This window comes from Mustela nivalis, assembly GCF_964662115.1.
Source record: "Mustela nivalis genome assembly, chromosome: 18".
Classification (NCBI taxonomy): Eukaryota; Metazoa; Chordata; class Mammalia; order Carnivora; family Mustelidae; genus Mustela; species Mustela nivalis.
This window is the reverse complement of record NC_139037.1, coordinates 42,048,879-42,172,183: the sequence shown is the minus strand read 5'-3', so window position 1 is coordinate 42,172,183 and position 123,305 is coordinate 42,048,879. Positions and strand designations below refer to the sequence as shown.

The following is a 123,305-nucleotide window of genomic DNA, read 5'->3' as shown; positions in this document are numbered from 1 at the left end:
ATCTTCATTTAGGTCTCCACTTCTACTTGATTAGTCATATTATCAAAACTGTAGGTTCAAATGCTCATCAACATATTTTTTTTTTCAGTGAAGACTAAAATACTAGCGTTTAGACTACAGCACTTGAGTACACAAATACACAGGTCCAAACAATTCCCTTTTAATTTAAAAGATGGTTTGATTCCTAAACATAGAATTTTTCTAATTGTGTATTTTTCCTTTTCAAAGAGGACACCTGCAGCATTCTGTTTCCACACTGGCTAAGAAAAAAAGGTGAATTTACTGGCTGTTCTCGCTGACAACATCAGGGGAATGCTGGCTTCAAGCATTGCTGGACCCCGTATTGAAACAAAGCCAGGAAGGGTCTATTCTTCTATGTCTCTTGGGTCTTCTTTTCTCTGCATTGATTTCATCCTCAGGTAGACTCCTCATTGAAAGATGACCACTTAAAGCTCTAGGCTGGCGTTCTACAAACTCAGCAGCCACAGTGCCTCTTTTACGGATAGTTCTGGGAAGTCCTGGGGCTGTTTTTCTCTCAGCCCAGCTTGGGTTTTAATCCCATCCCTTAACCAATCATTGTGACCAGGGAAGAGAATATGCTGATATTCTTGGATCTTGGTTGATGGGTCCCACTTGAACAGCTTGGGTAAGTCTCCCCAGAGGAACTCCAGGCTGTGGTTGGGTCTCTTCATGCACTTCCTGTTTCCTCTTTGCCATTGTCTGAAACAATGTAGCAAATATCTATTGCTTCCATCTGCCCAGAATCTAGTCCCTCTTAATTTACATAAATACTGTGCATGAGACAAGTTTCTGATTACAGCAAGCTCCTGGATCCAGCTGTGCCTGAAGTTAGAGCTGCTTCTGGACCATAAATTTCCCTTCCCCCCTAGGCCAATCTGAACGGTGGCTTTAGTTAGTTGCGACCATGAATTACCCTTTTCTTAAGTCCTTTTGAATGGGGGGCCTTTAGTTAATGGATACAAAAAATGGATAATCCCACTCAAGCTCAAGTAGAGCTAAAAAAACATTTATTTTACTCATTAGTAAGGGAAAAATAATAGTTTCATAGTTGAGAAAACATAATCGTGCCACCTTAACCAAATGATCAAAGTTAACTTTACCAGGCATGAGACAAAATGACATCACAAGCCCCCTGGTATGAAATACTGAGGATATGACAGAATGTCAATGATATTCTGGGGTAAAATGCATAATATGAATCTAATAATGAGGGAGAAAGGTAGGAATTGAAGGATATTCGATAAAATAACTGGCCTGTAATCTTCATGTATGTCAAGGTTATGCAACACAAAAGAAGACTGAAAAAAATAGAATGTTGAAGGGTCCCTGAGTGGCTCAGTCAGTTACGCATCTGTCTTCTGCTCAGGTCATGATCTCAGGGTCCTGGGATGGAGCCCCACATGGGCTCCCTGCTCAGTGGAGAGTCTGCTTCTTCCTCTCCTTCTGTGATCTCTGTCACTCTCACTCTCTCTCAAACAAATAAATAAAAGTATTTTAAAAAGAGAAAAGAAAAAAGAAAGAAAAAGGAATTGTTTCAGATTAAGAGAGACTGAAGAGTCAACTGAGGGTGACACATAATTTCCATAATGGCTATTATGGGACCAACTGACAAAACTAAATAAGGATTGTAGATTAGATTGTATCTAATCTACTCTAATCTAATATCAGGTCATGATCCTAGACTCCTGGGGTAGAGCCCCACATCTGCTCCCTGCTCGGCAGTATGTCTGCTTCTCCCTCTGCCTGCTACTCCCCGTGCTTGCACTCTCCCTCTCTCTCTCTTTCATTCTATCTCAAATGAATAAATAAAAAAATTTTTAAAAAGATACACTTATGATGAGCACTCACTCATGTACAGAATTATTGAATCACTATATTGTACATCTGAAACTAACATAACATTATATGTTAACTATACTGAAATTAAAATAAAAAGCTTAATAAAGTTTAAAATAATAATAATAATGTTGGGGAAAATTTTGTTTTGTTTTGGGGAAACTTTTTTAAAAAGAAAAAAAAAAAACACTAGGAAATGAACCATAGAATAAACTCAAAGAAAATGGAATATTTCTTCTACTTTTAAGAAAATTAAAATAGTGCTTGCTTTAACAACATATATAATGAAACGAACAATAAGGACACGATAGTATGGTCCCCATGCAAGGATGACATACAAATTGAGAAGTATTCCATGTTAAATAAATAAATAAATAAATAAATAAAAATATGTTAATGAGAAAGTAAAATGGAGGTTCTTTCTTGATTTTTTATTTTAAAAGGTTTTATTTATTTATTTGAGAGACAGAGTGAGACAGCGAGCAGGCACAAACAGGGGTGGAGGGAGAGGGGGGAATTGGCTCCCTTATTGATCAAGGAGCTGGTTGCGGGCCTTGATTCCAGGTAAAACTCATTTGTGACATTGGAAGTCAGGAGTGGTCATCTTTGGGGCAGAGAGAAATAGGGATTGGAATGTGATACGAGGAGAGCTTCCAGAGGGATAATAATGTTCTTTGACCAGAGTACTAGTTAACTTCCTATTAACTAGGTCGTGTAACTTCCTGCATGTTTATCATACCGAACATTTGTAATATGGGCACATTTCTTCATGTGTGTTTTACACCGTTAAAATCTTACATTATAGGGGCGCCTGGGTGGCTCAGTGTGTTAAAGCCTCTGCTTTCAGCTTGAGTCATGATCCCAGGGTCCTAGGATAGAGCCCCGCTTTGGGCTCTCTGCCGGCAGGGAGCCTGCTCCCCACCACCCCGCCTGCCCCTCTGCCCACTCCTGATCTCTGTCAAAAAAAAAAAAAAAAAAAAAGTATTAAAAAATTTACATTATATCTCAGAAGAGGCATTATAGTTGGAATTGAAATTTTCCTGTATGGGGAACAATCTTCTGAACCACACACAAAAACGATTGTTTTCACTCAATTCACATTTCTGAAGTTTCATTTCAGAAAAAAATCAGTATGTTTTAAACCGTACCACACATTTTTATGCATTTGTAGACATATTATGTTAATAATTTCAGATAACTAATAAATCTTTTAAACACCGTTTAGGTTTCAATTTGTTTAGGGCGCAGACGCAGGGTCTAACGTTCCTGGTTCCTCGCCTGTATAAATCTGTAGCGTCCTCCAATCTCTGCGGCAACTAACAATGTTTGCGATAGTTTCCAAAGATCCCACAGGGGGCGATAGCGCCCCGTTTGAAAGAACAAATCAAGCCCAAGATTCTAAAGAGGTAAGTTTGTATATTGGGATCTGGAGCTCTGCAGAGAGGTCTGTGCTGGAGATAACTTGATGGCAGCGGGACGCCTAGGTGGCTCAGTGGGTTAAAGCCTCTGCCTTCGGCTCAGGTCATGATCCCAGGGTCCTGGAATCGAGCCCCGCATCAGGCTTTCTGCTCAGCAGGGAGCCTGCTTCCTCCTCTCTCTCTGCCTGCCTCTCTGCCTCCTTGTGATTTCTGTCTGTCAAGTAAATAAATAAATCTTAAAAAAAAAACAAAACAAAACTTGATGGTAGTAATGGGAGTGTCCTCTGATGTTAAGCGGTCACCGAGCCCCGATATTAGAGGCTGAGTAGGTGTGCAGGGCATCCAGACGCAGAGGATCACAGGAGTACCAGGAGGAGATTTTCCTAAAATTGATGCTGGACAATTGTTAAGGCAGGGAGTGATAGGAATTGAGACTGGCTAGATGGACGAGGATAAACCAAGATCATCTAATAGTGTTTGTACTTTATCCTATGAATGGTCAGAAGCCAATAAATAGTTGAAGTAAGGACAACAGACAAACAACATTCATAGTTTTCTCCATATGCTAATCCCTATTCTAAGTTATTTTAATGTATTTTCTCCGGGAACCATTAGAACCACTTAGGAGTCCAATTATTTTATCACCTAGTGTCCATTCACCCTTTCTCATGCTGACTCTTGGGAAGCAGCAATATCTATCCCCCCCCCCCCCCCCCGCTTCAAGTAGGCTTTGCGCACTGGATGTAGCCCATTCCACATGGGGCTACAGAATAGCCACTAGGATTTGGCCATTCTGAGTATCTAACTCTTCAGCCCCACTGATGGACTTAGGGGTCATCGGGTGATCCAATCAGAACCGAGAGGATTCTGATCCCACAGGTCTATGGGATCTTAGACTATAGATCTAAGATACAGATCTATCTACAGTGCCCCTGTTTGTTTTTTAAGTAGGCTCCACACCTAGCCTGGAGCCCACTTCGGGGCCTGAACTCACAACCCTGAGATCAAGACCTGAGCTGAGATCAAGAGTCAGATGCTCAACCAACTGAGCCCTTCAGGCGCCCCAGAAAGCGGAGAGTTTTAAGGGAAAAGGAACAGCAAGTGCAAAGGCCCTGAACAGGAAGAATTGTGGTGTGTTCAAGGGACAGCAAGGAGTAAAAGAGGGTGGGCTTGGGGGAAATATAAGAGCTAAGTGAGAGGAGTGTAGGGGCCAGACTGTGGGGGCCAGAGTTCTCAGCTGGGATGACCATTTTTTTTTTTTAAGATTTTATTTATTTGACAGAGACACAGAGATCACAAGTAGGCAGAGAGGCAGGCAGAGAGAGAGGAGGAAGCAGGCTCCCTTCTGAGCAGAGAGCCCGATGCGGGGCTCAATCCCAGAACTGTGGGATCATGACCTGAGCCGAAGGCAGAGGCTTAACCCACTGAGCCACCCAGGCGCCCCTGGGATGACCATTTTAATCACCAGGGAAATTGATGACATTCCTAATGCCTGTGAACAATTAAATCAGACTCCGTGGGGTAGAAGCCCAGACTTCAGGAATTTTAAAAGCTCACCAAATGCTGGAAACTACAGGTTAATGGATAAACAAGTTGAGATTTATTGGCACAACAGGATACTACTCAGCTGTCAAAAAGAGCAAACTACTGATAAATGTAACAATTTACATAATCTCAAAGATATCAGGTTAAGGGAAAGAAGCCGGTCTTGAAGATTACATACTCTATGGCTGCCTATACTTGACATTCTCAACAATACAAAACCGCAGCAATGTTAGAAAAGATCAGGGGTCTTCGGGAGAGGGTGTGGCTGCAAAAGGAAGTGTTTGGGGAGGAGGCAACTGTTCTTATCTTGATTGCAATGGGGGTGTGTGCGTAGAATGAATTGATACATGTGTTAGAATTCATTGAACTGTACACCGAAAGAAAAAGTCATTTTTATAGTATGTCATTCAAAAAATAAAATTAAAATAATCTCCCCAGGTGATCTCAATGTGCAGCCAATGCTGAGACCACTGGTAATGGCCGTGAAGACCATTTGAAGGAGTTTTTCTTTCTCTTCAGAACCATGAGGAGCAAGGGAGGGACATTCCCAAGATGGGAACCCCCAGGAGGATTCACACACTGAGTCTGGTCCAGGGAGGCCACTCTTTGGTCTGAAGGTGCCAGAGGGATGAGACCCTCTCTGGTTTGTTTCATGCATTCATTCAATAATTATTCAGCACCTAAGTTGAGTTGCCTGAACCTGGGAGACAAAACAAGACAAAAGCTAAACCACTCCTTCCTCCTACCAGCCAAGGAGAAAGGAGTACTTTAGAGATTGCAAGGGGGAAATCTGGGAAGGGGGTCAGAAGCTGGTATTTCTGGGGCACCTGGTGGCTCAGTGGGTTAAAGCCTCTGCCTTCCACCCAGGTCATGATCCCAGGGTCCTGGGATCGAGCCCCACATCGGGCTCTCTGCACAGCAGGGAGCCTGCTTCCCCCTCTCCCTCTGCCTGCCTCTCTGCCTACTTGTGATCTCTCCCCTGTCAAATGAATTTTTTAAAAAATCTTAAAAAAAAAAAGTGAGGAGACAGATGTCCACCCGATCAAGGTCTCTGTGACTGTCACCCTTAGGATTTGGGGTTTCCATGAGGATTTGGGGCTCTCCCATCACCCATCCATGTGTTCCCTGTTTATCTCTACCCTCTTCCACCTCCACTCTGGCCCCACCTCATCCTTGCGCCCCTATCCCTGCGTCAGGCTCCTCCCTGGCTTCTAGACTGAGACCCTCTCTCCTATCTACTCTCCCACTGGGGAGTCAGCAGGATCTTCTTTTTTTTTTTTTTTCCAGGGGGATTGACTTAAAGCCAAAGTGTGAGTTTCTCTTCCATAGCTAGAATCTTCCGCAGCTCCCCACTCTGCTCAAGGTAAAATCGGCTCTTCACAATGAATATTTAAGGTGCCTCACATCTAGTCCCAAAAGACAGTTTTGTTTCTGGCTTCTCTCCTCTCCCTATTCCTCCCTGAACTCTAGTCCTCTTAATCTCCCAATGGCAGGTCTGGGAAGGCTTTGAAACTAGCCCCTCAGCCTGTCTCCTACTTTCCTGTCAAGGCTGCTCTGGCAGAGTTGTTGAGAAGCCTTGGAGGTCCTAATAACATGGTGGCTAAGAGACTAGACTGGGGACTCTGGAGTCAACCTAAATGGTCAGCAGTAGGTGGCTAATCTACTAAATTATGGCCCTCGACCAGAACACAGGATTTACAGTATATATATAGGATAAAGGAACACATTAGATGACATCAATGAGTATAATTAGGCAAATATTGCATGTGGGGCATTCTACAAGACACTTGTTCTGGGATTTTTTTGGAAAGTCAGTATTGTTTGTTTGTTTTTTTAAGTCGTGGAGTGCCTGGCGACTCAGGTGGTTGAGCTGGTTTTGGCTCAGGTCACGCTTTCAGGGTCATGAGATCCAGCCCTGTGTTGGGTTCTGTGCTCAGCTCAGCAGGAAGTCTACTTAAGATTCTCCCTCCCGCTTTGCCCACCCCCCACTCACACGGTCTCAAATAAATAAATAAATATTTTAAAAATATCATGGAATATCCCAGGACCCTGGGATTATGACCAGAGCTAAAGGCAGACGCTTAACTCCTGAGCCACCCAGGCACACTGTTCTTAGTCTTTTTTTTTTTTTTTTAAGATTTTATTTCTTTATTTGACAGAGAGAGAGATCACAAGTAGGCAGAGAAGCAGGCAGAGGGGGGGGGGGGGAAGCAGGCTCCCTGCTGAGCGGAGAACCTGATGCGGGGCTTGATCTCAGGACCCTGAGATCATGACTGTGAGCTGAAGGCAGAGGCTTTAACCCACTGAGCCATCCAGGCACCCCATCCCTGTTCTCATTCTTAAGACATGCATGCCAAGATGCCACAAGTTCTATAACTTATTTTCAAATGATATGGGGGCACATGTTCATATTAAGAAATAGGGAAAGAGGAGAGAAAAAGCAAAGATGGCAGGGTTGTTGGATCTAGGTGGAAGGTGTAGAAGTGGTCTGTGGTCATTCTTTAAATTGTGTTTGCAAATTTTTATGCTAAGTGTCAGATAAAATGGAATCACCAATGATGAGAGTTCATACAAGAGAAAAATCTCCAAGCGTTAAAAATGAGACAGATCAGGGACGCCTGGGTGGCTCAGTTGGTTAAGCAGCTGCCTTCGTCTCAGGTCATGATCCCAGCGTCCTGGGATCGAGTCCCACATTGGGCTCCTTGCTCGGCAGAGAGCCTGCCTCTCCCTCTGCCTCTGCCTGCCACTCTGTCTGCCTGTGCTCGCTCTCTCTCTCTCTCTCTCTCTTTCTCCCTCTCTCTCGCTGACAAATAAATAAATAAAATCTTAAAAAAAAAAAAAGAGAGACAGATCAGTAAACCATGGAGAAAACTAACAAAGCCCAAGTTGGTTGTTTGAAAAGATGAATGAGATTGATAAAATCCCTAGCTAGACAGATGAAGAAGAAAATAAAGAACAGAAATGACCAATATCAAGAGTGAAAGAGGGATTATCTCTACAAATTCTGTAATTAGATTTGACAATTTAGATGAAGTGATGATTCCTTGAAAAACACAAGGAATGAAAGCTTGTGAAATAGAACATATGACGAGCCCCGTATTTACTAAGGAAACTGAATTCATTATTTAAAAACGTCCCATAAAATAAATAAATAAACTCTTAAAGAAGAAAAAAGCAAACTTCCCACAAAGACAACTGGCTCAAATGGCTTTACTGGTGGATTCTGTCAAAGATTCAAGACAGAAACAACACAGAACTTTTCAAATTTGAGACAGAGCTGTATGTGCTGAGATGGGAATAACCTTTCAAAATACATGAATGGAAAAAGTCAATGTGCAAAGGAATGAATAGTATTCCTCTTTACATAATAAATAAAGGAGATATATAGGTGCATATTCTGTCTTTGCAAGGATAGCCCACTGCCTTATAGGGAGGAAATTGAGGAGCTGAAATTCAGGAGTGGGAGGAAGACTAGTTTTTCACTCTGCCCCCTTTTCTATTGTTTTAATTTTTCAATATGAATTGTGCAAGGAACTAAAAAAAAAAAACAACATAAAGCCTTTTTTTAGCTCAAGCTTTGCTGGATTTATAGTCTGACTCTAGTCAGATGTTCTGTGAATTGGGTACTGATAAAAGATGAGAAAGAGGCTAAAATCTTGAACCTGGGGTCTAGGGGACAAGGTCATTAACTCGACACTTAGCCACCCACTGGCTGTGTGCTTTCAGGTAGATAGCTCTACCTCTCTGAGCCTCTGCTTTCAACACCTGTGAATTAGGGGTTATACAGTGAAGGATTAATTTTGCCCAGCTCCTGGGAGGTAACCTCTTGGAATATCTAGCTTGGTAAGAGTGTTTTTGATTACCTGGAACATACGGTGTCAGCTTGACCTCTGGAGGAGCTGGACACCAATGTCAGTCATATCAGAGGACAGCTGGGACTATGTGAATGACACCCCAGTAGAAAGCCTGGACACCAGGGCTCACGTGAGGGCCGCTGGCTGCAGTCCTCTGGGTGTGTCGTCATGCACTGGGTCTGGAAGTGTTGAGCGCTGTTTGCTCAGTGGCCTGGGAGAGAACAACTAGAAGCTGGTGCCCGGGGTCACCTGGACCCCATGGGCCTCTTCCTTTTGCTTTTTTTACTCTATATCCTTTCACTGAGGTAAACCAAGACTGTGAATAAAACAGCTCTTCTGGGTTCTGGGGGTCCTTCTAGTGAATTACTGAGCCTGAGGTGGTTTTGGGGATCCCCAAACCCAGGAGTGATGAACAGTGTATACCTCACCGGGAGCACAGACACTAGGGATACTGTGCACACACAGTACTTACTGGTACTTACTGAGATCATTTCGTGGGTCAGGCTATGTGAGCTCGTGAACTCACCAGAACCCCTCATAGCAGCCCCAGGAGACTGATACTATGATTCGTGTTTCCTTTTTGTTTTTTTTTTTAATATTTTATTTATTTATTTGACAGACAGAGATTACAAGAGGCAGGCAGAGAGAGAGAGAGGAGGAAGCAGGCTCTCCGCGGAGCAGACAGCCCCATGCGGGGCTCCATCCCAGGACACTGGGATCATGACCCAAGCCGAAGGCAGAGGCTTTAACCCACTGAGCCACCCAGACGCCCCTCCTTTTTGTTTTATTGTGAAATGTACATTCAGGAGTATAAAATGTAGGTGTAGGGCATGAAAAAAGTCACCTGGGTGACTCAGTCGGTTAAGTGTCTGCCTTTGGTTCAGGTCATGATCCCAGGGTCCCGGGATCGAACCCCCACGTTGGGGGTGGGGGGGTTCCCTGCTCAGTGGGAGTCTGCCTCTCCCTGTGCCCCTCCCCTCCATATGTGCTCCCCCTCTCTCCCCCACCCTCTCTCTCTCAAATAAATAAATCAAATCTTTAAAAAAAAATACTTAGAATGGGAACAACTGTGAGTTATCAGGTTAGGAAAAAAGGACAGGGAAGCTCCCAAGAGTCCCAACCCAGTTACAGCTCCCCCCATCGCCCGAGGTAACCACCTCTCTGACTTTTGAGATAGTCTTTTTGTCTTGTCTGAATGGTTTGGCCACCCACATGCATATTCCTAACCCTACTGTTCTTTCATTTTCCCTGCTTTCAAGTGTATTGAACGGACTAATGCAGCATGTCCTGTTTGGTGTCTGTCTTCTTTCACTCACCACTGTGCCTGTGAGATTTAACCATGGGGTTGGAGGCATCAGAAGTCTGTTCCTTTTTTTTTTTTTTTTAAAGATTTTATTTATTTATTTATTTGTCAGAGAGTGAGCACAGGCAGAAAGAGTGGCAGGCAGAGGCGGAGGGAGAAGCAGGCTCCCCGCTGAGCAAGGAGCCCGATGTGGGACTCGATCCCAGGACGCTGGGATCATGACCTGAGCCGAAGGCGTAACCAACTGAGCCACCCAGGCGTCCCAGAAGTCTGTTCCTTTTTCACTGCCATATAGTATCCCGCAATGGATGCCCTTGTAGACCAGGATATATCTCTACTTTTTCTCCGGTTGATGGAAATTTGGGTGGTTTGTGGCCATTGCAAACCATGCAGCTGTGAACATTCCTCCCTATACCTGTTTCCCTACGGCCACAACCTGGTTCTCTAAGATGTATGCTCAGCCTGGAACAGCTGGCTTACAGGCTATGTGCATTTTCAAATTGATTCAGTAACATTGCCATCTTTCCCATCCAAAGATGCAGTAATTGCAATAAGCAAGATTGAGTAACTTTCCCAAGATCACAAAACCAAATCGCTTTGAACCCGGAGATCTTTGTTCCAGAACCCCTGCTCTCCCTTAGTACCCATTGGCACACGGTGGGCATCTAACAGTCGTGAGATGTTCTGCTGAGGGTTGTTGGGGGCTATTTTGGGGGCTTTCCACTCCTGTCCCCGTTATTCTGAACTCTGTCCCCATCAGTTAATCATTAACTGCCCCCCAAAGAGCCTATGATCCTAAAAGATTCGCCTTGCCCTGGCTACTGCCTCGTTAATCAGTCACTGCCCCTGGCTGGGCAACGGGCACTTGGTAGACCTGCCACCAAAGCCCCTTTACTTGCTTTAGAAGTGGCTAGGGATTTGTGATGCTTCGGACCTGTCGTGTGCTCTGTTCCCAAGCTGGACCCTCCGCTGGGGGCTGGAAGCCCTTGAATTTTGATGGAGAGGCTTTTCACCTCAAAGGCACAGGAGAACTGACCCGAGCTTTGCTGGTGCTGCGGCTGTGTGCCTGGCCCCCTCTGGTCACACATGGCCTGGCGGTGAGCAGGGACCCTGGGGACTGGCCTCGGGCAACCCCGGGCTGGGCTCTGAGCCATTGCTCTCTGTCACTCCAGCTCCAGGCCTGGTCTCGGCGACTCCTGGGCTCCCGGCTCTCGGGTGCCTTTCTCCGAGCGTCTATCTACGGGCAGTTTGTGGCTGGTGAGACAGCAGACGAGGTGAAGGGCTGTGTCCAACAGCTCCAGGCCCTAGGCCTCCGGCCCCTGCTGGCAGTACCCACTGAAGAGGAGCCAGACTCAGCTGTCAAGACGGGGTGAGTAGGGGCCAGGCCCGGGGAGGCGGGGAGGCTGGCAGGAAGGGGATGGGTGGGCTCCTGAAGCTAATGCCCGCTGGCTGCGGCAGTGAGGCCTGGTATGAAGGGAACTTCAGTGCTATGCTTCGGTGTGTGGACCTGTCACGTGGCCTCCTGGAGACCCCTGGCCCCACTGGGAACATCCTCATGCAGCTGAAGGTGACGGCGCTGACCAGCGCTCGGCTCTGTGTAAGGGACGGGCAAGATGGGGGCGGGAGGGTAGGGCTGCCGACCAGCTCCCCCTCACCACTCCACCCACCACCCCATTCCAGAAGGAGCTAACCTCCTGCATCAGAAAACCAGGGGCTTCCTTGGAGCTGAGCCCCGAGAGGCTGGCAGAAGCCATGGACTCTGGGCAGGTAAGGATCTCAGGCTGGGAGAGAATGGATGGTTGGTGGGGAATGTGGGGAGGGGGGCCGGGAGGGAAGCAGAGTTCTGTTTACATGGATGTAGCAAGCACCTGCTTGCAAGTGGGATGTTCCAACTGTATAACTACTGCTACTCCCCAGGCTTGGAACAATCGGAAATAAATGTGGCTGTAGCCCTGGGGTGTGGTTGGAATGGATGGAATATGTGGGTCATCTGGGGCTCCTAGGCGAGGGCCTGGTGGCTGGGAGCTCTCAGAGGAGGGAGTGAGACAGTTAGCTCTTTACCAACTAGAAGAAAGTTATCAGTATTTGGCCAATCAACTGGAAGTTATGATTAGGCCAATGAGGTTTTGGTTTGGTCATTCACTCATTCGTTCATTCGTTTCTTTTTATTTCCATGTACTATTCCAACCTGCCCTCCCGGTCACTGGCATCCCTAATACAAAAGCCCGGCTCTCCCTTTCCATCTCTGCTAGCTCATTCTCCTTCCTTGTTAGGTTCTTCTCTACCTGTGTTTTCAATATGGCAGTTCTCCAAGTCTAGGTCCTGGCTCCCGCCTCCTCACTCCTTCCTCCCCTTGGTGGGATCTTCTTACCCACGCTGCAGCCTCAGCTTCCCCACCGGGTACTCATGAGGCCCATGTTTGTCTCCAGTCCCAGCCTTTCCCATAAGCCCCTGGACATGCTCCAGACCCCTCACACCTACCAGATCCCACCCTGGCTTCAGTGTCTCCCTGAACCTGTTCCCCTTCCTGCCCACATTTCAGAGACAGCCCTCCCAACCCCTGTGTCAGTCCCTACCTCAGACAGAAGTGAAGATTGGGTGGGTTAAATATTTGGTGAGGTACCCGAAATAGCACCAGCACCGAGTAGGACTTCTCTGAGGGTGGCTGTCGTATGTAGGAAGTCTCACCAGTTACTGACTCCCCAGGACCCCCCAAGACTCTGCCCCCAGCCAAGGGGAAGACAATTCTCCGGAAAAAAAAATCTTTTTTTTAAAAAAAGATTTTATTGGGGCGCCTGGGTGGCTCAGTGGGTTAAGCCGCTGCCTTCAGCTCGGGTCATGATCTCAGGGTCCTGGGATCGAGTCCCACATCGGGCTCTCTGCTCAGCGGTGGGCCTGCTTCCCTTCCTCTCTCTCTGTGATCTCTTCCCTTCCTCTCTCCTACTGTGATCTCTCTCTGTCAAATAAATAAATAAAATCTTTAAAAAAAAATAAAAATAAATAAAAAAGATTTTATTTATTTATTTGACAGAGATCATGAGTAGACAGAGAGGCAGGCAGAGAGAGAGGAGGAAGCAGGCTCCCTGCTGAGCAGAGAGCCTGATGCGGGGCTTGATCCCAGGACCCTGAGATCATGACCTGAGCTGAAGGCAGAGGCTTTAACCCACTGAGCCACCCAGGCACCCCAATAAATAAAATCTTTTAAAAATATAGTATCTATGTGATACAGCTTCATTTCCTACATTTAACAATTTCGAAACGTGTCTCCCTTCTGGGTGGTGGGGGAGGGGAGACACGGGCCCCGGAAGGATTCAGTCACCCGAACCATTCTCACCTCCTCTGCTGCTCCCCCAGGATCTCCAGGTCTCCTGCCTCAGCGCAGAGCAGAACCGGCATCTCCAGGCCTCTCTGAGCCGCCTGCACCGGGTGGTCCAGGTAACCCCGGCCATGGCCCGTCCCCCCGCGCGTGCCAGGCACCCCAAGGCCTGACCGCAGTCCCTCCCACCCGCAGCACGCCCGGGCCCAGCACGTGAGGCTCCTGGTGGACGCTGAGTACACCTTCCTGAACCCGGCTCTCTCTCTGCTGGTGGATGCCCTGGCCAGGCGCTGGAACAGCCCTGGGGAAGGCGGGCCCTGGGTGTGGAACACTTACCAGGCCTATCTGAAGGTGTGTGGTGCACGGTGGGGGCCCGCGGGCTGGGGTCCCGGGGCCCTGACCCGAAGCTGCCTGGGTGCCCCGCCAGGACACACACGAGCGGCTGAGGCAGGCCGCGGAGGCCGCTGACAGGTCTGGCCTGGCCTTCGGAGTCAAGTTGGTACGAGGGGCATATCTGGACAAGGAGAGACAGGTGGCTCGGCACCAAGGGACAGAAGACCCCACTCAGCCAGACTATGAGGCTACCAGTCGGAGGTAGGACTGGGCCAGACAGGCCTCAGAGATAAATCATAACCTTTCATCCCAGAGCACTGTCCATGATGCAGCCTCTGTATGTCCCCATATCACTTCCTCTCCCTGGTCCAAGACATCTTCTCTTCCCACCTCCTCTTTGGGCTCCCTGCTCCTTCCTTTGTCCACCACCCCAGTCTGTATCTCATAGGCAGCCAGAGGGTGCCTGCTAATATCTAAGTCAAATCCCGTTCCCTGCTCAGTTCAAAACCCTCCCATTGCTCCCACTGCCCCTCAATAAACCCCAAATCCTTACAGCAGCCCCCAAGCCCCGCATGACCTGGTCTTGTCACCTCAACTTCTCTTCTGCCCACTCTGTTCCTCCACACTGGCCTCCTTGATGATCCCTAGGGCCTTTGCACTTCCTGTTCCCATTGTTTAGAATGTTCTCCCTCCAGACAGCTGCTTGCTTCAATCCCTCACCTCCTTGGGAGTCTACTTTTTGGAACCTCCTTGGGGAGCCTTCGCTGCCCTCCCTGCCCTCCCTATCAAAAATGAGAACTCCCACACCTACCCTCTTCCTGAATTTGCTTTCCCTCCTCAGCGCTTACCAGCATCTGAGATTCTACACACTTTCATATTCAATGGCACATTGTCTCTCCCTTGAGAGTGTGGGCCCAGGAGGGCAGGGGTTTCTGATTTGTTCATTGTTGAGCATCCAGTGTTTAGAATTGTGCCTGCTACGTGACAGGTGCTCAGAACACATCTGTTGAATACATAAACAACCCCAAGTGCCCCCCCCCAACACCCATCTCACAGAGGATGGAACCCAGGCGCGAAGAGGTAGAATCACTTACCCAAGGTCACATAGCTAGTAAGTGGCAGGACCAAGTTCTGAACTGAGCAGACTGACTCTAGAACCTGCATTCTTACTCACCTCAAATCACCCTGTGCTGGGAGCAAAACATGGGTGAGCTCCTTGGATCCCCATCCCAGGATGCTGGGAAGAAGCAAACTGTTCCTTTACCACATACTTTCTGATCGCCTGATTTAGATCAGGGCCTGGGCTGGACCCTGGTCCTGGTCCCATTCCCAACTAAGGTGGTCCCCAGGCCCAGTCTTCGTAGAGCTTAAAAATCTACTTCCATTTCCCGCTGGATTCAGGAAAGGTTTGTAGAGCCACAGGGACTGACCCAATCTCACAGGGCAAGGGGCCATGCCATGGCTGGAAGCTAGGCTCACACCCGAGGCCTATGAGGGCTCCTACATACAGTTGTCCCCCACAGGCTTAATCACATCTGATTATTTCTTACTAAGTTATAATAAACATATCATAAAATTCACCATTTCAAAGTGTACCATTCAAGGGATTTTAATATATTCACAAGGTTTTCCAACCATCACCACTAATTCTAGAACACTTCATCACCATGTCCATTAGCAGTCACTCCCCATTTGCTTCCCCTCAGGCCCTGGAAGCTTCTAATCCATTTTGTGTCCCTATGGATTTGCTTTTTCTGGGTATTTCATACCAATGGAGTCATATGTGTGGTCATAACGTATGACCTTTGGTGTCTGCCCTGTTCCACTCAGTGTAACGTTTTCAGGGTTCAATCATATTAATCAGTCGCATTAATCAGTACTTCATTCCCTCTTATGTCTAAAATAATATCCCACTGTATGGATGTACCACACCTTGTCCTTAGGGTGGCACACAGCCAGCAGCAAGCTGGGAAAGCATTCGCCAGTCAGTTTGTCTTTCTGTGTCAGAGCCCCTGAGTGTCCTCACCCTTCTTTGGTGCAGGGCACTCCACGAGCCTTTGTACCCCGTCATTCCTTTGAGCCGGGCCCCACTGACCGTTATGTTACTGTTGCTCGTGCTCTGTGGTCAACGCTGCTGTGAATGACCTTAGGTAAACGTCATCTCATGAACAGGATGTCGCCCTTTGCTCTGAGACGGCCACCAAGCCAAGGGCTTTATGACACCCCCATCTTACTCCATCCTCAACAGGGCTGTGAGGTGAACGTGAATCGTTACAAGAGAGGAAACAGGCTCAGAGAAGGGCTATCTCCCCTGCACCTGGTGGAGGGGAAATGGGGGTACCCTATGATCTCTGAGTACTTGCCCTTAAGCACCCCAACTCCCAAGGAGAGGAATCCTGAGTCCCCGGGACCTGACCTTTAACTACCAGGAGCCGCAAGCTGAACAGAGCACCTCCCTTCAGTTACAGCCGCTGTCTGGAGCTGATGCTGACCCATGTGTCCCACCGTGGCCCCATGTGCCACCTCATGGTGGCTTCCCACAATGAAGAATCTGTTCGTCAGGCAACCAAGCGGTATGTAGAGGGATGGGAAATGGGTCCCCACAAGGAGGACCCCTCAATTCCTCTCCCTTGCCAGGGGTGGGCAGAGGGTGGTGGACATGGAATAGGGGTAGGGACGGTGAGGGACAAGTAGGTTCACAGGGATGCAGGGGAGGCTATTAAAATATTTACCGCCCTGTAGGCCCCAGCTAAACAAGGCATTGCTCCTTTTTTGCTGGGACACAGGGAGGTCTGTGGGTTCCAGGGAAGGAGCTGGGACTCGCCGGGGAGCTTTCATGGGCCTGAGAATAGTGGTTATTTATCACTGAGTTTGGAAGTACTTCAAAATTTTAGTAAATGGAACAGCCATATGAGTGCATAATGGCTGACTGTCAGCTCTGGATCCAGCCACTGTGTGGACTGATGATGTGGCCTTCTCTATAGCATGTGGGAGTTGGGCATTCCTCTGGACGGGCCTGTCTGTTTTGGACAACTTCTAGGGATGTGTGACCACGTCTCCTTGGCACTGGGTATGTGGATGGCCCATTCTCCCCATTCCCCAACACCATGCCCCACCTAGCCCTCAGCGTCATCCCCTCCTAGCCAGATCCCTTTCCCACTCCCAACCAGAGCCTGCAGCTGGCCCAGCCACCAGATTCTTCCCGATAGATCTGTTGCTCCCTATCTGAAGGCCTTGCTTGTCTGTTCTCTAAGCCTGCTGTCTCTTGCTTTTGCTGGTGTTCGATCATGGTGTCTTGTTTCCTATGTGCTTTGTTATCTTGATTGTCTCCCCTGGGTCTGAGACCGGAAGATTTATGTTTTCGTCTGCCAGGTGCTAAGGGGTACAGAACCACTTTACCTTATATTCAGAGCTTGAGGTTTCCAGAAGCATCTCCATTATGAAACTTTGAGCTACAAATATGTGAGGCTAATCCATGTCCTTGATCTCTCAGAGATGGGCTTTTGTTTTCTTTGCTCTACTTAAGGTCAAGGCTACTATTCCCTGTGAGCTGGGGAAGGCGGGAGGGAGTGTTGATTTCTGGTTAACTCTGACACTGAGAGTGCAGCTTAACTTCAGGAAATGCTCCTTTACAGGTAGCCCTGGCCAGACTCTGGGCCTCGATTTCTGTACCCCCTCAATTCAATGAAGTCATCAAATCTTGCCTTCAGGGTGAAAGTGTTTCCTTGCGTCCTTCCCTTTTTGGGCTCGCATTTTCTAAATTGGATTACTAAATTCCTTACTCTTTTGGCAGTATTTTAATTCCTTACTCTTTTGGCAGGATTTTAAGGGTTTTTTTTCATTGGGAATTTTGTCCAACTCACCTAGTCTGTCACATTCTCAGAGATGAGAGCCTCTGTTCCAGGTGGGGCCTCTCCCCAAACATGAGTTCATACCCTGCTAACAATCTCCCTGCAGGGCAGGCCGGCTATGCGGTGTATAAGTCCATCCCTTATGGTTCCCTGGAGGAGGTGATCCCCTATCTGATCCGGAGGGCCCAGGAGAACCGGAGCGTGCTGCAGGGTGCCCGCAGGGAACAGAAGCTGCTCAGCCAAGAACTTCGGAGGAGAGTGCTGGGTCGGGGCCTGAGGGTACCCCATTAGCATCCCCAGGAGTCATGTGGTTAATAAAGATCCTGAGCTAGGGATGCCTGGGTGGCTCTGTCTTCGGCTCAGGTCATGGTCCCAGGGTCCTGGAATTGAGCCCCGCATAGGGCTCTTTGCTCAGCGGGAAGTCTGCTTCCCCCACCCCCCCTCTGCCTGCCTCTCTGCCTACTTGTGATCTCTGTCTGTCAAATAAGTAAATAAATCTTAAAAAAAGAAAAAAAAAAAAAGAAAGAAAGATCCTGAGCTATTGCCCTGCACTGAAGCTGCCTTCTTGGGAAAGAGCTATTCTCGACCTCAGTCAGTCCAAGCTAGCAGCTCGGCAGCTCAAGAGAGACCAGTAGCTGATCACAGAGCATAGCAAGGACATTGATAAAAAACTAACATGTCTCCCTCCAACCCTGAGGCGGCCTATCCTGCACTGGGCCTGGGATCAGCTCTACTCAGCCAATCAATGACTTAAGGGGGAACTTTCTTAACTCCAGTGGATGCCCAGATGATAAGCAGACACTGAGACACTGAAGCCCAGAGGCTGGGAGGGACAGAGGGAAGAGGAAAACCACTTTTTAATTTAATAAGCATTTACTGAGGCTCTTCCTGAGCTATGCTCTGAGGTGAACAATGCTGGGAACACAGCAGTGACAAAGACAGCTGCAAGCCCTGACTCACAGGCCTTGGTCCAGTAGGGGTAGAGAGACCTATCTTCAGTGACAGCCTGGGGAATCAGTGGAGACTCCTGGTGATCAAGAGGGCTTCCCAGAGAATTTATAAGGATAACCAAGGGAATACTGAGAAGAGCATTCAAAGAAAGGCAAGTGAGTGCATAGACAGATGAGTGTGAAACAGACTGGGGAGTGGGAAGACAGGGATGGAAGGGTAGGCAGGCCAGATGATGCCATCTTTGTTGCCAGGCTTCATGGGCTGGACTTTGTGCCAAGGGCCCTGGGGAGTCAGGAGGGTTTCAAGCAAGGGAGGGACAAAGTCAGGATTGGCTTTTGTAAAAGTCCCCTGGCTACCTCATAGTGAGTGTACCAGAGCGGGGAGATGGGCTGGGAGCCCAAGGGAAGCTAGAGTAAGGAATCGCCACAGGCCGCTGGAGCATGGTAGGACGATAGAAACGGAGGAGGGGGCTGGTGAGAAGGACAGTCTGGAAGCTGAGTAGATGGGCCATCCGGCTGAGAGGCTGGATGGGAGGGAGACACTGAAGGGCGAGGCCCAGGGCCCTCGCTTGAAGAGGGGGGGCTCTGAGATGGTGCGGGGAGGAAATGCAGTTTTGGGGAGATACAAGTGTGGGACCCAGTGGAAGGTACGGTATCAGAGGATTTCGAGGGAGCGGTGTCCAGGACACGTGGGGCCCGTGGTGGTGGTGAGAAGCGTGGAAAGAAGACAGCCAAACAGGGATCAGGAAGGGCCCACCACCTCAAACAAGTCTTGGGGCAGGCGGAAAAAGCGGGTAACATGTACCGCACAGCCGACAGCTCTGGGGTGGATATCGCTTTCTCTTCTTTCGCATCACGCCAGGGCTGTGGGGGTGTCTCTCAGAGGAGGGGGATGCTGCGCAAGCGCAAGCCACCGAAGCGCATGCGCCCCAGGTTCCCGCTCCACCGTGCCTGGGTCACGTGGTAAGCACTGCTGGAGCGCAACGGTAGGTACAAAGAGCTGTGGGCTGGAGCCTAGACTCCAGAATCTTCCTAGAGCTTACTGGGCCCTCAGACTAGACCCCACTGCCAGACCTCGGCCTTCCCTCGTATTCCTCCCTCCTTCCCACGCCTGGTGGCCCGCAGAACCTACCCGTTTTCAGACTCCGGTTCCCAGCCCACAGACATAGCCCTCAGGTCCCCTCCCATAGCCCACAGACCCAGAGGCTTCCCTCAACCTCAGTCCGTGTCCGCAACCGTCAGACCCTCTCCCAGCCCGCAGAGCCTGCCTCAGCGCCTTAGCCCTTGCCCTGACCGCCCTTCCTTCCACCCCCTCGTGTAGCTTGGAGACCCTACCCCTTCTCAGGCCAAGCACTCAGGCCCCTCTTCACCAGACCCTTTTCCTAAACCACTAGTGTCCTTTCCAGAGCTCAGGTCCTGTCCCTGGAGCCCTTACACCCCCTCCCCCAGAGAGAATGCCCAGCCCCCAGACTCCCTGCCGGTCTGGTCTGTCATTAGCTCTCCCTGTCCGACCACTTTCCCCATTCAAACACCTAAGAGCAGAGCAGACTCCTCCTGAGTCTCCTCTCTTTCTCACGTGGCCTTCTAGGACTCCCGGCCGGCTCTGTATTTATTGCCTCCAAGAGGTACTATGTTTACTTCCGCCTCCCTCATAAGAAACCCCTAGGTGATCCCTGTCCAGGAGCTGAGTGAGGAGGCCGGAGCCCACAGATGCCCTCCCTGCGCTCTCGCTTCCCCATGGAGCTGGGCTCTGTTAGGGATCCAGAAGCCCAGCTGGGACGACTGCATCGCCTGGCCCTGGCTGGGGGCCCAGGATGGGGCCTCACTCGGCTCCTGCGGAGAGGTGAGGGTTCTTTTAGCTCCTGCAGCTATCTGTGGGGTGCAGCTCAAGGGGCTGTGTGGAAGGCGGGCCTTCAGTGGGCCAGTCACCAGCTGTGTACCAGGCACCTACTGCGCGCCAGCCTCTGATGTCCATGATGGGGATTTAGGGACAACCTTCTGGGTCATTGTGAATGAAAGCTATCATGAGAATTTAAGAAAGTGATGAGGATGAAGTAGATACACCAAAAAGGGTGGTTTTATGAGAGCCAGTCATGCAACCCCCCACCCCCCACCCCAGGGTGAAATAGCCACTGCAAAGGCCTTGAAGTCAAAACAAATTGTTAAGTAGCAGCGGAGGGGAGGGGGACTCAGGGAGAGGGTGGAAGCTAAGAGGCACCGCCACAGACAGGAAAGGGCCTCTGAAGTAGTGGTGAATTCTGTTATATTTTGTTCTATGTGTGATGAGAAGCCATTGGAGTTGTAGGGAGGAAATGAACATCTAATTTACAATTGATTTTTGTAAATCGATTGTGTTTCTGGCCACTTTCTGAACTTAATAGTTGAAATTTTTTACTCTTTTACAGTTTTTGTTACCCACAGATGATTGACAGTTTGGTCTCAGCCCTTTTAGCTCTAATTCTTTTTTTTTTTTTTACCCCGTGTAAGTTGTTGGCCAGAACCCCCAAACTTTATTGTCAATAGATATCTCTTTCCTTGTTTTTTTGTTTTGTTTTGTTTTGTAATATTTTATTTATTTGTCAGAGAGAGAGTGAACACAGGCAGACGCAGAGGGAGAAGCAGACTCCCTTCCGAGCAAGCAGCCCGATGTGGGACTCGATCCCAGGACGCTGGGATCATGACCTGCGCCAAAGGCAGCTGCTCAACCAACTGAGCCACCCAGGCGTCCCTCTTTCCTTGTTTTTTATATTAAAGAGAATTAATCTGTATTTCTGCATTAAGTATTGTGGGTGCTCTGGGGTTTTGGTATATAATTTTTATAAAGTGAGGATGTTCCCATTTATTCTTAGTTTTTTGAGGTATTTGCCACCCCTCAGTCATAAGTAAGTATTGAATTTTATTTTTATTTAATTTAGTGACTCATCATTTACATATATCACCCACTGCTGATCATAACAAGTGCGCTCCTTAATAACCATCACCTATTTAGCTCATCTCCCCCCCCTCCCCAACTTCCCTCCATCAACGCTCAGTTTGTTCTCTGTCATTAAGAGTCTCTTATGGAAATTTTGAATTTTATCAGTTGCTTTTTCTGTATCTACTGAGTCAAGTGTGATTTTTTGTTAATTCATGAATGTGTTTTCTATGATTTTCTTATGTTGAATCATCCTTGATTTTGGGGAATAAATCAATTGGATAATCCCTTTTACTTTATTCAGGGGGTTAGCATATATGATCATAAGTGGAATTGAAATACAATTTTATTTTTGGTTCTGGAAACTTATGTGGTTTTGGAATTAAGGTCATTCTAGCTTCATAAAAAGAGCCTTGCTCTCCCTCTCTCTCGCTCTCTTTTTTGGAACAACTTGTGTAAGATTATACATGAAATGATTACGGTTGTAATGATTATCTATATCATGCAGTGATTTGTGTTTTAAGACCCTTCTATAGGCAATACACATGCAGAAAATCAGTTAGAATGCCTTTGAGAAAGAGAGTGGGCTACTGGCTAAAATAGAAGGCAGTAAATGTGACATTCAGATGTTCTTAAAGGACCACCTTTAGAGGAATTTTGTGACAGTAAATAAGCTGGCTTAAGCCAAGTGCTTGATTGATTTTAGCCATATCTGCCTAGGACATAGGGAGTATGCATTTGCCCTCAGTAGGGAGAGGGTCAAGGGCCTCAAGGAAGAAGAGTTCAGGATAATGGGTGTGGAGAGGAGGGGTGAGAAGGAGGCTCTGAGCAGGATGGTGGGGGGAGGGGGTTGGCATAAGTGCAGTGCAGAGGAGGTTGTTTCTTGGATCCAGCTCTTAGAAGCAGAACTCAAAAATAAACTTGAGAGATTTCCTAAGAAAATCCAAGAGTTTGCTTTTCTTTTTCTTTTTCTTTTTTTTTTTTTAAGATTTTATTTATTTATTTATCTGATAGAGACAGAGCAAGAGAGGGAACACAAGCAGGGGGAGTGGGAGAGGGAGAAGCAGGCTTCCCACTGAGCAAGGAGCCTGAGGTGGGGCTTAATCCCAGAAGCCTGGGATCATGACCTGAGCTGAAGGCAGACGCCTAATGACTGAGCCACCCAGGCATCCCAAGAGTTTGCTGTTCTTGAAGAATTGGATGCTGGCCACATGGGACCCATGTACATACACTGCAGTAGAGCTGGGTGGAGGCTGCCTTCCCTGGACGGTGCACGAGGCTCCTGTCAGCCGAGGTTCTGAGAAGTCCACATCCCCCTTGCTCCTGGGGAACTTTGTGTGATTTTTGACACTTCTGGGGTGGCAGATGGGTGTCAGCATAGCAGGTGGTTTTCATCCCTTGTTGCAACTCTGTGGGCTCATTAACGGTGAGCACCTTGTTGAGACAGATCCTGAGTAGAGTCCCCTGTAATTGGAGGGTGGGGCTTCCAGGGTATACAGAGAGAACCTGGAGTCAAGGCTCACCCAGTCAAGGAGGGACTGCAGGGGCTGGGAATTGGCAGAGGTGTTGCATAGCGGCCCCCAGGACCTCTGCCTCTAGAGTAAAGGGCAGGGACAGTCCTAAGCCTTGTTGCCCCTCAGTTGTCCAGGTGGATGGTGAGAACTCCGCTGGGCAGACGGGGCTCTTCCTCTCGGCGCTGCTGGGCCACAGCTCTGCTGTGCAGCTCTTGCTGACCTTTGGCGCTAACCCCAACCAGTGAGTGGACCGATGGCGGTGCCCCCACCGCTCCCCGGGGTCTGAGCCCCAGAGAGCCTGAGAGCCAGGCTTTCCTCCCCAGACACCCACTCCCTCATGACATCCTTCCATCCTGATGACCCTTCTGGCCCCAGTAATCTCCCCCTTGTTCTCTGGATTAACCCCCTCTTGTCCAGCAGGGACTACTCCCATTCTCCTGCTACCTGCCATGCTCACAGTAAAGACCTCACCCTGTCCCCAAGTGACCCTCCTGTCCTGATGTCCACCTCCTATGTTCACCGCAACTCCTCTCATCCCTCAGTGCTCCCATCCTGCCACCTCTTGTCTCTTTTCTGCCTCTTTCCTAATGCATTTCTGTCCTTGTTGTTCCACTGCAGCCGCTGCCTCGATGGCAGCACACCTGTGCATGCAGGCGCCTTCTCGGGCCGCAGCCTGGTGATGCTGCACCTGCTGCAGGCAGGGGGTGACCTGCGTCTGCATGACCAGCAGGGTCGCACACCTTGGGACTGGGCTGAGCAGGGTGGTGCCAAGCAGAGCTGGGAGGTGAGCAGTGGCCCAGGTGGAGTGGGGGCGTATAGAGCTGGTACCTCCATCTGCTTCACTACACACGTTCCCCGTCCAGGTGCTGGAGCTCTTAGAGCTGTGCCGAGCCCACATGTCGGCACTAGTGCATGTCGGTGAGTTGGTGGTCAGTGCATCCCTGGGCCAGTTGCAGGCCGGCTGTAGACACAGCCTGTGTGGCTCCCTGTCCTTGCCGCGGCGGGAGTGTGCAGACAGGTAACTACCCATATCCTAAAGCCCACTCACCCACTGCCCCCAGCTGCCCTATACTTACCCCTGGACTTTCCTTTGCCCCAGGGCACCGAGACGAGAGCGCATCAGAAGACCCCCCCGAATTCCAGCCTTGGGGTTTGGCCAGGTAAGCGGGAGAGGTTGGGGGAGCAGGGAACATCCCTGTCTGCTTTGTGCATCATAATCCCACTCCCCACCCCCAGCTGAGCTGCCTGAGGCCACTGGGGCTGGTGACAGGCATACCCCTTGCGGACCCCAAGGAGCTGCTGCCAGCCCAAGGCGAGCCCGACCGCACCTACGAGAGCAGCTCCCACACCCTCATGGCCAAGTGAGAGCCCCTCCCACACCCCCTGCCTGGCTGTCAGCAGAGTCTGGGAGGTGTCTAGCTCTGCTCCTTCCCTCGTGGGAAGACCCCCATTTCAGATCTGTGCTCTTTCCCCCTCCGGCATTGTCTAGCCTCCTGTGGAGGGGCCACTCCGTGACAGCTCGGAAGCTGAAGGCACCTGAAGCTCAGCCGGATGTGCTGTTGGCTGACCTTCAGCACTGCAGGTATACCACCCCCAGCCTTGCTCTGAGGATGGCCCAGTCCCCCAGACCCATCTCCAGTCTGCCCTCCGGACTCAGGTGTCTCATAAACAGGAGGCCAGGAGTGTGGCAGTGAGCCACAGTTACAGTTCTTCACTTCTGGGCCCGCACCTGGTATGGAGCCCTCCTACTGGAGTGACCACCCCCCACCTTCCTCCTTTAAAGTGGGTCCCAGGGCTGTGTGCTGTGTATTCTAGGTCACAGAGAAGTGACTGGGTGTAGGCAGAGGTACCCCAGATGGGGTATGAACTGGGTGCTGGCCCTGCAAGCCAGGTCTCAGTTTCTCCTCTGTCCGGTGGCTGATGTAGATCAGATGGTCAACCCCTGGCATGTGCTGATGTGCCGAGGAGCAGCCCCCACCAAGCAGGTCAGGGCCTCCTTGTGAGTGGCCTGCTCTCCTCCTGCCCAGCACCCTGCACCACCCTAACCTGTTGCTGCTGATGGCACTGAGCCCCTCGGCCGACCTGTCGGGGTTGTGCCTCCTCTTCGAACCGGTGTGGCTGGGCTCCCTGCATGTGGTGCTGCACCCACGTGGGCCGAGTCCAGGAGGACCCCGTGCTGTGCCGGGGCTGCTGCCTGGCCACCTGCTGCTGCAGGTGCTGGAGGCGCTGCTGTTCCTGCAGGCCCGCTGGCACGCCCACGGTGGCCTTAGCTCTCACGCCGTGCAGCTGGTCCGGCCAGGCCTGGCCAAAGTGAGCAGCCTGGAGCACGGGAGGCCCCTGCACCAACACTGGCTGCAGCCCAGGTGAGCGCCCACTTCCCCCGCCTGCCTCGTATCCCTGTCCCGTGGCCACTGGCTCACCAGGCCCCTCGGCCTCCATAGGCCACAGCAGGGCTACTCCCGGGGAGGCTCAGGTCCAGGGCTGCCCCCGCCTCCTGAACTGTACCCATGGCTGCCACTTGAGCTCATCTGCGGTGACACGCCTGCTGCCACCTCAGATCTCTACAGCTTCTGCATCCTGGCCCAGGAGGTGTTCACCGGTCAGTGATTGATCCTACACCCCAGCCCTGCTGAGGTCGTCCCCTGGGTCGGGTCCCCCAATCATGCTTCCTCACAGGACAGCTGCCCTGGGCTGGGAGGAAGGGGCCTGAGGTGAAGGCTAAATTGGAGGCAGGTGAGAGCCCGGCCCTGGATCCCCTGGTGCCAGCCCCCTACCAGGCCCTGGTTCAGGCTGGGCTGGGCCTGGGGCCAGCCGACCGCTGGGGCAGCCTGCAGAACACTCGCTACCTGCTGCAGGAGGCCATGGCCCAGGTACGGGATATGCTGGCCGGCCGGGAAGTGACTGTGGAACCGTAGGCCGGACCCACATCACACACTCAGCTGCCTTTCCCCAGGACTCGGTTCCTGATGTGAGCTCCCGGATGCACTGGACCACACGGTGCCCTGCATCTCAGGATTTCCTACCAGGTTAGAGGACACGGAGTGGGTGGTGGCTGGTGCTGAGCTCAGCTCTGTTCCCCCCATTCCAACCAACTGGTCTGTCCCCCCAGACACACTGTACTGTGAGGTGGCTCCCCGAACCAAGATTCCACCCAGGCCTGTACCCCCTGTGATGTCCCTAGGCCTCTCCCCATGCCAGGTAGGAGCCAGGGCAGGGATGTGGAGGACCAGGGGAGTTATGGGACACTGGGAAACCCATGACAGCTCCTGCTATTGTCTCCACAGGCCCTGAAGACTCCTGAGGTCACAGGCCGCAACAGAGTCCAGAGGGCCTCAGCCTGGGACTCAGACAGCAGCTTGACTCTAGGCAGCAGCCCGAGTCCCGGCTCCAGCCTCTACCCAGGCTCCAGCCCTGCAGCCCGGGTCAGCCTGCACCACTGCCTGGAGCCCAGCTCGACAGTATGGATCCCCCCAGGGCCCTGTGCAACCACTCAGTTTGTTAAGCCATGAGCCCTCACCCCAGTTGTCACCAGCCCATTTCCTCAGCTGCCTCGCCTTTGACCAGGGACCCCTCAACTGTCCTCTCACTGACCTGTGCTCCCTGACCAACCTGACTTCCCCAGGGCCCTGCCCTACACTCCCAGCCTGCAGGACAGTCTCCCTGCTGGGGACCAGGGTTCTGTGGAGCAGTTTGAGAGGAACTCAGCCAAGATGCCAGCCCTGCTGGACCTTCCCGCCTTAAAGCCCACCCCCTGCCTGCTGACCCACAGAGAGGCCTCCCACCCTCTTGGAGGCTGCTGGCAGGGGAAGGCCCTGAGGGTGGGTGAGACAGAGCAACTGGAGCCTATCCCCTCGCCCTCCTCCCCCTTCCAGGCCCATCCCGAGCTCCAGGGCTACTGGGTGGCAGCTCCAGCCTTTTTCCTCTGCAGGAGCCCAGTACCGAGCTGATCAGAGGATGTCTCTTCTCCAGCCTGCAGAAGTGAGAAATGGGCCCTGCTGGGGGCCACCTGGGGCCCCTTCCTCATCCCTGTGGTGACCCTGGCTCCACCCCCATCCCACTACTCCCCAGGATGGACCTGCTGGAGGAGATCATAGCGGAGCTGCGGGGTGGATGCCCACTCGGAGACAAGCCCAGCTTTGACCCTGCTCCTGAAATCGATTCTTAGAGAGCCTGTGACTGCCTTTCTGCACACACCGCCCCTTAGAGCCTCCCAGGATGGACTTCCCATGCGGCACTTGCTGAAATGATAACGTGATAAAGCAATCCATCTGTCTCTGCCTCTTTGTTCCCTGAGTCTGGCCCCAGTATGACACTACTGGCCGTGTTTTCACCATTTTTATTCATTAATTTTGTCAGATGGTTTAGTGGGAAGTGTGGGGGGAGATGGGCAGGAGCTGTTCCCCAACCCCCTGTGCACAGGTCAGGACAAGCTGGGGGCTCCTGGGAGAGGGAAGACAGGGTGTTGGCCTAGCCCTCAGATTTGTGCGGGAGCCCCCAGGAGGGGAAGTTGGTGGGAGGATGGGTGTGCCCTTCAGCCCGGAGTAGGGAAGCTATAAGAGGTTAGGGACCCACATCAGAAACATGTTACAAAGTTAGAAACCTGGGGTAGGGGTCAGGAGCTCAAGAAAATACAAAACAAGGGATTGGATTGGGTCAATATCAGTGTGGGGGAAGGGAGGGGAGGAAGGTCTCTCCCAGCTGCGGCTTAGCAATAGCTTCGGGTCTGACCCTCAGAATGGAGGGACCAGCTGGGAGTGGGGTAGGGGGGTGGGGGACCAGCCCCCTCCCTTCCTTGCCCCCCATTCCTATACAAGGACCCTCGGTGGTGCTCGCCCCCCCTCCCATAGGCTGGTGGGGCTGCCCTGTACAGCAGGAGAGGCTCTGGAGGGCCCCATGGCGCAGGTACCCTGTGAGGGGTGTGGGGGCCCCAGGGGGCCCTCTGTTTCTGGGGTAAGCGGGGGGCTGGGGGGCCAGGATCTGAACGGCTCCGGGGGTGTGCAGGAGGGGAGGAGGAGCTGGAAGAGGCGGGTGAGGGACCCCTGGCCCCCAGAGCTAGATTAACATACAGAGGCTCAGGCCGGGTAGGGCGCCTGGTGGGATGCTGGGGGGCTGAGTAGCCAAGGTGGTCATGGGGAAAGCACGAAGGGGGGGGTGGGTAGCTGAGCAGGAAGTCAGGGGACCTGTGGAGTGGTGGCGATTGGCCAAGCAGGCCATATGAGGCATTGAGCCTATCTGGGGGCATAGAGCGAAAGGGACTCCAGGACCTAGTGGGGCCAGAGTAGGGGGTTCCCTCACCCGTCTCGATTTCATAGTATAGGTTCTCTCCCCTGTCAAGTGGTGCAGGGGGACCTAAGGGGCTCCTCCAGACCGGGGCTGGGGAGCTGGGCTGGAAGGATGGGGAACCTAGGGGGTACAAGCCTGGTTTGGGGACCCCAAGGAAGGGCGGCAGGCACTCCCGAGGGGCTGAAGAGAAGAAGCCAGGAGTAGGAACCTGTGGGGGGACAGAATACAGGAACCGAGCTGCCATCTGTGGCTCATCCCCATACCCCCTGCACCCTCCACCTCTCCTGAGCTGAGCACTGACCTGGGCAGGGCCTCTGAGTGCCCTCCTTGAGGTCCCGGGGGGCCGCTGGTTCCTCACCAGGCTCCCATCACTTTGTTGCCTTGGTAGGGAGGGTGGGGGTCCAGGAACCCAGGCACCTGAATGGGCTAGGGAGTTGGGGGCTGGCCCAACCCCTGAGGTCCCTGGGGGCTCACTGCCCACCTCCAGCGACAGTGAGCGGTGGAAAGGGGAGTGGGGAGCAGAAGGGGTGCTCCCATGCTCCTGTTGGCTCTGTCTCTGGGCCACCTGCTGAGCCCGCTCAGCCAGGGCCAGGGCCATGAGGCGTGCTGGGTTCTTGGGGGGTGGGGGTGGGGCCCCCCCAGGGCGCAAGAGGGACAGGGGTGGGGGCAGCAGCGGTGAATCCATACCAGGACCTACACAGAGAGGAATGGGAAGAGAAGTCAGCCAGGCTTGGATGCACCTTCAGGGTTCCTAAGGGCATGGGGTGGGCAGAGCAGGACTCACCATGCTGGCCTGGGGCTCCCCGGGGAACAGGCAGGGCCAGCTTGCTGCAGATCTCCTGTTGGCAAGTGTCACTCAGCTGGGCCTCGGCTCCGCGCAGCAGCAAGGGGATGAGATGGGGCCGCAGGCCGGGGTTGGGGCTGAGGGCCGGCGTTGGGGTGACTGAGGCAGGCGTTCCCCCGGCCCCCAGCAGCTCCAGGACAGCAGGTGGCACAGATACGGCCAGGGGTTCTGAGATGTCCAGAGCGGTGGGCGAGGCAGGGCTGGCGGCCCCACGGGGTGAGAGGGCCTGAGGTGTCACCTTAGGTGGGAAGGCGGAGGCAGGGGCTGGGGGTGCCGGGCTGGCAGGAGGTGCCGGGTCCCCTGGCGTGGGGCTGCTGCAGCGAAAGGTAAGGGGATCGAAGTCGAGCCCCCGGAGCCCCTCCAGGCAGCGGGGTGGGCTAAAGTCCAGCTCGTCACCATCATCTAGCCAGGCTGAGGTTCGGTGTGAGGGTGAACCAGAGAGTGCCGCCAGCCCAGCTGCTGAGGATCCGGAGGACGAGGACTCTGAAGAGGAGGAGGATTCGGAGGAGGAGGAGGAGGAGGACAGGCTCTCGCAGGAGCCAGCAGGTGCCGGGCCCACAGGGAAAGCGTCACTGCTGGAGTGGGGTCGCCGGAGCCTGTGCAGCCTCTGGAGGCCTGGAAGGGGGGCAGTTAGGTGTCAGGGGTCAGAACTTCATAGGCATATGGCAGTAAGGATAGGGTACATCACCCAGTGGGCTAGGCTGGGGAAGTTACACGAAGGGGCATTCCCCTGGGTAGGGTCCCAATGGCTGCAAATCCAGGCACTGTTCACACGCAAAATGAGAAAGGAAAGAGATGGCAAGGCCATGATAAGAATTGTTCTACCCCCAAAGGCCAGTCTGACATCTGACAACCACAAGGCTTGTGAGTGGGAGACCAGCGGGACCTCCCGAGCTCTCACTATCACTATCAGGAGTACAGACGTGACTGGTTTTTTTTTTTTTTTTGGGCAGGGGGCAATTGGGCCTTGTCCTGTAAAGTTGAACATGAGCAAGGCCCACAGCGTGCCCCTCCCCTCGTTCCTGGGTGCCTGGAACACTCTCCAGAGTGTGGTGTGTAAGGAGTGCTCCCCAAAGCCCCCAAGCCCTCGGGAGGAGGATAGACAAGTGACTTGGGATGGGAGAGCCGCACATGAATACCAGAGAGCAGCTAAGAGGCACAAGGCTGAGCAACACTCAGCCACGTGGTTGGCAGTGAGCGGGAAGTCAAGTTCCGCATCCAGCACCCTTTCTTCGGAGACCTTCAACATTTACAAAACAGCTAGGACTGTGCCATATGTTACACGGAGGCCTGCAGGGGATAAAATCTTAGAGCAAGGAGATGCTGCCCATGGAATCCAGGGCTGCCTCTGGTGGGAAGGAGCTTGCAACCAAGGGAGTGGGGCTCTTTCACTTCTGGCCAGTGGGCTCACAGGTGGTCGTTTCATTACTTAGATTTTTTCCCAAAGGAATAAATAAAAACCTGCAAGGGCCCTGCCTGGACCAGTGATCACAGAGCATCATGAACCAAGGGTGACACTTTTTTTAACACACTGAAACTCATGTCCAGATTAGGAACTAAAGAACATCAAAAAGGAACCCCAAACCCACAAATTTGAAGTACATTTAGAGGCCACCCCAGGGCCGCCAGCCCTCCCAGCTCCTCCACCAGGCCGGGCCTGGGCCACCTGGCGCTCACCAGCCCCGCTGGCCTGCGATGACAGAGACTCCTCGCTTTTGGCAGATCTTAGCGTGACTGTGTCAGGTCGGCCACCTGCGAAAAGAGGCAGGATGGGCATGGGGCACTCCAGAGTGCCTCCCCTCCACCCCAACTCCCCACCCACTGCAGCCTCTGACCTGAAGGCTGCGGGGGTGCACGGGTGCCCCCCAGCCACGGTAAAGGCTTCTTTCGGGGGATGCTGGGGCCCCGGCCCAGTGCAAAGAAGGTCTTCCAACTGCTTCCCCCTGGCTTTCGCTGTTTCTCGCCTCTCTCCCCTTTCCTCCTGGGGTTTGCGGGAGACAAAGGAGAGAGTCAGAGGATCTGGGGCCTCCAGGCTGGCCCTGTGCTCCCCCAGCATTCCACTCACCTTTCCACAGGTGAAGCTGGGGCCTTGGGAGTGGTGGGCTCGGTGGGAGTCCCCAGCCGGCCCTGGGTCCGAGCCTGGGCTTCCTCCAGCGTCAGCAGGCGCGTGGAAGGGCCGCTGCCCGCAAGGGACTTGGGCCTGGGGAGGAGGCAGCGGCCTGAGGAGTTGGGAAAGGGGGCAGCTGTCAGCTCTGGGGGCCTCTCAAGGCCACAGGCAAAGCCAAGCGCCACAGCCCAAGCCCCGGCCCCGCAGCGTGCCCACCCGGGCTGGCAAGGCAGGGGGCCAGGGCGGATCAGGCGGGAATGGGTGGGCAGCAGGCAGGTGAGGAGGAGGAGTGAGGCAGGACGAGCTGATGAGGAGGCAGCTCCCGGCAGCCAGCGAGGGCAGCGGCTCTGGCTTCAGTTACCTCGGGCCAGAGGGCCCTCCGACGTGCTGAATCCTGATTGGGCTGGGGTCCGGGGTAGGGCGGGGAGTCTGGGTGGGGCCAGGGCGGGGTCAAGTCTGGGGACCTCCCACCTCCTCCCTGGTGGCCCCAAGGCCCCAAGAGCCCCCGGGAGCTACAAGGGGTGAAGGAAGAACGATGTCCGGGCCAAGAAGTGGGGATCCTGAGCGTAGGAGCTGAAATGAGAAGGTGGGGGGAGGGGAGGGAGAGGCCGGGGCGGGGTCCTCAAGGAGCCAGGAGGGAGGTCCAGCTTCAGTGGGGTAGGGATAGGGCTGGGAGCCCACCTGCCCTCCCACTGCAGCCCTAACAATGAGGGGGCAGTAGCCAGGACATCAGGGGGTGGGATGAGCATACCTGCAGGGTCGAGGCCAGCAGAGGTGAAGGTGTCACTAAACAACACATCCACATGGGTGAGCAGGAATTCCACCACCACAGACTGCACCCGGACCTCCCGGAAGGCTGCTGCTCCACCCAGCCCCACAGACTCCAGTTCCATGGACCTGGATGGGACAAGGGGGAGGGGTGCCAGGTGCTTTGAGCCCAGCTGGCAGGTTCCAGCTAGGCACGATGGGAAGTCAACGGAAGAAATGACAGTCATCCAAAACCTCTGACCTCATCAAAGTGATCACATCCAGAATTGGGTTCTCAACCTTTCCTCAACCCCCTCCCTCCCTGCCTTCCCCATCTCAGTGCTCAGGCCAGACACATCCGGGTGATGCTCCTGACCCCTCTATTTCCCCTCACACCTACATCCAGCCTCTCAGCAATCCCTGTCTGCTTCATCCACAAAAATCTCTCCAGATTCTAAACTCTTCTCCCCCACTTTCCCCACGGTGGCCCAGCCTCTATCCTCCCACTCCTGGACATCACAGCGGCTCCTCCCTGGGTTCCCAGGTTATCCTGCCCCCTGCAGTCTGCTCCGAGCCACAACCAGAGGGAGCCTGTGACCCCATCAGGGCCCTGCAGGCTCAGAGCCTCCCCTGCTGCACCTCTCTCCTGGCAGAAGCAAAGTCCTTACCATGACCCGGAACCCAGAAGTTACTGCTCTGGCTGGTCCCCTGTCATCACTCTGACGTTGTCATCTCCTCCCCCTCAACTACTCACTCACTCCCTTGCTCCCTCCTGCCACCCTGGGCTCCCTGCTGGCCCTCCAGCACAGAAGTGCCTTTCCAGCCTCCAGACATTGGCACTTGTGTTCCCTTAGCCTGGTCTGCTCCTCCCCACAAGTCCACATGGGTCCCCACCCTTGCCTCCGGCAGGTCTTGACTCAAATGTTACCTTCTCAATGGAGTCTTCCTCACCCACCTTATTTAAAATTGTTAAAGCTTCCTTCTCTCTCTTTTTTTTTTTTTCTTTATCCTAATAGTTCTTATATCCACCATCTCACGGACCACTTAATTCACGCAGAGCAGAGAGCTCTTCTGTCTTGGTCACCATCAAATCCTCTGGGGCTCACTTCTTATGAAAGCCTCGCCTGCCCCTCTAAAATTTTCAAAATTCCATGGCCACATGCATCTCCTTTCCCTGCTTTGTCATCTTTCTCCTTGGAACTCGTCACCATCACACCACACTCTCTAGTTTTCTTGTTGCTAGTTCATTGTCCGTCTCCCCCATGAAAATGTGAGCCTAGGAGCACAGGTTCTTGCTCACTGTTGGGTCCTGGGTCCCTTGGCTGAGAACAAGAGCCCGCACACAGGGGGTCCTTAGGAAGTATGTGTGGAATTAAGTGAAAGAGAGAACAGAAGCTGGGTGGGTTTTGGGTGGGAAGTGTGGGGCCGACTTGAGGCCCAGCTTGTGGAAGGAAGCTGAGGGGTCAGGCTGGTGGGCTGCCAGCTCACCGTAGCAGGTTGGGCGCCCAGACGATGGCCAGGTTGCGGGCATGCATGCTGGTGTTGGCACTGTGTCTTGCCATGCGGGCCAGGTGCCTCAGCAGGTACTCCAGGGTCCTGGGGGTGGCAGTGGAGGACGACACCTGAGCCTCAGCTCCCATGGGACCCCCCCACAGGCCTTCCCTGCCCCTTCTGGCTTACCTGTAGTGAGGCGGGGGCAGCTGCTGGATGACATCGTGGACACGCACCAGGCGCTCCTCCTCCCCGGGCACGGACATGGCTTCCTGAGAGGAAGCACAGGCGTGACGGGGGCTGGGCCGGGGCATCCCAGCACCCTCCAACCTTGCCAGCTCCCTTACTCACGCTGAACTTCCCGTAGAGCTGGTATGTGAGCAAGGGATTCGGCAGCTCCCGGAAGTAGAGCTTGCAGAGGGAGGACACGCTGTGGATGTCCTGCAGGAAGGCGGGGCCAGACAGTTCAGGGATCCTCTCGCTGTCGAACTCATGCCTGAGGCCACCAGGTCAAGGAGAAGAAAGACTCAGGTCAGAGCTGACCCACCTGGCCATGTTCTTCCCCCACCTCCCAAATGGTCCACAGACAGAAGCAACTCTCTTCCTGTGCTGGGCTCTTCAGAGGTAGTACCTTACAGAACTCCCTAACAACTCTGTGTGCCCCACTGAGCGTGCCCCATTTTACAGAGGATGACACTGAGGCTCAGGTGGGAGGTGCTCCTGCTTGTGGCTACCCGAGGTCATCTGAATACAGAACATGATCACGACGCTACTCCCATGAAGTTGTCATTCTCCTGGCTTCAAGAGGTCACTGGAAAATGTGGCCAAAATCCTAGCAGCCCCTGCTCAAAACTTTCTGGTTGTGTCCACTGCTCTTGGGTAAATGCCATCTCGTGTGACCCTTTCTTTGCCTCATCTCGCAGAGCCCCAGGCTCCATACTGTTACCTCCCGCGCCTCCTGTTAGCCCCAGGACTCCTGTCTCACTGCCTCCCACCTTAGACGGTTCACGCTGTCCCTCCCCAGCTCAGACCCCTTCCTCTGAGTAAAAGGCAAAATCCTAACAGTATCTGAAAGGTCCATTTACTCCAGGGACATGAGCTCCTGCTGCTTTCCCCTGCACTCACTGTGCTTCAGCTTGGCTGTCACTTCCTCAAGAAAACCCTCCCTGCCCCCAGCCCCAGTCCGACCCCACTCTAAGCTCTCCTAACCGCCACCCCCCCCCCTCCATAACTCTGTGTCCCCAGCACATGGCACAGGGCCTGGAAGAGAGATGATGCTCAGTGACTGTTTGCGGAAGGGCTTGGTTGAAGGCCCTCACCGTAGCCTCTGGATGTTGGATGACACTCCTGAGAGCCGGTAGATTCCATCCACCACCCCATGGGCCTCGATAAACTCAGAGCAGCAGCGAAGCACCTGGGGCACTGGGAGGAAGCAGGGGCTCAGGTCTGGGCAGGCTGTAACGGGGCGGGAGAAGCGGGCTGGGCAGGTGGACATGGGGCCTCACCATCTTGGCCTGAATTACTGAGGTGCTCGCCAAGGTCACAGCCAAACACCCTCTGCCGCAGGATGCCCCGCTGCCGCAGCCGCTGCCGAGAAGGGCGGGAGCGCATGAAGGTTCTGAGGAGGCCCGCCAGCTTCCCACGTGGCCGGGGCACAGCTGTGGGAGTAAAGGCAAGTCACAGAGGGTCAGTGTGACCACTAGTCTTATGGTGGGTGGGGTGGGCAGGGGCCTGCCCTCTTGTCCCATTACCTGAGGTCAGAGAGGAGACACCCTGGGGCGTTGGGACACCGCACTGGGGACCATCAGCTTCTGTGGGGTGAACAATGGGTGGAAAGACTGGATGATGGGCAAAGAAGGCTGGGAAGCCTCCCCATTTTGTCCCTGGCACTTACCTCCCTTCAGTCCTGGACCAGGCCGCTCCGTAAACAGTTCCACACACTCACTGGGGAAGAAACCGACCTGAGGAGGGTTTGGGGTCAGTGAGTGGGCCACCCTAGCTGGCGCGGTGCCCTGGCCCTCCCATCCACCTGAGCCAGGCTCACCTGGAAGCCTCGTTTGCCCCGCCACCAGCTCCGATCCTCAGTGGGCGGCATGTCGATCACGGAGACAATGTCTCCCACCTGGGAGAGGGACGGTCATTGGAGGAAGGGTCAGAAGGGACAAGGGAAGTGGGGAGCCCAGCCGGAGTCTGCTTCCCCATAGCCTCACCTCGAAGGACAGCTCGTCTGGTGCCTGGGCTGTGTACCGCTTGATGACGTGCGCGGCGGCCACTGCGGGGATGTTGAGGGAGGCCTCCTCACTGAGGAGCAGGCGCCGGCCATGGTTGTCCAGCTGAGGTGGGGAGAGACCATGAGGAGGAGACAATAAAGGCAGAGAAGTTTCCTCCAGGCCAGGAGGAGGCCACTACCTGTCCCCCACCTGAGAGCCTCTGTTGGTCAGAGCTATGGGTCAAACACCTAAACTCTTGTCCAACAAAGCCCCTCCGCCCTTCTCATGTCCTGGGACACCCCGGTGCCCTCATCCTCCGTAGCAGACAAGCTCACCTACTCTCTGAAAACCTGGTTGGAGCCACTGTGGGCCCGGTGTTCTAGGAGTTACAGTCATACCTATTTCTAACTGATAGATCCTGAAATGCTTACATGCGCACAGTCCAATGCCTGCTCGCTTGCTCACACACACACACACACACACACACACACACACACACTCATTCTCCCTCACAGGCATGCCCACACAGACACTGAAATACCAGGGCCTCCTCCACTCTGGCTCATTTCTTTCCTGCACCCACACACACTTGCAAACTGGTCCTCGCTCCCTCCCAGCTCCAAGCCCCCCTTCCTGGGCGCACCTCCATCCAGGTGAGCACAGGCCCGCAGTTGAGGTTACTGTCCACCAGGCCCGACAGGGTCTCCAGGTACTGCAGCAGCAGGGGTACCAGCATCTGGGGGCAGGTTGTCGGGGGGCTATTGTGAGGGGACCTTGAGAGAGTTCGCTGCCCTTCTCTACTGCCCTAGCTCACCTCTAGGCAGGGCTGGGATTCAGCCTGAATGCATGGTGCCGCTCCACTGGTAAGCACTGACCTATTTCCGTATCAGTTAGTAAATGGGCTGCCAGGCTCTGTGTGCCCGCACTGGGCGGGGCCCCGCTGACTCTCCCACCGAATCCCCTGGAACACCTCATCATCCTAAAACTGAAAGGAGCCTCCCTGCTGCAGCTTCATCATGGGCCTCTCCCTTCCGACTGGTTGGAACCTGGGCCATAGCAGTGTTTAAGTATTTCACTATCCTCTCTTGACGGCTTCCCACATTGCTCAGGAGGACACACCATAGCTGGGGGGCAGGGGGCTGAGACAACCAGCAGGTTACCTGGGCAGCTCTGGCACCCTCTGGGGGTGGAGGGAGCTCTGGGAGGCAGGAGAACCTCCTGTCAAATATGCACCGGTGTAGGTGGGCATCCAGGGATCGGAAGTCATCGTAACTTCGGAGAACTGGCCAGGAGCGGCCCTGTGGGGGCAGGAGGGACAGAAAGGACCAGTAGTCCCATTACACTGAGCTGGAAGCCACAAAGACCAATCTGTCAGGCCAGATGAGAAGGGGGTGGCCTCACCTGACAGGTCACCTGCACCCCAAACACCAGCTCATTCTCTCCAGAGAAGCTGGGGCCTTCGCGCTCTGGAGATAGCAGGAGCTGCAGAGGGAAACAAAGGCCCAGGGAGGGGCCTCACTTTTGTTCCAGTCCTGATCTTTCCAGGTGAGCACTATCTAGAGATGGGTCTGCAACCCTGGCCTTGGCCTCCCTGAGGGCAGGGCCTGGTAATGTCTCAGAGTACAGCGTCCTGGCACAGAGCCTACACCTAACAAAAGGTTAGGTGAATGAATAAAGAAATGAACGAATGAATGAACCGTGCTCCCCTTCCGCCCTGTGACTCTTGCCACTGACTGCTCAGGTGGGAGGAGCACCTATTCCTGAGACAGGTTTTAAGGGTAAAGTGGCTAATATTGCTTCAGGGCTGGGGAGGCTCTCACCCTCCCACCTGGTGCAAAGCCCTCATACCTGAATATGGCCAAAGTCAACATTCTCGTAGTGGAAATGGGCACAGTCGGCCAGCCGGGGGAAGGGACCTCGAGGAGCCGAGAGCCTGGGGGACAGGTACACATCACTGGTGGCTCCTGCATTCAACCCCCCTCCTAAGCTGAACCTCACCCTCATCTCTCACCTTTTCCCAGGCTTCCCCTTCACACTGGGCCCCCCAGTGTGAGGCAAGGGCTGCACTGAGCCCTCCCCTGGGCCATCCAGGCTGTCAGTGCTGCGAGCCTGTAGAACAGAAAGAAGAATCAGAGGCCTCCAGAGATGGGAGCAGAGAGACAACGGGAGCATTGTTATCTGTGAGCCTGGGCGCAGAGGCCCGAATTGCTTCATAGGCTGCCCTAAGCATGGAGCAAAAGGGTAGGTCAAGGAGAGGTGAGAGCAACTAAGGGTGGGCCTGCTTCTTTGTGTGTGGTCTGGGGTGGGGGGCTGGAAGAGCACAGCCTGAAGGTGAGGGAGAGAGAGCACATGCTGGTACCATCTCTCCCTGTTTAAACCCCTCCTTTAGCCCCTGCGGAGTATAGTCATGCCCCCATGTGCCTCTCCACACCTTTTATTGATGTCTGGACAATCACAGCTCCCATCTTATCAATCTTCCTGCTTCCAACCTCTCCCCTCCTGCCAGCTTCTTCACAGCAAGCGCCAGTATAATTTTCATACCATACATATCTGCCTGTCTCTCCACAGATCATAGACCTTCAACGGCTCCCTGTTATCTTCAAGATAAAAGTCTGAATTCTCAGGTCTGTTTACCTCTCCAGTCCCATCTTCCCCCTTTGGCCTCCACTCTGGAAGCTTTCAAACTTCTAAGAATCCAACAAAAGCACCATCTTCTCATTTCCTCCTAGGCCTTTGCAAAGGTAGTTCCCTCTGCAGGGAACACTCACTCTTCCTTATGCTTTCCATAGGTTCCGTCCTCCTCATTCCTCAGGTCTCATCTCTCTCATTCCCTGTCCTGGAAGTGTTAGCCTGCTCTTCTAGACTCCTCTATCCCCTGAGGTTCTCCCATCCCAGCCCTGAGCACTCTGAGATACCACAGGTGACAAGTCCATCTCCCCCCACTGGACTGTGACTTCCCCAGGATCAGCGACCCAGCACAGAGCTGGGCACAGAACTGATGCTCCTCACAAGGAAGGTTGAGCCTAATTCTTCTCTGGGTCCCAGTGCCCACTCACACAGCAGGAGCTGGGTAAGATCTGATGAATAAATTAACCAGCTGCCAGATCGGTATTTCCCAGGCCAGGCTCTAGCCACTCCCTCCTTCATATCCCTGCGACCCCAGGTTCATCCTTGGGTCTCACCCTCGGTTCTGTCCCTCTCCAGCCCATGAAGCTCCCCAAGGCAGGACGGGACGTGAATTTCTTTGCGTCTGGAACATGGGCTCTGCCAGGAAGTATCAGGGAATGTCTGTTAAGTGAGCGAATGAGGGAATGAATGGATGAATGAGCAGGAGCAGCATGGTGGGAGGAGGAGATGGTGGGGAGGGAGGGTGAGGACAAGAAGATGGAGAAGGACCCTAGGATCTAGCCAGAGGTACACTGCTAGTGTGGGGTTGGGGTGTAAGGGCAGGGGAGATGCTGGAAAGGCCAAGGCTCAGGCCGATGGAGGGGTAGGGGAGGGTTGATTGAGAGGGAGCAGAACGTAGTGAGAATGAGAAGAAAAGGGTCAGGCTGAGGATGGAGCCGGATGGGGGTGGGGCTCAAGAACAAGAAGGGGGCTGGTGGTAGGAGGGGGAGGGGGCTAGCCAGGGAGGGATGGAGGTTGGGAGAAGAAGACGCTGAGGATGGCTGTGGGATGGGGGATGGCGAAGAACCCAGGAAGCTTCGGCAGGTCCCGGGGAAGGGGCAACCGGCGGTGCGGGTCCTTCCCGGGACTAGCCCATCCCCCCAAGCCTGGGTCCTCGGCCACTGTCACCTCCATCCAGGGCGTGGAAGGGGATGCACACTGAGGGGGCGGGGCCGGGTTAAGAGCTCGGGCCCAAGACCCGGGACGAGAGGGACCTCGACGAGGGGTGAGGGGCGGCGCAGGCCGCGGGCTCGGGCGGGGCCGGGGGCGGGGCGCGCGGGGCGGGGCCGCGTGCGGACAGACTGACACGCAGACGGACTGACGGCCGCGTGGGCCCCTCACCACCATGGTAGCGTAGCCTCTTCAGGCGCCGGCTGCGCTCGACCCCTCGCTCGTCGTCCTCGTCGCCGCCGCCGCCGCCATGGCGACACAAAGGGGAGGGCGCGAGCCGCGCGCGGGCGGCTGCAGGCCCCGCCCCTAACGGCTGCCCGTGGCTTCGGCGCGCGCCCCACGGAGGCGGGGGCAGCGGGGACGCGGCGCCGCTTCTCATTGGCTCCACCCTTGGCCTTAGGGCGACGCCCCGCCCACCTGTCGGCTTTTCATTGGCTTAGGCTTCGGTCCCATCCCTGGCTCGGTGCCTTCGGTCCCGCCCAGCGAAGTTTGACAGCGCCGCGCCCATGACTGCTCTTCATTGGCTCCCATTGCCCTCCTGAGACACACCCCTAGGTTCTTTATGCTTTGCTTCCTACACTTCTAACACTAAGCATTGAGCCCTCCCCTTAGTCCACTCTCAGTGACCAGTCCTCTGACACTTTTTTCCCCCTTTGACACTCTTAGTTGGGTTCTTCCATGGCCTCAGAGCTTTTCTCCATCCCCAGGCAGCTTTTCAACGTTTCAATCCTGTAGCTCCAGCTTGTCAGTCCTAACCCTGACACCGCCCACAGAATACTGAGGGCATTTGCCCATGGACGGTTTTCACAGACTCAGATACCCTGCCTGGGACGTTATCCTCGGCCTTGCCCTGCCCACTGGATATTTGCCCTTGCCTCCTGCTCTACTGCTTCTTGCAGGCCGGCCTCCAGCTTTGACTCCTTTTTCCTAGGAACTGGTTTAGCCCGCAATGCCAGAAACAAGACCACACCTCCCATAAAGCCAGTCCCAATAGCTCTGCCTCTGACTTGAGCCAGGCCCCAAAAAGGCTATTAACAACGCCCTTTCCGAGAGAACTTTTCCCCTGGTCGTGTTCTCAACAGGGGCCCGCACCTCAGAGAGCACCGCTTTGATTTATTCACTCTTTCAAAAACTCTAGTTACTTACTTTGTGGCTACATCAGTAACAAAACAAGGGAAAATATATCCTGCTCACATGGGGCTCAGAAGCTGGTGGGAGAAAACAATGAACAAAATATTCAAAAATATAGCAAATCAGAAGGTGATAAATTCTAAGGATAAAAAATTAAGCCAGGATTGGGGAAAGGGAATGCTGAGGAGGGCTCAATTTAGAGTTACTTATTTCAGCTTATTGAACTTGCAGACTTCACTCCCATTGCAGGGATTTCTTACATGATGTTCCCGTTGCCTGCAGTCTTTAAAATGACTGCAAATTCCTTGACACTGATTTCATGAAAAGCTGGAGTCTGTGTCCTCTACCCCTTGACTCTGAGCAAGACTGACAACTTCAACCAACAGAGAATAGTGGAATTGACATTATGCTATATCTGAGGCTAAGTTGCAAAAAAGCAATGCATCTTCCTTTTTGTCTGCTGGAACAACTAGCTGTAGAGCTTTGTGGCATCATGTGAGAAGTGCACCTATGGCCAGGAAGCCATGCTTTGAGGAAGCCCAAGCCCTGTGGAGAGACCATGTGTAAGCACTAGAGTATACAGTTCCATCTGAGCACAGCCTTGGAGTCATCTGAGCCCTGGTGCCGGACTTGTAAGTGAAGAAGCTCCAGAAATTCTGTCCCTGGTTGTCAAGTCACCTTTGCGTCTTTCTAGCTGAACCCCTAGACATCATGGAGTAGAAATAAGCTGTCCCCAACTGTGCCCTGTCCGAATTTCTGATTCACAGAATCCATGAACAATAAAATGATTGTTTTATGCCACTAAATTTTGGGGATGATTTATAATCCAGCAATAGTAATTAGGATGGCCTTTTGTCAATGAGTTAATTCCTACCTGTCTCAGCTTAAGTTGTAACTTCCTCAGAAATTCTTCTAGGCTCCAGTCACCCCCAACTAGATCAAGTTCTGCTACTATAAACATCTTTTATTTCTCTTTATATCTAAACAGCAATTTCCTTTTTTAAAAAAATGTCATTTAAATGTATGGTTTGTTCAAAAAGGTTGAAAACAAATATATACCATGTCTATGATATACAGAGCTACTTTTTAAAAAAGATTTATTTCTTTATTTGAGAGAGGAGCATCAGCAGGGATAAAGGCAGAGGGAGAAGCAGCCTCCCTGTTTAGTGGGGAGCCTGACACGGGACTTGATCCCGGGATTCCGGGATCATGACCTGAGCCAAAGTCAAATAAACACTTAACTGACTGAGCCACCCAGGAGCCCTCAGAAGCTACTTTTAACAGAAACCCGTTCTATCCTCCCTTTTTAATAAATACAGATATCAAAATAATCCTAGTCATAAATTCTCCCAATATTTTATTACGAAAAGTTTCTAACATATAGCAAAGTTGAAGAATTTCACAGTAGACACCCATATACCCACCACTTAGATCCTACCACTGACATTTTACTGTATCTATTTTATATCCCGGTCACCTATTACTCTATTCATTCTATTCCAGTAGTCTCACTATTTTTTGGATATATTTCAGAATAAATAACAGATATTGGTATACTATCCCCTAAACACTTCAGCATGCATATCTTTAACTAGAGTTCAATATTTGCTTTTATTTTGAGATCAACTCTACCTACAATAAAATTCAGAATTTTCACTGAATCTTGACAAGTGCATACACCCGTGTAACCAAAATCCCTACTCAGTAGGGCAACTGCACTTTTTACATGGCAGCCCAGGGCTCCAAAGCACACAAAAGAGAGGGGATGCTGGGCCACCAGGTGGAAATTGTATCACCTTTTCTAATCTGGTTTAGAAACTTAAAGCAGGGTCATTTCCTCTGTATTCTATTTGTTGAGGCAGTCCCCAGAGTTCTACCTAGTTTCAGGGAGAACGGACACTGACTCTACTTCTTAATGGGAAGTGTGTCAAAGAATTTACAGACAAAACAACAGGTTTTTCAAAAGTCCAGACAGGTGATGTCCAGACAGGTGAAGCTAGATGAGAGCACCTGGGAATGAATACATACAGTTAAGGCCAGGGACCTGGGATATCCTCAAGTGACAAGATGGGGCAATGACAAGGTGTGACCAGAGAGGTGAGGAGAATGGTGGGGCACTGGGAAGAGGGGAAGAAGAGTTTCAAAGAGGGAGGGATGAGCATGCCGAATGCTGCTGTGGGCTCAAGCAGGCTGCCGACTGAGGGCTGACCATTGTCCAGCACTCTGATGACCCCATTAGCTTCATTAGCCCAGAACACAGCCCTTTGGTTTCAGCTGAGTCAGGAGGATCCGCTTCTGAGCTGAGAGTCAACTAAGGTGAGTCTCAGTCTTGCCTGAAATCTGGCCTGGAACCGCTCCCCCTCTCCGGACCTCAGAGAGGATTCCTCAGAGGGGAAACGGGAAGAGATTTTGTGCCAACGGTCGGTCGGGAACTACAGTGGGGGTGGGGCAGAGGGTGGATTGGGGCGGGAGGGAGCTGTTTCTCTAACTTAGCATAACCCTCAGCCTTTCCTGAACAACTTTCTCAGAGACAATCAGTAACGTGAAAAAAATAATATATTGTATTGGGAAAAACACAATTTGTACAATTCAATGTTGTCTGGTCTCAAGAGAAACTCCTTCCCTCTGCAGACGCCTTCCTGGGGCCCTGGGGGGGCGACCTGGTTGGAGGAGACCAAGTCCCTGGGTCTTCAGTGTGCTCCAGTAAGAGGCATAGTTGGGCGTCCACTTTCCTGCAAAAAAGGCCAGGATAGTAGAGGCTCAGGTTATGTGCTCAGGATTGGAGTCTGGGGTGGTGGATGGCTCTGGGAACGGGGTGTTGTATATCCCGTCGATGGTCACCTTTTCTGGCGTCTCAGCTCGGCCCTCTGAACTCTTAGCAACTGAAGTACCGGGTCGTCCTGGAACTCGCTGCCGTCAGAGTCTAGGGGAAAAAGGGCGAGCGCCAGGCTGTTGACTCGTAAGGTGCTGGACTGCCGTCCAGATCCACGCAGCCACGCCCATCAGCTCACCTTCCGCCTCCTCTAGAAGTCTGGCAGCCTGGCAGAGCAGATCTTCTGAGGGGGCGTGGCCAGCAGCAGAGGAGGGAGCAGCCGCCGCATCGAGAGACCCCGCCTTGAAGGAAGGGGGCGGGGCCCTGGCGCCAGGGAACGCCTCCTTAGCTGGAGTGGGCCGGACCTTGGGCGCCTGATACCCAGCTTCAGCCAAGGGAGTGTCTTTGTCTTCCCTAGGCTTCCACACCGCTAGGGGGAGCGTGGCCTTGGCTTTCGGAGACTCGGCTTTAGACCGACTTGGCGGAGTCTGTGCCTTGGGAAATTCTGATCCAGATAGAGGGGGCGTGACCTCTGAGCTAGGTGGCGCAATCTTGGTTTGGGGCTGTGTGGTTTTGACTTTCAGAGATTCACCCTCGGGTAGAGGTGGGCTCTCAAGGTGAGGGGGCGTGTCCTCCAGGCCGTCTGGGAAGAGTCGAGCTGATACTACTTGGCCCAGGGCGCCTCTGAGCTGGGGACCAGGCCCCTTGTCAGCTGCCACGACTGCCCCAGCCGACTCCTGGCGCGGGGCTCTGCTACTCCGAGGCTTGGGGCCCTGCCTCTCCGGCTGGGCCGGGCAGCTTGGAGCAGGAGTGGGCGGGTCCTGGGGGGCGGTTGGGGGTGGGAGGGTGGAGGCTGCGGGTGCCGGGGTGGAGGCGGGGGGCAGGGATGTGGCAGCCAGAGCCACAGGGGTTGACGGTGCGGGAGGAATGGCCCCGAGAGATACCCAGGGACCAGACTGCGGGGCCCAGAAGAACCCATGGGGGCTGGGACCCCAAAAGATGTGTGGAGAGAACCCTGGGGGAATAGGAGGTCTCTCCATATAGAAGGCCTCCAGGGGCCCAGGTGGGGCCACACTGGCCCAATGTGGGACGCAGGGAGGCTGGGTTCCCAGGGAGCTGAGAGTCTCTGCAGGGGCAGAATGGGCCTGTAGACAAATGCGGGCAGGGACGGGAGAGGGAGGAAAAGGGCAGAAGGTTCTTCAGTTCCCTTCTGGCTTCCCCTTCCTCCAACTTCCCTTAGCATCCCTCCCTCCAGCCCCCTCAAGCTCCCCACCTCATTCCCCAACCCTCACCCCTACCCCCACCCCCGCTCTCACTGGAGTGGTGAGGGCAGGAGTCTGGGGTAGTACCCAGGTTCCATCACCCTGTCCTCCTCGAGCCTGAGCCTGAGCCCGTTCAAGCTTCCGCCGCTGCCGCCACTGGTATAGAATGTCATCCTCTGGACGCAGGGGTGCCTGGGAGGAGACCTGGGCTGGCGCAGGGATGGAGGCAGGCACTGGTGTTGCTGTGGGGTAAGTAGAAGGAGGAAGGGTAAGGTCACAGGCTGGTGTGATGAGCAAACCAAGGACAGCGTGCATACCCCCTCTGACTGTACCAGAAAGGTATTCAGACAGGCTCTCCAGATAATGTCCCTGCTCCTCTCCCAAGCAGGAAGCGAGAAAAGGGGCAGAGTCAGAGGCAAGAGCACTCATGGGCTTCTTAACCTGTCGTCATTCAGTTCTTTATTCATCAGCAAATATTTATTGAGTTCTTCCTATATGCCAGGCACTGTTCTGGACATGGTGTTCACAGCAGTGAACAAGACAGATTCTCCAAAATCTACCCACTTCTCCCCTCTTGACTGCCATTTCCTGGGGCCAGCCCCACAGCAGGATCTTCTCTGGTCTACTTCTGTCCTCTCAATCTGTCCTGTCTAACCCCCCACACCCCTCCACACCCACCGCAGCCAGAGGGAGCCTGGGAACATCTGAGTCAGGTCAGGGCCCTCCTGGAATGGAAACCTCCCCTGTCTTGGTAAAAAGCAAGCTTTTGCGTTTGTGTTTCCCACTGCTTGGAGTGCTGTTCCCTCCTGGATGCACACGGTTCCATCCCTCCCATGCTTCAGATCTTTACTCAGATCTTTATTCAGATCACCTTCTTAGTGGGGCCTTCCCTGGCCAGTCTATTTAAAACTGCAACAACTGCCAGCCCATATCCTCTTTCCTGTTCCAGGTTCCTTCTTAGCTCTTTCTGCCTTCTAACATATTCAGTGTGGTACTTCTTTGCTTTCTTCTCTCTCCCTTTGCAATGCCAGCTACTCAAGGGCAGTGATTTTCGTCTATCTGACTATCACTACATCTGCAGTGTCAAGAACAAGGCTGGTGCCATCAGTATCTGGGCATAAATGCCAAAGGAACTATTTATTATATTGAACTGCAGGGTCCAGGGATACAGCAGTGACCAAGGGGAGGGCCATAGGCTGTCCTCAGTTCAGTGGGGCAAATGGACATCATTCTCAGCACCCAGAGCCTAACTTCATCCGTCAAGATCAGTAGGGCTCTTGTCTCTATGAAGCCCCACCATCTGATGCTGCATAGAGAAGAGGGTGTCATCCTGGATGTTTCTCTCTCCCACTCCCTTCTGTTTCCTGTGACTCTACTTCCAAAGCTGGCCCCTTCCCTCTACTCTGTTCCTTAGGCTCTGGCCCAAGAGAAACTACCAGCATCTCTCACGGTGGGGCAGTGGGGCGGGGTGGGGGGGTGACAGTAGCCAGAGGGAGTCTGTTAATAACCCAAGAAAGATTGAATCCCTCTCTGCTCAGAACCCTCCCATGGCTCCCCAGTACTCAGATAATGACCAAATGCCTCCCATGCTTCCATGGCCCAATGTAATCTGACCCCATACTACTCTCAAACACCACCCGCCCCCCCTTTTCTAGTCCATTATCTGCACCGTGCTCCCTTCCACCTTAGGCCCTCTGTATATGCTGCAGGGGTGTTGTCCCCACCTTTGTTGTTTAGGTCTCCACTTAGCACCTCTTCCAAGAAGGCCTTCTCTGACTTCCCAGCATCACCATCCTCTCTTACAGGGCCCTCATTTCTGCTTACATTTCACATGTGTTTGTGGGGTTACGTGGTTACTTTCTGGCCCACATGTCCTATGAGGACCATGAAGGTGGGACCACACACAGCTGTTTCACTGTGGAATCCCCAAGTCCCCTGCCAGGGCCTCATCCACAATAGATATTCAATGCTTTTTAGACGAAAGGATGAGTAAATTTAAAGGACAACTCATGAAGTAGATACTAGCTTTATCCTCATTTTGCAGATGAGAACACTGAGGTTTAGGAAGGAGAGGAGAATGAAAGGTGAGGTAAAGCTGAAAAGAAGCAAAGAATCAGACAAGCGAGAGCTCTGCCAGGATCACATACCACACAGGTGCACCTGTTTTCTGTGCCTGCCTGTCCCCATTCACTCGAACCCCATAAGACACAGACAGGATCTGTCCTGTGCACCACTGCGTCCCAGGACCTGGCCATGGAGTAACAGTAATCCAGGTCCATAATCCCATCTCTGAAATCTGAAGACTTCAGGTGGCTGGAATTAGGAGTTCAACAATTTGCCTGCTTCAGCGAAAACACATCATACATCCAGCACCAGCAGAGGGCTGGCTCGGTACCCTAGACACATTAGTATTTGGTTGAACAATATGAAATTGTCCATACTCAACCATCTTTTACTAACAAGGACAAGTTTCCTGTGGTTCAAGGTAACACAGTCATAGCAAAAAGTATGTCTATTCATCCTCAATGAGATACAGAGAGATGATAAACACCTTCATATTCTTTCGGTCAGATTTTGCTGTCCAAGCAGGTACGGGGCCAAATGAGGAAAAGGCCTTCAGATTTTGGAAATTTGTGTTCAGAACTGCAAACAGGAGGCAGAGAGAGAACCTGCCATGTTAACTGGTGCTGTGAGGACTGTGGCAAGAGCTCCCTGTACCTTCAACTCATTTATTGCTGATTTAAAACTTGGAGAAACAGAGAGGCCCAGAGTGGATAGATGTCAGAGCTGGGATTCACATCCAGTCTCTTCTCGATCCTTGCCTCAGAACTTACCATGTGCCTTGGGGTCAGAGCCCTTGCTGAAGTCAGGGGTGAAGGTCACGGAGAAGGGAGAGAGGCCATCAGAGCTGACTGGGAATGAGGAGCTGCTGGTATCGCTAGGGCTTAGTGAGGAGGCAGAGATGGATGCCTTGCTGTAGGGAGAAAGCACAAGCAAGGCAAAAGGGGTCTCAGAGGCGGTGCGAGGGGCCTGGAGCTGGCGGGGGGCGGGCAGGAAAGGCACCTACCTGCGTCTGAGCAGCCTGGCAGCTCTGCTCTGTAGGCTCAGTGTCTCCAGGTCCAGCAGGGACGAGTTCCATGTGTTGAGGCTCTGCGAGGGAGGAGGGATTAGAGGCTAGCTCCATCTTTTTTTTTTTTTTTTAAAGATTTTATTTATTTATTTGACAGAGAGAGAGGAAGGGAAGCAGGCTCCCCGCCGAGCAGAGAGCCCGACGCAGGGCTCGATCCCAGGACCCCGAGACAACGACCCGAGCCGAAGGCAGTGGCCTAACCCACTGAGCCACCCAGGCGCCCAAGGCTAGCTCCATCTTAAAGGGTGCTGGGAAACAGACTTTGGACACAAGACCTGGAGTACAGGTCTGTTACAGCTGATAGGCTCACATGCTGGTAAGCCATCTAAGGAATCCACTCCTTCTCCCCAGGGAAGGGGGACCCAGTTTTCCTCTGGGGATTCACACCCCTCCTTGTAGTCATTATTGTGGGAGAAGGGCTGACCCCACCTTCCTGACCAGGCCTGGCTAATCACAATAGTCTGTCTTCTGGTTCCACAGCAACTGGCTCAAAGATAAATGAATAGCAAAAAAAAAAAAAAAAAAAAAAAAAAGAATGAATGAATGAGAGTAAGCTCTGGGGCTCTGGATGGAACTACTGGAAAATGCTCCTCTTTCCACTAAAGTGATTATGTAAGCTAGAAGCCAAGAGTCACTAGGGCCATGTTCACTACTTCAAGGGGAAAGCCTGCCTGAGACAGCCCAAGAAAGAGGAACAGAGAGTCAAGAGAGTCAAGTTCCTCCTAAAACCATTCAAACACCTGGATCCAGCCATGCCTGAAAGCATATACATTTAAATTTCTTGATTGCATGAGCCAACAAATCCTCCTTTTTTCTTTAAGCTTCCTTGAATTGGGGATTGACTCTGTAATTCTATCCTAGGGCTGGTGGTATCAGTTCAGGTACATAGGGAAGAAGGTAGATGAGAATATATATCACCTGCTTCATTTCCTCAAGGGGGGCCACAGCCTTTGCCTGAGATGCACTGGCCACCTTGGCAAGAATTGGGACTGCTGTGCTGGGTCTTCCTTCTGGTTCATTGGCTCCTGCTGAGAAGCCCCAGTTGATTTTTAGGGAGGCATGGGAAATGTCTGCTGGGGGCATTGATCAGGAAAGGTTTTAGGCCGGCAGTGGACAGGACTGAAGCTGGTACCTGCAGCAAGTTGACTGCTGGTGTCTGGAGATTCAGGCCGGAGCCACCAAAAGTCAGCTGGGGTTGGGCCTGCAGGCTGGCGCTCCTCTCGGCTTGTGGGCTGAGCCTGACGGAACCGGTTTATGTACCTGTGAGCATCAGAGAATGGGAGGCGGGTGAACGAGGAGAGCCAAATAATAATAATAATAATAACAATAGCGAAGTTTATCAGATACTTTGGCAGTACCTAGTGCTTGTCCCTCAACATCTGTTTTCTCTTACAGAGTAATGCAGTATTATATAAGACTGTATAATACTAGGCCCATAGCCACTCTTCCGCAGATGCATTTCTCAGAGGCCCCTATAGTTTTATGGCCCCATAACTAAGTTCTTGACCAGCAGGGTTTTGAGATGAGGAGATGTGATTCTGGAGAGTGGATGTGGTTGGGAGCCATTCTGGTCCATAAAGGAAAGGGCAAAAGCCTAGTGATGGGAGGCAACAAGACAGGAAGCAAACCGTGTCCCTGACACCTGAGCCAGGGGATGCCATGTTGGCCTTGGTTGCTTCTGCCTGGACTGTTGCGTGAGGGAGAAATAAATGCTCTCTTGATTAAGCCACAAGTAATTTGGGGCTGTTTGGTAGAGCAGCTGAACTTGGATGCTACAAATCCAAGGGCTCACTATGTGATAGCATACTTTATAGATACTAGATACTTTATAGACAGTAACACATTGAAAGCTTAAAACAGCCCTAGGGGATATATGCTGTTAATACCCCCAATTTACAGATGAAGAAACTGAGGCCCAGATCATCAAATCCCATAGAGCTAGGATTTGAACCCAGGCAACCTACCTCCAGAGCTCTTAACAGCACACATAAAGTGTGGTCCTAAAAGTGTTGCATAAACAACTCTTGCTATGGTGATTATTATGGGATGCCTACCCCCTCCTGATCCAAACCCTTCTCTCCCCCAGGGCTGCTGGGACTTACTTGGCCACCACAGACTCCCTGCTGTCGATCAGGGTGGGTGATGGAGAGGTTCCCATCTGTCCTTCAGTGGTGCTGGGCGGGGAAGGGCTTTCTGAGCTGGATGGCCAGGACTCTTCAAACAGTTCAGAGGAGCTGGGACCTGTGGCCAGAGCCTTCGGAGCTTCTGCGGGCCTGGACCTCTGGGACCTGGATGGGGTCAGAGTCTAAGATAGGGAGGTAAGGAGAGAAGAAAGTGAGGGTGGACGGGTCATCCCTGTAGGGGAATGAAGGCACACGTGAAGTTTGTCTTAGTCGAGTCAAGAGGGGAGGAAACATATCCCACAATGGTTACAACTTAGAGTGACTGGGGGCTACAACAAGGGATCCAGATGACAGAAGACTGGGTGAGGGCAGAGCCATGGGGAGGGGAGGAGGGACTGTCTCTTAATCTCTCACCCCTGTCTCTCATCACATGTCCTCCTTCCCTCTGGTTGTCACTCCCTCACCACTGGGCTCACACACAGCACTCTCTATGGAGTGTCCTCACCTTGGGGTGCCAAGTCTGGCTTCCGGATGGCCAATAGTGGCTTTGATCCAGGGCAGTATCCTCAAGGGGGTTGTCTTGGATGGAGAAAACTGGCAGACTGCAAGAGGAGAGTGAGTTTGGCAGGCAGAGCCTTCCTGTTGAGGGGTTGTGGGCTGGAGTCAGGTTTCAGGGTTGGGAAGAGGAGGGGAGAACCAGATTACCACTCCCATAGATTCCAGGAAGAGATGAACTATAATTCCCATGAAGCAGCGCTGCACATTCAAGATAATGATACTAGAGGCTCGATTACCCACCAGCCCTTGGGGGCAGTCTCAGAAAACCAAGAACTGCCAACTGGTGGTTCTTAAGCCTGAATCCAATAAAGGAGCCTTTTAAAAATACAGATCCATGGTCCTTACCCCAGGCCGAAAAGAATCATAATATCTGGAAGTGGGCTAGTCATCTGTATCTCTTTGGCACCGTCCCAGGTGATTTCGACGTGGAGCTCGGGTTGAGAACCACGGCTAACCCCTTACACTGTACATTTCCCATAAAGTCCTGGGTACACTAAGGTGTAAATGGTAAAAGGACTACAATCCCCAACAGCAACTGGGCTCCGTCTAAGCAATAAAGTTAAAAACCAACACCCACAGGAATCTGGGGCAGTTTTAAAATTCAGAAATTTAACTCCCAAGATGACACTGGACACCCGTGGAAGAAAACGAAAAGCCCTTGGAGCCACTTGGAAAGCGGAACGTAAGACGCAATGGGACCCCGAGATGGTGAAGTCCAAAGCTGGCGCTGCCGGCGGATGTGGAGCATCTTGGGAGTCGTAGTTCCAGTGCGGTTTTAAAAATAGAGACTCCGGACCTTAGCAAATCGGACCCGACGCTGTGTTCATCTCACCCTAGGTCTTCTCCAGGCCTCCTGGGGTCCCCGGGAGAAGGATCGCCCTCACCTGCCGTCCATCCAGCAGCTACCTGGGCGCTTCCGCCAGCTCCGCTCTCTCACTGGGCTGAGCCTGCGTGCATCTTTGTTGCTAAGCAATGCCTGGCCAGGCCCGTCCCTCTCCCGGAGCGCCCGCGCGGGAAGAGAGCGGCCTCCAGGGCAACCAATGATGGAGGAGAAAACAAAAGTAACTGGGAAGCGGCCAAAGGGAGATGTCGCACAACTGGCCGTACCTTCGGACTGAATGAGAGAGCGTGTTTGATTGGAGAACCGTGGCGCGTAGCAGTAATTGGCAAGCCTGTGAACCAATGGGAAGGATCCGAGGGTGAGCTCGCGGTTAGGAGGGGTCATAAAGTACTCTCTCTTTCCAGCCCTGCCTTATAGCCACTCCTACTTTTGCTGCCGAAAGCTTGTCTGGACTCCAAAGTAACCACCGTTTCTTGGGTACAGGGCAATCGGGGAGTCTGTCGCCTAACTGCCGCCCCTCCATCAGTCGCGCCAGCCAACCGGTACCGCGGAGTCATTAACCACTTCCCGTCTTGCTGTAGGAGCAGCTGGTTGCGCTAAGTGCCAGGCCTGGGCTCCTAGCCGAGGTGGTGGGATCAAAACGAGCTATTTCGGGCCCGGCGCGCGGCCCCTGGGGGGCCAGCCTGGACTATTCGTGCCCGCGCCCTCTGGCCGCTGCTCACCTGGCAGACCCCGCTACTCTGCTCACCCGAGGCTGAGTCAGAGGCCCCGAATTAGGCCCGGCTTGCCGGGGGGCTGGGCCCAGCGTTCTGCTGAGATGGGAGTCGGGTCTGTTCTGTGTCCTCCTGACAGCCTGGCGGGCTACCACATTCCCTGTACCCAAGAATCTGCTCTTAAGACCGCCGTCTGCGTCATCCCCAGGGCTGCCTGCAGGGCGGGAGTGAATTAAAGGGACTGCGAACTCTGCGGTGGAGTTTTCGGGCCCTGGGTCCCAAATGCTGCGCCGTCAAGGCTACGCCTCCTCAGCCTTAGTTTCCCCTTTGGGAAAGCGGGGGATCACCTCTCTGGCATCCAGCAGGCGCTTAATAAATGGCCAAGTCATTGTTGGGCTTTCTAAATAAGGCTCTATTAATGGCCGGGGCTGGCAGCGGTCCCAATGTCCCCGGGCGGCCCGCCGAGGGGCGGACACAAGGCATACTATAAGAGCTGCTGCGGCGCAAGCAGGGGCACTGCGGAGCCTAGGGGCGGCGGCGGCGGCGGCGGCGGCGAAGCAGGATGGAGATCCCCGTGCCTGTGCAGCCGTCTTGGCTGCGCCGCGCTTCGGCCCCGTTGCCCGGGCTTTCGGCGCCTGGGCGCCTCTTCGACCAGCGCTTCGGCGAGGGGCTGCTGGAGGCCGAGCTGGCTGCGCTCTGCCCCGCCTCACTGGCCCCCTACTACCTGCGCGCACCCAGCGTGGCGCTGCCTACCGCCCAGGTGCCAGGCCTGGGGGAGGGCGGTAACTCGACCACTTGCAAGGCTTGGGGCCCCCGGTCATCCCGAAGGGGCGGTGAGGAATGTCCCCCGACTTTGAGCCGGGTGGAGAGTCCGGCCACTCAAGAGGGGCTTCCAGAATTCCTGAGTATGGAATCTCACAGGCCGGATTACTAAGGCGGGGGTGGGGGGGGCTGGTCATCTGAGGAGGGTCTCAGCTCTGAGGGGCTGGAGTGACTGAGTCACGGATAGGGTGGGGCCGTCACTCGGAGGCGATCTTTAGTGACTCTGAAGGGGGCTGATGACCCGGGAAATCTGGGGAAGAGGGGGCGCTCAGTTACTCTGAAGGGCATGGGGGTTCCCAGGGGCTCCTGAGGGGAGGGAATGTTTTGTCATTTCTCGGGGAAGAATTTGGAGACTGTACGTGGTGACCCTATGTCTCCTGGAGAGACAGAGGGGGCGGAAGGGTCCTGTGACTTGAGAAAGAGGGCGGCTGGCTACTCTGAGAAGTTGGGGGGAGAGTACTGTAACTGTGGAGGGCATAAGGGGCCCCGTGACTCCAGTGGGAGGGTAAAAAGACGACACTGGAAGCTGGGGGAAGAGGCATCTTGGCAATTTCTGGTGGGGGGGCAATGGTGTGCAGTAAGGGCATCAGGAGTTCTGAGGTATAGGGGGCTGGGGATTCTGTGTCCAAAGGACACTCTGACACTGGGGGAGGACACAGGCCTCACCCTGTGAGAGCGGAGGTCCCTGACCTTGCAGGGGAAGAGGGCTTCATCTCTCTGGATGAGAGAATCTCAGTGATTACAGGGGGACGGATGATAGCAGTTATTCTGGGTGAAGAGATCCTCTGGGGCTACAAGTGGGAAAGGGGACTGCCCAGTTCCGGAGGCCTGCGACAGGGGCAGCCCCAGAACCAATGGGGGAAAGGCTCTGTTGGCTCCTGGGGGCCTCGCCCCAGTGATGACAATCGGGCTGTGCTTAGGTCCCGACGGAGCCTGGGCATTTCTCAGTGCTGCTGGATGTGAAGCACTTCTCCCCGGAGGAAATCGCCGTCAAGGTGGTTGGCGACCACGTGGAGGTGCATGCGCGCCACGAGGAGCGCCCGGTGAGCCCGTTGGCAGGGGTGGGGCCAGAATGCGTAGGCGGGACCCGCAGGCCTGAGGGGCGGGGCATCCATGGGGAAGGGGCGGGGCCACTCAAGTCCCCTCTCTCTCCAGGATGAGCATGGATACATCGCGCGTGAATTCCACCGCCGCTACAAATTGCCGGCTGGCGTTGACCCTGCCGCCGTGACGTCCGCGCTGTCCCCTGAGGGCGTCCTGTCCATCCAGGCCGCACCCACAACGCCCCAGGCCCCACTGCCGCAGCCGCAGGCTGCTGCCAAGTAGGCGTCATGCCTGAATCCCGGGAGCCGCCTCAGGCCCCCTCTTTTAAAGCCGACCTGACTCCGCCCAGCCAGATGTCCCAAGCGCGCCAAAACCACCCACCCAGTCTGGGATCCTACCCTGACCCTGACCCTTCCCCACATAGACCATGCCCTGGTAACGTAGATCATTCCACCGACACTCCCATTCTCACACCCCCTCCAGTTTTCAAACTCCTGACATCTCCCTAGATTCCCTGCCCTGGGGTACAACCTACAGCCTGTAGTCTCCTGGCCCCACTTTCTTGGCATGTAAACCCTCTCAGAACTCCCTCCTCTGCTTCCTTCTGACTCATCTATTAAAACATCTCCACATCGCAGCATTTTAATCCTCTTCCCTCTCCAACACTGGATTATGGTGTGGCTAGCCCTGCCCCCACCCCAGGCCAGTCAAGCATAATCCCCCTCCACCCCTTGAATATCCAGACCATCCAAGGCCTCGGCCTTGAGATTCTGGATCCTTCCCCTCATTCCAACTGGACAATCTACTCTCCCCACCCATCTTGTGACTTAAACCTCCAGCCAGCGCCCCCTCCCAGACTCTTAAACCCCTTTTCTGACCCCCACCTCACCCTTGGACACCTATTTCAGGCCCAGCAGGATCCTCAACCTCAGACTGCACAGATACCCTAAGCCCCATTCCCAACTCTAACCAGAACCACCCCCTCCACCCAGTCATTCTGTCTTAATTCCCAAATCAGCCACACAGCACAGTAATCCACCTTTCACATGCCCCACCCCCCCATTTTCCAAGATCCAACCAGGCAGCCACTTTTGCTTTGGTATCCCACAATCCTTCTCCCTCCTTGAATTTCCTGTCACCCTTAACCATTCCCCTCAATAAACGTGCTACAGCTACACCAACTGCTTTATGTCTGGGCCGGGAAATGCGGGCTGGAGAGAGCGGAGGTTGGTGTGAAGGTGTGGGGAGGGGATGTTTATTGGGGGGATGTGTGAAGAGCAGGGAAACATCACTGTCGCTCATACATCTCCCGGAGGATCTTCATGCTTTCTGAGTACCGAAGCTGGTTCCGATGAGATGCCTCCTTCCACCTGTGGAAGAGGCAGAGGGAGGACTTAGCAGCTGGGACAGAAGCCATGGGGGTGCAAGCAGGTTCAGGAACGCTCACCTCTGGCGGATGCGTTTCCAGCGCTGCATGTTGCGGTAGATGAGTGTGGATGGTGAGGGCTCAGGCTCGGAGGGCTGCGTGGACAGGGAGGCCAGGCTGGGTTGGCCATGCCCAAGCCCTGTACCAGTGCCCCAGAGCCCTGGGCCAGCCTGCGTACCCACCTCATCATCAGGGGTGCCCTGGGTCTCAGGCTGCAGGGGGGATGGAATTCGGGACCTGCAGGCATCTCCAGGCGGCCCGGGGGCTGTGGGCGGGGGCAGCTTGTATACATCACGACTCTTGCTGTTGGTGACCTCCGAACTCTGGGGACACAAGGGAACCCACGCCAGGCCCAAGAGAGTTAGAGAAGAGGGCCAGCAGTACGCACTTCCCTCCTCCTGCCCTTCCCAGTGACAGCAGACACAAAGGTCTCACTGGGGACCCGTCTTAGGAGCCATGCCAAAGAAATGTCGCTTTGGGGATCCCTGATTCTATTCTATCCAGCCCAGGGACCCCCAATCACTCCTACCCAGCCCAGTAACCCTCATCCGCCACCCTAGGCAGGTGGCTACACCTGGTTGCAGTAAGGACCCCTGTCAAGCCCCCCAGCTTTTGGGAACCTCTAATCTTGGAGGTCACATCTACCTGCCTCAGGAAGCCCTGTCCCCTCCCTCTGGCAGGCCAGGTGGTTGTATCTGTCTGCTTTAAGGAGTTCCATCCACACTCTCAGCCAAACGGTTCACATCTGTGTGCTGCATCGGATCCAGCAAACACAGAGACCTGTGCCTGCCTATCCCACCAGCTTTGGGAGAGGACACCCTTCACCATCTCCCCACTGGCTGCCCGGAGGGGGCCCGCCGCATGTCCAACCTCCTCGTCCTCAGGCAGCGGGCGAAGTGGGGAGCTGGGGGAGCGCTCGCGCTCGCGCACTGAGGGGCTGTTGCGCATCCAGGCTCGGCAGATGGGGTAGAGTGGGGTGTTCTCGCTGAACTGAGCCAAGTCCACACTCCGGTCAAACAGCTTGATCACATACGTGTCTAGGGTAGTGGGAGGAGAAGGCGTGTGACCATCCTCACACAGCTCCCCGACCCAGCCGGCCCTCTAGGGCCATAGCCTACTCACTGGATCGCTGTGGCCCTCCCTCAGCCAGCCCATCATCCATCTCCCTCCTCTTCTTCCTCCGCTGGTGGGGGAAGCGGGCTGATGGCCTGTGCGGGGCAGGAGAACATCAGGACCACGGCAGGGGCTGGTGACCTCCTGCCAGTGAGTGGGCTGGGGCCCCTGCCACCTTACCGTTTGCCAGAGGCTGCAATGGAACAATCCCTGTGTGGAGAGACAAGGTGTCAGCAGGCTGACCCTCAAACAAACCCCTGCTCAAAACCACCCAAAGGGTGCCCTGGGGAGACTGAGATGCTCACGTGGACACCCCACCCCCGACCCCTTAGAGTCTGCATCCCGCTTGAGCCTCCAGGGCTGTAGATGACAACCAGGAGTGGACTTAAGCTTCTGCTGCCACAGGGTCTCTGTACACATGGGCTGGTTACAAGTATGGTAGAGGAAGCTTGGATAAAGGAGGAAGCTGTCTCACACAAATTCTCAGATTCAGATCCCATCCACAAAACTTACTTGTTGTGGGTGTCCGAGGGGGTTTTCCCAGCTTCTTCCTCCAAACGCTCCCTGGTAGCAGGAGAGAACTGTGGGCTCGGGGTTCCCAGGGCCAAGTGGGAAGACAGAGTGGCTTTTCCATTGGGCTCCCTGCTCCCTAAGTCAGCCTATGGGGCCCTACCCAGATCCACCCAGGACCAGAGAGAGGGTCCAATGTGCCAGGACCCTGAGCCCCCAATGACCTGGCCAGATCCCAAGATCCCAACCTGTCCATGTGGCTCTTCTCCAGCAGACACTGCAAAACAGCATCAAGTTGGTTCCGGGCCTTGGCCATCTCCAACTCTGGGGAAGAGGACAGCGATCAGGAGTCAGTGCCCAGGTCCAAGGCAGGTGGGTAGCCAACTGGGCTGGGGAAGGGCATGTATATCCAAGCCTCGAGCCAGGCCCAGGCATGCTGAGAGGGGGCAGTGGGCAAAGACAACTGATGTGAAGAGCAAAAGCCCTGGGTCCCAGGGCTGTCCCACATGCTCACATGTGACCAAAGCCAAGTCATCTTACCTCACTGAGCCTGTTTCCTTATCTTGAAAATAGGCCTCCCAATGCTACCTAACTGCAAAGACTATTCTGAGATTTAAATAAACCTATGGTGTATATAAATCTCTGAGCAACATGTAATAATAATAATAAAGTTGTACGTATGTGCCAAGAATGGTTCTAAGGCACGTCTCATCTGTTAACCCCGTTATATTTTCAAAATGACTCTGACAGGTAGATATGTCTTATGTACGATGAAACTGAGGCACAGAGAAGTTAGGCTACTTGCTCAAAGTCACACAGTGAGGCAATTTTAGGGCTGAGGATTTGCACACAGGCCATCTGGCTCTACAGCCGAAGTTATAAGGCAGAGACTCAAAGTGGGTGCAGAATCTAGCCCCCAGATGTATTTTGTTTGGCTGACTTTTTGTTTTATTTGATGTTATTTTAAATCTGAATGGACAACACTTAGTAATTTGGAGACTAGGGGCACCTGGGTGGCTCAGTGGGTTAAAGCCTCTGTCTTCCGCTCAGGTCATGATCCCAGGGCTCTGGGATCGAGCCCCTTTTGGGGGGGGGGGGTCTCTACTCAGCAGGGATCCTGCTTCCCTCCACCCCGCACCTGCCTCTCTGCCTACCTGTGATCTCTGTCAAATAAATAAATAAAATCTTTAAAAAAAAATAATTTGGAGACTGCACCTAAAATATCCATTTTTGGCAGGAAATGACATCTGGGCCCACCTTCCTGCATTCCTGGCTCTGTCCACCTGTGTGTTTGCCTGCCCTCATCAGAGAATTTAAGGAGGTGATAATGTTATAAATATTCTCCTCTCACCCTTGTGGGGTGTTTATTCTCTTCTTCCAGCCAGTACCTAGCATCACTCTGTCCCAATGCTCAAAGCCTGGAAGGACACTTGGGGACATGCTTTGCCAGCCCTGGGACAGGGAGACACAGGGATTCCCAACATCACTGAGGAGAGACATGGTGGGGGTGAAGGGCTAGAGGCAGTTCAGAGTCTAGCAAAGAGCCCTGGGCAGGAGCCAAGGCATTGATCATACCCACATCTCTTTCCCTAGCCCCTGCTTCTCTCCTGAACCTTAGACCTTGGGATCCCATGGTCTCCTAGATATCTTTCCCTGAACATCCCCTCGGCCCTTACCATCTACTGGGTCCCACACTAGCTTCGGGGCCTCTCTAAACTTTACCCCTTTCCCTGGGCCATTTCGGGGTAGTCCCACGGCCCCCCAATCCCTCCCTGGGCCTCATAACAGACACCTCTTACCCTCCCCTACCCCAGCCCACCAACCCCAGGGCCTGTCCACTTGGCCTCCTGAGTGTCTCTCCACATACCCCCTCCGTACCCGGGTCTTCTCCCTTACTTCTCCTGGGCTCCCAGCCTCAATCTCGTCCTCTGATCTATCCTCCACAACATAGCTAGAGGACTCTTTGGAAAACCAAACCAAACCTAATCCTCTCCTGCTTAGAACACTCTACAGCTCTCCAGAGCCCCGGGACTGAGCTCTTCTACCCAGTGTTCACAGGCCTCCGTGCCTACGCCTGCCCCAACCATTATTTGTGGCCAGGCCTTTACTCTTCCACCCACAGTTTGTTTGTTTGTTTGTTTGTTTCATTTGGGGGGCATTTTTATTAACTTGCTCCTCAGTTCTGAACCCTCCCTTGGCTACCCAATTCCCCTCTAAGCAAAAGCCAAAGTCCTAACTTGGGGCCACAAGATCTGTTCCCTTCCCTCTCGCTCTCTGCTGTCATCCCCTCATGCTCCCTACACCTCACTCCCTCTGCTCCAGCCACACGGCCTCCATACTTGTCCTCGCACGGGCCAAATCCGTTTTCCACTTCAGGGCCTCTTCAGAGCTGTATCCTGATCTGATTTGCTGGTCCCTCACCTACCCTCATGGCTCTCTTCCTCATCTTGTCAGATCTTACCTTCTCCTGTTTCGTTTCTATTACCACTTATACCATTTAACACCCTACACATCATTTTACTCTTTTTGGGGGGTGGGTGGGTGGAGGAGGGGTCTGGATTCTGTGCCACTAGCCCTCAACATGCCAGTCCTGGTTTCCCATCAACTCGGACCCAACTCAAAATGACTTCCTCTCTCTCAGCTTCGGTTTCCCCATCCACCACATTTCCTACTTCCTAGGATTATTGGGATACAGTAACGGCCAAGATTAAAAGCTTCCCTGTACTTCAGGCTCTGAGCACAATGCTTGACCTTTGCTGTTAATGACCACTGCTGGATATAGGGAAATTGAGGCAGAGCCAAGACGAGTCCTTTTCAGAGTTACACGGCTCGGGGTCCCCATGTCTCACCGCACCGAAGAGTCTGAGCCACCACCATTCAACCTCAAATGCTACCTTGAGTACAAACCGGAAGGGTATGAAGATGGCAAGAATCGTCCCATGCCTGACAGCGATAGTCAGATGGGTGGCAGGAAAAAGTTGAGTGGTCCGTCTTATGGCGATAATCCTGTCTTTCGGAGCTCTCATACCCCGATCGGTCGTTGCTCCCCTAAAAGCCCCCTACCTCGGAGTCCTCACCTGATTTCTCCACTTTCACCTTCACCGGGAACATGGTTTGGGCTTGAGGTGTGGCTAACTGGGTCAGAGGAGCCCAGAAGAGCCCAGGTTCACAAATCAAGGCTGAAGGCAGACGGGAAGAAGTCAGATAAGCTTTGTGTGCGGCCAATCCTCGGCGCTGAGCAGTGTCCGGCGGCGACCGCCACTGCAGCCGCCACCTCCTCTAGTTTCCCTTCTGTGGGCGGGCCCCTTCGGCAACTGCTTATTTCCATTTGTCAGTGCAACCGTCGATCTCATCCCTGACCAATTGACAGCTGCAGCCATCGGCTCCCAGGTCTAAGTCCCACCTTTCTGAGGCCCCGTTTCCGGAAACAAACCAACGGCATCCCGGAGCGCTTCTTGGGAGGTGTAGTTCCAGCTCCCAAACACGCAGCCAGAGTAACGGCGCCTGCGCCGCGCGAGGCACTGTGGGTGATGTAGGACCAGGGCTTCGCGAGGCCTCTCGGAACTTGTAGTGTTAGAAGCTTTGAAGAGCACGAATTCAGCTATTGACGGGGTTTATTTAACCGTGGGAGCCCTTTTTGTCCCTGAGGAAGAGAATTCTGGAGTTAGGCCGCTTTCAATCTTACTGAGCACTCGCTAGGTGCCATCTATCTGTTAATCTCTCTTCAGGCACCTCATTTATTTAGCAAGTATTTGTTAGAGTGCCAGGCACTCTTCTAGGTACTGGGAACACAGCACTGAACAAAACAGACAAAAACTTTTCCCGTAATTGAGCTTATATTTTAGAGGATGTGAGATTACAAGAAACAAGTAAAACATATTAAATGAAATGTAATGAGAAAGGATAAACACTGAAGGCACATTGGGAGTACCAAAGTAGGGGCTGAATTTCAAAGATGGTCAAGGAAGCCCTCTCTGATAAAACTCTTGGCTATATATAACGCTGCAGGCAACATCCTCAGAAAACGGGAAACTTCATTTACCACATACGCTTTGGCTCAGGTAACTTCTAGGAGATAGCACTGATATCCAAATTTCTGATGAGAATACTGAGACCAAGTGAGAAAGTAGTTTTCAAATTCACACACCACCAGCACAGGATAAAGGCCCCTAGCAATGCCAGCAATAATCCTTAGTTCTGCATCTGTAAAATAGGGTTCCAGAGCAGGAAAGTTCCTATTTCAGAGGGTGCAGAGAATGAAGGACTGCACATATATGTGAAGCACTAAGCCTGGCACAAGGTAGGCATTAAATACGTATTTCTGAGTATTTTTTTTTTTTAATTTTTATTTATTTATTTGAAAGACGGAGATCACAAGTAGGCAGAGAGGCAGGCAGAGAGAGAGAGAGAGGGAAGCAGGCTTCCTGCGGAGCAGGGAGCCCGATGCGGGGCTCGATCCCAGGACCCTGAGATCATGACCCGAGCCAAAGGCAGCAGCCCAAACCACTGAGCCACCCAGGCGCCCCCGTATTTCTGAGTATTAATAACCATTTTATGTTTCAAAATCCAAAAGATCCAGGAAGTCAATATAGAGAATTAGAGTCCTTTATTGGGGGATGTCAGCAAAGAACACAGGAAATGGGAACAAGTCTTGGGGTTTGAGAGTGAGCTTAGAGTAGAGGAGCCCATCCTGGGCGAATGAGCAGGTCCCAGGCCTGTGCCGAGGAAGCTATCAGGGGGTACCCAGGGGTATGGTGAAGGAGAGGTAGTCACCAAGGGCGCCCCAACGGGGCCGGTAGATCTGGAAGATGGTGATCCAGGTGGTGAGCACAATCACCCAGAAGAGGAAGCCCACAGCTGAGCGCCAGACATCTGCAAAAGAACAAGAATGGATAAAGTTGGCCTCCATCTGACCTCTAGTCTCCAGCCCCGCCCCCGCCGCGCTGGCCCTCTCTTCTCTTCTGGAGCCCCGAATCCTGAAACCTCCATCATTCCCTCCCAACATCTAATGGCCTCCCTTCATCTGTACCCTGGACTCACAGCCTTTGATTTGGCTCTGCTCCGTGTATGCTGGGACAAGGAAGGCCTCTCGGAAGAACCAGAAGATGTTGACCAACCAGAGAAAAGGCAGGAAAGCAAACCCACCTAAGAGAAACAAAACAAAACAAAACAATCTGAAACGTTAGGCAGTGAGGATCCTCCTCCTCCTAACCTCTCCCCGCCCCAACTCCCACCTAGAGGACGGAAGGCCGTCTCTCATACCCAAGTTCAAGTGGCAATCTCTGCTATCAGAGACAGAAATCCTGGCTCCCTCCCTATGGCCCCCAAATCCGACTCCTCATTCATCTCTTTCTCATGACCCAGAGTCTGGCCCAACGTCCCCCGTCTCTTGGGACCCAAAAGCTGAGGCCCCAGCTTCCTCTTTCCTTAGGTCCCAGGCCCTTCCTTTCCCAGGAGCTCACAACCTCAGTCGCTTTATCCCTTAGACTCAAGAATCCAGGCCCCAGGCTCTCTTCCCTCTGGTGCTCTAGTCTGGTCCCCTCTTTTCTCCTGGGATCCTAGGAACCGGCCCTTACCCAGGTAGTACTTCCGGCACAGATTCAATTTTTCCTCGTTAGACACCCGCTCCAAGTTCATAGTGGCGCTGAGGCCGAGTCTTTCCGCCGGTCTGTAGAGCAGGAGCCAAGCCTTGACCCCAAGTGACAGATGCAGGGATCGCGAACAACCACGCCCCTATTACGACAAAACGGAGAAAAACTGAAGGGTGCGTTTGCTGAAAGAAGGGTACCCCGGCCCCCACCAGCAAGCTGGCTGGGTTGAACGTTCTTCGCGTTTATTCGGGTGCGCGAACGGCCCCCAACTCACCAGTGCAGTCTATTTCCTCGCTTGGAAGCCTTTGCCACTTTCAACTCCGGAAGTTTGCGCGAGATACCCCAAGTGTCTCTGGAGTTTGTAGTCTTTTTAGATGCCGCAACGCTGTACGCATGCGCCTTCGGAACTCCAGTGGTGATTTTGCGGGGAGGGCGCAGGCCTCGAACCCACAGGCGCAGTAGGCAGTTACTGAGCGCGTGCTGTGTCGGGAGGCAGCGACGAACTACACTTCCCAAAGCGCTTAAGCAACGGAAATGACGTAAAGAGCAGACGGAGTTGGAGGGTTCGGGTAAAAATGGCTGAATATTTAGCTTCGATATTCGGGACTGAGAAGGTCAAGTGAGAACGGGCGCAGGGAGTGGCTCCTTGCGGGGGACAGGACCGGGACATTTGGTTCCCTGGTGGATGGGGGGCGTTGGGCGGTGTTTCTGGGGTGTCCGGCCTCCCCGGCCCTCGGTTCACCTCTGTCTGTGCACCTCTTCCAGGGTTAACTGCTCTTTTTACTTTAAGATCGGGGCCTGCCGGCACGGGGACCGGTGCTCCCGGCTTCACAACAAACCGACTTTCAGCCAGGTGAGACCCGGCACGGAGCTTTGAGGGTTAACGCCTCCCGGCCAGTCCCCTTCTGTTATCCGTCACCACGAGGTCCCGCCTTTTCCGGCTTCCTAAGCCCCACCTACTACCGGCTTTTTTCTTGTCGAGCCTCTGCAGGTTCCTCCCCCTCCTTCAGTCCCTTCTCCCAGGATCTTGGCCACGCCCCCGTACGTACAAATTAACACCGCTGGGCTGTCCCTGACTGCTAGGTGTCTCTTCTGGTTTCCTTAGGGGCAAGCATCGCTGATGCACTCAAGATGCTTAGGCTTCTTCTCTGTTGCCAAGTGTCACCCCTCAACCGTCAACCTCACCTCACCCCTTTGCATGAGTTCAGGCCCCGCCCCCTTTAAATTCTGTTCAGACCATAGTGCTGCTCAACCTGTACCAGCATCCACAGAACACCGCCCAAACCGCAGACGGATTGCACTGTGAGTGAGGGACCGGTCTTGGGGGCAGGGCGGACAGGCTTCAGCAGGCCAGCCCCTGATTTCACCCTGCTCCCCCCGCCCCCACCCAGGTCACGTGAGCGACGTGGAGGTGCAAGAACACTATGATAACTTCTTCGAGGTGAGGGTTGGCAAGGGATGGGTAGAGTTTCCTGTAGAACAGCAGCTCAGCTGAGTTTCTCCTGGTCTTCCGCAGGAGGTGTTCACGGAGCTGCAGGAGAAGTACGGGGAGATTGAAGAGATGAATGTGTGCGACAACCTTGGGGACCACCTCGTGGGCAATGTCTATGTCAAGGTGCTTGCTGTCCCCACATGAGAGCCTAGAGGTGGAGGCATTTCAGTGCCTGATGGCCACCTTTGAAGCCTCATAGCTTGAGGTTCATCACTAAATCCAGCCCGGCCCCAGAGCTGCTGACGAATCCTCTAAAGACTTTTGAGTTTGATTGCTGACCCTGATCGACTTTCCCCTCAGTTTCGGCGTGAGGAGGATGCAGAGCGTGCAGTGGCTGAGCTCAATAACCGCTGGTTCAACGGGCAGGCTGTGCATGCCGAGCTGTCTCCTGTCACCGACTTTCGGGAGTCATGCTGCCGGCAGTATGAGATGGGGTATGGTAGCAGGGGGCTGGGATGGGCACCTGGAGTTCCCACACTCCTGTGTGTTGGGATGCTGTCATTGACAACGGCTTCGTCCATCCGTCCGTCCATCCTCTACCCAGGGAATGTACCCGCGGTGGCTTCTGCAACTTCATGCACCTGCGGCCCATCTCCCATAACCTCCGACGTCAGCTGTATGGGCGGGGACCCAGGCACAGGTACCTCAGGACCAGCCTGTCCAGACAACTCATACCCTAAGGCCCTTAGACCCTGACATGGACCTCATCCTGTGCCCCCAATAACAGCGTCTCTTTTTTATATCCTAAGACTTGCTCTGAGCACCATGCCTGAGTCTCAACCCCCAAACCAGCTGGAACCCCAAAGCCCCAAACCCAAGACCAGTCTGGATCTCCAGTCCCGAGATTGGTCCCTGAGAACCCCTCCTGATACCACTCAGCAACTCTGGTTACCTGCCCCATCCCAGAGCAGAGAGGCAGAGCCGGGGAACAGTGCCTCACTCCTTCCAGCTCTAACCCTCATCTCTCCACTCCTGTCCCCAGGTCACCCCCGAGGTCCCACACCAGCCACCGTCCCCGAGAAAGAAACCGACGACGTTCCCCAGACCACCGGCATGGCGCTTCTGAGACCCTGGCTCCCTTGACCTCCACCCCTGACAGGCTTAAATGTTCCCAGCCAGGACCTCTCCTTAAAGCTCCCTTAACTCTCCAGCTCCATCTTTCCCAGGCTCCCGGGCTCCATGATGTATCTGTTCAATACAGGGATCTTCTCTTACCACCCCTCCCCTAATAAAGCTCTGTATTGAGGGTTTAGAACCTATTAGCTTGAGCCTAGCTGTGGGCTGGAGTTTCCTTCCACCCCCGCATCTCCTCACGAAAGGGGAAGCGGGCTGGTCTCCGGCCACAACTTCTGCTGAAGAACTTCCAACAACAGGTGGGAGAGCAGTAGGCTCAGGCCCAGGGCTCTAGAAACCCCTCAGTGGGACGGGTTGCAGTGGGCACGCCTCTGAGCTGGGAGTCTCAGCACGGCTCTCAGGCTTCTCTAGAGGGAGGTGCCTGGTTGTGACAGGTTGGAGGATTTCCAGGCTCTCAGGCTTCTCTAGGGGGAGGTGCCTGGTTGTGACAGGTTGGAGGATTCCCAGCCTGGCGGGAGATTGGGGTTAGACAGCTAAAGTTTGTTTCCTGGGAGTTGAGTGGGAATCTCCAGAGGGCGCAGGCTCGGTCCTCCATGCCAGCTGCCCTGACATGGCATTGGAAATACCTAATACTTAAGCTTACCATATGCTAGATTCTGTTCTAAGTACTTCAAGTAACGATTTTAATTCTTCACAATAAACCTTTAAGACAGGTACTGTTATCCCATTCTAGGGATGAGAAAAGAGGTAAGGAAGATGGCAGAGATGGGATATGAATCCACTCGTTGTGGTCCCAGACTCGTCATTCTAGCCATCTTGAGGCCTTTATGGCCCTTCCGATAATGGACCAGGAGCTGGACTAGGAGCTGGGGGTAGATTCTTGTCTTCCAAAGGGGTCTGGGGATTCCATGCCCCCACATCACTGCTTCCTTCTTCTGCCTGGGTTTCCTGGAAAGTGTGACAGAGTCGCTGTGGTCGGAAGTCCTGCGGTCACGGCTCCCCAGGCTGCAGACCCTGCCCGGATGGGGCCCCTATGCCTCCTCCTGCCTGCCGTGCTGCTCCTGGTCCAGGTGGTGCCTCGGGAGGCCTCCCAGCACTGCGGGCGCCTGGAGTACTGGAACCCTGATAACCGGTGCTGCAGCAGCTGCCTGCAGCGCTTTGGACCTCCCCCCTGTCCCGGTGAGGAGCAGGGACGGGGCATGCAGATGTTCAGGCCGAGCCAGCGGGTGATAAGGAGCTGGGGAAGGGACGAAGTTTGTGGGTTACTGCCCGTGGGGCTTACTTCGGGGTGGGGGCAGCAGGCCTTACACAGCTAAGACGATATGGGGCTCCGCTTCTGATGGAAGGGATGGTACCGGGATTGCCTCTTAGGCCGGATCGCAGCAGTGTTCAAAGGCTGGGCTGAGCAGACAAATCAAGAGTGGGCGGGGCTTGGTGCCGGAGCGGGGTTGGGGTAACGGGGGGCGGGACCTGTGGAGGCAGGGTCTGGAGACTGGCCGGGCTAGTCCAGGGAGGAAGGGCGCTTTTGTGATAGGTTGGGTTAGTAGAGTACAAGGGCTGGGGCCTGCTGGGATAGGACAAAGGGGGAAAGGGTGTCGTTAGTGCAGGAGAGGAGTTCCTGGGCAGCTGTAAGACCCTGTTTCCCACCAGACTTCGAGTTTTCGGAAAACTGCGGGCTCAATGATTCTGGCGATCACATGTCGCTCCCCTTCAAAGAATGTCCTTTTGGGCAGTGCAACCCCGACAGTGCGGAGCTATGTAGCCCCTGTGGTGGCGGAGCCACGGCCTCTGCTCCCGCGGGGAGCCGGAGCGGAACGCAGCAGCGCTGCCCACAGGTGCTGGTCGGGCTCCTGCAGCTTGCTGGAGGCGGGGTGGGGGCTGGAGGCGTGGTCTGGTGTTAGATGGGCGTGGTCTGGATCAAGGGAGAGGGTGTAGCCCCACTGAAGAGAATTGGGGGTGGGGCATAATAGATCATGAGACCTACCTGGGTTCAAGTTGTGGGGGCCGGGGGTAGCTGGATCAGGTGGGGATTTGGTCCCACTGAGGGTTAGAAGGATGGAAGGTTCAGGCTGAGGGGGCAGGAGTCGGGCATGCCTCACACTTTACTCCAACTTATTTGCAGAGGTCGATCCCTCCCAAGGAGCCCTGTCCCCTGAAGTCTGGGAAACCAGATGTCCTTAGCTCCCAGGACCCCAGCCCATCACCGATTTCCAGTCTGTCGTGGACATCTGAGCGCAGCGTCACTCAGGTCTTGCCAAATTTTGCCCTGCCGGTCGTGCTGGTTTTCGCGGGGCTGGTTCTGCTGGTCACCTCAGCAGTGGTCCTCCTGGTGGCCCAGCGGTGTCACCGCCAGGCAGAAGTTGTCCTCCATCCCTATCCTGGCTTGGTTTGCGAGGACACCAACATCCATACTCTCCTCTTCTCCCCGCACTCGTCCTCTCCAGCCTCCCTGGAGGCATCAGAGACAGGGGACTCACGGAAGGAGGTCGCTCTGGTTCCACTCCTGGGTAGAGGTTAGTTGGGGACATGCCAGGGAGGGAGGTGGATGGGAAGATTGCCCTGCCTCTCTCTCACCCCAAAATTTGTCTCCCAGAACTGCTGAATTTGGCCTCGCAGCCCCTGTCTCGCCTCCTGGATGAGCTGGAAGTGCTGGAGGAGCTGATTGTACTGCTGGATCCCGAGCCGGGGCCGGGTGGGGGGATGGCCTGTGGCACAACCAGACACCTGGCGGCGAGATACGGAGTGCCTGCTGCCTGGTCCACCTTCGCCTACTCGCTGCGGCCCAGTCGCTCACCACTGCGAGCCTTGATTGAGATGGTGGTGGCAAGGGAGCCGTCTGCTTCTCTCGGACAGCTTGGCACACACCTGGCCCAGCTAGGGCGGGCAGATGCACTGCAGGTGCTGTCCAAACTTGGCTGAGCTGGGACTTGCCCAGCCTAGTCCTCAATAAAATTTCCTGTGAAACAAGTGTCTGTCGTCTCTGAGCCTCATTAAGGCGAGCTTTTGAAACAGTCTGAATTAGGCTGAGACCCAACAGGAACGCTCTTACTCCACCACACACACAGACCAGATAAGGCCTAAGGGGCCACCTAGAACCGGCCTCCAGTGCCTCTGGGCAGCCCGGGTCCTCCCTGAGAAACGGCCCTGCTACCCCTGGAGCAGGTCATCTGCAGGGAGCCTGACTTGGTTCTCACTGGGAACCGGCAGAGCAAATACGGCTCTGAAGCTGGAACAGCAGCCCCCACCCCCTGCCCCGTTTCCTTGTCCTTCCCAAGGGTGGCCTCTTACCCCCTGCTGAGGCTGACAGGCTTCCCTGGCTCAGGAGTGGTGTGGAGAACCAGGAGCTCGCCACAGCACCACACAGACAGGAAGACCACCTCTCCAAACATTGACAGACTTTATTATGGGGGGTTCCCACCTGGGAACCCACCCTCTTAAATAAAAAAGTGCATAGAAAAGAAGGGATTTAGAAACCTTTGTACAGTATCTACATCCTGGGCCCCCAAGGCAGGGAGGGGGCGATTGCTGGGTGGGCCGGAGGGGTGGAGGCGGGGCCTCTACCACCTGCAAGCCCACCTCCACCCTGGACAGGAGGGTGGGGGTGAGAGGCTCCGGGGGTGGGGTGGGGGGGGCTCAGGAGCACCCCCTCCCCAGCTCGGGGCGAGTCGGCAGCAGGGGGTGTGGGGGGGCGGTGGCGGCCTCAGTTCAGGAAGCGACGGCAGCGCTTGGCGCCGCAGTTGCAGGGCAGCTTGTTGCTGGCGTCCTCGATGGGGAACTTGTAGTCATAGGTGAGCTCCTCCCCGCGCAGGATGCGGCGCAAGGCGAAGATGACGATGTGCTTCTGGCCCTCCACGTGGATGACCCGGGAGAAGCAGTTGGGCTCGCATGAGTGGTTGATGAAGCGTGCGGCATTGCCGTGCATCGTGGCGTCCACCACATCGAAGTCGTCCATCCGGAACATGTAGCACCCAATCCCCTAGAGCGGCGAGGAGGCGCGGTCAGGGGCTCTTGGTGCCCATGGCCCAGCCCCGCTGTGCCCACCTCACTCCCACAGCCCCACGGAGCCCACCTTCCCATCGTAGAACTTCTCCCGCTTGTCAGTCAGCACAGAGCGAATGACGATTCCAGAATACTCGATGACCATCTCGCCAGCATCAATGTTCCGCTTACAGAACAGGCCCCGCCCGTGGATGGCAGATCTGCAGGTTAGGACGGGCCAGGGGGATCTCAGGGGGGAGGGGGACAGAACCAAGGTGGCCCCGCACCAGGGCACCTGTCCATCCACCCAAGGGGCATCCTCCCCCCAACCCCACTAACCTGTAGACACCCACAGCCTCTTTGGATGTCTTCTTGAGGTGGCGAAAACGCATGGCCATGGGCAGCTCCAGGCTGGTGGCACGTCTGGTGGGGTCAGCAGTGTCACAGGCTGGTACCCAGGAATGACCTCTCTTGCCCCTGGTCACCCTCTTTAGGACCCTTCCAGAACACCCCCAGCACCCTGGCCTGCCCTCCATACCTGGTTGACCTGAGCTGCACCTCATCCTCTTCCTCGTCACAGGCGGCTCCCTCAGGGAGCACCCGGTGCTGGGAGGCCAGGAAGTTGAACATGTCAAAGGTGCATTTCCTGCAGCAAGAGGGGAGAAGAGAGGGTGGAACAGCCATTCCTTCAAAGAGATGTCACCCACCTATCCTCTGACTGGGGCTTGCTGCTAGCAAGGAAGAAATACTGCTACCCCAAGACACAGCAGGAGGGGGACGGATGGGGCTCACTCTTCTGCTGAGAACTCTAGGAGTAATTCCTGGAGAGGCCAAGCATCTTCTCCCAGGCCTCAGTTTCCAATCTCAAGACCTAACTCCCGCGCTTGAGAACACCCACAGGGCCGCCCCGACATCTCACCGGAGATAGACCTCGGCCCGGGCTGCCCCATGGGGGTTCAGAGGGGGTTCTTCCTGGCCCTCTCCCTGCTGGTGGTAGCGGAACTTGTAGTGCTGGCAACGCTGGGCCCCGGGCAGCTGCTCTGCCAGGAAGATGACGGCGTCGTGGTGGATGCCCAGGAGCCTTGCCCCACTCATCCCTGGGGACAGTCAAAGGTGAGGACACACATGTCATGTCAGAGGCCCATCCTGTCCTCTGGGAGTGCGCCCAGCGCTAAGCATCCCAGCAGCCCCTCTGCTTACCACTGAAGGAGAGATGCCGGAGCCGGGCGTGCCCTCGGGCCTCTTGCACCTTCTCAATCAGAGTTCTCCATGCCCCTGAGGGGAGTGCAGGGCCAGAACAGTCAGGATGGGGCTTGACGGGAGGACCGGACACATTCCCTCTGTCACCACCACTCCCGACTCACCCTCCAAGCTCTCTGCCTCCACACTGAACCCATCCTCACTGCTGATCTCGAAGCGCAGATGCGGGCCAGCCCGTTTGGGGGCCTGGTTCTCTTTGTCCTCTGGGGATGGAGGCTCTTCCTCAGAGCTTGACGCCTCACCTGGTCCCAAGCAGCAGGTGAGAGTAGGTGAGGATCACCCCTCCTGGACTCTGGGGCCCCGGGTTCCCCAACACCCTCCCTTCCTCTCCATGCACAAGCACAGACACGGGCTGAGGGCTCTCTTCCTGCTCTAACTGCCCCATGAGCCCTGCAGGATGGACATTATTTTTTTCTGACGAGCCCACAGTCCCTTTTCTGTTAGAGTTCTCGGAGAGATGAGCATTTCCACGGCAGCAGCCTGGGGTGCCCTGGCTCAGCAGGACACACTTCTGGCTCACCCAAACCCAGTTCACCAACAATGCCCATCTGCCCCTTGTTCTTCTCTCACAGAAAATTAAAAATACCAGAGGAGGATATCTTGCACATGTATTTTTTTATATGCAGCACAGCTCTGTAAATATTACAAATTTATTATATAGGCCCCTACCCACAGAGTCAAGTACATGTATGTTATGAGCTATTTAAGGGATTTCTCAGGGGCTAAAGATTTTGCAACTCAAACAGAGAGGACTTGCTGCTGTAGGAGATGAGGATGTGAGAGCCAGCGGAGGGTCAAGGACAACTCTGAGGTTTGGGGCCTGAACAACTGGAATGGAGATGGTGAGGAGAGCGTGGAACAAGGTAGAGAGCTGAGTTTGGGACATGCTGAGTCTGAAATTCCTCTCAGAAAACCTGCCCTTGCAACCTGCTGGAGACAGGGAGCAGGCAGTGGGATCTAGGAGCCTGGCTACCAATCTACAGGCTGTCAGAGTACGAGATGGGATCCAGAGCCAGGAAAAGATGAGAACACTTGAGAGTAAGTGCAGACAGAGAAGTCATGGCCGGGGCACTGGGACACTGGGACACGCCAAAGTGACAGGCTGGGGCAACGAGGAGGCAAGAGCAGAGAGATGAGGAGGGGTGGGGTGTGGGAAGCCAGCAAAGGAAGTGGAAGTGCTACAAGGGGCGCAGGGAGGGTGTGTGTGTGTGTGTGTGTGTGTGTGTAAATCAGCCCAGATGCAGCGGCTCGCTCAAGTATGGCGCGGTCTGAGGACTGACCGTCCAGAGCAGGGAGTTTGAGTACAGGGTGCTGTAGGAGAGGCAGGACCCACATGGCCACGCTTGTTCCCCACACCACTCCTCTGGGCCAACCTGACCACATGCCCTCCCAGCCCAAGGCAAGACTCCAAACCTGGTTTGCTGTGTGACCCCATCATCTCCAGGCCTCAGTGCCCCTGGGTTCACCTCTGACAACTTCTTCCACCTCCTCTTCCACCTCCTCTTTGCCCTTACCCCATCCTCACCTCCATTCTGTTCCCTGAACCCGACAGGCTGACTACAGGGGCCTCACCCGGGCGCTCTCATTGCCTTCTTTCTCACGGCGCTCGTTCTCAGCTGCAGTACACTTGCTAACGTACGTGTCTGCTTCCTCTACCAAAATGTGGCGTGGTCCCTAAGGGTGGGGACCTGTCCGTCATGGTCACTGCCATATCCTCACGCCACCTCTGACCCTCATACGCAGTCTTTCAGTTAAGCGGTCTCTCGTGTACCTCGCTCGGCTTCCACGCTCAGTAACAGCGCTACGTAATGAGACAATCCACGTATCCGGACAGGGCTGGGGCCAGGAGAAATTCCGAACCTCAGGCTGCTCTGTTACCAGCTCACTTGGCTGTAGCCTACCCCCTCTCCCACGGCCCTCTATGACCAACAGAGCACTCACTGCCCTCCCAGCTTCACCGAGGCCGTTAGCCCAATCCACTCCGCGCGCACCCATCCTGCCTCCTGACAGCTTTGCTACTGCACTGACGCCCCTCACCCGCCCCTGCCCCCCACCCCATGGCTCCCTCTCAGCGGTCTCTTCAGATCCAATGGCCACGCTTTCTCCCACCTCTGCTTCCCTCCGCAAGCCCCCTTCACCCTCCTCCATGGCTTTGCTGTCTCAGCTCTCATACAAACCCCACTGGGCTGCTGCCCACCCTCTCCTCTCAGACCCTTAGCCAATCTTGTTGGCAAGATGCCTGGGTCTTGTTTTGGCCCGCTCATCAACCACTGTCTTCAATTCTGGACCCTGATGCAACATCCTTCCCAGCCAGTACCCCAAGAGTCCACATGCCTGGTGTCCTCTGCGGCACTGCTCTCTTTTTATATCCTTCCTAGTCCTCCTGCCCCTCTGGATCCTAGATGAGCTCCTCGCTGGCTGAGTGCCCTTATCTAGCTATATGGCTCTAAATCCCATCTCTAACTCTGACAGCCCCCACACTGTTCAGCCCTGCTAGGGACCTAACCCTCTGACCCTGGCAGATCAGGCTCTGAAGCCGACCCCTGGGCTCTTGGGCACTTTTGCAGGGCCTTTCACGTGGAGCTGAAACTTCATTTCTCTTTTTCTGCCATGGGCCACAAGCTCCGAGGACATCTCTCTAACTCTGAATACCTAGTCTCGGGCTCAGAGCCGGGTTGGTGCACAAGAACTATCTTTTGCAGTGGACCGATTCTGCATCTGACCATCATCACCCAGCTGAGGCAAGCACAAGGAAGGGGTAGGGAAAACAAAAGGCTGGTCCCTACCTGAGTAGTGGTGCCACTGGGACTCAAGCAGCAGGTCAGGGGGACCATCGGGGGCCCGGGGAGGACCACCTTCTGGGAGTGGCAGCAAGGGGGACCGGTCCTGGAGGGGCCTGTGAGGAGAGACCTGTCAGAAAGAGGAAGAGATGGATGCCCCAGAGCCTCCAGGGGAAGGGCACTGGCTACTCACCTTGGACTTTCCTCCCCAGTGGGCTCCCCAGGCTCATCCAAGTCGAGAACTCCACGCACTGTGGGCGTTTTCATCCTCACTCGGCTAAACCTGGGGGAGGAACCCCAAGAAGGCTGAGCTGCCTTCTCCTGCCCACCTCTCTTGCCCTCCTCCACAGACTCAGCACATTCACTCACCCGCTGCCACTAAGCCCTGGACCCTGGGGAGCATCCTCCAAGGACTCTCCATCTTCCTCCAGCCGGGGGTTCTTGTTTGGGGGAGGCGCTGGTGGGGAACGGCCAGAGAAGGTGGACACCCTCTTGACGCGGATGGCCTGATGGGGTGGGCTGGGGGGCCCACTGCTCAACACCAGTGTCAGTGGAGGAGGGGGTGGTGGTGGGGCGGGGCGGACCACCCCTACCACTGGCAACACACCCAGCAGCGGTCCCGGGGGCAGAGTCCAGGAAGCAGGGGCTGTGGGGGGGATGGGAGGGGGCAGAGGTGGCTGCTTCACTGGGGGTGAGACGGGTTCACCCTCCCCAGCCATCTTGACGAACACTTGCCCGAGCTTGTTGACAAGGATGATTTTGGATGTGGCGGGTTTGGGGGGCTCAGGGGTAGGGCCCAGGCTCAATACCCGGACCCCTGGGGCCCCAGGGAGCCAGGCAAACGTCCGAGTGGGGTCAGCTGGGTTGGAGGGTAGGCCCTGGGGAGGCTGGCTGCCATTGGCCAGTGGAGGTGCTGGGGGAAGCGGCTCCTCTCTGGGCCCAGCACCTCCCTCCCCGGGCCCCCCTAGGTTCTTCAACACAAAATCCACAATTTCTGACGGCAAGTCCTCAGGAGGTCGGGTTCTGTCCCCTGCAGCCCCGATGACCCCAGCCCGGCCCACTCCTGGCCCTGAAGGAGGAGTCCCCTGACCCCGAGGCTGCTGGATGGCCTCTGCCTCACTGTCCGTGCCGTCATCCACTCCATCCAGCTGTTCGATGCGGGGGGCTCCAGGAAGGGCGCCAGGGGCCAGGGCAGGGCCAGACACCACAGTCACAGGGAAGTGGACATAGCGGGGGGTAGGGCTGGCCTCTTCCTCTGAACTGTCCCCTGGGCCCCCGTGGCCACTCCCCACTACCCCCGCAGCCACAATCTCTTCCTGGAAGGGCTCAGTCCCCAGCAGGCTGGCCGCAAAGTCCAGGTCAGCAGCACTCAGTCCTGATACCACCTCCATGTCCTCAAAGTCTGGACCCAGGTCTTCAGGGGGTGGTGGAGGAGATGGGGCTGGGCCAGGGGGAGCCAGCTCCCCTGAGGTAGGTGTGAGGGCTCTAACGACTGAGGTAGGAGGGGGCACCCTGAGCTGTGGGGAGGTTCTGAGAGGGGGAGAGGCCCGCCGTGAGGCCGGCAGCCTTGGGGCCAGGGGGCTGGGACGACGGGAACGTCTGGGGGGAGCTGGGAAGTCCAGGTCTCCCACCGTGGGGATGTGGTGGGTCAGAGAAGATGGACTTCCTGTGGGGGGAAGGGTCAGTGTCAGCCATGAGCTCCTGCCTCACCCACCCACCCCTCTCCCCGACACTTCCAGGTACTCACCAGGGGAGGGCAGGGGTCCAAAGGAGACACCCCCCAAGGGCCTCCGGGATGGTGAGTAGTTGGGCACTTTGATTCGAGCCCCCGAGAAGGAGCGGGGGGCCGGAGGAGGGGCACTGCTTGGATCTGGCCGAAGTGGGGGGTCCAGGTTCTGAACAGGTGAGTGGTGCTCAGGAGCTCCGGGGATGAGGGCATCTATATCTGGAGGGGGGTCCACATGATCTGGGGGCTCTGAGGAGGCAGGAGAATGCCATCAGGAATGGCAGGGGCTCTCTGTTAAAGCCTCTCCTGACACACCCTCCCTCCTTTTGAGCCAACCGAGCCTTCCCCACCCCTGCCCAATGGTCTGGTCACAATGTGCACTGGTTCCCAGTCATCACCCAGGTCCCACACCCCACTATGGCTTCTTCAAAACCTCCACACATGCGTGGATCAGGGGCCCTCTGCAACCCTTCATCACCCGTCTCTGCCACCTCCCCCATTCCCAGCCGCCTACTGTTCTGACTCAGGCCCCGTATGCCGCAAGGGGCACTGCCCTCTCTCCAGCAGGGCCAGTCCCACCACTTTCTCACCCATGCCTTGCATCCCTGCCACATCAAACGCATCTGCCCCAACCTGGCGCTTGGGGCTCCCCATTACCTGGCTCCACCCAATCCATGAGAACCAACCTCTGCCACCTCCTCCCAACACTCCCCTGCTACCAGCCAGGATGGCTATACCCTCCTCTTTGCTCTACTTTATGTCATGCTCCAACCTGGCACAAACCCCTTCCCTGCAAACACACTCCGATAATCTTCCTCCTCCTGTTCAGCCCACGAGCTCTCCTTTACCAGTCTCCAAGCCCAATCCTTGCTGTGTGCCATCCGGCTCTCAGCGACATCCCTCAGCCCTGGCAGGGCTACGAGGGGACCGATGTGGCTCACATCTTGATGCCAGCACGGCGTTACAGTGCAGAGCGATGGCCCTTTCTGCGCTGCAGTAGAGCAGAGCCAGCACCTTCCGCAGAGGGCTGCGGGAAGCAACCTGGGCACACATGCCCCAAGCCAGGGGGCTGTAACTGTTTGTCTAGAAGCTGCGACCCCCCACAAGCAGGTAGCTATCTATCCCCTCACTTCCTGTGAAATGCTGAGTGTAGTCAGTCCCTGGCACATAACGCAGAGCTGTTAAGTGATCATTTATTGGCATTATGACAAAAGGCAGAACGGCAAATATCCAGGGGTTTCTTTAGGGAAGAGGGAAATGGGGTTGGTGGGTAACCATTTGGGGAGCAGGGAAGGAAATGAGGGAGTTCCAAGGTCCTTACCTGAGGAAGGGGCAGGGCTGTGCACAATGGTCTGATTCTCCTCTGCTGCCTCCAGGTGAACCGGCTCTTCCCTCGGACCCCATGGCCGATACTCCAGAATACGACACCGATACCAGCAGCGCCGTCGAGCATCCACTGTGCTCCAGTACAGACGGGAGCACCTGTCAAGTGGGCGTGTAGGTAAGAGGGTCAGGATAACTTGGGAAATGGGATCCTGTCCTGGAGTACTTACACCCCACCCAGGCCCCCTGGACTGCTCACTGGTAGCCAATGGGGAAGAGCCGTCCCTCGCAGTCCGAGAGATCAGACAAGGTACCCAAGGAGTCAATTCGGATGGAGCCTACAGTGCAGAAAAGAGATCAGGAAGGTGGGCCAGGCAGGATCAGGAAGACCAGGGTAGAGAGCAAGAGGCTTACCAATGAGCACATTGATGGCATCAGGTTCCAGCCCCGTCAAGAACTTCCGCTTAAAGTTGATGCCCTCAAAGTCCACGTAGACTCGGCGGAGAACATCAAACCCATCAGGGGTCACAATCTCCTGAAGAGGGGTGGCAAATGGGATTGCTGGGTTGGTGAGAAGCAAGGGGGATGTGAGGGAAGGCTCTGAGGCAGGGACTGGACAGCTGGGGCTAAGGCTGAGGGGCTGCAGGGGTCTAGGAGTGGGAAGGGAAACGAGAGCAGTGGGAAGCTGTCTTCCCCATGGTTCTGGCTCACCTTGCCATCCAGCAGGTCTGTGTGTTTCTGGCAGAAAACTTTCTTGTCATCCTGGAAGATGCAATAGCTGGCCCGGGCACACATGAAATGGAAGTTGCTGAGGCAGGAGGAAAGGCAGCAGCCCACTGTGGCTCCAGGCTTCAGGCAGAGTTCACAGCGCTGCGGGTGGAAGGGGCTGCTGAGGGGAGAAGCCAGTGACCGAGACCAGGGTCTGATACTCAGCATCACTATCCTTGAGACTCTGCTTGGGCCTGTCTAGCCTAGCACCTCACAAAGCAAAGGCAACCATCAAACATACCCTCTTCCCTAGCTGTGTCCAGGGCCAGGTGCACATCAAAACTACTCCATATTTTCTGAAGCAGCGTGTAGCCACAGAGACAAAAATAACAACATCTAACACCTACCAACCAATATTTACCATTTTTCTCATACCATTAAAAAAAAAAAATGGGGCTTCAACTTATGACCCCAAATCAAGAGTTGCATGCTCTTCTTCTCATGCTATTTTAATGTAAAACTTGTATCATTTTACTTAATCTTCACATTTGCACTCCCCCCTCCCCAGTATGTATCACCCCATGTCTCACTTCCTGAGCCTGAGACATTCTACAGCACCAGGTCCCACACTGGTGAGGAGAGGTTTTAACCCAGGCAATACCTCACCTCACGGGGACACAGTAGGAACCAAATGTCACCCTGTACAGAAAGCATCCAGCATAGGTTCAATCAACAGATCTTCTAACTTTTAATCTGCCAAGCTTCAGACCCAAATATGGGGTCTGATAGGGCAGGGAGCCACTACCACTGAAGCACCAGAGTCCTGGGACAACAAAAAATGGTACCCGGGACCAGTAGTGAGAGGATATGGTGGGGTAGAAATTGTGAAACAAGAGCAGTTTCCCTTACAGTGGGGGGTAGGGTGGGGTTGGGGGAGGGGGCCTACCCAAGACCCTGGGGCTGCCCACCTCTCTAGGCCCGGGCTCTCACCATCTGCCTCCCTCGAGCCACAGCAGCATGCACATTTTTGAGGGAGCCATCATTTTCCTCAAACACTTCAGCTGACCAAATGGCACAGTTGACGTGTGTCCACTCATTCTGCCCAATGTATAGGAGTCGTCCTGCCTCCTGGGGGCAGAGGAGAAATGGTGTGAGGGAAGGCCCCAGGGACTAGGCCCCACCACTTGGGGCTTCACATGGTAGCCCTCACCTTAGAATCTGCATCCCCGTATTTGAGGCAGAGCGCACACTGACGAGGGTCCTCCAGGTGTGAGAAAGCAGCTGGATCCTTACCCTGAAAAGCTAGAAGAGATGTGGGAAGGCAAGTCCCACAATCAGGACCGAGAGCATGTCCCACCAACTCAGGGGCCCTGGCTTCCAGTCCCCACTTCCCAGTACCTGCTGAGGGGTCCCCTGGAGGCTGCCCTGATTCTGGGGTCTCGGGTTCCTGCTGCCTCCACTGAGCGTAGACATGGTCCAAGGACGGGGGCAACACGGCATTGGGAAGAACTCCGCTGTGGACAGGCAGGGTCAGCATCTGATACGTCTAACGGGGTGGCCACCCACAATCTTAGCCTAAACATGCCACGACACACTTGATCCTCTCTCCATGTGGCATTTCTTCCAGTCTCCCAAATAAGCCAGGGCCCCTTACCCACCTATGACATGTGAAATGCTATTCCTCATGCCTGGAATACTCTTTCCACATCTCGGCTTGGATGTCATCTCTTCTGAGAAGCATTAGCTCTAAGCACCTTCTCTGGGCTCCCAAAGCACCCTGGACTTCCCATCACCACCCTGACCGTCTGGGTCATCACGCACTAATGTGCCTGCTCAACCCCCCAGACATGGCTTACTCACTGCTATTCCCCAACATTACCCTTCCCAAAGTAGAAACAAAGTGAGCAAACCGTACAGAGTCTTTGCTGGCCTACAACCACCGAGGACGCTCACCCTGGTTCCACCACGCTCCAGACCCTAACCATGTTCCTCGTCTGTTCTCGGCCCAGGATCCAGACCCTGGATTCCCAGGTGCCCTTGCTTTTGCCCTTGTTTCCTGGTTCCCCTTCTGTTACCCAGCCTTGCTTACTTCGGCAGCCGGGTACTCCGTCGCCAGTACTTGGGGTCGTGGGCGTCGAACCAGCCGAACGCAGACTCTAGCAGCTGGGGAGTGGGTTAACAGGATGAGAAGAACTGGCTTCCCCAGGAAAGCTGGTAGGGATAGGGTCTGGAGGACCCCCACTCTCCTCCCCACTACCACTCAAGACACTCTAAAGACATTCCCCTAAAGTTCTCACCTTCAGTAGGAGCCCCTTCATCTGGCCTCCAGCCCGGCGCTCTGGCTGAGTGCCTTCTCCTTCTTCTGAGTGCCTCATCAGGATGCCCACCATGTCCTCCATAAAGCTGTGCTGTACGGGGGCTTGTCAGGATCAGAGCCCCCACCCCACACACCACCCCCTCTTCCTGGCACCCACCTATTCCCCTCAGTGTCCCACTCACCACAGATGATCAGAGCCCCCACCCCACACACCACCCCCTCTTCCTGGCACCCACCTATTCCCCTCAGTGCCCCACTCACCACAGACTTGTAATGGCCTTCCTCGAAGCGCCGACTCACAGCTTGCAGATCGCAGGGGCCTGGGTGCAGCTGCTTTCCAGCCTGCCCACACTGTAGAGACAGAAAGTCAGCAGGGCTGCTGCTGGGCCTGACCCCACCCCATCCTACCTCCTGAGCCTCCCAGACCTGAGTGCACAGCAGCAGTGGGCCCGCCACTTTGGAGCTTAGCAGACCCTGGAGCACCTGGCGCAGGCCCCCCTGCAGGGCCCCACTCAGGGCCTCTCGCCAACGGGGGTGCGTGGCCCCTGCACACGGTCCGCAGGTGTACAGCACGGAGTCTGGCAGCCCAGAAAGGATCTCATAGTCTTCATCTAAAATAGCCAGGGTGGGAAAGGAGAGAATGATCTGGGAGAATGCGAGAGCTCTCAGCAGCCCAGAGGAGTTGCCGAGGACATACATTAATGACACCCATGAGGGCCTGTGCCCCGGGTATACAGGGGACACCTCTGCCCCCTTTCCCCCTGGGGCAGAGGTGGCAGCCAAGGCACTCTGCCTGCTCACCCGAGAGCCCCTCACACTTGGCATGCACCCAGTGGTCACACTGTGCGCACTGCATCATCTTGCTCTCGTAGTCGTTGTCTTCGTAGCAGCGTGTACAGATTGGGCAAAAGTTTCCTGCAGAAGACGGAGGAAAAGGTCAAGTCAGAGGGGCCAGAGCCACCACCCCTTGTTTGGTTGCTGTGATGGCTGCCTTTGCCATGCCCCAACTCGGGTCCTACCATTCTCTAAATGCTGGCTGAGGATACGGCCTCTTGCAGCCCTATAGCCCCAATGCCTCACTTGCTAACATGCTGCCTGAATGAACACGGGGGGAAAGCCCAGGTTTTCAAAGTGATCAGTGGAGACTCGAGGTTCCAAGAAGCAGGTCAGGGACCACTACAACGGTGGGGACCAGGCCAACTCCTGCTGCCCTGAGAGGAACTGTGTCCCTCTACTTGAGGTACTGGATAGGCTTCTGTGGGAGACTACCATGAACAGAAGAAAAGGTTCTGTGGCTAGAAGAGGATACAAAGCCACTAAAATCTGCATCTGTCCTGCCTGTCTAGGAGCCTGGTCCACTGCCCGGTGTCCCCCAGGGCCCAGGTCCCCTGACAGGTCCCCACCTTTCTCAAAGAGCTGGGTGCACCTGGGGCAGAGGCTGTAATCTCCAGACCACTCGACATCCCAGTTCTTGCCTGGAGTTGCCCCACAGCTCTTACAGCGCACGCAGGCCGAGCAGATCTGGGGAGGTGCAGGGTGACATTAGAAGGAGCAGATTGGAGCATTGTGGGGGGCTACGATGGGAGGAGATGGGCAAAGAGGAGTGGAAGGTAAGCAGGAGATAAGTGAGGAAGAACAGGTAAGAGATGAAAAGGTGTACAAGATAAGTGAGGAGGGAAGGAGAAACAGGAATGAGGTAGGGGAGACCGAGAGATGGCAACAAAAAGGAACAGAGGTCAGGCAGGGGCAGGTGATTCTGAGCCCAGGACCATGAAATCCATGAACCCTTTCGCATTCTTCAATCATTTGGTACAAATTCTGCACATAAGTCTCATCTATGTGAAATTTTGGAAGAAAAATGCTATTTATCAGAAAAACTCTCATAAGGACCTCCAACCTTCCAGTCTGGGGGTGGTAGCAGCCTTAATTAGAACTCCAATGCAAGGGGTGTGGGCCTCATCTCTCACCCAGTGGCGCCGTTTGCGTGTGGCCCGAGTTGGGTAGCTGGGCCCCAGACAGGCTGGGTGGTAAGCATGGCGGCAGCGCTCACACTCCAGGAGGTGCTGTTGGAAGTTGGGAGAAAAACAGCAATGGCAGAACCTATGGGCACAAGTACTCCCCCCTCCTCCATGCCTCCACCCTCATGGCTCCTGTGCCCAAACCTTGGATCCCCGGCCTTTGCGCCCACAGACATGGCAAAACTTGCAGCGGCGGCAGCACCAGGTGTCATGATGTTGAGGCAGGGGCCGCTCGGCCTCCTCCAGACAGAATGGATGGAAAGGGTCACAGCAGACTTGGCAGAACACCAGCTAGGGATGGGGAGAGTGAACAATGGGCACAGTGTGAGGCCAAGAGGCCAAAGGATGAGACCCTGTTGAGGGCCCAAGCAATCAGGCAGTTTAAGGGCCAATGGAGACCTGGGGGGTTGTGGAAAAAGGCAGGGATCCAACCTCATGCAGGCCTTTGCTGGCACACAGCAAGCACACCATCGGCGGCCCCCCTGGCACGGAGGTGAGCACGCTCAGGCCGCCCATCAGCCACACGTTCTCCAGGTCACAATCCTCCTGAGGGAAGAAAGGACACGAGATCAGAAAGCAGCCAGGAACATAAGCCAAAGCCATTCTTTAAAGCCCTGGTTTCTCCGCTACAACCCATAGGTTTCTTTCCAACACAGTCCTTGAGACCCTCTCCCTCAAAGCCATACCTTAAAATCCACACGGACCCGGTGCACTCCGTCAGGGGACTTCTGTTTTCCAGTCCAGCCATTGGGAAAAGAGGCAAAGGGGCCAGGAGCCAAAGCATCCTAGGGAGGGTGGCGGTGGTCAGAAAACTGCCAGCCTCACCATCTGCAGACTTCTCTCCATACTATCCTCACCCCCAGCCTGCCCAACCCTGTCTTTTGCCCAAATCCTACTTTGCTTTCCAGAAGGACCTGCCTTACCCCTCAGGGCCTGTCCTCTGGTGTGGACACAACACAGCACTCAGGTGAGCCCGTTACCCTGACTTGCTAGGAAGCTCCTGAAGGGCGGGAGCCATGCCTTCCACAGGGCTCAGGGTTCTTGGTGTGGGGCCGTGCTGACCTTGTCCAGGCGCCTTCGGGCCTTGAGCTGCAACACAGGCTGCAGGGTGGGTTTGCGGGGCCGGCTCTGCTCCTCGGGTTCTGGCACTGGCAGCTCTAGGCAGCACATATAAGTGGTGAGGGTCCTCCTCTTCCCTGCCCCATTCCCTTTCCTCCATATCCCCTAATGTTACCTGGATCCCCATGACTGCCTTTAACTAACCAACAAGATGACTCTTAGACCTGGCTCGATAAGCTCTGAAAACTTTACACACCCACTTTCCCCGTCCACCACAGATTACCTCCTTCTCTGCACTCTCTATCATACAGATACAGCCCCTGGTCTGAAAACCCATCTACACAAGACACAGCACTGACTGGAAGGGGAAACAACAAGCAATTCGCACCATTCTCTCGGGGGGTCCGACGCCGGGGAGCAGGGGGACCCCCAGGCTCTGAGTCATCCGAGTCCTCGAAGATATCATAGGAGGGTCGCTGTTTGACGCAGCGCCGGGCTGACTTGCGCTGCAGTAGGAGGGAGTCCTGCTCCTCGGGCCCTGGGGGGGCCACCACCTCCTCCCGGGGCCCCCCAGCTCCCGCCCCCCGGCGTGGGCCTGGAGGACCAGGGGAGGCCTCAGGAGATTCATCGGAATCCCAGGGCAACAGCGTCTTCACTATCGTCCGGCCTGTGGGAACAGGGGACTTAGTAGGATCTGAGCTCAGTCAGGGACATGGGACACTGGGATGCAAAAAAAGCCAAAAAGAAGTGGGGCAGAAGAGAGTAAGTACAGAAGAGATATGAAAGCACACGATGGAAAGATGACAAAGGTAACAGACTGCAAAGATAAAGGGAGGAGAGCAAAGAAAACACGGTTCTTCCACACCATGGATCTAAATAAGGTTGTGTAAAGCATCAAGCCTCGTTACCTTTTTTAGCCAGCCGTTCCATCTTCCGAGCCTCTATCTTGTCACACTTCCGGTATCTGGGGAGGGGAGCAGCACGTCACCAGGGTAGGGGACTGGTGGTCTGGGGGAAGAGAGGAAGCTCTCCACAAGGATGCCAATCCCACTGCTCTGGCGGGGCAGGAGGCCTGGGTGACTGACAACCACGGGTGGGAACAGAGGCTGCGCCCTGGCTACTCACACACAGCACTGCTTCTTGGTGTTGGGGCCCCCAAATTTGGGCTTGTCCAGGCAGTTGACACAGGACCCACAGTCCTGCACACGCAGGCAGCCCCGACAATGTCCACACCGTGCCATCCTCATCTTCTTGCCATGATGGGAGGGCAGTGAGCGCCGGGGTGTATGGGCCAGGGTCCCTCCAGACCCTGCAGGCTCTGAGTCTCCCCCAGGCCCTGCTGACTCCACTTTTCCCCGCCGAGACCGTGACGGGACACTCTCAGTCTCAGATGCTGATGATGTATCTAGTGCAATGGAGAGGAAAGGATGGGGCCACAAGGCCACTAGGCCTTTTACCTCAGTTCCCTGTTCTCCCCCAGATCTGATTCAACTGACCCTCTGGTCCCGACTTTCCCACAGTGCTCAGGTCCCAGGTGCCCTCAAATCTGCTCTAAGACCTAGCACTCCAACCCACCTGCCACCTGCCCCAAGCATCCAACTCAGCTCCCGCTCTCCTAAGCTCTTGGTGCATGTGCTCGCCCCCAAATGTGACACAGCTGTCAAATCTTCCCACAACACACCCGCCCCTACCCTCCGTGACGAGGTCCTGCCGATCCCGGAGAGGGAGAGCACTGAGGCGGGGGACGTCTTCGGGCACCATGGCCCGGGCCTGACCTAGGGCCACAGCAGCATGACGACAGACATGTTTGATACGGGGGCCTTGCACAGGGGACTCAGGGCCCTAGGGGAGGAGAAACCAGGAATACATGTGGGAAGTTGCCCCTTGTGCTCCTGTAACCAGCCTTCTTCAGAGGGCTCTGCTCCCACTCCATACCGACGGTCTTTCTCTCTTAGTTTCCATCGATTCATCTTCAGACTTGACAGAACCTCTATCTGAGATCTGCTTGACAGTCCCCACGACTTCCTCCATCTGCCCTCCAGGGCTCGGCTGGTGGGGAAATAAACAGGGTCAGAGGCTGGAAAGTGAGGAAAAATAGGGCTGGGGGACGAGCATCGGGGCAGGCCAGGGAAGGAACATAGGCAGCTGAGAAGCAGGGAAGGACTGGCTCTGAGGGTCCCCTGAAATACTGGAGGGGGTCTGAGGAGGCAGGAGGTGACCGGAAACTGAGAGAATGGAGAAAACTGAGGCCAGACAACTAGGTGCAGAAACCTGGCCAAAGTTCCATGCTCACCGGCATCAAAGACGCCACCTTCTGCTGCTGCTGCTGATCAATCTTGAACAGCTGCACCTTGGCTCTCTTGAGGAGGCTGAACATTTTCTCCTCCACACCAGACAGTGGTAAGGAACCCAAGCCCGCAGTACGGGCCTTTTCCAGTGGTGACAGCTGCTGCGGCAGTGGCTGTGGCTGCAGCTGTAAGTGCGCTTGTAGTTGGGGCTGCTGTGGTGGTAGCGCCTGGGGCAGCAGCTGGCTTGACAAGGCCTGGAGGGGCTGCTGTAACTGAGCCTGAGACTGCTGCCCATTGCTCAGAGACGGAGCCGCAGGAAGGGGCGCCTCGGCCTTAACAGGAGTGGCGACCACGGGGGCAAATCGAGGCAGGCTGAGGTGGTTGGTGCGGCCCACTGCCCGTGGCTCAGGCTCAGCTGGAGAGTCGTCGGCAGGAGGCGGCTCTGGCTCAGGGGCTTCCGGGGCCCCAAGAGGAGTAGTAAGCACCGATTCGTAGATCTTCAAGTGGGCTTCACTCGGGGTAAACTGAGGTGCCCGAAGGAGCAGGGGTCTCCGCGATGGAGTGACAGGGGCAGGAGGTGGGGGTGGGGCCGGTGGGGGGGCAGGAGGAGGAGGGGGCAGTTCCCGGGTCAGCGAGGTCCAGCGAAATGTGGGTTCCCTTAGAATGGACCGTCTCTTCTCAGGGAGTGGGACTGGGGTAGATGGGGGGGTTGGGGCACGCGGTGGAGAGGGAGCTGGTGCTGGTTCTGGGGGGGCAAGTGGGGAGGTGGCAACAGGAGGCCGCAGAACAGGTGAGACTTCTACCTTTAGGGGTTTGGGGGGGTCTTCGTCCATAAATCGCCGGGGTGTCTTGATGACTCGGGAGGAGCGGGCACTCACCACAGGCATAATAAACTGCCGGATATTCTTCAGGAAGGTGGTACTTTTGGGGGCCACAGTGGGGCCGTCTTCTAGAGGGCCCCCCGTGGTGGTGCTGGGGGTTGGAGTGGGAGGAGAGGTACCCTCCGGCACTGCCCGAGCAGCTTCTCGCTCTGCCCGCTGGCTGGGGGTCAGGGGAGGCCGGCCCCTCTTCCTGGAGCATGTAGCTGGGACCACTGGAGGAGGGGATTCTTCCTGCTCCTCTGGGGCAGGAGGCGGTGGAGGCGATGGTGGGGGCAGAGGGGACACTGGGGGTGGTGGAGGGCAAACTGGGGATGAAGGAGAAGTGGAGGGGGGTGGGAGGGGTGGAGGCAGTGGTGGAGGTGGAGGAGGTGGAGAAGATGGAGCAGGTGGAGGGGCTGGAGGGGCTGGAGGAGTGGAGGGTGGAGATGGCAGCTTTGCCTCTTCCTTTTCCTCTGCTAGCATCATCTCTTCTTCAGGTCCAGCTCTCTCTACCTTCTCCTCTTTCTCTTCCTTGTCTTTCTCTTCTTCCGTCTCCTCCTCTTCCTCTTCCTCTAGCTTTTGCTCTTTTCTCCAGCAAGGGCCCTCTCCCTGTCCAGATCCAACTTTTGCTTGGGGGGCATCCTGCCAGCTTTCTTCATGTTGATCTTGACCCTGACCTGATTCGAGTCCCAAGGACAACTGTCCCATCTTCACTTTTTTGGCCTTTGAAACAAACTTGATTACGAGAGGGAGCCCGCCTCGGCCTCGGCCTCTACCTCCACGGCCTCCTCGCCCAGACTGTCCTCCACGCTTGGGGGTCCCAGGTCCTGGGCCAGGCCCCTCCTTGCACTTCCAGCTGCCAGTTCGATGTTTTACAGGAACCACAGGAGGTGGGGGCTCAGGTTTGGGGATTGTCACAGCTGCTTCTGCCACCACTACTGCTTGTTGCTTTTTCCTGCAGGGGCCTGCTGGCCGTCCTGGGGGCCGTCCCCGAGACCGACGTGGAGTGGAGGGCTCACATGCCCGGCTCCGCGGGGCTTGGGGTGCCTGGGCCCGCCGAAGAAGTTCAGTCAGTGCCTGCACCATCCGTTCTGTGCCCTCCTCACCCCGTTTCCGGGCAGGAGTCTTTGGGGGGGTAGGAGCGACATCTGCTAGGCGAGGAGGCGGAATGGGGGTCGTCTTATGCTTGCGGCCCCGACCTCGGGGGGCTCGACCTAAAAGGAGAATAGGTGTGGGGAGATGGGTCAAGCTAGCCCTGCAGACTGAAGAAGGTACTCCAGGAGGGCAAGGACTAAGTCTTCCTTGTCTCTTTCCCCCACAACCCAGCCTAGCTTGGGCTTTGAACACAGAACACGCTATGTAGCTGATGGAGACTCTAGTTAAACAGGGAAGAGCTAACATGAAGAGCAAGAATAACATTCCTGTAAAGCTACAGAGGTAGAGTTTCCCCATCACTCACCTCGCTGGGATCGGAGCGCAGAGCGCAGGGAACTGGGGGCCACATCTTCATCTGAATGAAAACCCTGAAACTCCTGATTTAGGGGACCAGGGGTGGAGGGGAGAAACAGCAGTCAGTGCCAAAGCCCTCGTTCCACCGGAGATTCAGGTATGGAGGTATAGCCCCAGTTTCCCCCTTAACATACCCCTATCTATTTAGAGAAAAACTTAAGAGTGGAAGATAAAAAGAGTAGAAAAGAGTCTCTCCCTAGGGTTGGAGGCACAGGGTATTTCGAACCCCCATCCCGTATACCGGACTACACCAGCACAGCCGTCAGTGGTTCGCTGGCCCAGAAGGGAACAGAACTGGGTCTTCTCAGGCCAGGCAGTAGACACTACGCTCAGACTCCCCCATCCTCCAACTCAAAAAAAGGTGGGACTACTGTTTATACACTCTCAGGTTGCAGTTTCCTCCTGAATGAAGATGGGAATAGGGGCACTCAAGTCGAGTGTGTGTGTGTCTGTGTGTGTGTTTCAAATGGTTTACCATTATAAGCTCTACTCTGAGCCCTGAGGTGACTACAAACTGTCTTAAGTAATACAATCCACACCCTCCTGACTTTTCTGAGGCTGAGGATAAATCCTGAGCTGAACTCCAACCTGCTAGAGTTCCCGGTCTCAGCCTTTATTCCATTTTTCTTCAACCTGTGCCCCCAAGAGGAAGACCTCCAACATGCTACCGTCTCTCCACTTTAAGAGGAATCGGGCAACTGGTGAATCTGGGATATGTCAGAGACTATGAGGCCAGGTGAAGCAGCCTACAGGTAAGAGCCCAGGGAGCCCCAGCCTGGGTCCACTAAAGCCACGCTGCTGCTGTCAACCACCACTGGTTGGGCATGCAGTATCCACAGCCTTCTCGCTCAAACCTCTACTGCAATAGCTCTGCCAACTAACAAGATCATCAGCCCAGGATACTTCTGCAGGACGTGCCTCAGGCCCAAGTACCCAGCTGCAGCCCGGGGCTTCTCTATATACTTTCATAGGCCTTTTTCACCGACAGCTCCGTGCAGCCTATCTACTCCCAGGCCTATTTCCAGGGCCCCTTCCCTCCGCAGGGGCCCTGAGAACCTCGCTTCCCCACTCCACCCCTCGGGGCCAACCAGACCCTTGGAAGCCCCCGGCCTCCGCCCCGCCCGGCGTTGGGGACGCCTCCGACTGCCTCACCTCATCGTCGGATTCCTCGTCACTGCTCTCCTCCTCCGGCACGCAGCCACGGCTTGGGCCCCAGCCCCGGCCCCGGCCCCGGCCCCGGCCCCGTTGAATGCGCGGGCCAGCCCACAGGCGGCGGAGCCGGCGCAGGCCCCGGCGGAGCCCCAGCAAACGGAGCAGGGCCGTGTCCTCCCCGGGCTCGGCTCCGCCCGGCCCCCCCGCGCCGCCGCCGCGCCGCAGAGCTACCCGCACTCTCTCGGCTCCGCTGCCCCGTCCGCCGCGGCCCCCGCCCCCGCCGGAGCCCCGCGGCCGGCCCGGGAAGCGGCCCCGCGCGGAGCCAGGCCCGGGGCAACTGCCGCCGCCCGCCGCCGCCGCCATCTTGGCACCGTGAGAGGGGCCGGGGAGGCGGGGGGAGGGGCGGCCCGTGCGCAGGGCCGGGGGGGAGGGGAGGGAGAGGTGGGGCGGGGCGGCTGCGGCTCACGACAGCAACCAGCGCCGCCGCGGGGCCAGCGGGAGCCGGGGGCTGGGCCGGCCACGCGCGGGGCACCACGGGAGCGGGAGTCCGAGGCCAGTCGGCAGTCACCCTTAGACCGCGCCTGGAGAGCACAGACCCTGTGTGGCGGCCGGAGAGGGGCGAGGCGCGGGGAACTCCGGGTAATGTAGTCCTGGCGCCTCGCTTCTTCCGCCGGGAGCTAGGGCCGCGAGAGCTGGGACTAGGTCCTAATCGGACCCAGAAAACCGTCTCCGGGGCTGCCGGGAGGTGTGGTTCTCGCCCCAAACTCTTCCCATTGTTCCTTTCGAGACGAGGGTACGCGTGAACTACCACTCCCAGGGTGCTGTGGGCTTCGGACCCTGGGAATCCCAGAGACACTGGGAAATGAAGTTCGCGACTGCAGGAGGCGTGGGGTGGGAAAGGGCCGCGGCAGAGGATTAGTCTCAGTTGGAGGCGCCACCCGTCTGCAGTTCTGCACAGCATCGAGGGAATGCTCGAGAGGCCGCAGCTTTGCGGTCCTTGTGCTCAAGGAGAGGAGGAGGGTGGCAGAAAGCTCAAGGAAAGGAGGAGGGTGGAGCACGCGTTCCTGGAGCCCTGGGCTGGGGGTCCCAGACTCATATTCTGCGCACCGTTGTTTGCTGTGAAAGGGGCTAATAACTTGGTTCCTCACAGCCTCCGCCAACAGGGCTTCCTGCTAAGTCAGCCTGGACTTCGTGGCCCTCGCGGGCCGCTACCTCTGAGGGAGAACAGGGACAACTGGAGATGAAGGTGGCCCCCCGCGCTGAACAGTGGAAGCACCGCCAGCAGGGGCCGCCACAGGACAAGGGGCAAGGCTCCCCTTCCTTCCCTCTCCCCAGCTCTCAGACTATAAAGTCTGGACTCCGCTTCTGGTCCTGAAAGGAGGGCACAGGAAACTCTTTATTTTGATGATGGAATCGCTAGTCCCCGCACAATTTTCACTCGTGCAAACTTCATTGCCCGCACCCCACACGGGCTCGCTGGCCCAGGCTTCTGGGGCCCGCGAGCATCTGGAAGAAGGCTTGCAGCGCCTTTTCTGCGGCGCTTCTTGGAGCTGGATTTTCTAGGCTGCCAATAGCTGTGGTGCTGGGTCAGAAACCTAGCCAGCCCGTCGGCCCGTCTTTCATTCTTTAATTGTATTGTCAGCTGAAGCCAAAGAAGCTACCAACCCCATCAGGTGGTTGAGGAAGGGGACCTACAGGGAGAGGTCGAGGCCCGGGACGGCCTCGAAGAAGAGGAGTAGAGGAAGGTGGAGCGAATGGTCCATCCAGGTGGGAGCTGGCTGGGCGAGTGGCCGCGCATGTGTGCCTGCATGGAGGCCAGGCTGGGGCAGCCGGCCTGGCACAGAGGGCAGCGGTATGGTGCGGCCCCATGCGTCCGCAGGTGCTTGGTCATGGCTGAGAAGTCCCGGGAGCGCTGGGGGCAGAGGCTACAGGAGAAGGGCTTCTCTCCTAGGGCAGGTGGAGGGGGAGGCCGGTAAAGAAAGAAGTGGGTGAAGGCTGGTGTAGGGGTTGATCTGGGCGATTGAGCAAAGGAACTGTGCTGGGAAGAGGACTTAGGAGCAGACAGACCAGAGTTTGGAAGGGAGCAGATAATTGCACTGGGTGGGGAGCCCATACCTGTGTGGACTCGGTAGTGCGTCTCCATCTGATGCTTGAGTGAGAACCTTTTTCCACAGACAGAACAAGAATAGGGCCGAGACCGAGCAGGTGGGGGTGGGGGAGGTTGTTGGTGAGCTGGGCCTGCTCTACTCACATGACCCACACAGGTTGCAAGTTCACCTGTGGGGTTAGAGAAGGCAAAGGAAGCAGGGCTGGAAATCCCAAAGCTGGACCACTGGTACTCCCAGAAAAGACTTTGGGAGCTACAGTGGGGCTGAGGTAAAATCGCCCTCACCCTACTCACCTGTGTGCCTCTGATCAGACTCTTTCATCTCCCCAGGGCTGAGCTTTGTGGGGCCCTGGGGGAGGAAACCTGGAGGGAGCAGAGTGAAGGAGGTGCTCTCCTCAGGCTGGACTCCTGGAGTCCCAGCCTAAGGAGAGAGAGACCATGTTACAGCATTTGTACAGGGTACTTCAGGGCTTACCTGCGGCATGACTGGAGTTGGCCAACTGTTTCTGGTTCCAGAGACCTTTCTCAGGGTTCAGGGACAATGGGATCCTGGGGATGGAGTGGGGAAGAGTTAGCCTTGGCAAAACCTGGGATCCTGGCCAGGCCCTTCCTGAAGAGGGAGATGTCATGAGTCCTCCTTAGGGTCTGGGCTTTGAATTCCCCTGTGGTGGAAGCTTCTTGTCCTATCACGAGCTCAGGAAATGTACAGTACAGATAAGAGATGTGGTGCCTTTCTACCCATCACTGCTGCCTATCCTGAGCCACTCCCTCCCAGCCAGGGAGGTCTTCCATTAGGCTCTTCACTCACCTCTGGTCCTGAGGCCAGACCTCCTGCCAGGCTCCAGTGATGGGGGTGCTATGGGAGAAGGGAGTGCCATATCTGGGTGGCAACAGCAGGATGCTCCACAGGGCGGGCTGGCCCTCCCCCAACCAAGGGGCCTCAGCCCACCAGGGCCTAGGAATGACGCTTGTTTGGAGGGAACCTGGTGGGGGAAGGGGGCAAGAGAACTCCCGCAGACCTTCCTCAGAGCCCCCTGGACTCTCTGTCACCCACATAATCCCGTCTTCCTTCCCATCTGTTCCCGCATGGCCATTAGGCGATTGCTTAAGTTTTTCCTTTGATCTCCTCTGCTTCCCCGCACCCTCCTTCATTGCCTCTGCTCTCTCAGAGCTGTCTTTTGGTGGCCTTTGCTCATGCAGTGCCTCTTGTTCTCTCCAACCAGCTCTAACAAATGTCTCTGGTCTCTGCTCTCCATGTCCCTCCAGTCCTCTCTCAGAGTCCTTTGTGGGTTTCTCTGGCTCCTCCTGATGTTCCTTGAGCCCTGGACCCAGTTCTCTAGCCCTGTCCCGTCGAGCCTTCTTGCATGCCTCTTCCAGAGACTGTACCCCCAAGGCTCTGGCCGCTTCCTCAAGGGGTCCGAGTTCCCCAGGCTGCAGTTCTACACTCTCCCCATAAACAAAGTACAGAAGCTGGGCAAAGGTGGAAGGGCTGATGCCTTTCATCAGAGCCCAGTGGCCCCTGCGGCCCAGCTGCTGGCTCACACCTGCCAAGACCAGGCTGTGGGCAGGGAATTCTTGGCTTCCCACAGTGATCAAGGTATCACACAGTGCTGGCCGGAGCCTGGCTGCTAGCCGTACCAGCCGATCAGAGCCATAGGGGCTAAGCAGTCTTGTCGTCGGGAACAGGGGCATTGTGCCTTGCCTGGGTACCAGTCTCAGAGGACCTGAAAGAAAGGCCACAGTGTGGGGTCCATGGTGGAAAGAGGAAAGAGGAACAGCATATTCTCAAGCCTGTGGAGGTGAGGGGAGAAAGAGTGAGTTGCTGGTTCAGAGCTCTTTGTGCCCTGAATGGAACAAATAAACTAACCCAAGAGAGGACCTGAGCTTATCCAGAATCATAATGGACCACAGGGTAGGGGTAAGGAGGGGGTTGGCAGGAGAATAGAAATTAGACCATATTCAGGACTTAGAGAGTAAGGACCAAGCAGTTAGTGACTGTATCAAATAGTGGGTTTAAGGCTAGTATATATGGGCCCTGCCAGTTGACAGTCTCTACTTAAAAAAGAGCAGATGCCGATACTTCTGCTACTCTAAGCCCTTCTACAAGGAAAGACCTTGGAGCAGGCCAGGCTTTCTTCTTTCCAGACAAAGAAATCACCGTAAGGCCCAGTCAGCCCTGGCAGTTAGGGATGGAGCAAGACACAGCTTCACAGGAGAGTTTTGAAAGCTAGTGTGACCCCCCAACCCCACCTTCACCCCATCACATGGAGCTGAGTAGTCTTGAGAGGCAGAAAGGACAGTAAGACTGAGGTCATTGCTGCAAGGCAGCATCAATTGATTATCCCCCTATGGCTGAAACTTCTAGAACATGTCCTCAGAGAAGGACCGAGAAGAGAGCCCCATCCAGTGGGTTGAGAGAGCAGAAGCCACAGAAGAGAAGGTTCTGATCAAGGATGGAGAGAGATTTTGGAGAAAGTTTTGACCTCTGAAGAAGCATGAGAAAGGAAAATGGGATCTGTATAGGGGGAGGCTATTTTCTTTCCAGATTTTAGGATAAGGAGATGGTTTAATTTTGTTTTTTATAAGCCCAAAGCAACGAGTAGAAAGATCCAATAAGGCAGAAATTCATCACATATCAAAACTACCACACTGACTTTTAAGAAGAGAACTGGGAACCCAGATACTAAGAGACAGATCTAAGTGTCTCAGTGCCTGGTAGGCAAATTCCTTAATGTGGAGTCACCATGAGTAAGGACCCTTGTGGGGAGGATTACTACTTCGACACCTCAGGGAGAAGGCTACAGGTTGGTAGGAAGGGGACAAAAAGCAGGGTGTAGTGGGAGGAAAGTCTCAGCTGGGGAGAAGCAACCACTCACCAGTTGTAGCTTCCTCCTGGACACCGCATGCTCTGAACTGCTGTTGGGGCTCCTGGGGCCCCCCTGGAGCTAGCCCCGCCCCTGACCTCACAGTCTTCCATTGGGTGTCCCAAGTATCAGTCTGCCACAGTCCCCCCAAGGGGGTGTGGCTTTATACCCCTGGCTCTGCTTTACCCCTCTAAGAAAGACCACCTCCTCTACTTCCAGATTCAAGACATTCTTCCTCCCTTGTCTCCATATTTCATTTGTGAACTTCTAGAGTCAAAGAAGTTCATGTGAAGGGGTGCCTGGCTTTGTTTGTAGAGCATGCAACTCTTGATCTTGGGGTTGTAGGTTCGAGCCCCATGCTGGGTGTAGAGATTACTTTAAAAGAATAAAAATCATGGGGTGCCTGGGTGGCTCAGTCAGTTAAGCGTCCACCTTCAGCTCAGATTGTCATCTCAGGGTCCTGAGATAGAGGTCCACGACACATCAAGCTCCATGATCAACCAGGAGTCTGCTTTTCCCTCTCCCTCTGCCCCCTCCCCTTCTCATGTGCTGTCTCGCACTCTCTGCCTGCTCTCTCAAATAAATAAATAAAAATCTTTTTTTAAAAAGTTCATCTCGCAGCAAGAACCTTGGAATAATTAGACCCACATTCAAGTCTCATCTCTGCTGTTTACTAATTGAGTCATGTTAGGCAAGTCACCTCTCTGAGCCTCAGTTACCTCATCCATGAAATAGGGATAACCTTTGCTTATCTCATTTGGAGGTGAGGGTGAAGATGAAATGACATGATGAATGTGAAAGTGGTTTGTCAGTACAATAGCATCATTCAAATAGAATTAGTTCTGAGAACTGTCAGCTCTAGCAGCTAGAAGCTGTTTCTACTACTTCAGAAGTAAAAAGGACTGAAACATCGGGATTCCAAGGAGAGAGTGAAAGAGGGCCAAAAGCATGCCTGTCCTTCCTCTCCCTGACTTTTAGTACTAGGAAGCCTGACTACTCTGTGGAAATGACCCTGTCATCTGGGCCACCACTGGGGACTGAATGTACAAGTGACTCAGATTCTCCCATCAACTTCTGAAGGGGGCAACCCCAGGAAGGGCCCGCGGTGGTCTTCGAAGAGAAAACTCCCTTTTCTTGGGTTGATGACAAATGACATTTCTCTGAAATCAGAACTCTGGGGTTTCTTTCACTTCCTGTCAAAAGGGTCAAGCTCTCAGGAGATTTCCCCTGTTTTCACACTTTAGTACTCCTTAACCTGGGGAAAGGATGAGGTCTGAGAGACTCATTTCTTTTTCTGTTTTTTATTATTCTGTTATCCCTCATCCTATGGCTTTTTTATTCATTCAACAAATGTAGAGAAATCATTTGTGATATGTGCCTGGTATATCATATATGCCCAATAAGTAACTGGAAGATAAACAAATTAGGCATTGGTAGGCTGCTCTGGTGACCTGACAAAGTCTGGTTCACCCTAGGCTTTTTCTCCCTTAGATCCTAGTCCCCTCCTAGACCCAAATATTATGTCCCTAAACTCCTGTTTCTCCCTTTGGCTCCAGGACCCCAAAATGTTCAGACAGCCTTCTGCTTTCTCCCTCCAGACCTAACATGCCTTCCCCATCTACCTCTCATTCTAGCTTGGGTATATGCAGATGTTAACCCTTCCTAGATCAGACAGGGTGTGCCAGTGGGTGGGGCTGGTGGAGGGGCAATCATAGGGTGGGGGGAGAGGGGAAGATGACTCAGAGCGAAAGGGAAAATGCAAATGGACAGGTTGTATTCATGTGCTACTCTGAACGTTAAATATTTTCCATTTCTGAGCTTTCTAACTCCTCATACCACCACACCCAGGGACTCATTAAACACCCATATAAAAGACACTTGGCCTGGACATATAAAAGCACCAATTCCTGATATGTAGGTGTACAGAGAAAAACGTTCTTCAACACAGTAATACAGCCCTGGAGATATGGAATAAGTGGGGGAAAACCATGAGAGAGAAACCCCAAGTGCAGAAGAAAAGGTACAGGGGTCTGGAAGATTACAGCATCACCCAGTGGCCTTGCCTCGCAACCCTACTTCATGTAGGGAGCCTGTGACTCAGCTCCCCCACTGGTAGGATTTGCTCATTGATGATCAAGAATGTTAGAGATTGTGCTCAAAGGGCAGCATCCTCTATAAGCCAAGTATAGTTGACAGGGAGTGTCAGCAGGCTTTCAGGAAACCTAATACGGAGGAGAAGGGCAAGGGGACTCCCCATTCAGTGAACAAAAGCCCCCAAGAATGGGAAACCCCATTTTGCCTCCTACCTGGTGTCTACCCCACTTAAGGATATCCTTTTAAAGACCACCCCTTAGAGGTATCTCCAGGGACCTCTAGCCTCAGCCCTCAGGCTGGTGCCACTCTAGGCCCTTCTCTCTCCCTAAGTTCTTGACTACACAGCCCAAACCATCTTGCATTGAGCAGTGACAGCAGAAGCACGAGCAAATAGTACTTTGACTTGGAAGGGTAGGGAAAGTGATAACTCTATTCTTAAAAAGTCTTCCATCACAATCTCAAAAACCTTGTCCACCTTCTACTTCCCAGGCTGACTCTGTAGGAATCCCCTGCAGTTGTCTCCTGGGGTGGACCCAGGAAACCATTGGTTCTGGGACACAAACCCCATCCTGGGATAGGGTAGAGTGGGTAGGAGAGATTAGGTGAGACATAACCGGAAGGACGTATGTGGGGAGAAAAAGGTATGATTTTTGCCTCTCAGTCCCAATACTTATATTATTAATTAAAGTTTAAAGTCTGCTATTTTAAAATTCTAGTTGATAGGCATGACCTTCAATAATAAATTCTAATTCTAATTCAATAATAAATTCTAATTGATAGTCATGACCTTCAATAGAAATGATAGGCATGCTCCTTCATATGCCCCTGTAGGTACAGCCCGGCTTGATATAAAAATATCAACACAGCAATACAAGTATGGATTCTCTTTAAATATAATTAAAACTAAACCATCAGAATAGGCCAATTGGAGACATGATTATTTGTTTTATGAAAAATATTTCCCTTTATCACACTTATTTTAAATACTAAGTATTCCAAAGCCAAGTTAAACAAGATTCAATTTAGAAAAATTATATGAACTTTCCCTTTTTCCAGGAACACATCTCTTTCTTCAAATTAAGGTGGTTAAATTCCCCCACAGTATTTTATGCAGATGAAGGCCAATTATCCAAATCTTACATAAACTTTCAAATGCCCACTCTTTCTAGTTAAGTACATCCAACACATACCAGAGAAGAGACAACGCGGAGTAAATTAGTTTCTTTCTTCCCTTAAATCTATGTTTCATATAACTCAAGAACCAGTGTAATCATAGCCATGTGAACTGTACCTAGGTCATAGAAACCTTATCCTAACATATCTTTTGTGGATCAAGTGGAAAAAGAACTAGACTAGAAGTTTAAAAAGAAAGTTTAGGTTCCACTGCATCTTCTCTGTAGGTGGCCTTTTTCTCCAGCCCTAATATGGGGCTAACTCTTCTGAGATCCTCAGTTTGCTCAGTGGGGCTGTTTTCAAGACCAGTACTGAATGCCAGTATTGCATGAAACCTACTCTGACCCCCTCTGGCTGTGTCCCCCCACCTTGGGTCAAGGATCCAAGGGCATCTAGGAAAGGCCCACCTGGAACATGTTTCCCCCAGTTCTAGGCTGTGCTTTGGGAGCTTAGAACCCTGGACTTCCTCTCCTAAATGGCCCATTTCCAGGACCTACACAGCCCTTAACCCCAGGTCTATACTCAGGAGGATTAAATGTATCACCAATGTACACACTCCAGGCCTTGATTTTGTGTGAAGGGCAGGTATACTGAGCTCAGACATGCAGGCTAATATGTCTTGAAATGTGTGCCAACACCAGGTGTGGGAAGAAAAGGGGAATCTTCATTTCTAGTCTGGCCTAGGCCCCACAGGTAATACAGGAACCTGCTTAATTCCAGTGGTTCTTAATGTCATGGTTAAGGGGATTACCATCCTTTTAAACATTTTAAGCCACAGAATCAACTCTTTACACCAGAAAATTATAGATACTCATACCATTGTATATGTGAATGATAAGGGATTCACAGACTGAAGCCAGTCCCTGGACAGGTTAAATACTCCTTGTTTATCCTTGCGGCTGCTTTGCATGCTCCCCTCCAAACAACATGCATACAGTTTTTCTTGTGATTTCCAAGAGCTCAAAAACCCTTTTAATCTACTCATAGACCACTCCCTTGTATCCCCCATCCAAGGTTTAAGAACTCTGGGTGTACATGAAAGCACTCTGAAAGCTCTAATACCATGTATAATTTGAACAGCCGAGTGAAATTAGATATCAACACCCTGTCCAATAAGAATGAAAAATTTTCTGTAAAGACAACCTGGGTGATTTCTTAAGGAGCAGGATATCTCACACACCTCTTCCTGTGCTCCAATAGAACGTCCATCTTCCCTATGCATCTGGCCCTATTCTCACTGCCTGATACCTTTTCGGAATGATCAGAGTTTGGGAGAGAGTGGACCCAAAGGCCTAACATGAACCAATCCTGTTTTTTTCTAGAGTCACACACCAGTAATATTCCGTGGAGGGCAAACAACCTCTGAGATTCAGAAACTCCCTCCTCAAGAACCTCCTGAAGACCTTGGGCCTAACCTCTTGGTCAGGCTGTCTAACCTGGACCCAATACTGGAAAATCTGTGCCTCAACCTGGAGTCCAGCAACCCCTCCCAAAAGCCTTGCAGCCACATGTTCTTAGCACAGCCTGGATGCAATGGCCATCGACAACTTCCCATTGGGCTTTCAACCTTGGCAACTCTCACTCTCAGCCCAAGCTGGATCCTAAGACCCCAGAAAATCTCTCAAGTCACACAAGTTTCATCTTTGGCCCAGTGACTCCCAATAACCTCTGGAGAGTCGCCAGGCCTCTCTTTCCAGTCGCCAGATTCAGACTCAGTCCAGAGCCCTCAGACAACGTCCCACAGTTCAGAGGCTATACCTCAGGGCCAGTGATGCCATGCAGAGCTCCGAGGGCCTCCCAACAGCCCCCCAAATACGACTTCCAAGTCAAGTTAGCCTCAGGGACCATGGACCAACTCAGGACATGTTGGCTTGGCCTCCAAAGGTGCCCGGGAGGTCCCATTGCCAGCCTCACCAGGGCAAAGGGAGTCCCCACGGATTAAAGCCCTCAACCCTCACAACAACCACTCAAGCCCTCATACCCCAGGTTGGCCTGGACCAGTCCCAAGCCTTAAAAAGTGTAAGAAAAACCACGGCACTCACCCACTTGGACCCTGTTCCTCTTCCCACAGTCTCACATACACTGAGGGCGGCACAAGCTCGAGTGGCCGTTAGAAAGTGGCGAGTGTCGCGAGGCCCGGAGCTCGAGGCCTGGGCGCGTGCACAGCTTGCCTGTCGCGCCTGGATTCCGAGGCGGACGCTGATTGGCTGCAGCGCTGGCCGCTTCCTGCTGAGCATGCTCAACATTCTAGGAGGCACCTAGGATAGCTCCACTTGCTCGCTCCCGCCTCGCGCCCACCCCTGATTGGCTGCGGAGCCAATCACTCCGCTGACTCTGAGGTGTGGCAGGGCGGTGGAGCCTGATTGGTCCGTGGACTTGGGTCAGGTCTCTAACGCTGAGCCGTTACCCTCCAGCTCGCCCCCCTCCCCTGCTGAGTAGCTGTGTCACCCTCTCTGTGAAAGCACTGGGCCCTGAACCTCCTTCGCCTCAACAGTCTTGGAAGCTTCCTCTGCAAGGGCTCGGGATACCACCGCTTCCTGCTTCTGTCTTGCCACCCTGCTTAGCCCTCGTTGCAAAGCTTTTCACGTCTCTCTCAACCCCTGACAGTCTATGAAGTGTGTGTCTCTGATGGTTGGGAGGCCCTCAAGTGCCTGCCAGGCTTCGGGGTGCCTGTAGGCAGCTTCCCTTTCCCGCCTCTTGCCCTGCCCACCACTGATTGGTTGCAGAACGCACCATGCCTCACCGGAAGTAAGGGGGGAGCAAGGAAAGCATTAGAAGGGGTACTGCCTTGACCTGTGATTGGTCTAGATGATCGCGCTTCAAATGCTCCTTGCCTGAGCCATGGTTAACTGCGCACTTCACGTTCTAGCCGTCTCCCTTCTCACACACACATACCACACCGCAGAGAGAATGACCCATTGCTCTGCCCCGCCATTAATTGGCCAGGGCTAAGAGCTTAGCCAGCTGGCTTTCTGTCCATGCAGGGTTTTGGCGTTGACAGGCGGCGAGCTCGCACCGCGCGAGTCTGTGAGCTGATACTGCCTCTCCGGTTCCACCAGCCCGGCTGCGGTTGCACTGCTGATTGGCTGGCCCCACTCTCTTCTAAGTGGCTTAGCTTTGGGTCCGCGCTCGGACACATCCAATGAGGAGCTAGGGCGCTTTAAGGAGGCGGGCATTGCTCGACCGCTTCCACTTCTGATTGGTCTAGGGGCTTGCTTCTTTTCTTTTGATTGATTAGAGGACCAGGAGGCGGGAGCCCAGTCCAACGGTTTCAGGCGGCAGTTGGATTTCAGTCCCTGTGCTTGGTGGAGTGTTGTCTGGCGCCCACCTCCCCGCAGCTGGCTGAGGAGCTGGGGACGAAGGAAGGGCGCAGGAGGACCCTCCTGAGGAGGGGCTGGGATAGTAGCTGCTGCCAGAAGTCAGGACGGAGACCGACTAAGGCGAGTGGCGGGTGGGAGTAAACCCCTAAAAAAGCTGGAGAAGACAGGTGCTGTAGCAATAGTAACAACAGCCCCCGATCGCTGAACCCTTTCTGGGTGCCGTGTTGTGTGCGTCATCTCATCGACGTCTGCTAAATAACCCTGCGAGGGAGCTGATTACTCTGCTGGTTAACTTCTGAGTCTCACTTGGCTCACGTCGCAGGGCGAGCATGGGTGTTGCTGGGATTCTGACCTTGTTCTGGTGAGAGTCCGGCATTTGAGCTACACTGTGGTTAAGTAGGGTTGATCTTGTAGATGTGGGGTGGGGCTTGATGTCATCACGTGGCCCTGGTTTCTCAACTACAAATGAAGGTGGATATTTTGGTTTTTGTTTGTTTGTTTGGTTTGGGTTTTGTTTTTTTTTTTAAAGATTTTATTTACTTGAGAGAGAGAGACAGCGAGAGAGAGCATGAGAGGTGAGAAGGTCAGAGGGCGAAGCAGACTCCCCATGGAGCTGGGAGCCGACCTGAGCTGAAGGCAGTTGCTCAACCAACCGAACCACCCAGGTGCCCGGTTTTTGGTTTTAGGTTTGGACTTGAATCTGATCCTGAAGGCTTCACTACGTGCATGTTTTCAAGTCCTCAAACTTTGGGGCAAATGCATTTGCATTCTAGGAAAGGATATTTTAAAAATTGTCCTAATATCTTTGCCACTTACACTGAACCAAGCCAGTTTTAAGTGCTTTACATGTATGGAACTCTTATTTTTTTTTTTTTGACACATTAACATTCTTAGTTTATTAATCCTCTCATGAAAAATCTGCACAATCACCAAAGATAAAGCCACTGCAGCATCTTTACTCCTTCTGTTGTCCAATCTCCAGCTCACTTTTTGCCAGCACCAACATTGGCTTTCGCAGTCCCCCTGACTTTCTTCATTCTGTTCTTGCGTTCTTTTCGCTGTTTTCTTGAGGTCTTTTTCTTCTCATACAGACCATGTCTTGCAAGTCTATGTTTGGGTTCATTTTTCTTTGCATAATCCAAGGAATCATAAATCATGCCAAAGCCAGTTGTCTTGCCACCACCAAAATGGGTTCTGAATCCAAATACAAATATGACATCTGGTGTGGTCTTGTACATTTTGGCTAGTTTTTCCCGAATTTCTGTCTTAGGTACTGTTGCCTTTCCAGGATGAAGGACATCAATAACCATTTGTTTGCGCTGAAGTAGTCGGTTGGTCATGAACTTCCTGGTCCGGATACTTACTGTGTCGTTCATGATGGCCGCCGAGCTTCAAGCAGCCGGAGCGGAAAAGAGACCCACTCTCCGCCGGCCAATCATATCAATCTGTATGGAACTCTTATAACAAGCTCTATTGGACATTTATTGATATTATTCTCACTTCACAGATAAATGAATTGAGGTTGGGAGAAGAAATTGATTTCCCTGAGACCTCACCAGGGCTAATTGTCAGAGCTGGAATTTGAACAAGGCCTGTTGCAGCCTGACTCCAGAGCCTAAACTCCTAACTCTTGGTATATACTGCTACAGGGTGCAGAGTGTGGCACATGTGGTCCTGGGAAATCCTCATAGCCACTTCAGGGTTAGGAATGGTGACAACACCCAGTGGAGCTGACAACCAAGGCTCACAGAGCTGAAGACACTCATCTCATCCCACAGAGCTGGTCTGTGGCTAAGCAAGGAGTAGAATGAATATCACATAACCTTCTGAATTAAACTCATATGCTTAATCAGTCTTAACAGTACTCTCTTCCCATTTGGCAGATGAAGAAACTAAGGTCCTGAGGAGAAATCAGAGCTGGAATTCAGACCCAGGTCTATCAGACCCAAGAGATTACCCCCCTGAACCACATTGCCTCTAGGAAGTAACTGTCTGGTAGATCTGGGTTGGATCAGGTGAGGAGTCCTCTCACCCAGCCAACCTCTTGTCTATGAACAGTGAGTTCATCTTGTCCCAATGTTGGCCCTTAATGTGGTTGGGTGTTTTTCACAGCCCCAGAAGTTTGGCACGTGGAGGGGGGGGCTTCTCACTGAGAGGCTCTAGTCATATATGTTACAATTTCAGTCATTTTTATGGGCAGGACAAGGTGGAAAGCATTCTACATGCATCATCTCATGAAGCCCTAGAGCAATTCTAGAACATAAGGATTATTACTGTACCCATTTTACAGGTGAAGAAACTGAGACCTGGGGAGGGGTGTAACATTTTCATGTTTACTGAGCTAGTGAAAGGTGGAGCCTAGATGGGAACCCAGAGAACCTGATTTTAGAGTCCTCAAATCTAGCTACCTAGCATGTGCAGGCATAAGAAGATGAAGTGAGGGACTTCAGATTCATAGACTAGGAAGGGTTGTCAACTTGGTTCTGGGGGTTGGACTATAATATTAGAAGAGTCAAATGAGAGGGGTAGAGAAATAACTATTGCTTGTTGAGCAACATCCCCACTCCAGACTCTGTGTTAACTAAGCAATATATGTTGAGAAGCAGGGAGCTTTGTGGGTAAGAAATTTGATACTGGATCCAAATTGCCTGGATTCCTATCCTAGCCCTGCTACTTTCTAGTTGTGAGAGCTTTAGCAAGTTACTTAACCTCTCATGGCCTTAATTTCTTCACCTGTAAAATGGGGATAATGACACCTTTCAGGACTGCTGAGAGGAGACCATGAACTAATGGAACAATGGCAACTCTCTTTTTCTCCAGTGCCTTGAAACTGAGTTGCTTTCTACCAATCACCATCACCCCTCCTTGACTTTGGCATAAACACTGAAAATTAAGGCCATTATTTGCAATGGAAAATTCTGGGGGAGGTGTGTTCCCAGAAGAGATAGCAAGTGCAAAGGCCCTGAGACAGGAGTGAATAGTATGTTTGAGATACAGCAAGAAGTCTAGCTAGAGTTAGGCAGATGACTAAGACTCAGGAGTGCAGTTCAACTGCACAGGTGTTTGATTAAAAAACGACCCTGTACTTCCTGCTTGTTAGAGCATAAAAGACTTTTCCCCAAGCTTTGATCTCTGGAGAAACCCAAAGCCATGATTACTTTTGAGGTTTCAGGATCCAAGGTTGCTCAGGAATTTAGGGATGAAGCTTAGAACTCAAGCCTTCTTGATGTCCATCCAGGGCTTGTGTGTGGAGATCAGGAGACTTGCATTCACTCAAATATTTACTGAACTCCCAACAGCATACACCATCTGTGCTGAGCCCTGGGGAAGACTCAAATCTTTAGATTCAAAGATGAACCTTCTAAAAAGGAATAATACAACCTCAAAACATATCCTTCCAGAATCAAGTGAAAAGTGTAACAACAAAAGCCCATAAGGGGCACTTAAACCAGGCGTGGGAGGAGGAGAAGGGTGAGCAAAGACTTTCCAGAGAAGGTAGTGGTACCCGAGTATATATTTTTGGAGTACTTGTTATGTGTTCGGCATGGTTCTAAGTACAAATGGCAAGCATGAAGAGACCAAATGTATGTGTACTTGGGCTGCTGTAACAAAATAACACAGATGGGGGGTAGTTTAAACAGCAGAAATTTATTTCTCACAGTTCTGGAGGCTGGAAGTCCAAGATCAAGTGGCCAGTGAGTTGGCCTCTCTCCTTGGCTTGCAGATGGTGGCCTTCTCACTGGGCCCTTCATGGTCTTTCCCCTGTGCATACACACTCCTTGTATCTTTTTCTCTTCTTAAAAGGTACCATAGGCTGAATGTCTGTGTCAGTTCATATATTGAAACCTGATCCCCACTATGCTGATATTTGGAGATGGGGGGGGGGGTTAGGTCATAAGGATTGAGTCTTTATGAATAGCATTAGCGCCTTTATATAAAGACCCCAGAGAACTCCTTTGCTCCTTCCACCATGTGATGTTAGGGTAAGAAGACAGCTATCTATGAACCAGAAGGTAGGTTATCTCCAGATACCAAATCTTCCAGTGCCTTGATCAGGGACATCCCAACCTCCAGAACTGTGAGCTCGAGAAAAATAGATTTCAGTTGTTTGTAAGTTGCACAGTCCATGTTGTTCTACTATAGCAGCCTGAGCGGACTGAGAAATGATACTAGTCCTATTGGATTAGGGCCCTCCCTACTCTTCTGACCTCATTTCACCTTAACTCCCCCCTTCAAGGCCCTATCTCCAAATACAGCCACATTGTGGGTTAGGGCTCTTCCACATATGAATTCTGGAGGGGACACAATTTAGGCATACAGAGTATCTACTGCTACCCGTCTGGTAGTGAGATGCAGATTATTTACTTCAGGGCGAGGGAACAGAGCAGAATGGTTAAGATGTTAGCTCTGGAACCAGACTGACAGGTTTGTGTCCTGCTGTACCACTCCTCAACCGTGTGAACTGGAGCAAGTTTCTTCTCCTTTCTGTGCCTGGAGAAAATCATATGAACAGACATCATGAAGTTCTTAGAACAGCCCAGGGCACAGAGCCAGGGGTGATTTAAATGTTAGCTATTGTTACTAGTTGCAAGTAAACTTAAAACTATGCTACAGTCTCTGAAGGAAAATCACGAGGTAGATACTTGAAGAAAGGAAAACAGAACTCTAACCTGGTCAGGCTTTTCCTCCTCCTTCCTGGAGGAGGTGATGCTTATATTAATATTTTACAAGTAAATTACTCACTAACCTGACTAGGAGAGGGGTGAGTCTTCCAGGCAGTAGGAAAATCGGTTCCAGAGCTCTGGGGTGGGAGGAAGCATAACCCTGAAGTCCACTGTTGGAATGGAGAGAGCAAAGTGGGGAGGAGCATGGGGGAGCCGGGGGCAGTGAGGCTGGGTGTGGTGGGGAGGGCCTGGCCTGGTAGGCCATGCTGGGGAGTGTTGGCATTTCCTAAGAACATGCAAAGTCACAGAAAGAGGTATTTTTTTTTATAGAGAATAGTTTAAAAAACCCTTTCTGGGAACCCTATGAGCACGGCCATGTGAACACGCTGGGGCTGGCCTGCTGTAGACACATGGCCCAATGAGAGCCATTAACCCAGCTACCTACACCCACTGCCAGCCAGCCATACATGTGAGGGGAACCACCCTAGACCAAACAGCCCCCAGTTACCCCACTAGCTGACTGCAACTGCAAGAGTCAGCCCAGGTGAGACCCACAGAACTGCCTGGCTGGGCTCAGCCGCAATGGTCCCAAAGAATCAGGAGCTAAAAAATAATTTTAAGTCATTGTGTTTGGGGTGGTTTAAAAAGCTAATTGGCAGGGGCGCCTGGGTGGCTCAGTGGGTTAAGCCTCTGCCTTCGGCTCAGGTCATGATCTCAGGGTCCTGGGATCGAGCCCCGCATCGGGCTCTCTGCTCAGCAGGGAGCCTGCTTCCCTCTCTCTCTCTCTCTGCCTGCCTCTCTGTCTACTTGTGATCTCTCTCTGTCAAATAAATAAATAAAATCTTAAAAAAAAAAAAAACAACTAATTGGCATGGACCAGAGTAGTTTCTAGGAAACAGATATCACTGGCCTTGATTCTGGATCTTGAAAGTTGAAAAATTTCAGGGCACCTGGGTGGCTCAGTTAAGCATCTTTGGTTCAGGTCATGATCCCAGGGTCCTGGGATCGAGCCCCACATCAGGCTCCCTACTCAGTGGGGAGTCTGCTTCTCTTTCTCCCTCTGCCCCTCCTGCTTGCTCTCTCTCTCTCAAATAAAATCTTTTTTAAAAAAGTTGAAAAATTCCTTCATTTCCAAACTTGTTCAAATTTTGGAATGAATTTTTATGAGATGAACTTTAATGCCAGGGATCTTTCTGATCATTTTTTTTTTTCCTGCAGTAGGACTGGAAGCAGCTCTTCAAAAAACAAAAACAAAAAACAAAACAAAAAAACAACACTTGCTCTGTTTTGCATCTTTCTATTTCCATTTGCAGAGCATCAGAAAAGGCAGTCAAGGGAGAAATGATTCATATTTTCAATACATCTCTTACTTGGGCTAAATGGTATGTTTCTAGCTGGGCTCAAGAAGGTGCTGGAGGTGGCCAGCTACAACGTGGAGAACAGTAACGGCCACCTGCTGGTCACAGTCCTGGGGAAACAGGAACAAAGCCCTGGGATCTGGGGAGAAGCCACTTGCAGTGTTCCTCCAGCGCCCCCTACTGACAAGGTCTAACCTTAGGCCAACTGATAAATTTTGAAATTAAGACACAATAAATGGATAACTGGCCCAGTGAGTGATGGGGTCCCCAAATGCTAATAAAAACGACAGCCATGATAATAGCTAACACTGAATTCTCAGTACTTTTTTTGTGTCATTTATCTCTGAATCATCAGGAGAAGGCTTATGGGGCGAGAGGATAGTGGTCCTTTCTGCTCCCAGGGTCTGTTCATCTTTCCCTAGGCTCAGAGCCTGAGTCTGCTCTGGGTAACCAACGTTTTCCTGCTGGCCAGATCCATTGGGCAGCGCTGAATCCATCTCTGCTCCAAGGCAGGCACGTGCTGCAGAGATGGGCAGTCTGAGCTCCCTCCAACCCCCACACATGGTGATGTGACAATGGACAATGGGAAATAATCCAGAAGAGGGACTTTGCCATTTAGGGAAACTCAGACCTAGACAGGATATAGATGTGGTGCTGAAATGGCTTGCCTCTCCTCCCTGTTCGTTTTTAAATCTTTTTACATTTTCTTTTCCTCCCTAGCACTTACATCCTCTGACATGTATATTTCCCTTCTTGGTGTTCTTGATCTCCTCTTTCAAAAGGTCAGCTTTTATAAGGGAGAGATTGAGGTCTGATTTGTTCCCTGCTGGGTCCCCAGATCTAGACCAGTGCCCGGTGCATGCCCATGTTAGGCAAGCAATAAATACTTGAATGTTTGAATGAGTCATTATGTTACTGGAAAGACATTCACAATCTTACCACCCAGAATGAGGGCAGATGCAACTTGTCTCATCAACATAGCTTCCTGGGCCCCCTGGTCGGTGCCTGGGCCCCCTGGGCCCTGGGGCTTAAGGGATCAGTGACATTGGCTGCATAAGACTGGTTCTCACCAGAGTAGCTCAGTCTGTTAAGCATTGGCAGCACCATCTCGGGCTCCCTGCTCGGTGGGGAGCCCACTTCTCCCATCTGCCCCTTCCTCCCCAACTCGTGCTCTCCCTCTCTCTCTTTCTCAAAAATCTTTAAGAAAAAATTGGTTATCGCGAGATCTGGAAAATTTGGTTCTTGTAATTCTAAAGTGCCTTGAATACCCAGGACTTTACATCACAATTCTGGAAGAATTAACGTAACAATGTAAGCTTTTCCATTTAAGAGAGGTTAGCCCACATTGAACTCTTGGTGCTCGAACCCTAACTCGGAATAAGCAAGGCCACACTGGGGAGTCAGCGACTTCAGTGGCCAGATTTCCCTGAAGACTATTCCTGCCTTCGGGTCCCCACCCTGCTGGGAAGCCTGTTCCCTGCTTTCTGCTCTGTCTCTGATGCAGGACTCTGAGCTCAGTTCTGAGGGGACAACTAAAAATCCATTTCTCTCCAATCTTTTAAACCATTTAGGTTAATACCAGCAAAAGACTTTTTGATAAATTCAGTGAGTTGGCCATTTGATACAACGGACATTTTGTGAGTTGGTTTCTAGTGAATTGCCGTGTCCTTTTTTTTCCACTCCGGCCCTCAACTGTGTGTAATTTCTTTCTGCAATCCAAATTGGAAGACATTTTGAAATTGTGCCATCAGATACAAATTTTCAAATAATGACATTGGTCAGGTTGGTACTCTGAAAAAATCATGATGCAAGTGCAAGTGTACCTTTTTTTTTTTAAGATTTTATTTATTTGACAGAGATCACAAGCAGGCAGAGAGGCAGGCAGATAGAGAAGGGGAAGCAGGCTCCCCGCTGAGCAGAGCCTGATGTGGGGATCAATCCCAGGACCCTGGAATCATGACCCGAGCCAAAGGCAGAGGCTTTAACCCACTGAACCACCCAGGCGTGCAGTATAACTTATTTTTAAACTATTCATCAGTTGTCAAAGTGGATAATTATTCCTGAATTACGGAAAATTACTCCTAAAATAAAGGACACTTCCCATGCATACAAAAACTGCCCTTTTTTTCTCCTTTTTAGAGTTCTACAAATACAGAAACGTTTAAAAGTTTTTAAATTTAAAAAGTTTTTTTGAATAAGGGCATGGCTAGAGGGAGAAGGAGAAGCAGGCTCCCCACTGAGCAGGGAACTCAACAGGGGTCTCAATCCCAGGACCCCAGGATCATAACCTGAGCCAAAGGCAGACCCAGGTGCGTTTTATTTTGGAAGAATTCTAGATTTGTGGAAAAGTTACAAAGACATTACAGAGAATTCTTGTATACCCTTCTCCCAGTTTCTCCCCGTGTTAACATATTACATAGCCATGTACAAAAATCCAAACCAAGAAAATTAAAAGTGTCGGGCTGCAACCATTAACTATACTCCAGACCTGGGCGTCTGTGTGGCTTAGTGGATTAAAGCCTCTGCTTTCAGCTCAGGTCATGATCTCAGGGTCCTGGGATTGGAGCCCCTCATCGGGCTCTCTGCTTGGAGGAAGCCTACTTCCTCCTCTTTCTCTGCCTGCCTCTCTGTAAGCTCTGTCAAATAAATAAAATCTTAAAAAAAAAAAAAAAAAAACTCCAGACTTTATTTGGATGGTGCTAGTTTTTCCACTAATGTATTTTGTCTTCCAAGCTCCAATCTAGGATACAACGTTGCATTTAGCATACATTCAGTTTTGCACGTTGCATTTTTCTCAACGAACAATATATCTTGGAGATGGTTTCATATTAACTAATGTAAATGTGTTTCCCTTTAAACCTGGTTGCATAGTGTTCCCTGGAGTGCAAATGAATTATATAACTCCTTCCCTTCTGACATGATTTAGGCTGTTTCCCAGGCATGGCTTTTTAGTTATTCGTGCACATAGGTCTTTGCACATACGTGTGAGCACATTTGCAGAATAGATTCCCAGAGGGAGAATCAGGAGGTCAAAGGGGTGAGATGTAATATTTTAGTGACTGAGCCAACCTGCCCTCTGTAAGGAGGGTAAACACCAGTGGATATAATCAGAGATGTGTTTCTGCTTGATTGCTAGTACAGTTCATTCTTTCCATTCTATACTCTCAGATGGTGAAAGAGAGATTGGCCCAGTAGGGCAGAAGAGGGAGATAAGCCTGGGCAAGTGGCAGGGAGACAGGCCATAAGGGCCCCTCGGTGCCAAGCAGAGGTGCTGGACGTCCTGAGGACACTGGGGAGCCATGGAGGGTCAGAGGCAAGATCAAGCCATGGACAGATGTGGTCATGTAGAGATGTAGTAGGAAGAGCCATTAAATCGCTCCCTCTCCCTTGGATGGTCCTGAGAGCCCCACCTGGCCCTCATCTCTCAGTTTCCCTCTCACCTACAGGGCGTCTGAGTAGTGGGGCCGGAGGAAACATACCTGTTCTGCTAGGCAAGGCCTGCCTAGACCAGGCCACGCTGCTGCCCGTCCGGCTGGGTGAGCCACATTCTGCAGGTGTGTGACCAGATGGAGCCAAGGAAGGCAGGGACAGATCTGGGACAGAGGAGGAAGCCGGGTTCGCTGCCCTCCCAGAGGCCAACCCCCATGCCCCAGCATTTGGCAGGCCTGGCCTGTTTTCACTTTTTTTTTTTTTTTTTTTTTTTTTGGGTCAATGCACCTCTCACATGCCATGGTGACATTTTTTTTTTAAGTTTTATTTATTTATTTATTTGACAGACAGAGATCACAAGTAGGCAGAGAGGCAGGCAGAGAGAGAGAGGGGGAAGCAGGTTCCCTGCTGAGCAGAGAGCCCGATGTGGGGCTCGATCCCATGACCCTGGGATCATGACCTGAGCCGAAGGCAGAGGCTTTAACCCACTGAGCCACCCAGGCACCCCCCATGGTGATATTTTGATTAATATTTATTTACTGGTTTTGGAGGCCAGCAATAATCATCATAGAATATTTGGAAAATGCCAAAATGCCCAAGGAGTGAAATAAAAATCCCCTGAACTTATCTCCCCTTCCTTCATAACCAATGGTAACTTTTGGGGGGCTTTGTTTCATAATTTTAACGCTAGCATGCACATATTTATATTTTTATCAGAAAAGCAATCATCGGCACACCTGGGTGGCTCAGTCGGTTAAATATCTGCCTTCAGCTTGGGTCATGATCTCAGGGTCCTGGGATCGAGCCCCACATCAGGCTCTCTGCTTGGTGGGGAGCCTGCTTCCCCTTCTCTCTCTGCTTGCCTCTCTGCCTACTTGTGATCTCTCTCTCTGTCAAATATATAAATAAGATCTTTTAAAAAAGAAGTAAATAAAATATTTTAAAAATAAAAAAACAAATAATGCAGTGTATCATGTCTACATGATGGTTTTAAAATTCTGGCTTACAAAGTAAACTGTTGTTTAGTATTTTAGAAACCACTTTTCTTGTTTTTGAAAAATAATAGATAATCTTTATACAAAGTTTTTCTTTTTTCTTTAAGTTTTTCAAACATAAAAATATGTATGAAGTCCTTTGTGGGGAATATATATACAAATAATTTAGAAATATATCAATTAAATTATATAGTAATTAAATTATATGTTAATTAAGCTAAATCAATATATAATATATAAAACATGTATATATAAATACATTAAAATATTTTTTTTTAATAAAAATGAGATCAGTTATGTATCCTGTTCTGCTCCTTGCCTTGTTTACTGAACAACCAATCAAGATGATCTATGATGCATCTATAGCCTGGAGTGCATTGCAATAATAAAAACAAAAACAAAACAAAAAAATAAGAAGGTGAATTCATAAATACTGACATGGAAAGTGACCATAACATATAGTTAAGTGAAAAAAGCGAGTTACAAAGCAATATTTTAAAGCATGATTCTATTAGGCAGTGAGTGCTTTTGTAAATATCTATAGATGTGTAGGGGCACCTGGGTGGCTCAGTGGTTTAGCCTCTGCCTTTGGCTCAGTCATGATCTCAGGGTCCTGGAATCGAGCCCCACGTCAGGCTCTCTGCTCAGCAGGGAGATTGCTTCCCCCCTCCTCTCCATCTGCCTCTCTGCCTACTTGTGATCTCTCTCTCTGTCAAATAAATAAATAAAATCTTAAAAAAAAATGTATCTATAGATGTGTCAATATAAACTTTTGAAAAGCCAGAAAGGCCATTCATGTGTTCATTGCAATTATTCTAGTGGGGGTGGGGGGTGGACCAGATTTGAGGAGGGGTGGTGATTTACTGGGGAGTGAAATCTGGGACACTTCCATTTCTAAATTTTTATCTTCTTCAAATAGTAGGGTTATAAATGATTTGGGTTTTTTTTTAAGTATTTTTTTCCATTCTTTTAAACATTAGGCTAAAGACATTGACCCATTTCTTTTTTTTTTTTTAAGATTTTATTTATTTATTTGGCAGGTAGAGATCACAAGTAGGCAGAGAGGCAGGCAGAGAGAGAGGAGGAGGAAGCAGTCTCCCTGCTGAGCAGAAAGCCTGATGCAGGGCTCGATCCCAGGACCCTGGGATCATGACCTGAGCCGAAGGCAGAGGCTTTAACCCATTGAGCCACCCAGGCGCCCCACTGACCCATTTCTTTAAAAAGACCAGCTCTGAAAATGTATCTACGAATAAAAGTACTGTATGTGGCTTATAAGTTTTTCTACTCTGCATCTCTTGAAGATTTCTCCATGGTAAAACATTAGTTTTTACTACCGTGTGGTATTCCACTCTACAGACATAGCCTAGCTAACCTAACCAGTCCCCTCCAGAGGTTCATTTAAGTCACTGTGATGAACACCCTTATATATACTTTCCAGTTACTTAGATCATTGTGACATCTTTTTGTATTGGCTCACATAACTCTATCTTCTTATTAAGCAACAGGGAATCCAGTCCAAGGATAGAACATGAACTGTACATTCACTGCTGAGGGATGCTTCCAATTCTTCACCCTAACAAAAAGCCTCTTTGACCATTATATATATTATATTATATTATATTATATTATATTATATTATATATATAATATATATACTATTTATCCATTTGACAGACAGAGATCACAAGTAGGCAGAGAGTCAGGCAGAGAGAGAGAGGAGGAAGCAGGCCCCTGCTGCTCAGAGAGCCCGATGCAGGGCTTGATTCCAGGACCCTGAGACCATGACCTGAGCTGAAGGCAGAGGCTTTAACCCACTGAGCCACCCAGGCACCCCTGACCATTATATATTTTTAAAAGTACATTTAAAGGGGCCCTTGGGTGACTCCGGCAGTTAAGCGCCTGCCTTGGCTCAGGTCATGATCCCAGGGCCCTGGGATCGAGTACTGTGTTGGGCTTTTCGCTCAGCTCCCCATTCATGCTTTCTCTCGCTATCTCTGTCTCTGTCTCTCTCTCAAAGAAATAAAATCTTTAAAAAAATAAACAGAAGTATATTTTTAAAAGCTGATATCTGAATTCAGGGTTTGCAGACCAGTGGAGAAAAGGAGGACTCTGGGAAACATCATTTGGAGGGGAAGGAAGCCCGGCCCTCTTGGCAGGACCTAACCACTATAAAATGGACAGAGGTTGGCCTGCTTGAGAGAGGACAACAGTGAGGATGAGATTCCTAGAGTGTTTGCTGCCATGCATCCATTAGAGAACTTGCTGGAAGCTACAGCCATTGGGAGGAGGCTATCTGCCACGTGTACTGGCCCAACAACCTTGCACTCTAATTTTCCTTTGATAAATCACCCCCACTTCCCAACACCATCCTTCACAGCAGTAGTAATTCAGGTACCCTCCCTCCCCCACCAAAGGATGGGCCTGGACTCTAAGTGAAATTGAATCCTTGACCTTGGCTCAAGCTATTGGGAGAGAGGGGTCTCTTCCTGCTGTGTGGCTTAGTGTAAAGTTGTTAAGTCTGGTGTTGCCAAAGGAATCCTGCCTGAGAATGAAACAGGTTTCCTGGAAACTTTGAACTCCTGGATCTAGATATTCCAGAAGCCAGCAATGTTATCTCAGTTACACGAGCCAAGAAATTTCATGTTATGTTTCAGTCAGTGCGCATTGGGTTTCTGCAACTTCCATTGGAAGAGTTCTTGTTCATTTGCCTTTGCCCCCAAGGAAAACAAATTAATTCATTCAACCAGTATTTATTGAATATTGATGCCCCTCCCTCTGCTGGGTGATATTGAGGACAATAAAGTAGCCATGACAGAGCTTGTCCCTCCCCTCATGGCAATCCCATCTACCAGAGTATAAACAATCACAAACTATTTAGCAAAAATGGCAACAACTGCCATGAAGGAGGAGCTACAGGAGAGGCATTGGTGATGGGGGTAGTGGGATCCGGGAAAGGTCCCCTGGGAACAGAACTTTAAATTGATGCTCAAAGATGGGCCAGGAATCAGCAAAGTGAAATGAGGTCCCTAAGGGTACTAAGGGTCCCTGTACACATGTCCAAGGGTTTCAGGGCATCCCCAAGTCTCAGCAGGGCTCAGAAAGTTGGTAAAAGGTCTTTGGAGGGAGTGGAAGGGGGGGAAGGTTGAGAGAGGTCGGAAGGGGGAGGTGAGGCAGCCATCAAGCCCTCAGCCAGAGGAAACAGGAACGGGAGGAGGCTGCACGTGCACGTGATTTTCCCTTCTTGCTCCTCACAATGTGGTGTAGAAATACATGGCTATGAGCATCACAGGGAGCTGTACCAGGAGGCAGTCAGGTGAGGGACGCTCCAGCCCCACACCCACATCCCCCTCTTCCCCACAGGTTCCCGCCACTTACCGTCCACATCAGGATGGCAAAACCAAACCATGAAATCCCCCATGTATAGCTGTCGATGGCATGGCCGATATGCTCAAAGCAGCCCTGGGCAAGGGGAAAAACATGGGAGTTTGAGGAAATGCCCAATAGGGCTAGCCCTGAGGGAGAGTCACTGTGTGCCTTTCGGAAGGTCACCTCCTTCTTCAAGCCTTGGTTTTCTCAGCCGTGCAATGGCGATTGTGGCAGTGTCTACCTCCCAGAATGGTTTTGGGGAGCCAGGGATGTGATGTTGAACCCAGGCCCCACCCAAGTAGGTGTGTGGCCGTGGTTATGACAGTCTGAGGACAGGTTTGTACAGAGCTGGCTTGCCATGCTGCCCACAGGTGCCCAGGATTGAAATTTGCCTTCACTATGAGCAGTACAGTTTTGATGCCTCCCCATTTAGGAATGAGGTCAAGTGGGGCCTGAGACTCACAACAGAATCACCCTCAGGTAAACCCCTGCCTCGACTTGGAAGCAGCCGAGAACAAAGTTTCGGGGTGTGCGTCCTGGAGTCAGGCGGGACTGAGTTGGGGGCCAGCTCCATCATTTGTTAGCTGTTGGGGCCTGGGAATGATTCTGGCTCTCTGAGCCTTAGTTTTCCTATCTGGGAGGTGACAATCTTGACAGCACTGGCCTTGAAGGTGGCCGTGGAGCGTCCGTGAATGGACGCACGCGCACACTCTGCACAGAATTGGGCTTCAGAAATGGCTGTCTAGCTCCGAGGGTGGTGATGGTTGGCGCAGGCTCCCTTCTCCATGACACCTGATCTAAGTCGTATGGTTCCAGGGTCCCGAAGCAGCCAGAGGGACCGCTGGAACCATTTCTTCTCCTAGTCTAACCTCCTCTGGTTTCTCTCTCCGCCTTTGCACTCCCCTTGCCCTGTTTAAAGCCCCTAATTGGGGCCTGTCTGCCTGAAATCCAGTCCCAGCTCCATCCCTTAATAGCGAATGAACTCCGTTTCATCATCCTTAAAATGGGATCATTATAAACCCATACCTCACAGGCCGTGGTGGGAATTAACTAAGACAAAGACTTGAAGCCCTTAGAAGAATGCCAGGCACAATGCAAAGGCTCAATGAACATTGGTTACTATGGTGGTGGTGCTGTTTCTGTGATTCCTGTTGCTCTCATTCCCAGGCAACCGGAAGAAAAGTTGCAGGTCCGGTTCGGGATCAGAGAGACCCTGTGCCTCCCACTGACTTGCAGAGGGAAGAGGGACAGATGGAGAGAGAGTTGAGAGAGCCAGAGAGAGGGGAGAGAATGAAAGAAGCCAGAGGGGGGGAGGAGGAGAAGACTGTGGGAGGGGGGAAGAGATAGAAGGACCAGAGGGGGCCAGACCCATGCCGCACAGACAGGGGAGCTGCAGGGAGGGGACACACCTTGGTGAACAGGTAGTCTGTGTGGCCCAGGCGGCAGCCTTCTTCATTGAGGGGGATAAAGTTGCCAGTCCGCCGACAGCACAGTGGGGGCCAGGGGAACACCACCTCCGGGGTGGCCGCCCGGAAGGCTGATGTGAAGTTCACCCAGTCCATGGGACCGGATGTGCCACAGCACTCTTGCTGGAGAGAAAGGCAGGGGGTCAGGCAGGCTCTGGCTCCGAGAGAACAGCTACTCGCCTAAGGTCACAGAGTGAGGAAGGTCCCGACTTCCCATGTCCTGGGCCTTGAGGTGGGGGGTGGGCAGCGTCTGTGCTTGTGAACAAGGAGCAAGAGGTATTTATCCCGGCACCACGGGGCTGGTGGGGGGTTTGAGTCAAACCCACACTCATGAGTCATTTTAAAATTCTTTTGAATTAGCTGTCAAAAAAATTTGAGCTAAGTGACACCCAAAGAAGGATCTCTGGTTTCTTCTAGCATCTGTGTTTAGTTGGTGGTCCTGAATGATGAAAACATAGGCGCCTTCACATATGAGTTCCAATCCTAGCTAGAGGTATGACTTGAACCAAATTGGGACTTCAATTTCCATTGGGTCCTCAGTATTCTTCTCTTGTGCCATATCATGTTGGGTTTAATTAAGAATGTGGCTTCTGGGGTGCCTGGGTGGCTCAGTGGGTTAAGCCGCTGCCTTCGGCTCAGCTCATGATCTCAGGGTCCTGGGATCGAGTCCCGCATCGGGCTCTCTGCTCAGCAGGGAGCCTGCTTCCTCCTCTCCTCTCTCTGCCTGCCTCTCTGCCTACTTGTGATCTCTCTCTGTCAAATAAATAAATAAAAAATCTTTAAAAAAAAAAAAAAAGAATGTGGCTTCTGGGGGCGCCTGGGTGGTGTAGTCAGTTGAACATCTGACTCTTGGTTTCGGCCTGGGTCGTGATGGGTTGTGATCTTGGGGTTGTGGGGTCGGGCCCTGCGTCAAGCTCTGCACCTGGCACAGAGCCCACTTGAGACTCTCTCTCCCATCCCCTCTGCCCTTCCCCACCCCACAAACGTGCATGATCTCTCACTCAAATAAATATGTGAATGTTTAAAAAAAAAAGGGGGGGGGAACCCCTGGGTGGCTCAGTGGGTTAAAGCCTCTGCCTTTGGCTCAGGTCATGATCCCAGGACCCTAGGATCGAGTCCCACTCAGGCTTTCTGCTCAGCAGGGAGCCTGCTTCCTCCTCTCTCTGCCTGCCTCTCTGTGATCTCTGTCTGTCAAATAAATAAATAAAATCTTTTTTTTTTGAAAGTTTTTTTTTTTGAAGAGTTTATTTATTTGACAGACAGAGATCACAAGTAGGCAGAGAGGCAGGCAGAGAGAGAGGAGGAAGCAGGCTCCCTGCTGAGCAGAGAGCCTGATGCGAGGCTCGATCCCAGGACCCTGGGATCATGACCTGAGCCGAAGGCAGAGGTTTAACCCACTGAGCCATCCAGGCGCCCTAAATAAATAAAATCTTAAAAAAAAAAAAAAAAAAGAATGTGATTTCTGGAAGCTGGTGGCCTGGGTTTGAATTCTTCTGGTTCTATGACCTACCAGCTGTGTGACCTTGTGTAAGCCGCTCAACCTCTTACCTTGATTTCTTCATGGCTGGAAAGCTGATCTCCCTTATGGTGGTTGTGAGAATTAAATAAGCTTTAAAAGTGCTTCTAACAGTGCTCAAAAAAAAAAGTTAGTGCTCATTAAATGTTCATTATTATGATTATCCTCCTTATTAAGAAGGTATCTATAACGGTAGGGGCTCTGGATCAAGACTGGCAGACTCTGATCCCGGCTTACCAACCATGTGACAGCAGGTGACATTCCCTTTTCTGGGCCTGTCTAGTCACCTGGAAAATGGCCATGACCAACCCTGTTCTCCAGAAGAACCACAGGAGTGGGTATCATCTACCAGTGGGCATAAGGGGAGGCGCCCATCTACCTCTGTGGTCAGAGCCCCATTCCTCCAGCCCTTCCTACCCCCTCACCCCTTTGCTCTCCCTCGTCTACCTCAATCATGACACGGTCCCAGAGACGAGTCAGTTCCTGGCCCTGGTCGGTATCTGCACTGTAGAAGGTCAGCATCTGCTTGGTAATCAGGGATGGGTTGGACACCATCTGTGGAGGTCCAGGAAGAACAGGGTCCAGTGGGGCTAGGTGGGGAGTGAGGTCGACCACCACTCCACCCGCAGACCCAGACCCGGATCCTTGCCACTCTTGCCCCAAGTCACACCCCTCCCCTGGCCTCTGCCCAGCTCACATAGTCGCGGTGAGTGTAGGACGTGATGCAGGAGGCGCACTCGAAGATGTAGACAATGAGCATGAGCACCAGGTACTAGGGAGAGATGGAGGGAGAGACAGAGGCACCACCCAGTCAGGCAGGGCAAAGCCTGCCAAGTCACACCCCCTCAAGGGATTTTCTTTTATTTTTTAATTTTATTCATTTATTTTGACAGAGAGGGATCACAAGTAGGCAGAGAGACAGGCAGAGAGAGAAGGGGAAGCAGGCTCCCTGATGAGCAGAGAGCCTGATGCAGGGCTCCATCCCAGGACCCTGAGACTATGACCTGAGCTGAAGGCAGAGTCTTCAACCCACTGAGCCAGCCGCGCACCCCCACCCCCGCCCCCGAGGGATTTTAAAAAGAAGTTCAGGACAATGTTACCAGTAGCATCTAGGTGGTGGGTATACAAGCATTCCCTAGTCAAGTCTTTCACCTTTCTTGTATGTTTGGATTTTTTAATAATAAAATGTTAGGAAAAAATTAAATCAGGGGCGCCTGGGTGGCTTGGTGGGTTAAGCCTCTGGGTTTGTTGGCTCAGGTCATGATCTCAGGGTCCTGGGATCAGGCCCCACATTGGGCTCTCTGCTCAAGGGGAGCCTGCTCCCCCCAGAGAGGCAGAGCCTGCCTCTCTGCCTACTTGTGATCTCTCTCTGTCAAGTAAATGAATAAAGTCTTTAAAAAAATGATATCAACAAAAATATGTAAAGTATTGCCTGAAATTAACTATCAGTCTGGGCACAGTAAAATAAATGTCTACTACAGGAAAAATAAACAAAACAGACATTCTTGAGACAACCAGAGGCATTTGAACGGAGACTAGATATTGAATTTGTAGGGCATACTCGTGGCACGGTTGTTGTGCATAAAAAGAAAAAAAAGCACTTTCCTCACCCCTCACATTCTCCCTTAAAGCAACAGGGGGTGGAACGTGGATATGCCAACACCTTTGCCAAGAGATGAGTGGCACAACATGCCTGACTGCTCTCAGCAACGTCCTTAGCGCTCAGAGAAACGTGCACTCAAGTACTTACAGGTAAATGACCTGGTGTCTGGAATGCACTTCAAAACACACCAGGAAGAAGGATGTGGGCAGGTAGAGGGTGAAGCCGAGGGAACCCGGCTGGCCAGGCTGCGGTCAATATTGTTGAAACTAGGTGATGGGTATGTGGGGCTCATGCCATTCACTGCACACAATGTTTGGAATTTCCCATAATAATTAAAAAAAAAATTCGTGTCTTAGTTAATGACAAACTTATAAGGGAGTAAGACACAGACGCAAACTTTTTTTTTTTTTTTAACCAGTTGGCTGAGCTTTTAGGGCTTCAGTTAAATTGTTATGTCAGAGAATTACATGCAGGAAAGAAAGCAAAAGAGAAGGAAAAGAGCCTTTCCAGAGCCCCATCTTACTCACAAGAAAGCCAAAGTCTTTACCAAGACTGGCAAGACTCAACTTAGAGGCCCACTTCCCTTTTCTCACCCTCATTCTCAATGCCCATCGCCCATAGTACCTCCCTTCTCTGGACCCTTACTGCCTCTCCTGCACCCCACCCCCTCTTGGTTCCAGCCACACTGGACTCCTGGCCCCCTCTTGCTGTTTCCTCCCACAGAAATGCACACCCCCTCACCTCACTGAGGCCTCCCCTCCTAATCCCCAGCTCCAGACCTTCCTTCCATCCTTACTGTCCACTGTGCCCCCATTGGGGGCACCCTCCCCTTAGGGCTTTCCTATTTTTTCTCTAGATAGCCAAAGTGCCCAGCGCCGGACTGGGCCCACGGTTCTGGCTCCATCCATATTTGTTGATGGAATAACCTGCTGCTCCCAGGAATCTAAGAGGCCCTCGGCTGTGGAGGCAGCACAATGTTGTCTCTAAGTCAGGGGGGCTGGGATCGAAGCTCCTGCCTTCCCTATCACCCTGGGCTGTTGGCCTCTTTGAGCCCCCGTTTTCCTGTCTGGTAAACGGGCAGAGAAGCACTAACTCCAGACGGGGGCTGGAGACACTGAGGGAGCTCGTTTTCTAAACGGCTTCGCCTAGTGCCAGGCACAGGAGTGGTCCTTAGGAAGCCTGGGTTCTTGTGGTGGCGGTTATCACTGGCGGAAATTAAGAGCAAGGCTCAAGCTGAACTGCTCAGGTTTCAATCCTGGCTCTGTCACCCACCTGCTGTGCAACCTCGGATAAGTGACTTCACTTCTCTGAGCCTCCGTTTCAACTCTTGTCAAATGTGCTCACCGTAATGATGGGATCTCCTGGTGGGTTGTAAGGAGTAAATGCACCCATCTATGCAAAGCATTTAGAACATAATAAGTGCTCCCGAAGTGGCAGCCGTGCTATTGTTGTTGTTGTTTTGACAGAGCTCATGTGCACAGACCAACTGGGGACCAACTAGTTGAGATTTCGCATTTCCGTCCTGCCACTCAAGAGCCGTCCTCCTGGGCAGAGCTCCCTTCCCTTCCTCTCTGTGCCCCAGTTTTCTCTGGAGATTGAGGGTAATGGCTGAGCCTGTGTTACAGGGTTATGGGAAGATTAAATAGAATGATTGCCACGAGGCCCAAGTGTGGTGCATACTGGATACACACTCGGGGCTCAGTGGCCATGGTTACAGTGACTCTGTGCCTGCCCGGCCCCATGCCACCTCCCCCCCCCCCCCGGGGGCCTCACCGTGAGGATCATGGACCGGCGGCGGCAGAGCGCTGCACCCACCCCAAAGCTGGCCACCACGAAGAAGGAGAAGCCGCAGAAGATGGCGATCCAGGCGCCGGCGAAGACATCATCCTTGCCTGAGACGCCCATCAGTGGGTACACACGGTACTGGTCAGCTGTCACCCACACCGTCTCGGCAAACAGGGCCAGGCCCGACAGCTGGACAGGGCAGCAGGTTAGAGAGGGCACAGCAGGTGGGGCCACAGGACTGTCTCTGAGCAGGTTCCCCTTCTGAGCCTCCGCTGCCCTCGGCAAGGTGGGCACATGCGAATGGCAAGGATGTCGCCTTCCATGACTAGGGATGGGCTGGACAGAGGCCAGAAGGGAAGGGCTGCCCGACTCGATCCCTGCTCCTCCTCCCCCCAGCCACCCCCAGCCCCTCCATCGCCCGAGCTGTCGTCGGATGCTTCAAGGATGCCGGGAGATGCCACACGTGAAGCCTAGAGTGCATGACAGGAACAGAGGAGATGCTCCGTCCCCCTGGCCTCCCTCAAACAGTGTTGTTAACCTGCCCAGGCCCAGAGCAACTACAAGTGCATCAACCCTTTGACCCAGCAATGCTGCCTGCAGAAATTAGTCCTGTCTGTGCAGGAAAATCCTAAACCCGTGGTTATTCTTTGCATCCTCATGTCACAGGCACTGGCGTGCACACAGGGAGTGCTCTGCTGGGTGGAAGAGGGCAGGGCAGCTCTCTGAGGACTCTCGTGGAGTGGCCTATGGACTATGTGAGCAGGAAAAACGGGGAAGCACAGAACAAGATATAGGATGAACTACCGCTTGGACAAAAAGGGAAGAAAATAGCTATATATGCTATTTGTTTGTATGCGCTTAAAGAAATGTTGGAGAAACTAAAAGTCTAGTACCTATAGGCATGAGAGATGGGAGCAAGGAGAGGGGAAGGCTTCTCAGAGGATACCTTCGACCCCAATCAAGCTAACACTCACAGAGCGCGTGGTGTGTGCGCTCCGCGTTAGTCCTAGTAACAGCTGTGTGACGATCCTTGTTACCGCTGCAGGGCACTACTGCTGCTGTGGCTGACACAGACAGTAGCCGCACATGCCAGACTCTGGTCTGAGCTCAAGAATCCAGTAACTCATCCTCTTGGCATTCCTATTTTCAGAGAAGTAGAGTGGCTTGCTCCCGCTGGAGAGCTGGGATTCAAATCCAGGTTGCTCTGACTCAAGAGCCAGCGGCATTGGCCATGGCAGGCCTAGGCTGTCCCCTCCTCTCCACCCACCCACTGGGCTCCCGGCACTGGGGGAGGTCTCACCAGAATAATGATGTTGCCCACCACCAGCAGGCCCACCACGGCCGGAGACCCCTTCTCTGCCTCTGTTGCCGCGGATGCCATAGTCTTCCTGGGACACATGAGCCCGAATAAGGCCAGGCAGAGGCCGGGCATGAGGGCAGCCCCAGCTGGAGCCAGCGCCCTCCCTCCACACCCCAGCTGCCAGGGGATGCTCCCGGCTCTCTGCTAGGCTCAGAATCCTCCCACAAACCCTGATGGTGTGCCACCTTAAAGAAGAGGGAACCAAGGCTCAGGCAGGGCAGTCACTGGCCAGAGCTCAGCGTTGGCCTCCCTGCACCTCCGAGCTTCCCAGTTCCCCCCTGCTCATCCAGACCCCCAGAGCCCCCTCCTCACCTCTTTCCAAAGCCTCTGTGGCTAGCTCCTCCCACAGTGGCTCCCTATATATGCCCAGGCCCCTCCTTGGGCCAGTCTCCAGGAAGGCAGAAGGTGTCTGGAGGGGACAAGAGGTCAAGCAGGCCGACCAGCATAGAAGAACAGTTTTATGAGCACCCCCGCCCCCCCCAACCCAAGTGATTTATAGACCTGAAATTCAAGATTGGGCTAAGGTCTGGCTGCATAGCAGAGTGAGGTGCCCAAGGCTTCCTGCTCCAGGGCTGCTGTGGTGGGGGTGGGTGAGGGGAGTTCCAGATGAGTGAATAGGGCAGGGTGGGGGAGGGGAGAAGAGAGTGTGCTAGAAACTGAGAGAGGGCACACAGAATAGGCTTGGTGGAAGAAAAGTACACTCACCCCCACCCACACAAACAAAGCAGGGTCACAGTGAGGAGCCACAGGCAGAAATGTCTTCAGGCTACAGAATCAAGGAGACCAAGGTTGAAATCCCAGTTCTGCCTGGGATTGAGTAACTTGGGTATGTGTGTTTGTCCATCAGCAGAATGGGTATGATCGGATGACTCGCTCCAGCAGCAGTGGGAAGTGAGCACAGGGATGTCTGCAAAGGATGTCCTCTGGCCTGGTGTACAGCAAGAGGCTAGGCTGCATCAGCAATGCTCCTGAGGGGCCCACTTTCCCTCCGATGGTTCCCCCTAGCATCACAAGGCTGGTTCCTCAGGTGAAAATGGCTTGGGGCACCCAGTCCTTTCCCAGAACTTCTCAAGAACCAAGGCACTGACTGTTTTCTTTCTGAGCTGTAGCTCCCTCAGTGCATGTGAAATGGACAAACAAATGGAACTTAAAATTGCGGTGTTAAGACAATGGCTTGATAAAAAAACGCATGAGATGTGTTCTGATTAAAATTAAAATGAGTAATTTGGTTTTTAGTCAATCCGCTTTACATTTAAAATAGTCTTTCTCTCTTGATTTACATTTATAGTAAGGATTAATAAGAAAATTTAAATAATAACATATATGATCTGTCAAGTACATTTTATGAGGTTTAGCTAAAATAACTTGGTAATAATAGGGCCATGCTAACAATATGAAATATTTTTATTTTCAAATAGTTGGTAACTGTTAATAGTTGGACGTTATAAAATGACTCAGTCTTTTGGCTAAGATCAAGTGTAAACTGTCTGGTAGAAGGAAAAAGTTATCAATGGGGCATTACTATCATCAGTCATAAAAGGGATCGATTTTGTTCTAATGTAATGTCAAAGCCTTCTTTAGCTTTTTTTAGTTAGTTTGTTTGTTTGTTTTTAGAGATTTTACTTATTTATTTGAGAGAGACACAGAGAGAGGGGTGGGGGAGAAGCAGACTCCCTGCTGAGTAGAGAGCCCCATGTGGGACTCGATTCCAGGACTCTGAGATCATGACCTGAGCTGAAGGCAGACACTTAACTAACTGAGTCACCCAGGCACCCCTGTTCTAGTTCGATGTCAGACTTGAAATTTCACAATTCCTGGGGCACCTGGGTGGCTCAGTGGGTTAAAGCCTCTGCCTTCGGCTCGGGTCATGATCCCAGGGTCGTGGGATTGAGCCCCACATCGGGCTCTCTGCTTGGCAGGGAGCCTGCTTCTCTTCTCTCTCTGTCTGCCTCTCCGCCTACTTGTGATCTCTGTCTGTCAAATAAATAAATAAGTAAAATAAAATAAAAAAAGAAAGTTCACAATTCCTCTTCCTTATATAAGCCAGTCTTCAAACAATACATTTTGGAGTGCTAATTACCTCCTTTAAAAAATCACAAGGCTGGGATGTCTGGGTGGCTCAGTCAATTAGGCATCCAACTCTTAATTTTGGCTCAGGTTATGATCTTGGGGTTGTGGGATTGAGGCTCCCCATCCCACTTGCATGCTCTC

At 53.1% G+C, this 123,305-nt stretch overlaps 12 protein-coding genes, 3 long non-coding RNA genes and 1 pseudogene across 39 annotated transcripts; 8 read left to right on the top strand and 8 right to left on the bottom strand.

The window, feature by feature from the left end:
* Nucleotides 1-10,818: 10,818 nt before the first annotated feature.
* On the top strand, nt 10,819-17,810 carry PRODH2 (proline dehydrogenase 2). Its single transcript, XM_082708777.1, has 10 exons — nt 10,819-11,074; nt 11,150-11,346; nt 11,436-11,574; nt 11,658-11,744; nt 13,332-13,412; nt 13,489-13,644; nt 13,721-13,887; nt 16,089-16,199; nt 16,611-16,696; nt 17,584-17,810. Exons 1-10 carry the CDS (start codon nt 10,901-10,903, stop codon nt 17,766-17,768), a joined length of 1,383 nt encoding a protein of 460 aa, XP_082564903.1. The 5' UTR covers nt 10,819-10,900; the 3' UTR covers nt 17,769-17,810.
* Nucleotides 17,811-17,963: 153 nt separating this feature from the next.
* Nucleotides 17,964-27,130, top strand: LOC309852372 (inactive serine/threonine-protein kinase TEX14-like). 3 transcript variants are annotated; one of them, XM_082708775.1, is made up of 16 exons: nt 17,964-19,413; nt 20,084-20,270; nt 22,982-23,096; nt 23,474-23,639; nt 23,719-23,873; nt 23,955-24,015; nt 24,092-24,216; nt 24,345-24,437; nt 24,883-25,218; nt 25,297-25,454; nt 25,532-25,725; nt 25,809-25,881; nt 25,965-26,053; nt 26,140-26,313; nt 26,784-26,833; nt 26,924-27,130. In XM_082708775.1, the coding sequence occupies exons 2-16, from the start codon at nt 20,138-20,140 to the stop codon at nt 27,018-27,020; spliced, it is 2,019 nt and encodes a 672-aa protein (XP_082564901.1). In that variant the 5' UTR covers nt 17,964-19,413; nt 20,084-20,137; the 3' UTR covers nt 27,021-27,130. The 3 variants fall into 3 exon arrangements, with proteins under 3 accessions (XP_082564901.1, XP_082564900.1, XP_082564902.1); XM_082708774.1 differs by having other exon boundaries at nt 20,016-20,270; XM_082708776.1 differs by having other exon boundaries at nt 17,964-20,270; nt 25,711-25,881.
* A 45-nt stretch (nt 27,131-27,175) lies between these two features.
* On the bottom strand, nt 27,176-39,715 carry ARHGAP33 (Rho GTPase activating protein 33). Of its 5 annotated transcripts, none has more exons than XM_082708772.1 (23): nt 39,546-39,693; nt 38,720-38,801; nt 37,549-37,646; nt 37,386-37,470; nt 36,939-37,019; nt 36,698-36,835; nt 36,181-36,273; nt 35,538-35,660; nt 35,372-35,449; nt 35,222-35,288; nt 35,079-35,138; nt 34,833-34,985; nt 34,647-34,749; nt 33,679-33,823; nt 33,517-33,599; nt 33,325-33,432; nt 31,841-31,986; nt 31,048-31,201; nt 30,818-30,963; nt 30,660-30,734; nt 28,923-29,597; nt 28,440-28,831; nt 27,176-28,346 (listed from the first exon to the last, which is right to left on the bottom strand). In XM_082708772.1, exons 2-23 carry the CDS (start codon nt 38,744-38,746, stop codon nt 27,561-27,563), a joined length of 3,816 nt encoding a protein of 1,271 aa, XP_082564898.1. In that variant the 5' UTR covers nt 38,747-38,801; nt 39,546-39,693; the 3' UTR covers nt 27,176-27,560. The 5 variants fall into 5 exon arrangements, with proteins under 5 accessions (XP_082564898.1, XP_082564897.1, XP_082564899.1 ...); XM_082708771.1 differs by having other exon boundaries at nt 38,720-38,825; nt 39,546-39,680; XM_082708773.1 differs by lacking the exon at nt 38,720-38,801 and having other exon boundaries at nt 39,546-39,715.
* A 3,328-nt stretch (nt 39,716-43,043) lies between these two features.
* Nucleotides 43,044-51,508, bottom strand: PROSER3 (proline and serine rich 3). Of its 7 annotated transcripts, none has more exons than XR_014305188.1 (11): nt 51,223-51,398; nt 50,338-50,489; nt 49,812-50,014; nt 48,842-48,969; nt 48,628-48,734; nt 47,647-47,729; nt 47,414-47,553; nt 44,681-44,821; nt 43,517-44,462; nt 43,347-43,428; nt 43,044-43,237 (listed from the first exon to the last, which is right to left on the bottom strand). XR_014305188.1 is itself a non-coding variant. In XM_082708762.1 (11 exons), exons 1-11 carry the CDS (start codon nt 50,777-50,779, stop codon nt 43,111-43,113), a joined length of 2,148 nt encoding a protein of 715 aa, XP_082564888.1. In that variant the 5' UTR covers nt 50,780-51,508; the 3' UTR covers nt 43,044-43,110. The 7 variants fall into 7 exon arrangements, 5 of the variants coding, with proteins under 5 accessions (XP_082564888.1, XP_082564891.1, XP_082564892.1 ...); XR_014305189.1 differs by lacking the exon at nt 51,223-51,398 and adding an exon at nt 50,736-51,050 and having other exon boundaries at nt 48,628-48,737; nt 50,338-50,434; XM_082708762.1 differs by having other exon boundaries at nt 44,634-44,821; nt 48,628-48,737; nt 50,338-50,434; nt 50,736-51,508.
* Nucleotides 51,509-51,644: 136 nt separating this feature from the next.
* On the top strand, nt 51,645-54,985 carry HSPB6 (heat shock protein family B (small) member 6). Its single transcript, XM_082708768.1, has 3 exons — nt 51,645-52,704; nt 53,687-53,809; nt 53,922-54,985. The coding sequence occupies exons 1-3, from the start codon at nt 52,507-52,509 to the stop codon at nt 54,090-54,092; spliced, it is 492 nt and encodes a 163-aa protein (XP_082564894.1). The 5' UTR covers nt 51,645-52,506; the 3' UTR covers nt 54,093-54,985.
* Nucleotides 54,986-55,043: 58 nt separating this feature from the next.
* On the bottom strand, nt 55,044-60,502 carry LIN37 (lin-37 DREAM MuvB core complex component). The gene is made up of 9 exons (XM_082708767.1): nt 59,937-60,502; nt 57,108-57,183; nt 56,863-56,913; nt 56,530-56,559; nt 56,359-56,444; nt 56,107-56,273; nt 55,419-55,559; nt 55,258-55,331; nt 55,044-55,180 (listed from the first exon to the last, which is right to left on the bottom strand). Exons 1-9 carry the CDS (start codon nt 59,968-59,970, stop codon nt 55,099-55,101), a joined length of 741 nt encoding a protein of 246 aa, XP_082564893.1. The 5' UTR covers nt 59,971-60,502; the 3' UTR covers nt 55,044-55,098.
* On the top strand, nt 57,131-58,209 carry LOC309852370. Its single transcript, XR_014305190.1, has 2 exons — nt 57,131-57,231; nt 58,097-58,209. It is a non-coding gene; the product is annotated as an uncharacterized lncRNA (long non-coding RNA).
* Nucleotides 60,503-61,448: 946 nt separating the features above from the next.
* PSENEN (presenilin enhancer, gamma-secretase subunit) lies at nt 61,449-62,969 on the bottom strand. Its single transcript, XM_082708761.1, has 4 exons — nt 62,725-62,969; nt 62,436-62,592; nt 61,900-62,004; nt 61,449-61,731 (listed from the first exon to the last, which is right to left on the bottom strand). The coding sequence occupies exons 2-4, from the start codon at nt 62,494-62,496 to the stop codon at nt 61,592-61,594; spliced, it is 306 nt and encodes a 101-aa protein (XP_082564887.1). The 5' UTR covers nt 62,497-62,592; nt 62,725-62,969; the 3' UTR covers nt 61,449-61,591.
* Nucleotides 62,970-62,994: 25 nt separating this feature from the next.
* On the top strand, nt 62,995-65,210 carry U2AF1L4 (U2 small nuclear RNA auxiliary factor 1 like 4). Of its 2 annotated transcripts, XM_082708753.1 has the most exons (8): nt 62,995-63,069; nt 63,216-63,303; nt 63,686-63,752; nt 63,842-63,891; nt 63,967-64,065; nt 64,243-64,376; nt 64,487-64,582; nt 64,925-65,210. In XM_082708753.1, the coding sequence occupies exons 1-8, from the start codon at nt 63,026-63,028 to the stop codon at nt 65,169-65,171; spliced, it is 825 nt and encodes a 274-aa protein (XP_082564879.1). In that variant the 5' UTR covers nt 62,995-63,025; the 3' UTR covers nt 65,172-65,210. The 2 variants fall into 2 exon arrangements, with proteins under 2 accessions (XP_082564879.1, XP_082564880.1); XM_082708754.1 differs by lacking the exons at nt 63,686-63,752; nt 63,842-63,891.
* Nucleotides 65,211-66,038: 828 nt separating this feature from the next.
* IGFLR1 (IGF like family receptor 1) lies at nt 66,039-67,983 on the top strand (the record flags this gene model as incomplete). The annotated part of the gene is made up of 4 exons (XM_082708752.1): nt 66,039-66,195; nt 66,667-66,851; nt 67,139-67,529; nt 67,610-67,983. 4 exons carry the CDS (start codon nt 66,039-66,041, stop codon nt 67,933-67,935), a joined length of 1,059 nt encoding a protein of 352 aa, XP_082564878.1. The 3' UTR covers nt 67,936-67,983.
* Nucleotides 67,984-68,396: 413 nt separating this feature from the next.
* Nucleotides 68,397-88,372, bottom strand: KMT2B (lysine methyltransferase 2B). Its single transcript, XM_082708745.1, has 37 exons — nt 87,995-88,372; nt 86,793-86,865; nt 84,479-86,547; nt 84,121-84,234; nt 83,877-84,027; nt 83,311-83,590; nt 83,094-83,149; nt 82,574-82,852; nt 82,189-82,283; nt 81,813-81,911; nt 81,559-81,672; nt 81,271-81,417; nt 81,076-81,171; nt 80,512-80,629; nt 79,910-80,023; nt 79,535-79,719; nt 79,370-79,459; nt 79,089-79,199; nt 78,881-78,954; nt 78,190-78,305; nt 78,002-78,093; nt 77,782-77,919; nt 76,795-76,953; nt 76,498-76,618; nt 76,343-76,421; nt 76,082-76,242; nt 74,782-75,009; nt 73,404-74,700; nt 73,228-73,317; nt 73,041-73,150; nt 70,359-70,496; nt 70,195-70,269; nt 69,914-70,091; nt 69,533-69,640; nt 69,334-69,417; nt 69,086-69,215; nt 68,397-68,992 (listed from the first exon to the last, which is right to left on the bottom strand). Exons 1-37 carry the CDS (start codon nt 88,355-88,357, stop codon nt 68,717-68,719), a joined length of 8,208 nt encoding a protein of 2,735 aa, XP_082564871.1. The 5' UTR covers nt 88,358-88,372; the 3' UTR covers nt 68,397-68,716.
* Nucleotides 88,373-89,360: 988 nt separating this feature from the next.
* On the bottom strand, nt 89,361-99,315 carry ZBTB32 (zinc finger and BTB domain containing 32). Of its 6 annotated transcripts, XM_082708749.1 has the most exons (8): nt 99,128-99,308; nt 98,275-98,458; nt 91,646-91,892; nt 90,910-91,084; nt 90,577-90,650; nt 90,396-90,464; nt 90,110-90,271; nt 89,361-89,941 (listed from the first exon to the last, which is right to left on the bottom strand). In XM_082708749.1, the coding sequence occupies exons 3-8, from the start codon at nt 91,791-91,793 to the stop codon at nt 89,664-89,666; spliced, it is 906 nt and encodes a 301-aa protein (XP_082564875.1). In that variant the 5' UTR covers nt 91,794-91,892; nt 98,275-98,458; nt 99,128-99,308; the 3' UTR covers nt 89,361-89,663. The 6 variants fall into 6 exon arrangements, with proteins under 6 accessions (XP_082564875.1, XP_082564872.1, XP_082564876.1 ...); XM_082708746.1 differs by having other exon boundaries at nt 90,910-91,892; nt 99,128-99,315; XM_082708750.1 differs by lacking the exons at nt 91,646-91,892; nt 98,275-98,458 and having other exon boundaries at nt 99,128-99,304.
* Nucleotides 99,316-99,490: 175 nt separating this feature from the next.
* On the top strand, nt 99,491-101,411 carry LOC309852365. The gene is made up of 2 exons (XR_014305186.1): nt 99,491-99,913; nt 101,060-101,411. It is a non-coding gene; the product is annotated as an uncharacterized lncRNA (long non-coding RNA).
* LOC309852363 (small ribosomal subunit protein eS24 pseudogene) lies at nt 100,489-100,957 on the bottom strand (annotated as a pseudogene). Its single transcript has one exon. The product of its transcript is annotated as a small ribosomal subunit protein eS24 pseudogene (transcript).
* Nucleotides 101,412-112,732: 11,321 nt separating the features above from the next.
* On the bottom strand, nt 112,733-122,275 carry UPK1A (uroplakin 1A). 6 transcript variants are annotated; one of them, XM_082708759.1, is made up of 8 exons: nt 121,407-122,275; nt 121,035-121,122; nt 119,723-119,923; nt 117,044-117,118; nt 116,794-116,901; nt 114,774-114,953; nt 113,374-113,457; nt 112,733-113,291 (listed from the first exon to the last, which is right to left on the bottom strand). In XM_082708759.1, exons 2-8 carry the CDS (start codon nt 121,113-121,115, stop codon nt 113,247-113,249), a joined length of 774 nt encoding a protein of 257 aa, XP_082564885.1. In that variant the 5' UTR covers nt 121,116-121,122; nt 121,407-122,275; the 3' UTR covers nt 112,733-113,246. The 6 variants fall into 6 exon arrangements, with proteins under 6 accessions (XP_082564885.1, XP_082564884.1, XP_082564882.1 ...); XM_082708758.1 differs by having other exon boundaries at nt 121,035-121,118; XM_082708756.1 differs by having other exon boundaries at nt 121,035-121,503; nt 121,596-122,275.
* Nucleotides 117,982-122,334, top strand: LOC309852366. Its single transcript, XR_014305187.1, has 2 exons — nt 117,982-118,098; nt 119,416-122,334. It is a non-coding gene; the product is annotated as an uncharacterized lncRNA (long non-coding RNA).
* Nucleotides 122,335-123,305: the final 971 nt, after the last annotated feature.

Excerpts from the sequence above, each read along its gene's own strand:
- PRODH2 (XM_082708777.1), top strand. The coding sequence starts at position 10,901 with ATGCTTCGGACCTGTCGTGTGCTCTGTTCCCAAGCTGGACCCTCCGCT. Across the intron at positions 11,347-11,435 it reads GACTCAGCTGTCAAGACGGG|TGAGGCCTGGTATGAAGGGA; the intron begins GTGAGTAGGGGC and ends TGGCTGCGGCAG. Across the intron at positions 11,575-11,657 it reads TGACCAGCGCTCGGCTCTGT|AAGGAGCTAACCTCCTGCAT; the intron begins GTAAGGGACGGG and ends ACCCCATTCCAG.
- LOC309852372 (XM_082708775.1), top strand. The coding sequence starts at position 20,138 with ATGCCCTCCCTGCGCTCTCGCTTCCCCATGGAGCTGGGCTCTGTTAGG. Across the intron at positions 24,217-24,344 it reads TCCCACACCCTCATGGCCAA|CCTCCTGTGGAGGGGCCACT; the intron begins GTGAGAGCCCCT and ends GGCATTGTCTAG. Across the intron at positions 25,455-25,531 it reads GGCCCAGGAGGTGTTCACCG|GACAGCTGCCCTGGGCTGGG; the intron begins GTCAGTGATTGA and ends GCTTCCTCACAG.
- ARHGAP33 (XM_082708769.1), bottom strand. The coding sequence starts at position 38,746 with ATGGGCTGGAGAGGGACAGAACCGAGG. Across the intron at positions 33,433-33,516 it reads CTGCCCCCGCCTCACTACAG|GACCCTGGAGTACCTGCTGA; the intron begins GTAAGCCAGAAG and ends TGCCACCCCCAG. Across the intron at positions 30,735-30,817 it reads TGCACCCCCGCAGCCTTCAG|GTGGCCGACCTGACACAGTC; the intron begins GTCAGAGGCTGC and ends CTCTTTTCGCAG.
- PROSER3 (XM_082708762.1), bottom strand. The coding sequence starts at position 50,779 with ATGACTAGCCCACTTCCAGATATTATGATTCTTTTCGGCCTGGG. Across the intron at positions 47,730-48,627 it reads CCCTTGAGGAAATGAAGCAG|AGCCTCAACACATGGAACTC; the intron begins GTGATATATATT and ends CCTCCCTCGCAG. Across the intron at positions 44,822-47,413 it reads CTCTGACCCCAAGGCACATG|CAACACCAGTGCCTGCCTCC; the intron begins GTAAGTTCTGAG and ends CTTACCCCACAG.
- HSPB6 (XM_082708768.1), top strand. The coding sequence starts at position 52,507 with ATGGAGATCCCCGTGCCTGTGCAGCCGTCTTGGCTGCGCCGCGCTTCG. Across the intron at positions 52,705-53,686 it reads TGGCGCTGCCTACCGCCCAG|GTCCCGACGGAGCCTGGGCA; the intron begins GTGCCAGGCCTG and ends GGCTGTGCTTAG. Across the intron at positions 53,810-53,921 it reads CGCGCCACGAGGAGCGCCCG|GATGAGCATGGATACATCGC; the intron begins GTGAGCCCGTTG and ends CTCTCTCTCCAG.
- LIN37 (XM_082708767.1), bottom strand. The coding sequence starts at position 59,970 with ATGTTCCCGGTGAAGGTGAAAGTGGAGAAATCAG. Across the intron at positions 56,274-56,358 it reads GGGAGGGCCACAGCGATCCA|ACACGTATGTGATCAAGCTG; the intron begins GTGAGTAGGCTA and ends CCACTACCCTAG. Across the intron at positions 55,332-55,418 it reads AGGGCACCCCTGATGATGAG|CCCTCCGAGCCTGAGCCCTC; the intron begins GTGGGTACGCAG and ends CTGTCCACGCAG.
- PSENEN (XM_082708761.1), bottom strand. The coding sequence starts at position 62,496 with ATGAACTTGGAGCGGGTGTCTAACGAGGAAAAATTGAATCTGTGCCGG. Across the intron at positions 62,005-62,435 it reads GTGCCGGAAGTACTACCTGG|GTGGGTTTGCTTTCCTGCCT; the intron begins GTAAGGGCCGGT and ends TGTTTCTCTTAG. Across the intron at positions 61,732-61,899 it reads GCAGAGCCAAATCAAAGGCT|ATGTCTGGCGCTCAGCTGTG; the intron begins GTGAGTCCAGGG and ends GTTCTTTTGCAG.
- U2AF1L4 (XM_082708753.1), top strand. The coding sequence starts at position 63,026 with ATGGCTGAATATTTAGCTTCGATATTCGGGACTGAGAAGGTCAA. Across the intron at positions 63,070-63,215 it reads TTCGGGACTGAGAAGGTCAA|GGTTAACTGCTCTTTTTACT; the intron begins GTGAGAACGGGC and ends CACCTCTTCCAG. Across the intron at positions 64,377-64,486 it reads TGCCGGCAGTATGAGATGGG|GGAATGTACCCGCGGTGGCT; the intron begins GTATGGTAGCAG and ends TCCTCTACCCAG.
- KMT2B (XM_082708745.1), bottom strand. The coding sequence starts at position 88,357 with ATGGCGGCGGCGGCGGGCGGCGGCAGTTGCCCCGGGCCTGGCTCCGCG. Across the intron at positions 76,422-76,497 it reads TGCCATCAATGTGCTCATTG|GCTCCATCCGAATTGACTCC; the intron begins GTAAGCCTCTTG and ends TCTGCACTGTAG. Across the intron at positions 76,243-76,342 it reads CTCTTCCCCATTGGCTACCA|GTGCTCCCGTCTGTACTGGA; the intron begins GTGAGCAGTCCA and ends CCCACTTGACAG.
- ZBTB32 (XM_082708746.1), bottom strand. The coding sequence starts at position 91,793 with ATGCCCCTGTTCCCGACGACAAGACTGCTTAGCCCCTATGGCTCTGAT. Across the intron at positions 90,651-90,909 it reads GTCTGGCCTCAGGACCAGAG|GATCCCATTGTCCCTGAACC; the intron begins GTGAGTGAAGAG and ends CTCCATCCCCAG. Across the intron at positions 90,272-90,395 it reads GTCTGATCAGAGGCACACAG|GTGAACTTGCAACCTGTGTG; the intron begins GTGAGTAGGGTG and ends CTAACCCCACAG.
- UPK1A (XM_082708755.1), bottom strand. The coding sequence starts at position 121,166 with ATGCCCGGCCTCTGCCTGGCCTTATTCGGGCTCATGTGTCCCAGGAAG. Across the intron at positions 116,902-117,043 it reads CCTACACTCACCGCGACTAT|ATGGTGTCCAACCCATCCCT; the intron begins GTGAGCTGGGCA and ends GGACCTCCACAG. Across the intron at positions 113,458-114,773 it reads CAGACTACCTGTTCACCAAG|GGCTGCTTTGAGCATATCGG; the intron begins GTGTGTCCCCTC and ends CCCCTTGCCCAG.